At 25.7% G+C, this 144,179-nt stretch overlaps 5 protein-coding genes across 7 annotated transcripts; 2 read left to right on the top strand and 3 right to left on the bottom strand.

Moving 5' to 3' along the window:
• The first annotated feature begins 11,205 nt into the window (after positions 1-11,205).
• LOC145842400 (anaphase-promoting complex subunit 2-like) lies at positions 11,206-27,386 on the top strand. 2 transcript variants are annotated; one of them, XM_082949832.1, is made up of 19 exons: positions 11,206-11,339; positions 11,536-11,627; positions 12,392-12,533; positions 12,669-12,814; positions 13,319-13,469; positions 14,655-14,712; positions 14,791-14,901; positions 15,259-15,378; positions 15,727-15,844; positions 18,171-18,370; positions 19,951-20,042; positions 20,477-20,608; positions 21,344-21,406; positions 21,551-21,682; positions 23,541-23,673; positions 23,893-23,989; positions 24,858-24,996; positions 25,476-25,574; positions 27,030-27,386. In XM_082949832.1, exons 1-19 carry the CDS (start codon positions 11,211-11,213, stop codon positions 27,135-27,137), a joined length of 2,262 nt encoding a protein of 753 aa, XP_082805958.1. In that variant the 5' UTR covers positions 11,206-11,210; the 3' UTR covers positions 27,138-27,386. The 2 variants fall into 2 exon arrangements, with proteins under 2 accessions (XP_082805958.1, XP_082805957.1); XM_082949831.1 differs by having other exon boundaries at positions 14,655-14,901.
• Positions 27,387-38,729: 11,343 nt separating this feature from the next.
• On the bottom strand, positions 38,730-52,681 carry LOC145841863 (protein-tyrosine sulfotransferase 2-like). The gene is made up of 7 exons (XM_082949150.1): positions 52,515-52,681; positions 47,735-47,907; positions 47,268-47,423; positions 43,144-43,266; positions 42,820-43,029; positions 41,377-41,566; positions 38,730-40,553 (listed from the first exon to the last, which is right to left on the bottom strand). Exons 1-7 carry the CDS (start codon positions 52,650-52,652, stop codon positions 40,527-40,529), a joined length of 1,017 nt encoding a protein of 338 aa, XP_082805276.1. The 5' UTR covers positions 52,653-52,681; the 3' UTR covers positions 38,730-40,526.
• A 9,287-nt stretch (positions 52,682-61,968) lies between these two features.
• LOC145841994 (evolutionarily conserved signaling intermediate in Toll pathway, mitochondrial-like) lies at positions 61,969-82,018 on the top strand. Of its 2 annotated transcripts, XM_082949325.1 has the most exons (6): positions 61,969-62,101; positions 63,159-63,363; positions 70,596-70,760; positions 79,168-79,335; positions 80,282-80,478; positions 80,679-82,017. In XM_082949325.1, exons 2-6 carry the CDS (start codon positions 63,221-63,223, stop codon positions 81,305-81,307), a joined length of 1,302 nt encoding a protein of 433 aa, XP_082805451.1. In that variant the 5' UTR covers positions 61,969-62,101; positions 63,159-63,220; the 3' UTR covers positions 81,308-82,017. The 2 variants fall into 2 exon arrangements, with proteins under 2 accessions (XP_082805451.1, XP_082805450.1); XM_082949324.1 differs by lacking the exon at positions 61,969-62,101 and having other exon boundaries at positions 63,098-63,363; positions 80,679-82,018.
• A 4,750-nt stretch (positions 82,019-86,768) lies between these two features.
• Positions 86,769-94,777, bottom strand: LOC145842475 (alpha-1D adrenergic receptor-like). Its single transcript, XM_082949928.1, has 4 exons — positions 94,175-94,777; positions 89,126-89,338; positions 88,686-88,867; positions 86,769-87,401 (listed from the first exon to the last, which is right to left on the bottom strand). The coding sequence occupies exons 1-4, from the start codon at positions 94,733-94,735 to the stop codon at positions 87,212-87,214; spliced, it is 1,146 nt and encodes a 381-aa protein (XP_082806054.1). The 5' UTR covers positions 94,736-94,777; the 3' UTR covers positions 86,769-87,211.
• A 36,236-nt stretch (positions 94,778-131,013) lies between these two features.
• LOC145842049 (uncharacterized) lies at positions 131,014-140,246 on the bottom strand. The gene is made up of 9 exons (XM_082949408.1): positions 140,111-140,246; positions 139,536-139,679; positions 139,240-139,379; positions 136,446-136,606; positions 135,530-136,107; positions 134,607-134,768; positions 134,292-134,468; positions 133,451-133,536; positions 131,014-133,096 (listed from the first exon to the last, which is right to left on the bottom strand). The coding sequence occupies exons 1-9, from the start codon at positions 140,195-140,197 to the stop codon at positions 132,985-132,987; spliced, it is 1,647 nt and encodes a 548-aa protein (XP_082805534.1). The 5' UTR covers positions 140,198-140,246; the 3' UTR covers positions 131,014-132,984.
• Positions 140,247-144,179: the final 3,933 nt, after the last annotated feature.

Genomic DNA, 144,179 nt, shown 5'->3' with positions numbered 1-144,179 from the left:
TTTGACGACTGCCACATGCTGGTTGTTTAGATGTGTTTCATTTATAAGCATGCGAATAAACGGAAGGCTTTGCAAAATAGATGTGGCAGAATACCCAAGCTTAGTAAATCTGCGTTCGTGATAAATTGCAAGGCGATTAACTTGGTTCTCTCTGTTTAGAATGTAATCAAAGAGATCTGCTTGATTTGTACTGTGCGCTGATTTTTCATGGCTGACCAAACTTAATATGGATGAAATAGCACACTCATTTATACTTTTTTTTCCTCGCAAAAATGGTTTAACTGATGGATTTAAGCTTTGAAGCTTCTTTCGAAAGTCTAACTTAGATTCTATTTCAGCCAATACTGTCAAGTTAGAACGATCAAAGGCCTCAACTGGATGAGATTTGCACAACAAATGAGTTGGAGGTGGAATATTTGATTTAAAAACTTTAGTAACTTCCTCCCCAATTTTTAAGTTTTTGTTAACCGAATCTGTCATGATGGAAGTTGTATTTTGCCAAAGCTGAACAGGTTTAACTGGTTCTTGTGAAGAAACTTTAATAGTTGAAGCCAACCTCTTATAAGTTTCAACAATAAGCCTGACAATATTTTGGCGGTCTTCAAAAGCAAAAAACAATGGCCTTAAAGAATATATTGATGATTTGTTGCACTAGCCAGTTTTACTGCACTGATAAAATAAAACTGATAAAAAGTTGCATCATTGATTTTAAACTTCATTTCTCATAACTGCAACAAGCTCTAAATATTCTCTTGAGTTCAACAATGAATGATGCAAGCATTAGTTCATTACACTAATGTAAAAGAACAACAGCAGAATAAATTAGCTCTTTTTAATAAAATGTACCCTTACAGTCAACATTTACATATTTTGTGTGATTATGACGTCATAATGTTACAAAAACAGTTAAAATGTCTTTAAATGTTTGCCTATAACTGTAAACTTTAATTTAAGATAAAAATTATAAGTATAGGACATGTATAAGTGATTTTATTACTATTTAAGTCAAAAATCATGAAAATAAGTGATTTTTGGGGTCAAAATCAATTTTTGGGTTCGGAATTTTTTTTTTGGGATTTTTTTTTTTTTCAATATCAAATTCTTCTTAATAATGCTAAAACACATCTAAATCGAAAAGAAAAAAAAGTCTAGCAAACATCACCCAAGTACCCCCTACCCCTAGTATAGGAATTAATTTAATCATGATTATATTTGTAACTTAAAAAGTAATTGACTTAAACTTTAAGTTTTAAAAGTAATAAGTAGGTTTGAAAACTGTTCTAAGCTTTCCTAGCAACTTTTACAAAAAGTCCCTAAGTCAATGTAAGTGTTGTAGTAAACTGTATTATAATATTGTAATTAATTTAACAATAGAAACACTTAAAAGTTCTCAACTTATTTAGTCGTTTAATGGTCGATAGAAGAAAAGCGCCCAAAAATTTCAATCTAACGACCAGGTGTACAAAATAATGGTTCGGTTATCGAGTTGTTCACCACTTATTTATATTTTATAGTGATATATTTATGTAAATTTAGGAATAAAACTATGTATGTATTGCTTCTAATAACAAGTAACGTAAAATCTAATGTAAATTGTATAATATTCTCGATGACAGAGAGGATTTTTCGTGCACAAAGTTCTAGAACCAAATACTTTGAGCGCTTTTTTTAATGTCGTTTAATAAACAACTATGTTAATACTCGTTTTTTAATATAAAAAGCTTTTGTTGGTGTTAATAACAATTTTATTAGGTATTGATATTATTCTTAACAAAATTCTAACAATCTTTAAGTTTTGGTTAAATAGTTTGAAAATATTTTAATTAATTCATAAAAAGTAATGTATGTTTTTACAAAAGTTTTGTTATAATAAATTTATTTAAAAAAATAGAAATATATAAATATAAAGAAATTTAATTCTATGGGTGCAAATTCAGAAAGTTCAAATTCTTATAAATTACTTTAAAGGGTTACAACTATAACTCAAAAAGTAATAAAATAAAATAAATAAATTACATATGTAGATCTTATCAAAATCAACAAGCAATTTTTATTTTACAACTATTTAAGATACTGCTGAAGTTTGATTTAAAATTAAGTTTAAGTTTGAAAAAAAACAGCTTGTAGATACTACAAACAATTTTTTGTTGTTTCAAATACAGTAACCATTCTTGAATCTTAGCTTTCAATTGGATACGGACTCTCATTTATGTATGCATTTCACAATTTCTAAAAATTACAAAAAGTAATAATTAAAAAATAATTTTAGGCTTTTACAGGTTTCGGGTTTTTTTTTGTAATATTAATGAGAGCAACATTTAAATAAATTATTTATTAAATAAGTAACAAAAAATGCAGATATTTTGAATAGAGATAGGTTGCATTTGTAGTTTGTTCTTTTCATAAGAAACCTATCTTAATCTATGGCTTTTGCTTTTTATATTTTAGGTGCCTCACTTCCCCTTAATACTTTTTAATAAAACAAGGTACAATGTTCATTTTCTCACAATATTTATGGCATAGAGTTTCATTTTAACTAGATAAAAATCATTTTCTTAAGCTAATTTTTTATTTGCCCAGCCCATCTATGACTAAACATGTCTCACATGGTATTAGAGAAAGATCTTTCTCTAACACAATGCAAGACAAGTGTAGAATTATTAAGCTATAGCTCATTTTAGTTTATATGTTTATACTTGTTTTGTTTCAGATACTTTACATTGTTATTATATTCACTTAATTCAACAGGGAGTCATTCTTTATGTAAAACATCTTATTATGGTTGTAATAAAGTGCCCAATTCAAGAATGCAGCTACCAAACGCCAGATAAATCATGTTAGTTAGTTTGCAAGCTTCTGTACCTACATAAAGTTAACCATGAGAAGAACTCTGGTTTATCAAAAAGTGTATCAATGCCAAATAAACCTCAACTGATTCGGCCAAGAGTGGACCGTGGGATCAGCCAAGAAACATGGCTTGCGTTCATTCGTTGATGGGAGGCATTCAAAATTGTTTCAAGCATAAGCAGCAAGAATGCAAGCATAGAACTGTTTCAATGTGCGCATGTCAAACTTGGTGATGTCATGTTGGCAAATGATCCTAGGTTGATGGCTAAATCAGAAGATTATGTATCTAAATTGATGGAGTCAGTAGCAGTTATAAACGTTGCAGTTGGTGTCAAAAGAGCAGAACTGGTGAGCTTGCATCAAGCCTACGATGAACTTTTCAGAACATTTGCAACCCGTGTTCGAAGTAAGGCAGAAACTTATAATTTCATTACAGTTAAAGAGTGTGAATGTGTGAGAAAATTTACAAGTTAAACAGAAGAAGCAAATAAAGACGTGATATTTGCAGGTGTAGGTGACGAAGATATTAGAAGAGAAGTTTCAAGCACTGAAGATATCTTGTCCAGGTCATCGTTTGGGATAATTTTCTTTATTAAAAGTGAAAAATGGTAGAAATACAACAGAGAACTCTTGGAATGTATCAGCGGTATTTTTGTTTCAACGACAGAAAAATCAATCTTTTAATGTAAGGGATAAGTCCCAATATGTACCTTGCCAGCGCATCAAAAAAGTTGATTTATCCATTCAAAGGGAAAGGAGCTCAGAATATAAAAAAAATTTTAGATATTGTTTTTCTTGTTGGCGCAGCTAGTCAAAGAAGGTTAATACTGTTCAAACCCATGGTGATAGTTCCTGTTTTATGCAACAGAATACACAAGTAATGTAATTACACGCTAACAAACAAAATATGTTGAACAACATTATTTTTGACAAGAAAAACTTGCGTAGAGCTAAGACATTCGACAATCCATGTGCATCAATTAAAATCACTAAATACGGCACAAATAAGTTTGTTACGGTAAGTGCGTTAGCTAATACTGGTGCACAGCCAAATCTTTGGGGATGGAAAAACTTTCAAGATGCTGGTTTTGGTAAGAATGACTAACTTCTTGTATCAGTCACAATTCGGCTGCTAACATAATTCCAGTAAATATTTTAGGTGCTTTCAGCTACTGTTAGTGGAATGTTTCTGAAAAATGAGGTAACTAGCTGCAATAGTATTATTTATGTCAGTGGTTGGGTTTTTTCTTTCGTATGAAGCAATGGTTGAACTTCTAATTATAAATAGAGATTTTCCCACTATTGGTTCTCAGCTGCCTCACCAGCATTCTAAAGTTGTTGCAAATTTGAATGAAAAAGATCAAAGGAAACTCAACTCACACGAGATAACCTGCAGTTGCCGAACCAGAAGCAAAGTTCCAGATAATCAATACAAGCTTCCATTCAAGGCTACAAGTGAAAATGTGAGTAAAATACGTGAGTGGCTTCTGCAAAGATATGCAGCTTCTACGTTTAATTTATGTCCGCATAAATCACTTAATCAAATGAGTGGGTCCCCACTCGAAACTCATTTTGAAGATAAAGCTAAACCTCGTGTTTTTCATACTCCGGCACACGTACCAATTCATTGGCAAAAGCAGGTTGAAGCGGATCTCATAAGGGATGAGAAATTAGATTCTTTTGAACGTGTCCCATTTTGTGAACCTATAATCTGGTGTCATCGTATGGTTGTCACAAGGAAACAAGATGGGTCACCTAGAAGAGCTGCAGATATCTCACCTCCTAACAAGCATTGCAAGAGAGCGACATGTGCTTCAGAAACTCCATTTAAGTTGGCACGCAAATTTCGACTGTAACAGATGCTTGGAACGGGTATTATGGAGTTCTTTTGAGAAAAAGTGTTAGGCATATCACAACACTTATCACTCCGTTTTGTAGATTTTGTTATACTAGAGCACCTCAAGGCTTTGTTTCGTCTGGTGATGGTTACAATCGTCGTTTTCAGCTTTCTTATTTGATTTTGATAAATAGGAAAGGTGTGTAGATGATTCTGTGTTTTATGATTTATAATTAGAGTTTTACTGGTAGAGAACAGTAGATTTTTGTTAAAAATTGGAAAAGGAGGCATAATCCTTAATCCAAAGAAGTTCTAATTCTGTCAGTTGATTTTGCAGGTTTCAGAACTTAAAATGAACGCATAGAACCTTTACTAAAGTATTTGGACTCAATTTGGAAGTTCCCAAAACCAAAGTCTGCCAGAGATAAACGGAGCTGGTTTGGTTTAATAAATCAAGTATCCAACTATGCCAAACTTCGTAAAGTTATGGCACCTGTTAGAGACTTTCTCAGCCCAAAATACGGATTCATTTGGACAGAAAATATTTGAACCAAGCGTTTAATGAGTCAAAACAAATAACTATTGGTGCAATAAATGGCGGTGTACAAATGTTTAATCTTTAAAAGTTGACATGTCTAAGGCTTGTCTGGTCGAAGCAAGGCTTAGGCTACTTTCTCATGCAGAAGCACTGCGATTGCAATTGCCGATTACCAGACTGCTGCACCATTGGTTGGAAGGTGATATTTGCAGATTCAAGTTTTTAAATGGTGCAATTGAAGGAAAGTCGCTTGCCATTGCTTGGTCATTAGAGCAGACAAAGTATTTTACAAAGGGCTGCAAAGATCTTGTGGTTGTTACGGATCACAAGCTACTAGTAAAGATTTTTGGTGATCGTGCTTTAAACGAAATTCAGAACATACGAAGATTTAGTCTGAACCAGCGCATACTACCATAGCTTTTTGAAGTACAGTACATGCCTGGTAAAACCAATTTAGCTGCAGACGCTGCACCACGTTATCCTACCTTGTCAAGTAAAATTAATTTTATGATGTTGACTTGATTGATAAATCACTTCTTATTGCTTCATTAAGTAATTAAGTACGCTGTTCAATCGCAATCACTTGGTAAGAAATTGTAGAAAAAAACGTTAAATTACAAACTATCTTCAAAAGCTTTTAGGTGTATCGACAAAGGTTGAAGTTTAAAAACTAAATGAGTCTTTGTCAGCGTATTTTATACACGATGGTGCTTTGTTCGTGAGTGATGGAGTTATACTTTACAAGGACAGAGTAGTGGTGCCGCTAAGTTTACGACCTCGTGTTCTCAATAAGTTACATTCAGCGCACCAAGGTGTAACATCAATGCATTCTCGTGCCCAACAGATTGTCTTCTGGCCTGGGATTACACAGGACATTGAACTAATTCAAAAAAAGTGTCAAAGTGCTGAAACCAAAACTTTCCTTCCCAACCATCGTTACCACAAGAGTTATCTGATCCTCCTACAAGTCCTCTTGAGAAGATATTTGCAGATGTTTTGCAGTTATGTGGAAACAATTTTATAGTAGTAGGCGACAGATTGTCAGGTTGGACAGAAGTGTTTTCAACACCCAGCGGAACATCTCAAGCAGGTTTGCGTGGTTTGATTAAGTGCTTACGAGATTTGTTTTTCTAGATTTGAAGTAACTGAGGAGATCCCAAGTGAAGTTGGACCAGAATTTTCGTTTAGTTCAACAAAGGAATTTTTTTAAACCTAAGATGTTACACATCGAGCAAGTTCAGCATACTATCCAAGGTCAAATGGAAGAGCAGAAATCGCTGTAAAGCAATCAAAAATACTTCTAAGGTCCAATTGTACTAAATCAGGTAGTCTAAAATATTAAGTGCGATGCTTTAGTTGAAGAACACCCCTGACAGCGACTGAAAGTATCCCCAGCTGAATTATATGTAGACGACAGCTGCGAGATAGTTTTGCTTTTTTAAACAGAATGGACAACTTTTCTAATCCTGCGGCGCGACCTGTATGGAGAGAAGCATGGGAATTAAAAGAAGAAGCACTGCGTACATGATTCGTCAAAAATGCAGAAGTTATTAACCACAAAGCTAGGAAGTTGCGACCTTTCTACGTTAGAAGTAGGTGTCTACTGTTCAACCGGAGCGGCAACCATCCTCACAAATCGAACATGAGTGGAGTTGTAATAGAGGTGCTTCCACATGATCAATTTGTAGTGAGAATTGATGGCTCACGGAGATTGACGCGAAGGAATAGAATGTTTTTGAGGTTGTACAACCCAATCTCAACGAGTTTTGATGCAAAGGCATTTTATGGTTGACGTCGAAGATCAACCTAGTTCACAAGAAGACAATGTAAGTCATTAACCTCCTGATTCGTCTTATATGTTTTCAGATGATTCGAATGATGCCAGAACTGATGAGACAAATGAAGCTGATGGGGATCATAATAATATTGAGGAAGAGCACACTACTGCTCCTATGGTTCCCATAAAAAAGAAAGTACCACTTTCTCTGCGTAGGTTAAAAGACTTTAATGCCCAAGGTCTACACTGTTGATATTAACAAAGCAAGAATGTATTCACGTTAAATTGGATATTTTTAATTGTATAGGGTTTAATTGCAACTTTTTTTTTGTATTACAGTTATATTATTTATTTGTCAAAAAAAGAACTTTTTTAAAGCGTTTTCTTTGCTTAAAGCGAATTAATTTTTATTGGTATATACAATTTATTTTAATTTTAATAAATGCTTTTTGTAACTTATTTAGATTCCCTCAATTGAGCTTTGTTTTACCTTAAGTTTATTTTTCCTTAAATGAGCTGAAGGGGATGTAGAATTATTAAGCCTTAGCTTATTTTAGTTTATATGTTTATACTTATTTAGTTTCAAATATTTTACATTGTTATTAAATAGTTATAGGGTTATTTAATTCAACCAAGAAGTTTTTCTTTAGCTAGTTCTATAAAAGTTGGGCAAGGAACAAAGGAGAAAGAAAGCATTTTTTATACACATAAACAACTTTTATATAAAAAAATAATTTTAATGTACAACTTGAACAAAAACTATTTTTGTAAACAAACAATGTGAAAGAGATACAGGGGTTGATTATGGGTAGTAGGAAATAGAAAGGGTATAGAAGATCAATACAAAAAAAAGAAATAAAATTAGTCTGTTATCTACATAAACTAAAAAGCATGAAAATACATGACCACTAGTCACTACATCACACTAAAATGAAGCTACAACTTAACACAAAGGAAAAATAAGAATATTAATAAGTATTTTAGAGCTTAAGTCAAAGAAGCATTTAAATCTTAAATCTAATGGTTTATAGAACAACATATCAACACTCATCAACACTAGTTACTGCAATATATAAAAAATTAAAATAAATATAATTTTTCTTTTATAAGCATTTCAAAAAATGTTACTCTTTGTAATAAAAGCATTTTATATAATTTTCTATCATATGTTTACGTTACTTTAAAGTGACAAATCAATGTTATTTACTTTTACAAAAAAATCTATTTTTATTCACATTCTTTAATGAAACATGATAATTTCATTGTAACGTTCTGTCGCTGTCAACCTTCAATTTTGCTGTCAACCCAATGTGCGTAGTTTGGCGAGAGATGATTGTATATTACTTTCTGATATAAAGTTTAAAAATATTTTTGAAAGAATTTTACTTGTCTAAATTTGATTTGTCCGAATTTGAACTGTTATGTAATACATTTTTATTTGATCGAAAAAAAGATTTTTGTATTCTATTTAAACATAAGTTTTTTTAAAGTGAGCGATTTCATCAATTTTAGGGAAATTATAGCATATGAAATGTGTTTGTATTTAAAATTAGTATTCTTAGTATTTTTTTAAACTTTATCGGTAAAATAATTTTTGTCATTTTATTTTATTATTTAGTATTTTTTCTTAATGTATATTGGAGTCAACTTTTAAACTAGATTTGTTAGGTAGTTCTTAAATAAAAAAAACATGTTCATATTAGATGAAAACTATTTTTATACCATTTTAAAAATTTAGCTTTTTTATTAAAATCTCTTATTTACTTACTTTACTTACTTGTTATTAGCTACAGCTGAACATTAGAGAAAATCAAACAAACTCTTGAAAAAAACAAAACAAAATTTCTTTGTAGGTAAACTCCCCAGCTTAGAACATAAATATTTTAAATTATATATGAAAAACTACAAAAAATTAAATAATAAACTATTTTTTGATAGTAAATATTTATTCTTTAATTAGCAAGTAAATACTTAATAAATAGTTTAGTATGTTTAAAAATTAAATAATAAATAACAGTACTGGTAGTTATCTATTTAATGTAAGGAAGGTGTAATAGTTTGACATGTTTCTTGATGGTATAGAGGTCCTAATGATGGCCATGAAAACTCTATAATCTTAATTTTGAGAAGCCTGAATTTGTAAACAGCATACAAGTTGGAATAGCCGATTGTTTGCTCTGTTTAACTGATGTCCTTGCTTAGGACAACTTCTACTGTACTGATCAGCCTGGGCATTGGTCCCTTCTAGCTGTTAAAATATGTATAGCACACAAATAACACAAACTAAGTTTTGATTAATTGAAAAAACTCTTTTATATTTACTTAACTATGTGTGAAAATTAATTTAAAGTTCCTTGTAAAAGTCCAAAAAATTATCTTATTTACTTTTTGTATAATCAAAAAACTTTTTAAACTAATAGTTTAAATTTACTAAAAACATGTTATTGTATCTAAAACTTTTATGTCCTTATTATTATAGCCAGTATTTATTTCGGCCATCATCAACGAAGTTGAGATGTTTTATGCAATTGATAATAAACAATGAACTTTACCGCAAGATCAACAACAACAGCATCCGAGACAATCCTACGACCGGTTTCGTCCTTATTAGGACTCATCAGGCAGGAATAGTCGCGAGAAACCGCTATTGTGATCTTAAACAAGCGGGCTTAAGTACGAAGTACTGAAGCGATCGTTTGTGGGCAAAGTTGAAAAAAAGTTGTTTAAGATCACATTAGCGGTTTCTCGCAACTATTCCTGCCTGATGAGTCCTAATAAGGACGAAACCGGTCGTAGGATTGTCTCGGATGCTGTTGTTGTTGATCTTGCGGTAAAGTTCATTGTTTATATATATACTTATTATTATAGTTAAGTTAATAAAAAATGTGTTGATTTTTAATTAATAATTACTTATTATTAAACGAGTAAAAGTGGTTCAAAATATTTGGTCCTAGGACCAGGTGCACAAAAACCTTTTCAGTTAATTGAGTTGTTCACCACGGATACCTTTTAACATCTTGCCCAGGACAAAACTTACTGTTATGACATTTGAACTTTTTCTTAAAACTTTTGTTTATGTTGTGTTTTCTATAAAATTACTGTAGTATACCAGGAATAATTTTGTTAAAGTCTTTTAAATGAAAGCTTTGAGCTATAAGTTAGTTGTTTTAGAATATAAAACTTTCAACTAACTAAAGTTTTTTTTTTTCTCTGTGTTAACCTATACCACAGTTCCATGGAACTTTATTATGGTCTGTTTTATTCTTTTTCAGATATTTTTATTTTTATTAATAGCTAGTTCTGATAAATTTAATTGAGATAGTTTGTAAAAGATTAAATCATTTATAAAAGCTGCTCAAAAATTGTAGAAAGAAATATATTTCTAATCAATTCTAGATTATTGATTGTAATATTAAAAAAGTTATTTTAAATTTAAAGTAGGGTAAAAAGTAGCTCTTAACTTAATTATCAAAACAAAAAATTTTACTCTAAAAGAATATGCTTTCTTATTGTAGCTGCAAAAAACTGTGGCCCAGGGGTGGCATTCAAAATTTTGTTTCAACTAATTTAATAAAATTGTAAAAAAAAAAAAAAAAAATTAGTGTTTTTTGTAAATGATAATCTATTGTCTAGTATTTTTTTGCGTTCAAAAAAATTAATAAAACATATGTTTTTTTAAACACATAAAATTGTTTCTTTTTCAACCTGCTTACCCAGGGGTCGGTAGGTCAAAAAGGAACATTTTTTATGTGCTTTAAAAAACATATTTAACGACAATTTTTTTGAGCAAAAAAATTTAGGTGATAGAATATTCTTTAAATATAACACTAAAATTTAATTTTTTACTACTTACATGTTTAATACTTAAAACACTCAAAAATATTACTCAAGGTATAAGCTATAAAATTAAGTAAATTAGATAGATTCCTTTTTGAAGGTGAAAACTAAAAGATACAAAAAAAAATATTAAAAATTAATCTTTGATTTTATTTGAAAGCAAATAATTTATTTTTTTTACAGTAATAACACAACTAATTTTAAAGTCTTTTTATTTCAGTAAACTGTTAGACAATTTTTATAAACACTTTTTTACTAAAACTATTTAACTATAATTTTACTTTACAAAAATTATGTTTGTCTGCATTTCTGTGTTTCTTTTTGTCAGTGTATTAAAGTGTTATAATATGATGTTATTTTATAGATTGAATAAAATGACAACTGCTTTAGCTCAAATAGTTTTACCTGATGATGTGAATCAACTTATTAAAGGGTTACAAACTTTAAACAAGCTTTCATTGTATTCAGAAATATTACTTGTACATTATGATGCTGATTTGCAGGTTTTATTGTTGCTAGCTTAAATTCTTACAAAAAAAAATTATAACCTAGTGTATACTTAATTTTTTAATACTCTTACTTCAATAGATTATGTTGTTTACAAATTCTCAAAATAATAAATTTAAAAATAGCTTTATATCTGAAAAAATAAACCTAATGTTTTGGTACTTGTTGGTTTTAAACAAACTTATTAAATAGACAAATCTACTACCTGCTCTCAAAAGAACTTTGAAAGACGACCACTTTAATTGTGTCAATTCCTTTGGCCTAATAAATTCTTTTCAAAACAAGTAAGACTTGTTAGCTGCAAAGCTTGTTACTTATTACAAAATAAGTTACAAAAACTTGTTAAAAAGCTTATTACTTGTTACAAAACAAGCAAGAATCATTCTACTGAATAAACAGTTAAAGTTAAATCAAATTGATAAAACAAAACTGATTTTTAGTTATAAGTTGATCATACTTAAAATAATTTAACTGTTTTATAAAGAACAAAGATATAGTTTTAAAACAGTTCACAAGTGAATAAAATCATCAAAATTTACTTGTTAACTTTTTTTGTACTTAGTTCTTTTCATACTAAAAATTTTTATTTTTTATTAATACTTATTTGAGTTTCCTGTATATTTGCTTGTTTTAAGTTTAAAGTTAAGAAAACATTAAATAAGTTATATTAAGATTATAAGTTAGAAATTATGTAATCAAAAATATGTTTTTAAGAATAATTTTAAGAAAAAGATGTTACTTACCTATTTAAATTTACAAGATATGTTTTAGACAATTAGGGTTATTTTTTACTTGATTATAAGTTAGTGCTTAGTTTTTGTTTTAATTTTTTTTATTAAAAAAAAATTATTTAAATTAATTAAAAAAATTCATACCCTATCTAATTAGATCACTTATTAAACATAATTTAACTGTAAATTTTTAAAGATTTTTATGTACGAATAAATACATTTTACAAAACCATCTAGCAGTAAGTACTTAAACAAAAAAATAATCCATTTTTAATCAAGACTTTTTTTATTAATTAACAAAGAAAGAAATTTTCAAGGTGGAAAAAATATATTGATGGTAGTCCTGGAAGTGAAAAACTATTTAGTAAATTTGTTCTGAAATTGTCATCTACATTAAAATTGGAGTTGTTTGACTCTTTGAAAGCTCAACTAAAAGACTTATTTTTGTATATACTTAATGTAAGTTTAAGTGTTAGGTTAAATTGATTTCTAAGTAAGTATATACTTTTTGCTTATAGATTATTTCCAATGCAAAAAATAGTGTGATTTAATGTTAAGCAAAAGAATTCATACTTTAAATGTTAAACTTTATAGTACTATTTGGAAGAAACTAATTTGAACTTAGATCAAAGTCCACAATTGATTGAAGAAAGTTCAGGACTTAAAAGACCTGAAAATGATTTGATTTCAAAACGTCATTTTGTAACTTGTATTGCAAAAGACACTATTACAAAACATATGTAAGTCAAATAATTAAGAGTAATTTAAAATACGCTAAGCGTACAATTCATTTGATTTTATAATTTTATTGTAATTTGTTTTTTTAATAGGACGTTTTTACATCGGTACTAAGCTCCTTTACCAATTATTTTTTTTAGCATTTTCTTCTATTAATTAGCATTGTTGTTTCATTTTACTTGTAAAGTATCAATGTCTTATTGATATCTCTTTTGTTGACCATTCTTTCAAGCTTAATTTTAATTTGCTTGTTGAAAAAATGTTCTTCTTGTATATTTAGTTCAATGTAGTGAAATTTATTTTATTCTTAATAAAGTATTACATGCATAAGAAATTTGAAAACAGTTGTATTAATAGTATATGAAGTTGTACAAAATTCTTAGAAGTTTTATTTTAAAGCTAAAGTTATACAAGCTTAAAATTTTTAGGCTGTAAATCCAGTGTTACTTTTAATTCTGAAAAACATCTTAAATAATTCAGACATTCATACTTCTTTTTTCAAATAGATTTCAGTGCAAGTTTTTAGCAGATGAAGTTTTTAATTTTCACTTTATAATGCCAATTATAGTTGGTCCCATTGAAGAATTTATAAAAGCAAGCTGCTGTAAAGAACATGATGAACGACTAGTGGGATTTGAAAACTGTTTTATTAATAAAGTAACTTATTTTGTTTAGTTTTTACTTAAGAAATGGGTATTGTTGTTTATTTATTTTCTTTAAACTGCACATACTAGTATGCTTTTTTCTTCAGTTTAAATTTAAAAAAGGTCAAAGCTAACAAAAATATATTATTAAAAAATACAAATTGTTTTTAGAAATTTAGGGAATAGGAAGGTTGTAAAGAGTTTGTTAAAAAAAATATTTGTTTTATATGAAATCTTAAAGCATAATTCATAAGTCTTTTGTTAAATATTATTAAAATGTTAATCAACTTTTGATATATAGTTATTTCTGTTTAAAATATGAACAAAAAGGTGCAGATTACAATTTTTTTTGTCAGTTTTCTCTATATAAAAAAATTCACTATAAGTCTTATCTTTTTTTTTTGAACCAGAAAGCTCAAATTTTTATTAATAGATAATAATGAAAAATTGAAATTTTTGAAATATTACTAAATGTAGATTTTAGATTAAAAAAAAGACTGTCTTAATTGTTTAAAGTATTAATTAAATTGTTATTATTATAATTATTATTACTATTATCATTATTATTGTTATTTTTTTTTGAAAAAAATGTATTTATGTAATTGAATAATTTTATAAAATTAAAAACTGTTAAGTTAAAAAAATAAGTAAGGAGATAACCGAAACTTTTTTGCTGTTTTGGTTTATGGCTTCTACAGACAACCTATTGAAGTCACTGACTTTCATCCCTTATATTTAAAAGCTACTAAAACTTATTCGATAGCTAAGATGAAACTCTACAAAAAAGCACCTGGTGGATTTATACCCTTTATCTCTTTTTTGAAATTTAAGAAAAAGTTGTTTAGCATTTTTATTTTATTTTATTACTGTTATTAATAGCACAGCTTAATGAATTAAAACGTTCTTATCAAACTACGTAATTTAATCGTAGTTGAATTTGCTTAATAAGAGATTTCTTTTATAGCTTTTAAATTTTTAAATTAGTAAACAATAAAATAAGACAATTTTAGTGTTATTTACTTATTTTTATCCTAATTAAGAACCTACTTAAAGAATATAATTATTTCACTTTATAGATGAATAATTGAAAATAAGATTTTTTTTACTACATAACTTATTGAGTATTATATTTTATATTATCTGACATGTTTAAAATTGTTTATATGTTTGTTTAAATAAAATTTGAAATACTTCATAGGTCAGAGACGAAAAACTCATTCCGTTCTTACAGTATATTACAGCTCATTACAAACCAAGTTCATCATACTTGCCTTCTAAATCTAATATCGAGTTTAATTACAACCAAAATTTGTATAAGCAAAGTAACTGTTTAGATGAAGAGATGTCCCTGCTTAGCTATGAAATACTGAAAAAACAACTCAACTTTATCTTGTATAACTGCTTTACACGTATAAGGATAAAAGAATTTCTGACTATCATTTTAGGTGAGTTCGTAATGTTTACTCTTAGTTAAATTAATTTTTACTTTATATGCAAAATTGGATTGAATAGTTTACAAAGACAATTTAAAAATATAGAAAAATTATCAGTTTATACTTTAAAACAATTTATATTTTATTAGGTCTTCAAATTTAAAGTCATAAAGAAAGTTTTTATGAGTTATTAAAAAATATTTTAATGTATAAGTTAAAAGGCGTACTTTTATTTAGAAATTGTAGACATGTTCTAAAATTATAAACTGAGGCGTTCAAAAAATGCAACTGTCTGCCCAAAGCAAAGTTAAATACTTTTCTAAACTTATCACTAAGTTGTTCAGTTCTATTTTACACATCAGTTTGCAGGCTACCCAGAAACTGAAAACGCCGTTGAAGATGTAAAACTTTGTCTAGAATACACCGGATTGCGACCGTTGCTAATTAAAACTCTCACAGAAGACATAAACAAACGAGTTTTACATCCAGGTTCGTTAATTTTTTTTCCGTCGATAAGTAGATAGTCATAATTACAAATCATACTTAAGTTTAAAATTGACCCCTGGAATACCCACAATAAAATATTAGCTACATCTTATCATAGAAGTTTTTAATAGGTTTTGTTAAAAATATTTTTTTGAGTTAATTATTATTTAAAACCAACAAAAGCTGTAAATGATAAACAAACATTTTTTTCTATTGTGTTGAGTTTTACAAAAAAATTTAAATAAATACTTTGTAAGTTAGAATAAAGTAGTTTTTTTTTGCATGCCTTTCATAACCGGTGTTACGAGAACTATTTGTTTAAAAAGCGCTTAAATTTATGACTTCGTACAGGTACAAAAACGCAGTTCATTATTCAAGTATACATTTCTACTGTTAAGGCGTTAAGAAATCTTGATCCATCAGGAGTTGTGCTTGAAATTGTGCTGGAACCTATGCAAAAATATCTCAAGTTAGTTAGTTTGTTTTAAACTAATTATGATGTTGTTTAATAAAATAGCTTTAGTTTTTAAAACATTTAAAAGTATAGTTGTTATATGATAAAATTTTTGAAAAGTTATGAATGATTATGGATGAAATCAAGACAAAGTTTTATTTGTTTTAATATGATTAAAACTTAGAAATACTTCGTTAAGTCTTTTAGAAAAGTAAAAGTATAACAGCACGAAGTTCCTGTGCACTTCAAACAAAAAGAAAACTTTAAAGTTCAAATAAGCTTTTTCTAATTTCAGGAGTAGTGAGCCTGTTACAAAAAACGGGCCAACTTTTCTAAGAAACTATTACTAACTTCAAAATATAGTCTTATATAAGTCTTCAATACAGTTATATCTTTTTAACTTTCTATTGCTTAGGTAATAAATATTATTATCAATTGTTCTGTTTAAAGTAGAATTATTAATAATTTATTCTGAATTAAATTGCTTATTGATTTATTCAAATTAAATCTTTTTACACCTTAGTTTTAAATTTAAATGCTTTTTTTTTACAATTTACACTTATAATGCTAAATTATATAAAATTTATTGTTTTTTTTTTCATTATCTTGTAACAGATCTTAAAATAACTTTATTAAAAGTTTCATACCTCTTAGTACTTGGTAAATTTCTATACTTTTTTTAGCTATATAATCTGTAATGAAACTAACATTTCATTTTAGTATTTTAAAGCTTGTGAATAAATATGGAATTTTTTGTAACAATAAAAGCTTTTCCAAAACATTTTTCATTATTTTCAAAACAAGCTTTTCCAAAACAATTTTTATAACTCTTAAAACAATTTTCTAAAACAATAAACAATATTGTTTACTTTAAAGGAGTTACATTTATTTCAGTGCTTATAAAACGGAATTTTACTTGCATTTACTTGCAGTAGCAGTAGCAGTATCAGGTGTTTGGTAAAGCTCAAAATGTTGTATTAATAAATGTTTAAGTTTAAGTCTGAAATACTTCGTTTTCTTTAGTTTAAGATACTTCTTGTTACTTGTGTTCAATTGTAGTTTTAGTTAGTGTGTCGTGTGACTATTTTATATTTGTAAATAAACTTTTGTTGACTTTTAAGTATCTTAGATGTATTTATTTTATCTAAAAATATCTATCCCCATTTAATTACCCCTAGCAATTTAGATTGGTTACAATAGACACCACGTCGGGTACTCTTATCGAGACAAATCTATAGCTTACCGATCTATCACTATGTAATGTATCCATTGCTTCTCTTTGCTCTAAATAAGTAGCTGTCTAATTTGCAAGAGCGTACAAAATTGCACGGAGATACTTTTTCTTGAAGACTATTTTGCCCGAGGGCACAAAATTGCACGAATATAAAATTGCACGAAGACACTTTTGCACGAGCAGACAATTTTGCACGGAGGAATTTTTCCACAAACTATTATTATTTTTTTTAATTTCTGAAGAATTATTATTATTTTTTTTTTATTTAGTTTTTTTTTAACTATCACTGTTACCCCTAACCCTTACCCTCCGTCGGTAAGTAATTTTTTTAGTTGTTTTTTTATAATTTTATTTTAATTTTTTTTTCAAATTTTTTTATTTTAACTTTTTTTTTTACTATCACTGTTACTCTTAGTCCTTACCCTTGATCGATAGTTTTTTTTTTTTTTATAATTTTTTTTGTAATAATAATTATTATTAGTAATTTTATATTTTTACTATTACTGTAAACTCTAACTCTCACCCTCAGTCAGTAACTTTTTTTTTTTTGTTTTTTTACTCTCGTGCAAAATCGTCTTCGTGCAAATTTGGCTTCATGCAATTTTGTGCACTAGTGCAATTTTGTTACCGTGCAATTTAGTCCCCTCGTGCAATTTAGACCCGTTCCTACCAAAACAATAGGGTAATCGAGTAGGTTATGCCGACTTTGGAAATATTTTTTTATAAAAAAAAGTATGTATCATTGTTTTTAGCCCAAATGCAGAATATTGACCCCATATGGAAAACCCTGTTATAAACTATCATGAAAAATGATAAAAGCTGTACACTTTAAGTTAAAAAGATACCTAAATATCATTATTACCATTAATTGTGAGATTATTTGCAAATGTATAAGTTTTATTGCTAGGTGAAGCTTTTATTAACACATTGTGATTAATTTTAGGTAATATTAACATATGTTAGCTTTTCTATGTTTAAAATTTTTTTGTTGGACATTATAGAATGATAACAAATATTCTACAACTAAGTTATTTTTATTGTTCTATATATGTTTGAAATATGTTTTATTTACTTTTTAAGTAGACAAACATTGTTTTTTAATTTCAGAAACAGACCTGATTCGGTGAAGCAGATTATGAACGACCTTTTGAACCAATCGGAAGGCGAAAAAGGAGATTTGGCCATCGAGCTGACCAATCAAGTTCAAGAGAACAAAACAGGTCCCAAGCAAAGCTGGTGGCACCAAAAAGTCTCGGTATCCCCTTTTGACTGGAACCCTGATCCAAGAGAGTCGGATCCGTTGAAAGGTCTGGTTTTATCAGTGTATTATTCAGTGTATTATTCAGTGTATTATCAGTGTATATTTATCAGTGTAAATCAGTGTATTGCTTAGCAGATTAAAATCAAAGGCTTTTTTTTTTTATAAAAAATACTATCGCAACTTTTGTTTCATTGCTTAATAGTATAAATAGATGTTTTATTGCCTATTATCTTTTGATAATAAATTTTTATTTAAAGTAATTTTAATACTTAAAAAATCACTTTAGTAATTTAGAATACTTTTTTGTTTTATGTATATATAGGACACAATAATACTATGTTTTATTACAACCTGTAAACAAAGTCTAAAATATATTTTTGCTATGACTTTTAGGTAGTGTCATCTTTATGATAAGAAAAGAAGGCTCATTCCTGTAATTAAAAATGTTTGATAGTTTTTTTTTATTTTAATATTTTATTATCATATTATCTACTTAGATATTTAATAAATAGATCTTTCAAAGTAATTTTTAAGTTTTAATAGTTTTATATTTCTAGGCTAAAATTGTTTTTTTTTTCTGTTAAGTGATGGTTTAGTTATTATTTGATTGAAATTAGTATGTTAAAAACTAATCAGTTTTTTACTACGTTATTGATTTTATTTCGTTTTATAACCGTGTTTAAAATTTAGTCAGAAAACAGTTCTAATTTAAACTAGCTTTTAGGATCATATTAATTTTTTTATAAAATAATTGGGTCGTTTTTAAAATTCTTTGTTAAAAATATTTTAAAAATAATTAAGTTTTTAATTTTTATTCAGAAGTATAAAAAAAAAACAACTTAAAACAGTTTAGTATTAATACCTTTGAGTTTTTCTTCTTATAAAACTTGTTAACCTTGTTTTGCTTTAGAAATAAAAATTAGCATTACTTATCAATGATTTGAAAACACTAAAAGTTGAACAAAATAAAATTATATATACTATAGTGTAATAGTAAATAAATTCATTAACGGTTATGCTAAAAGACCTGGAGTCCTTGAATAATCTAGAATTTAACAATTTAGGCGAAAAAATCTGGAATTTGAGAAATTTTGAAACAAATCTGAACTTTCGACCAAAAATCACTAAAAAACAAAGAGTTTTAAACTGGTTTTACATATTAAGTAACAAAACTTGGATTAGGTACAAAAATTTTATCATATGGACAAAAAAAAATTATCATTTATTTTTTTTTCATTAAAAAACACATTTAAAGAAGCTTTACAGTATTTTTTTAATGTTCTTATATTATTAGAAACAGGTTTTACCTTTAATTTAACTTTATACTTGAAATAGACCTAAAACTTGTTTTTAAAAACGTGGAAGATTTTCAGAAAATCTGGAAGAAATTTACAAAAAATTTTTGGCAACCCTGCATAAAATGGTAGAAAAGTCATAGCTAACGATTTTTATAAGTTTTTAAGAACAGTTTTAGTTTTAAGAAATTTTAAGGTTTAGTTTTTAAAATTGCATTTTTGTACTAGTTAATCATCTTTAAGAATGTATGAACAATAATTTTGCTCAGTAACAATTTATTTAATGACAGTTTTTTAAACTCAATATTATATTTTTGAAATATTATTACAGTGTCATCTGTGTACAATACAAGGGAACAAGATATAGTTTCGCTGTTTATCAGTATGTACGGAAGCAAGGAAAAGTTTATCAAAGAGTATCAAGTATGAAATTTTTAGTTTGTGAAAACTAATTATGCAATTTATCAAATACATTGATTGTTTTTTGAAATTTATACATTTTAAAATTTACATAAATTACACTTTAAATATTTTAAATGTTTTGTATTGCTCTTAAGTTAGGTTACATTCTAACTGTCCTCATGAAAAAATTGTTGTCTAGTTTATTCTAATTACAAATTTAGCTCATTAAGTTCCAATACTTTAAAAGTAAAAAGTTTGTAGTTTTATTGCGCTAATTCAAAAAGAATTTCAGCCTTATATTAAATTAAAATGAAATAAATAAATTAAAATACTTAAAACAATAATTTTTTATCCTTTTGAGTTACGCATGATCTAAAAATTGCTTTGCAATATATATTTTCCGAAAAAATCAAATTCGCACTTTTAAAAATAACTTTTTTTTTACTCACACACAGAAATTGGTCAGTAAAAGACTGCAACAGGCTTGGTTTAACGGGGAAGACGAAGCCGCTGAAATTAGAAATTTAGAACTGTTTAAGATCAGATTTGGCGAAGAAGAAGTCAGCAAATGCTCCGTCATGTTCAAGGTTCGTGATGTTTGTTATGATTTTTTACTCTGCTTCATTAGACTTCAGCGTTATCTATCAAAGCGCTTTTCGGTATGCTAGTTTTAATAAGCGTTTCAAAAGCGAATTCTACATTGTAGCTACCCTTTTGTTATCACCTATCTTGACACCTGTTTAGTATCTATCTAAGTTAAACTAGAAAGATTTGGGACTGAACATTTGTTATCACTTCTAAAAATTAACAAATATTTTAATAATCTCAGCTTTTCTGAGTATTTAGTATTCATTATACAATATATTTTTGTAGTTTGAAACTACTTTAGTGCTTTTTTTCATTTTTTTATGAATTTTTTAAAATTTTAAGTGATCTGAAAGTCGTGAAAAAATTTAAGTTTTCTAAAATCCAGTTAAAATCCGTTCTTTATTAAACATTATAATACAAATATCAAAAGTAGATAGCAAAAAAAAAACATCATCACTAAACTAAAACGTACAAATATCAATACTTGGTTTTATCCTTATTAGGCAGACATAGTCACAAAGAACATGTATAAGTCAAACAAAACGTGCTTAAATACCTTTTTGAGGGTCATTCGGGATAATTGACGCAATTAAATAATAACAATTTAAGATTTAACTATAAAAATTACGCTATCTCACAAAACATAACTTTCGCATAGTTTATACAAAATAGTTTAGCCTTACTACAAAAATATTTTTTATTGAATTCCGACTAACTTTTCCTTTGTTTTTCAGGACTTTGCAGACAGCAAACGAATTTTCAGTAACTATGAAAAAAGTGATAAAGCTCAAAATGAAGTAAGCAATTTTTGAATTATATTAAACATAATTTGGTAAACAACTTTTAAACACTGCTTTAATTTTATTAAATATTAAAATTCATGATTTTGATTTCTTTCATAGCTTAGCTTTTTTGTTTTAACAAACACAATTTTTTTAAAGGATAGTGTAGTGTCAAGACCGTTTGTAATTTCTGAAGAGTTTTGGCCCCAAATGCAAGACAGTGAACTTGAATTACCTGAAAAAATACAAAAATCATTTGATATATTTAAGGAAGAATTCACTAAACAAAAGGTTAATTTTTAAGTTCAATGCACTTTTACACAGTTTATAAAAGATTTTCCAACTATATTCAATAATTTAAGTATTTTGTTGTAATTGATTTTATATTAGAAGTAACAAAAGACTAAAAAAATAATTAAGAAGGCAATTAACTTACATGCATTTTCTATTTGATAAGTATTTACCTCAACCTACCTTGAATAGTTTTTTATTTATGTTTGATATTGAAAACTGCACTTTTAGACAAATTTTAAACATTGCTCCTTATTTGTTATAGATAAACTTTTGATACATGAATAGTATTTTTTTGTTTAAAAAACGGCTCAGTAATTTATTGAACTTTTTTTTAAACATACTAAACAACGCAAGTAAGTTTAAATGTTCTTTTTATTAAATATTGTTTTTGAAATAGCACTTTCAGGAAGTTGCAACTATAACTATTTGTATAGATTTTAAAACCCAAAATAACTTTTGAGATATAGCTGGTCAAAGTCGGAGAATACAATAGATTCCTTATGGGAGACTTAAACTAAAACAGTAAATAACTAGAAATTACTAAAAATCTACCTCCTCCTATGTTTTTTGAAGTAATTACCTCAAAATTTCAGGAAATGTTTCTTGCAATATTTAAAAAAAATGTTAGAATCAAATTTTAAAAGATTAAAAATTAAAAATTTTATGACAAAAATAGCAAAAAAAACAGTTTTTTTTGTTTATTTTTTTTGTAGTTTTTTATAGTTTTTTTTTGTTCTGAAAGAATTTTCTAAATATTGCAAGGAAAACTTCTTAAAAGTTTTAGATAATTATCTCAAAAAACGTAGGAGGAGATAAATTTTTAGTGTCTTTTTTTACCTTTTTAGTTTGCACCTCCCATCAAAAACCTATTGTAGTCTCCGACTTTGAGATTATATATTTTTTAAATATTATTCTGAGATTTTAAAATGTGTAAAAAACAACATGTAGCTTAGTTAAAACTAAAAAAAGAGATCAAATTGTGAAAAAAGTGATTCACCCCCTAAGCCCTCAAGTATATAACATTAAGTTTAATTATTTTTATAATATTTTAAATTTTTTTATATAAAACACTATTTTCAGGCACTAATAAAGCTAAATATTAGAAATAAAAATAAATAGTTAATACTAACTTAGGGTTGCCACTTTACCTGGAAACCTGGAAAAACCTGGAATTCGACAATTTAGGCAAAAATAACCTGTAAAAACCTGGAAATTGAGAAATTTTGAAAAAAACCCTGGAAAAACCTGGAATTTTGATCAAAATACCTGGAAAAACCTGGAATTTTTAATAATTTTAACATTTTTAATAGTAAAATTTCGATTTGACACAAAAAATCTATCATATAAATAAGATTTTTTTGTCATCTTCAAAAATTTTTTTTATTAAAAACGTATTTAAAATAACTTTACATATGTTTTCAATGTTTTTTTACTATTTAAGACAGTTTTGTACCTTAGACACTTTTAACTAAAAATAGACCCAAATTGTGTACTTTTAAAAACTTAAAAAAAATTTGGAAAACCTGGAAAAATTTTTGAAAAAACGAGTGGCAACCCTGCTAACTACATAAAAATGTTTTACTAATTATCAGTAATTTCTTTACACATTTTTACACTCTAAGGTTTACTGGCCTAGAATATACTCTTATTATTATTATTATTATTATTATTATTATTATTATTATTATTATTATTATTATTATTATTATTATTATGATTATTATTATTATTATTATTATTATTACTATTATTATTATTATTATTATTATTATTATTATTATTATTATTATTAAATACATAGAACTTTAAAGTTTACTTTAATATGCAAGGTATTTAATAAGTATATTTCTCACAGCCTTCTCGTTTATTAAAAATAAAGAAAAATATTGGACTAGTTGAGCTAGAGCTAGAATTTGCTGATAATGTAACAAAGTCTTACAAAGTCACCCCAATGCTCGCTTCAATTATTTCGTGCTTCGATGATAATGGTTCGTTTTAAATTTAAATGTTGAAAAGAGTATAACACTGTCCAAAAGCAGCTGTTAGATAATTACATCTTTATCGTTTAAAATGTGTTAAATTTCATATATTATTTTTTTTAATATATTTTTATTAAAAAGCTTTATTTTGTTTTATTATAAACTTTTTATAAACTAGGTATACTTGTGAATTAATGAAGGTTATAGTAGTTTTACAATACATTTTAGATAAACGGAAGTTGAGTGAACTGAGTGAAATTTTAAAACTAACTCCGACTTTAATCCGCAAGAAAATTGTTTATTGGGTACAGCAAGGAGTGATTAGGTGTGAAATAGTTTTCAAATTGTAACTTATCCAATTTATTAAAGTTAAAAAAATTATTTGCCTCTTTTTTTTATTTAAAAATTATTATTATTTTTAATTATTATTAAAATTTGTTTTTACAAACACTAAAGATTTTTTAGATATTGAAATTTTTATTAGTAAATGCAAATAATTGATATAAAAACAATAAATTTAAAAAGTCATATAACATTTTAAATTGATTTATTACAACACAACTATTCAGATTAGTACTTTCTTTTATAGGCTTGTTTTTATTATTATGAAATACCTAAATATTTTCATGATTAAAAATAAATTCTAATAAATATATTTTATTCTATTAGTTTTAAAAAAAAAATTTCAGACGTTTTTACTACATTATTTGAAAGCAAGTTCCAAGAAAATTAATTTTATAACATCTTTAGAACGTTTATTTAAGTTTATTGATATCTATGCTTAAATTTTGTCGGAAAAAATTACCTTTGATATAAAAAAAAAACAACGAGTGCTTAAGTTGTTTACAACTGTTATAAAGCTTTTTATTCTTAAGATATGTGTTAAGCTTTGAAACAATTCTAAAAATTTTAAAGACTACTTGTTTTTTTAATTATAAATATTAATCTCTGCGTTTGCATTGAGAACTTTTACATTTGTCAATTAAAAAAATTATTCCAAACTATCTGTGAAATTAAAACAAATTTTATGTTAAAATTATTTTAAATTATTTTTTTGATTAAAAGGTATATCCCAACAAATGACAAACTCTTCGTATGCTTATGTAAAACTAGTTTGTTCTAAACAGTTAGTTCTCTATCATCAAAACCTTAGTAAACTTTGTAGAAACTTTGTTAATCAAATGAATTTATAGGTCAGTGAAGGGTGAAGCAGACACTTACGCGGTAAATGACGTCATAAGCAACGCGTCATCTGCAAACGACGAGGTTCCAATGGATAAAGAGGATGAGGACGAAGAAAAGAATGAAGAGAAAATAAAAGAAGACGAAGAAGTTGTTAACTTTTTTAAATTTTGTTTAGTGCCGATCTCATAATTATATTTAGTCTGAAGTTAATTTAGTTTTTAGTAATAAATGCTGTGCTTAAAACTTTTAGTTTATCACGGAAACCAAAAAGTTCTTCTTAATTCCATATTCTTGTTTGATTGTAAATGTTCAAAAAATCTTCTTTTTTTTTTTTTTCAAACTCAAAATTTCTACAAACTTTTGTCGATATTTAAATAAAATAAGAAATCTCTCATGTAACTTCTTAAATTAATTTTTGACAAAATTGAGTAGATCTACTTTCCCAGTTCATTTCGTTTAATCATATCAGTTTTCCCTTAGTTAAGTTTGATCAAATCACTGGTCTCTACTTTTACGAAGGGTATAATCTGTATACAATTTCTTAAATTAAAATTAATTGTTGATGATTTAAAAACAAAGTTAAAATATCCTACTTTTTTTTATGTTTATTTTTCTACACTAAACAGATGATGTGGAACTACATGTGCGGAATGTTCCAGAACTTCGGTAACACCGTGTTTACTATCGAAAGATTGCGAAGTATGATGAGCATGTTGCTACCTGATGTTTGTTTTGTTTGTTTATAGCATTAATGTTTTAAATATCATTTATTTTGTTTATTTAATTTTTTAAGTACATTTATATTTGTTATTTAAATGTTGTTTACTACAAAAATTTTAACAGCTATAACTTAGTTTAAGATTTATTCTTTTTGTATAAAGGTAACTTACTATTTAAAATATGTATGATAAATAAACATAACGATCTAAATTTTCAATGCTCTTTTTTTTTGCAAATTTGCTTGATTTGTTTATTAAGAAAGTTTTATATTAGTTAATCAATTTTTTTATATTAGAATAATTAAAAGTTTCTTTGTAAATAAAACCGTATGGGAATCTTTGTGTATATTATACCAAAGTTCTTTTAACATTTGTTTTTAACGATTTTGAATAAACTTAAAATTAATCGAATAAAAACATTTGGAAGGTAATCTTAAAATAAAAGTTGCATTGGGTATGTTTTAGATTAAAACTTTAATAAAACTTATCTTTTAAATAAAACCTGGTCAGTGTTCATAATTGTTTGAAATTTACTTAAAATTCTATCCAAAATGCAGCTATTATATTATGAAAAAAAGGTATTTATAATTAAAAATATAAAGTTGATAGATATTTATGTTTTAATAAAAATTATTTTACGCTTAGAAATTTAAAAACATGTATTTTGTAGTTTGTAACCAACAACTACATCTAAAATTTTAACCAAATATAATATATAGTTTTATATACCACAGATGTTTTTGTGTCAAAACTTTATTCCGACTAACGGCTACTGTCTACTTATGTACTTATTTATTTCACAACATGTACATATACAATCACAAACACTTACAAGTTTAATACTTCATGTTTTTAAGCTGCATAAATTATTGATTATTTTGTTAAATTTATTATGACGTAACATTTCTGCACAACTTAATTTAGTTTTCATTTTTAAAAACTTGCTTATTCTTGGGACTTTTTTGAGGTTAGTACCTACTTTTATTAAATTTTTAATTTTTGTAGACAATTTTATACTTTTATGTTTTTATTCCAAACTTTGTTTTTAAACCATAAAGTTCGTTTATAGTTACTACCCACATAAACATTATACATAATTATACATGCTTTTTTTTTCTAATGTGTGTTAATATTTTATAGACTCCGTAGATCTGTTCTTAAATTTATTTGAGAGCAGTGAAACGCCGTTAGTCGGAATAAAGTTTTGACACAAAAACATCTGTGGTGTATATTCCGATAAGTTTAACTTATCAGGATCTCCATGATTTAACGCCTTTTAACGTTACATCTTATAATTTTATATATGTATTTTTAACTGCAATAATTTAATTTTTTCTAACTAAAATAAATCAACTAAAATAATCACAAGTTTTTTTATTTAATTCATCAACTTAAAAAGAGATTATTGTTTTAAAAGAAACTTATTTAAAGGTTATTTCATATCTTCATAATTTCTTACAGAGTGATCAGAATTTGTTGCCAGGACTGCTAAACAGAAAAGTGATGGAAAATAAATTAACTTTCACAATGCAAGGAAGAGAAAAAAGTTACAGACTTGTTACAGACTAGCTTTATATGCTTTAATTTATTTTAAACTTATTCTTCAACAGTTATTATTTCAAAAAATGATCTTATTAAGAGTTCACAGTTATTAAAGTTGTAAAGGTTTATAAAAAATTATTTGGGCTGAACGCATTAAACAAAGTTTACTTACAACTGATAATACTGCTACTTTGCTGTTGCACTAAAAGTTTTTTAATAAAATTGTTTAATAATATTTAATAATATTTACATAACTCTTTTTTATAAAAACAAATAAACTAGTAAATAAACTGTCGTAATAAAAAAATTATATCATTGGTAAAGTTGATGTGATAAAAATTTTAAATCAAATAAATTATATACTAATTTATGTGTACATCGTGTTTAATTTTTTCTGATAAAAAAACCGAGTTTAAAAAATTTTAAATGCAAAAATATAAGTAACTAACGAATTATTCTATAATAAAACGTATTTTAAATAAATTAAAACTTTTATAGCTAACAGACTAATATGTGCATTAGGTAAAACTTCATCAAAGAAAAAGCTAGTTGATTGGCCTACTTTCTATTAGTTATCTCTTTTGACATCGTTGTAACTTTTATATAAAGGTATTACAGACCGACTGCTGTCATCCACCAGTAGCGTAGAAAAACGCTTTAACAGTTTACTTTCTGAAGCTTTAAGGTTTTTCTTCCCGAGATGTCTTGGTTGCACTGTTTAGTAAAGCATTTTAATCCTGAGTTCAATGGCTAACTGTGCTAGAATGTATAATTTTTGACGTAATTTACCTTTATTACTTGTGTTGATTTATGAACATTTAGTTATTTACTTATTGAAAAAAAAAATTATACAGTAATCTTCCTTTGTTGTACCAACATATGTTTCTGTGTGTTAACGAATTAACACACTTCAACTAGGTTTTTAATGGAAATAATAACTAATTCAAATCTATATTTTGAATAGTTATTTACTTATAGTGAGATTTTAATTATTATTCAAACTTAATTAAACCTGTGCTAGCCTGAAATCTCTATTATTTGTTTTAAGCCGTCAATGTATCACTCAAATAGCCAAGATTCCAATAAAAAGCTTTTGGTCAAACCATACATGATTTTTAAGAAAACACAGAACAGTTGTCTCTCTCATCCTAACAGCTGCTATAATAAAATATGTGAAAATGCATTTAAAACTTACGAAACATTATTTTTTTTTCATGATAAATTCTTTCAAATTTTTGTTTAAATTAATTATTGCCTGTTTTAGTTATTAATGCTATTTAACTGATGATAAAAAATGACTATTTTGTAAATATATTTTTAGCTTAAAGTTATACACTTGATAATTATAATTTATTATTTAAAAGCTTTAATTAGTAAACTAAGTTTCGGTCAAAGAAAACCGAAACTGTTTACTAATTGTTATCTCGAACGAATAAATTATACCAATTGTCCTGTAGAAGTAAAGATCTTTGAATATTGTTTTCAACAAATCTGAACATATAATACCTGAAAATTAAGTTAGCAAAAATATTTGATCATACTAAATCGATCATCAGACTTTCCCCGATACTTTCTTTGATGATACAGGCCTTATAACACCAAAGTTTAGCAACATATGATTATTTGATTTCAAACCAAGCTGTTTATAAATATTTAATTTTAAGATAAAATAAATAAAAATGGTAAAAAATATACTTAAATATAATAAAAAACTGTTTAAAAAGTTAATTTTTTAAGTTAGTTCTTTAAATATTTGTAGTTTTATATATAATTTATATCTACGGCTAAAGCATAAAGATACTAGCATAAGTTGCAATGTGATTGTTGGAAGAAAAAAAAGTGTGTTTATAAAGCCATAGTAAGATTAAAAAGTAAATTTTGTTGTAAATGTTAGCTATATAAATGAATATTAATATATGAGATTGGTAAAAAGTTGATTTGGTTTGAAAAAATAACTTATAATAGCATGAACTAAATAAACTAAAACTGTAGCAAAAAATAATAATCAATATACTGTTGAATATTTAACTATATAAAAAGTAAATAATCAAACTACAATAGTACTTTTAAACTGCAGGTTGAAAATAATTTATGAAAGTCGCAATTTTTTAAAGCTGTAAAATATAATGTTTAATAAACATAAAATGTAAATAATGATATTGTTTTTAATTAGTTAAGTTTACAATAACCGAAAGGTTTTTTCGTGCACCGGCTCATTGGACCAAATATTTTGAGCACTTTTTTTGTCGTTCAATAAACAGTTATATATATGCTTTTTGTAGATTATTTGTTAATTAAAAAGATAGGTTTAAAAGAAACAAAAGAAAGGTACAATGCAAAAAAAAATATAACTTATGCATATGTATATATATATAACAAAATTGCAGAAAAATAAACTTTTCTTGATACAACTTTTTCTGTGTTCAACACGCGTCCTCAACCAAGTATTCTATTTAATTAAAAGCAAACTTTTAAGTACAGTAACAAAATTATATAAACTATATATTACGTAATATTAGAATAATTAATTAGTGAGTTTTGAACAACATTGAAAACACATTTTATATAAATTGTTTTCGGTAATATAAACATCAGTTTGCAATTCATTTCTTTTGTTTAAAGATTCTGATTTTTTAATGTTTAAAATTTTTCCGCGTTGCATAATTTACATCCATTTTTTAAACTGTATCTGTTTTTTGTTCTTGTTAATATTTCCCAGTAAATTTCAAAGTTATTTCTGTTATTTTTGAGTTTGCAAATATACTGTGATAAAGTTGTCGCATTTCCATGTTTTTCATGTTAAAAGCTGTACCTTTGTTTTGTGTAACGATCTATGAACGTAAGTCCAGCGGAGCAAACATAAAACTTGGTTTTCAGTTTTCACGGAGCTTTATAAATCAGATTTTGCGTTTTACATTTATCATTAACCGGACACTCTTGCTTTCTACAATCACACATTCGCTTCTCTTTCTCTTGCGTGTCTAACATCTTTCGATTGAGTGTCTTTACTAGTTGTCTCATACTTGCATACAGGAATAGGAAACTTTTAGTGTCTTCCTGTTAAAAACTTTGCTATATGGATGATCTTCAGTAAAGTTTTTATCCACAATCTCTAGGAATCGTTTTCCTACCCTTGTTGCTACACTCTTGCAGTATGGAGCATTAAAATGTAGTATATTTCTACTTATTTTTTTCTTGTTCTTACTCTTCTCGTATTTTTGGCTATAGGCTAATTCGTGATCATATCCACTTGCTTTTATAGACTCCTGGTTGTATATATATATATATATATATATATATATATATATATATATATGTATATTTATCTAGTTATATAAAAACTATAATTTATACAGCTGTTTCACACATAAAATGTAAAATTTCATGTGATCGTCAGTAAGTTACAGTTTATTATAATAGTAAACAGAAATTTAGAATTAGAAAATTTTTATAATAATTGTGACGTAGTAATGGTACAGTTTATTGTACGATTAGCTGAATTTGAAATAATACGCTGTGAATGTTAATTTATGTTTTTTAGGAAAGTTTAGAAAGGTTATTTTGGAAAAATGTTTTAAGCTATTAGAAAATTTTTTTAGACTGTTGGGAAAAATATTCTAAAATACTCGTGTTTGCCGCTTCGATTTTATTTTGTTTTGATATTTAGTTGGTTTTGATTTTGTTAAAAAAGTATTTTTGATGATGGATGCATATGTTTTGTCTTTCGCTTTTCTTGTTTAGTGTTACGTTCTTATCTGATTTATCGATTTCTATTTTTTCAAAGTTACAAAGTTTGCAGCCGAATTTAGTATTGAATTTTGATTTTGTCCTGTTTAATATTTCCCATTTAATTTTGTAGTCCAATTATTACCCCCTACAAATACTAAAACAACTACCCGAAGCAATAAACAGAAGACTAATAAAACTACCTAACAATGAAGAATCCTTTAATAATGTAAAAAATGAATACCAAAAGGCATTAAATTCAGCCAATTATAAAGACACCTTAAAATACGATAAGACCACCTTACCAAAAAGAAATTAATAATAAAAGAAAAAGAGACATAATATTTTTCAGCCCACCATTTAGTCTAAATGTTAGTTCTAAAAAAGGCAAACAATTCTTAAATCTGATTACCACATCATTTGACAAAAACCAACTATACAATAAAATATTCATCCGCAACACAACTAAAATATCCTACAGTTGTACCAGTAATTTCAGAAGTAATATGTTAGCACACAATAACAAAATATTAAACAAAAACAATATAGACGATAAAAGCACCATAAAAGATAAACTTTGTAATTGCCGTAAAGAACCTTGCCCTTTAAACAACCAATGCCTAGTGTCAAATATAATACATATAAAGCAACAATAACATAAAATAAAACAACAAAACAGTACTTTGGATCCACAGGAGAAACTTTCAAACAAATATACAGAAACCACAAGTCATAATTCAACAATATAAACAAAAAACATACAACGGAACTAGCGAACTATATATGGAACTTAAAAGACAGCGATACAGACTACAAAATTAAATGGGAAATATTAACCGGGACAAAATCAAAATTCAATACTAAATTCGGCTGCAAAATTTTTAACTTAGAAAAAATAGAAATCGATAAATCAGATAAGAACATAACACTAAACAAAAAAAGCGAAAGACAAAAAATATGCATTCATTACCAAAAATACTTTTTTAGCAAAATTAAAAACTAACTAAATATTAAAACATAGTAAAATCCATGCCGCAAACACGAGTATTTTATAAAACATTTTTTTCCAACAGTTTATAACACCTTACTAAAAGTTTAAAACATATTTCTAATATAACCTTTTTTAAACTAACTAAAAATGCATAAATTAACAAGCACAGCGTATTTTTCAAGTTCAGCTCTAAACGTAAAATAAGCTGTGCTACGACTATGTCATGATTATTATTAAACAATTTCAAAATCTTCATTTCTGTTTACAACTGTAATAAATTTTAGCTTACTGAGGAGTACATGAAGTTTTATATTTTATGTACGAAACAGCTGTCTAATCTATTGTTTTTATATAATTAGATAAATACTTTGCTCCAATTTAATTTGTCGAGCACTATCGACCAGAAATTTTTATAAATCCTTAATATATGTATATATATACATTTATGTAATTATATAAAAACTATAATTTATACAGCTGTTTCACACATGAAATGTAAAATTTCATGTGCTCCTCAGTAAGCTACAGTTTATTATAATAGTAAACAGAAATTTAGATTTAGAAAATTTTTATAATAATTGTGACGTAGTAATGATACAGTTTATTGTACAGTTAGATGAATTTAAAATAACACGCTGTAGTTGTTAATTTATGCATTTTAGGAAAGTTTAAAAAGGTTATTTTGGAAAAATGTTTTAAGCTGTTAGAAGAAATTTTTTTGGACTGTTGGAAAATTTTTATAAAATACTCATATTTGCTGCTTAAATTCTATTTTGCTTTAATATTTAGTTGGTTTTAATTTTGTTAAAAAAGTATTTTTGATAATGGATGCATATGTTTTGTCTTTCACTTTTCTTGATTAGTTTTATATTTTTATCTAATTTTTCGATTTCTATTTTTTTCTAAATTACAAAGTTTGCAGCCGAATTTAGTATTGAATTTTGATTTTGTCCTGTTTAATATTTCCCATTTAATTTTGTAGTCTGTATTGTTATCTTTTAAGTTCCATATGTAGTTCGCTAGTTCTGTTGTGTGTCTTTTGTTAATTTTGTTGAATGATGATTTGTGGTTTCTGTAGTTTTATATATATGTAGATATATATATAATTAATTCAAATGGCGATTTTAAAAATTCTGGAACATATGTTTCACAAAGCTTTATATTTTCATAAAGCTTTGATCATCAGCCAGTTAAATTCAAAATAAAAAGCACTGTACTAAACAAAGATACAAAAGTTATGCAAAAAAACAAAAAACAGTATGACGTAATATTGTACATTACAAATATTCAGTACAAAAATCGATCTACCTTCTAACTAATCAAACAACTAAAATTAACGAAAACAACAGTTAATTGACTATAAAATGCTTCAAAATTTGTTGTGTTTTAAGAGAAGCTTTTTTATATGTCGACAAGACGATATAAATTCGCTTCTCTTATTTAAACAACCTTCCTTTTTTAACGCATACATAACGGCTGTTGATTCTTTTAAGCACAGCCTACAAACAGGGTTGTTACCATGTGCTATTGGCTGTGCTCTTTTTATCACCTCCCAAGTTAATTTAAAATCAATGTTTTTGCGCTTAAGGCCGCAAACATACTTCGAAAGCTCAGTTTCATTTTTGTATACACCACCTTTAAAGGATTTTTTATGGTTGGCATACCGAAATCTGAATTGAGTGGAGCATAAGCCGATGTAGAACTTCTTTTCAAGGTCAGAGTTAACTGTTGCCTTGTAAATAATGTTCTCTGACCGGCAATTGCCCCCCTTCAAATTGTATTTACAGCCACCGGCGCAATTACACTGATTTTTGATTGAATTACTTTTGTTTAAAATCCTTTGATTATGTGACTTGATTAATCTCTCCAAATTCGCCATACATGAATAACTGATTCGCATATTATGTTTGTTAAATATCTTTGATAATGGGTTATTTTTGTTGAAATGTTTTTTTACTAGATTTATAAATTCTCTGTCGATGTTTGTTTTAACTGAAGTACAGAATGGGGGATTATACCAAATTATATTTCGCTTTCTTTTACTTTTATTGGTCGTTTTGTTTTTTTGCTCCGTTGTTTCAAAATTAAGTTTATCATTGTAACCGCATTTTTTCATTATTAGTTCGTAATCTTGTTTTGTCTTTAAAAAGTTTTCTTCGTTGCTTGATCTTTTATTTAAACGTTTATTAATTATTTTTGGTATTTGGTTTATAATGTTTTTTGGGTGGCTAGAATATTTATTTATATACATAATTTTTGCGTTTTGCTTTTTATAAGGCATATAGGAGAGATCATGCAAGTTGAGCTTCACATCCAGGTAGTCAGCCGTCAACATTGGTGATTCAATAGTGACTCTTAACCCCATAGACTTGAAGAAGGCGTGCGTTTGTTTTTTTAGCCTTTCAACTATAAAGCCAGAAGAATTGGGCAGTACAGCTAGACCATCGTCCCTGTACAACCCAACTCTTTCTAAACCAAAGATATTCTTCAACCCATCTAACAAAAAAAGACCTACTAATTCACATAACTCTGCACCCATGAACGATCCCTGCGCTACATCAAAAAGAGAGCTGGTGTTATTTGCTATATTTCATTATTATCATGCAAAACCGCTTGTGCAAAAACTAATTTACCAATCGACAATAAACTAGCAAAAATTCATATAACTTCAGTGAGTAACTATATATTAGGACACATAATTGAAAGAGATAAAGATAAACTTAAGATGCAAATTGAAATTTAGGTTATTTTAAGATGAAATTAAAACTTGTTTAACTTTAAAAGCGACTTTTTTATATGTCTACAAGACGGTACAAACTCGCTTCTTTTGTTTAGGCATCTCTTGTCTTTCAGTGCATATACAACGGCTGATGCTTCTTTGAGACACAGCCTACATATTGGGCTATTGCCGTCGGCTTTTTTGCTAGTTTATTGTCGATTGGTAAATTAATTTTTGCACAAGCCGTTTTGCATGATTTTTGATAGTTTCAAAATTAAGTCATAATCTATTTATGCAAAAAATTTTTAACTTTCATTAGTGATTTTGTTTTGTGCTTTATTTTAAACTTGTTTTGAAGCTGATGAGTGAATAGTCACAAAACTCGAGTCCTTTGAGTTTTGTATCTTTAAATAAACCTTTTTATATATATATATATTTATATTTATCTAACTATATAAAAACTATAATTTATACAGCTGTTTCACACATGAAATGTAAAATTTCATGTGATCGTCAGTAAGTTACAGTTTATTATAATAGTAAACAGAAAATTAGATTTAGAAAATTTTTATAATAATTGTGACGTAGTTATGGTACAGTTTATTGTACGATTAGCTGAATTTGAAATAATACGCTGTGAATGTTAATTTATGTTTTTTAGAAAAGTTTAGAAAGATTATTTTGGAAAAATGTTATAAGCTATTAGAATTTTTTTTTTTGACCGTTGGGAAAAATATTCTAAAATACTCGTGTTTGCCGCTTCGATTTTATTTTGTTTTAATAATTAGTTGGTTTTGATTTTGTTAAAAAAGTATTTTTGATAATGGATGCATATGTTTTGTCTTTCGCTTTTCTTGTTTAGTGTTACGTTCTTGTCTGATTTTTCGATTTATATTTTTCTAAGTTCCAACTGTTTTCCCAACAGTCTAAAAAAAATTTCTAATAGCTTAAAACATTTTTCCAAAATAACCTTTCTAAACTTTCCTAAAAAGCATAAATTAACATTCACAGCGTATTATTTCAAATTCAGCTAATCGTACTATAAACTGTACCATTACTACGTCACAATTATTATAGAAATTTTCTAAATCTAAATTTCTGTTTACTATTATAATAAAGTGTAGGTTACTGAGGAGCACATTAAATTTTACATTTCATATGTGAAACAGCTGTATAAATTATAGTTTTTATATAGTTAAAATATTTAGCTCCAATTTAGTTTGTCGAGCACTATCGATCAGAACTTTTTATATAACCTTTAATATATATATATGTATATACTTAAAAAATTACTTTTTTTATTAATATATGTATATATTAAGATATGTTATTTTTTTAGTTCTGGTCGATAGTGCTCGAAAAATTCAAATAGAATTGTAGCTAAATATTTAACATAACTTACTGTACAAAAATCTTCATTATTACTACGTTATGATAATTAAAAAATTTTAAGTTCTAAATTTCTGTTAAACATTGTTAATATACTTAAGCTTAACTGATGATTATATGAGGTTATATATATCATATACGAAACGGTCGTATAAACCTATTGTTTTTTTTTCTATAAAAAAAAGTATATATTATTGCACATGTTTATTCAAAACATAAAATTGAAAAAGGGTTTGCTAAAGAAAGAAAAAACAAGAACCCTGTATTCACAACCAAAATATTATATCTTAAAAGACAACAAACAACACAAAAAATAAGTTAAGTTGTACAGAAGCTGTTTTTAATATTGGCTAACTAAAATTATTTGAAACCTCATAAAGTTTATATTTGTGATTCTTTTTAAAAATTTTGCTGATAGCTTTGTTATTGTTCTGATGAAACGCTTAATGCGTAGAAACTATAGTAAAGAAGTCGAACATTAGTTGTTTTTTGTATTATTAATATTTTTTTGCTGTTGATGATCAACTTCAGAAAATCTAGTTTCAGTTTTAAATTATGACCTCATGGCTCTTCTGTGCCACTTGGCCCGCTTTGGAAAACCCTGATTTAAACTAATACTTAATTGTATTATGGGCCGTTTGCTATGCAGCTGACATATAACAATAAAGTAAATTGATTATACGTTCAGACTTAATTTAAATTGATAGTTTTTTATTATGGTAATTGAAAATATTTTGCTGCGACTTTGTCATATTTACATCCTTACAAACAGAGGCTATGATGCCTAAACAAAAGGATCAGAGTTGGGCAGATCAAGAAATGCATTATGTAAGGAGAAAGTATAAACGAAAAATTAAAAACACTTTTTACTTGATTTACTTTATTTAGAGTCTACTGCAAACTCAAAACAGTAATATACAGGTTCTATCATTCAAATATTTGAAGATAACTTAAGGATAATTTTAAAATTTTTTTAGTTAAGTTGTACACTTTTGTTAAAGTGTTAAAGTTAGAATATTTATTTACTTTATTTTATTAATGACAATAATATCTTTTAAAACATGCAAACTTTATTATATTTTATATAAAAAAAGCTAAAATAGTAAAATTTTAAGCAACTTTTTAGTTTATGAGAAAATTACAGTAAAATTATTTGTCCTTCACAGTTTGAATCGGAGACTTTTAACTAAATTGACTGTATCTCGAATGTTAAATTGATTTTGATTGTTTTTAACAAGTAGCTATTGTTTATACTTTAGGACTTGGGTAATATAAAGTATTTATAAAATTTTTTATCCTTTTTGTAGTCTTAATTAGTAAGCATCCAGGTTTTTCTAAACAAAACCTCATCAGCAGCTCTTCGACAACATTAAAAATTTGCTAACAAGTTAGTTTACTTTAAACTTTATAGTGTTAAGATTGACTTCTCAAATACAATTTATGTTCTTTTTCTATGACTGGAAATAGTTGATTTTAGAAACATCAAAATAAATAATATTCTAGTAAAGCTGCTATAGAAATTTTCAAAAAAAAAAAAATTATAATTTATAAAAATTTAGAATGCGTATTTCTGTTAACACTAGTTTTTATTGTTATATAGTACTTAGTTATATAAATAACAATTGAGTAACTAAATAAAAACTAAACTTCAAAATATAATTAAGTTTTTTTTAAAGTATAACTTTATAGAAAGTTTGATGTAAAAGGAATTTAAAATGTATTTAATATGAATATAAGTTCAAGCTGATGATATAATAAAATAACTAATCGAACAATACAAACAAAATATGTAATTTAATTAGTTTTAATGTTGAGTAAACAATATTAAATTGTTTAGTTGTATTTAAACTAAAGTTTGAAACACATCTTTAGTATGTTTTTTTTTATAAAAATAAATAATAGTATATACAAACGATACTATGAAAAAAAAACTATTCCTCAAAATTTATTACTTATTTTATTAATTATTACTTGTTTAATAGTTATTTAAAAACAAATGTTTTATGATATAGAACTATAAAGATTATTTACAAGTATTTTTTAATGAAAATTCTTTATTGTTTGTGATTTGTTTACAAAAATACACTAACATAAACAGGAATTATGATGATAATTGAAACAATACACAGTATCTTTTTTTATTTACTTAGATAAATTAAAAATTTTTTAAAGTGCTTTTAGTAAACTATAAATTGTGTAATAACTAATTAATTTACAAAACAAAACATGAAAAATATTTTTCAAAAACACAAGAGAAGTAAATATTAGAAAAACGATGTTTTTACTGAATAAGTTCTAATATTTTATTTAAAACATATACATAGCAAGGTAGAAGTGTATCTTTCCGCTAGACAAAATTATTGCAACAAATATGTGGATTATAACTTGAATAAAATTAACAAAAAAAAGAACAAACAAAATTGATAACAAAATATAGACAATTGCTAAACTTTATAAGACGAATGCTAAACTTTATAAGAATGCTAAAATACTTGTTTGAATGTTGTTGTTAAATGAATATATATTAAACTATATAAAATTGTGTAAAATGTGTATAGAAATAAAGTACAAATAAAACACTTTGTAAAAGGCACATCTACTAAAATATATTTCTGAAAGTTGTGAAAATCACATTTAATCTCAAAACTTAAAAAAAAACATGAAAAATAGTTAATTTTTGATTTAATTGATTATAAATTAATTAGATTGAGAAAACAGTACAAATAATTATACTTTTCTTTTTAATAAATTTTTAAAAACTTTCATGGAATTTTTTTTAATGAAAAATCATCGGATTTTATTAAAAAGCTTACACTGTTAGCTAAAAATGATTAAAAACTATGATTTTAATTATTTATAGTACTAAATGTCAAAAATATGATTAAACTATTAAAGCTTATCTAAAACCTAATTAACCATATAAAACCAATACTAATTTACTTTAAATTATGTTTAAACATTTTAGTTCGAACTTTACCAAACAATTGAGCATCACTTCTTTTAAACTAAGACATGTCATCTTTCTTTCTTTTTTTTTTCTTTTTTTAATAATTTGATCATTGAAAAAAAAATGTGCACTTAGTATTGTTGACTAAATATCTTAACATCAAGTACAAAAAATAAATTGTAGTAGTTTAGAAAACAATAACAAACAATATACAAAAATTGTAAAAAGCTCACAAAATAATAACGCTAAGTTCAGTATAATTTAAATGTATCAAATGTTAAAATAATTTCATAACTTACTAAAATAAATGAGCTGTAATAGTATTATACATATAAAATAAAGTATAGTGTTTTCATTAAAAAAAGGTCACTATTGAATATTTTCAAGCATAATAAATAAACAAAGTAGAGTTTGAATATTAAACATAAAGCAAAACTATTTTAAAAGTATTTCTAGTAATTATTAAACTTTCTTTGGAGAGGACAGTAAAAGTGTATATTGTGCATTATTGATTGTTTGTACCTACTTTACTTTTTTTAGAAACACTGTTAAAGATAATAGTAGACCTATTATATTGAAATAAGCTTAATTTTTTTTTAAATTTTACATAATTTATAATAAAAAAACTAAGCACAAACAGTTAGTGAAAACAAACGTTTCAAGTTCTATAATAAGGTTTTAAAATCGTAATAAATAACTACAAGCAAATGAAACAACAACTACAGTTTCTATGAAAAGTTAAAATCAAGAGCTTACATCGCACAACTAGTTTTTAGTAGTAACATTTAAGTATTAGAAATAAAGTTACGTTTGTCTGTCATTAAGCATGGAAAAATTTCACTAACACTTATAGATTGAATGTTTTTGAATGGCAAAAAGTGTCTTGATAGTCAAAAAATAATTTCCATGACTTCAACAAAAATCCATTAATGTTTTAACATAAAATAATTAAAAGTAAATTTATTAATATCTAAATAAATCGTTTTTTTTTAAGAAACAAATAAGTCATTTAAGAAATATTTTAACAACTACAATTTCAATTTATACACGGCTTTTTAAATAAGTATAAAAATAGTAAAAGGCTGAAAATCAAAAGGAAACAAAAAGTAATTAGATATTTTTTGCAAGGAAGTCCTTTATTAGCAGTAATCAAAATTTATAATGAACAAATAAGTAATTGATAATTGCAATATTGGCTATTGCTGATGCAACCACGTCATCAAATTCAGAAATAGTTAGCTACTATTTGCCCACTTTACAACTTTTTTTTTGAAGTTAACAACTAATGGGTGTTGCTATTTAAATTATTTTGTTTTATTAAAATATTAATAAATAAAAATCTTATTACTTATAATTTCAAACTGATTATGAATTTAATTTTGAAATGAACCTAGTAAACTATATAAATCACAGTGAAAAAATTGCAGTCGTAGAAATATTTGCTAAATAAAATTACTAACTCGCGGTGTTTTAAACTAGAGAACTGTATCATGTTAGTAAATATAGTAAATAAACAAAGATAAAAACTAATTATCAAAATTATACTACGATAAACTAAAACTAGTCCGGAAGACTTCATTGATGAGTTTGTAGAATAATTAGAAAGATGTTTGAGTTATACTGAACCATCGTATTGCCATTTATTTATCTTTGTTCATTTTTGTTTTTTGTCTGAAAAGTTATTTAATAAAATGTTTATAAAATATAACTAATCATTCAAAATTCCTATTTATTGTAAACTTTTATATATATATATATATATACTTCTCTTTTAAGTCTAAATTATTATTTACAAAGATCAACAGAAAATATTGTTTTAAGTAAAACACTAAATCGATACTTTGGTTTAAAAGACAAAAACTTCTAGGATGCTAATGAAGTTTCTTTAAAAAAGTATTACTTTTGAAAATAAACAAAAGCTATATTAACGCTCATGTCAGATTTTTTGTCAACAATTCAGCTATTGAAACTTTGCCGCTTTCAAGGCAAAGCTTTAAATAATTGTTTACTTTCTTTGCAATAGATATTTATGAAAAATCTATAAATATTTAATTTAAAATAGTTATAATGGATAAAAAAAAAACTTTAATACTTCAATCTAAAAAGATATAAATCTATTATATATAAAATAAAACATAAAAACAAAAAATTATTCGGAAAAAACATATAAAAAAAAAACTAAAATACAAATCCTAAAGATTATAACTCTTTCCTAAAAATAAATACCAATACTAATTACATTTTAACTATAAAAAGGTACAAGTAATGACTAAAGCTATATTCAAAAAAAAAACATTTTGAATTCTAAATAAGAAACAACATAAAAATAAAATTGTAAAACAAGCTTTATTTAAGCATAAAATTAGCTAAGCAAACTTTTTCTGTACTACTTAGTGACGATTTTTTCTCGCCAGCTTGAAGCGTAAATTAAAAAGTATTTATAAACTTCGTTAAGAGCACTCAGCAAAACACACAAAACATAATTTCAACAAACTTTGTTCAGCACGAACTGATCGGGCACCCCGTACGTCTGATGCATGTCGGACGGATCGTAACCAAGTACTTGCAGCATCGGCGCGATTTTTGGCATATCACTTGCCACGTCATTGGGAAACTTGTCGTACCATGACGTCAGAGCTTCCAAGTACAAAGGCTTTATCACCTGGTCCGTTGATCGCTCCACGCTGAAACGATGCACTTTTAGAAAAAAAAAGCACTGTACTTCAAAATTTCAATCTTGTAATTTATCAAATTTATGCATATAATTATTATGCTGCATCAAATGTAAAAGTATACATATATAACAATAATATTTAAAATATTATAAATTATGAACAATATTGTATATATATAATATATAAACAAAGTATACAGGATACAAAAATCAAACATAAAAGTTAAAACTTGCATTAGTAAACTAAAACAGATTATTATTACAGTAAAAGTCCGCTTAACAACGTGGCCTCAAAATCACACCTATTGTATATCTAGGCCTTTTATATATTGAGTTCAACACGTTGTTTACATGTAGATTATATTTTGACTAAAGTTACTGAACACTCGTTTTTAATATCTTATTATATAAAAATTTCTTATCTGCAAATATTAAAGTTTTAATTTACTAGTTTTGTACTAAATATATCAAAGTAGAAGTAATAATTGTAAGTTAAGCTGTAAAATATGTTTAGCTTTGCTTTATAATTTTATAGAAAAGAAGTTTCAATTTTTACATAATATCCCAAACATATTTAGCCGTTTCTGTTTTGTCGTTTCTCAATCTGTTATTTTCTCAATATTTTTCTCTTTTTAACATTGCATTACAATTCGAATTTTTATAAAAATTTTAAGGACAAAAACTCAAAATATAATGATAATATTTGAAAAAAAATGTAAAGGAAAGTCTAATTAATAACGATGATGATTATAAAAACATACTTTGAACAAAAATCATTTAAGGAAAAAATTCATAAATGTTTTATACCTTTCATGAGTTTGAAAAAAAAAAGCATTCAGATTAATATGTTTAAAAAAAATGTTTATAATGTAAACAGTGAACTATGCCAGATTTATTTAACAATGATGAGTTGCAGATGGAATATATCGATCTTTGAAAAAACTACTTTTGATTTTATAAATTTTTATTAAGTTACAGTTTTTAATTGTATAATGTGTATTCTCATCGTTAAACTTAAAAGATAATACTTAAAGATCATACGAATCTACAGGTAAAAAACATTACAACTAGTCATTGATTTTTTTGGATAAAAAATACCAATACTTATTTTTCTTTGATTAAGTTTAGTAATTTGATTGTTTGATTAATTACTAAAATCATAAGTAGTATTAGATTTATCAATTAAATTAATACTAAAAACAATATACAATAAAACTACCATAGTAAAACGTTCAAGTAGTAGGGCGAAAACTAAAAAAATACTTTGAAAGTGAAATGTTGGCGATGTGCTGCTCGTGATTGAGCATGCTCTCACTCCACGGGATGTTGAGAAACTCCATGATCCTCTTCGTTTGCGCCATCGGGTGGAGTACCAGCTTCTCGTAATGGACCATCAGGCAAATTTCCGGTCCGACCTGCTGGCACTGCTGGTACATTGCGTCCATGGCTTTGTTCCACTTTGTTATCACGTCTCTGTTTTTAACACACATACATATTTTAACATATATAACATTTTAAATAATAAAAATAAACTATAAGATTAGGTAAAAATTAGACTTTTTTATCTGAAACCTACAATAAACAAACCTGTAACTGTTCAAGTTGAATCCGGATATAGTGACGTGCCTGCTGATGATTGAGTGGGTTGTCGCCCTCCCGTCCCTCACCATGAATATGTACTTGCTGTTGGGAAACATCTTGTACAAATACCTTAAAGTAAAAAAAAATATTTAGAGCATTGTTTGTTTGATTTAGATTGTTTTTTCAAGAAGTTGTTTTAACACTTAAATTTAGTTTTTAAAAATATAAACCACACTAGTCAATAAAATGTCATTTTATCTAGAAATAAATTTCAGACTAAAAACTAATGTGCGGAGCATAACTTTAGAAGTGGTCTTTAAAAAAAAAATTTACCGATTTTTGAGCATAAATTACATTAAAAAAAAATTACATCAATAAGATATTCTTTAGATTATAATTAATCATGATAACAAGTAGAAAAGTTCTTCTCCAAATTTAGTTTTATTAAAAACTTTATTTACAAAAAAAAATAAAATAATTGAGATGTTTAACATACGGTAATTTTTCATATTTTACATCAACAAATTAGACAGAGAGTAAAGCTGTAAATGTTTTTAATCTAAAATACTTAAGTTATTACATAACACTTGTTGGAAAATAAAAACAGCTGTTTTAATACTCAAGGGATTTTCATAACAGTACGAAGTTAAAAATAATCTGTTTATGTATACTTTTTTTAGTGTGTTATTAAGTAACTCACTACTGCTCTCAAGGTTGAGCGAACTCGAAAGCATGCAGCATAAAAACCGACAGAATCAAAACACGCGCTTATAAAATAATTCAGCTCGTATATGCTTGGCAGAAAAAAGTTAATGAAAAGGAAACATTGCCGTCATGAAATATTCATGTAATGAGCATCTAATAAAAGTTTCTAAACACAACATTCGCATCGATTCGCATCGTTGTGCCAACAACACAAAGCACTTGGCAGTGGTTGAATGGCAATAAAAGTACTAATAGAAGCAAGGCTTATGAAGAGAACTAGCAGGTGAACTTTTGTTTGATCTGGCCCAAAATTCGCAGTTTTTCAAAACGAAATTTCAGTTTAGTAAACAAGTTGGTAAAAAAAAAGCTTAGGGTTATTCGAAAGTTTCCATGTAAAACATAAATGGGCTTTAACCATTTATTACCTAAGACAAGGTCAAAAGCTTTTAATGTTGTATGATAAAAAGCTAGTGGAGATACATTAACTTTCGAATACAATTAAACATATAGAAATTAAATTATGCAGTTTAATTAATTATTTATGCGTTAAAATTTGAGTTATTATCAACTATTAAAGTAATAAACTCTAATAAGTGAGTAAAATTAGTATCAAATACTAAAAATACACAAAATAGGAGTAACTACTAGATTATAAATATTATACTAATTAAGTAAAACTTAAAATCAATATATAAAACACATATACAAATAATGCAAGTATTAAGCACATTAAAATTTTAATATATTTATACAAAGTTAAACTAAACATTTAGTCCAAAATCTTAAGTTAATTGATTAAAATTTAAGCGTATGTAACTTTAGTTTCTGATAATTATTTAACTCACTTACAGTTAACACTACTAATATGATAATTACCAAAGTAAGTCTAAACGTGTAAGAAAAATTAATAAACTAAACAAGTTGGCTTTTATCTCTTGAAATGGAAGAAGCGGTAGAAATTTTCACTTTTTAACTTACTTATACTATTGTGAAACTAAATTATAACATATATTTTACTGTAAGGTAAGTTCTTTACATTTTTTATAAAAAATACAAACTGACTTTAAACGCTATTTAATTTTATTAAATAATTTAGCTGTTATTAATGTCTACAATATTTTCCAAATTTAATAAGTTTATTTAAAAGGATTCGCTTTAAACATAAAGATTTCAAATTTAAAAGATATACTTTGAATAAACTACTAATCAAAAATTTATTATGCTATTTTAAACTTAAGTCAAAAACTTTAATCTAGCATAAAAGTAAAAAAAAACTACAAATAGTCTCTAAAAAACTAACTGAGATTATATTGTTAATATAAATTTATGTTTTTGTTAAATCTATATATCAAAAAGGGGTGCATGGCTATTTAAATTCGGACAATTCAAATTCTTAAAAAAAATTGAAAGGGCCACAACTCAAAAAGTTGTGTATATTTGTCATATATAAAAAATATATATGTTGGTCCTATTAATATCTACAAGCCGTTTTTTTCTTTTTGCAAAACATTAAATACTTTAAAGATATAGCTTAAATATAGTAAAAAACATAGTTATTTTTAGTAATTTTTTAATATCTTTGAAAATATTTAAGATTTTGCGAAAAATAAAAAGTGGTATGTACATATTAATAAGATCTATTTATTTATTTAATTATATAAAAACTATAATTCAAACAGCTGTTTCACACATTGAAATGTAAAATTTCATGTGATCTTCAGTGAGTTGTAGTTTATTATAATAGTAAACAGAAATTTCGATTTTAGAATTTTTTATGGTAATTATGACGTAGTAATGGTACAGTTTATTGTACGATTAGTTGAATTTGAAATACGCTGTAAATGTTATTCTATGCTTTTTAGGAAAGTTTAAAAAGGTTATTTTGGAAAAAATGTTTTAAGCTATTAGAAAAATTTTTTAGGCTGTTGGGAAAAATGTTATAAAATGCTATAAAATACTCGTGTTTGCCGCTTCGATTTTATTTTGTTTTAATATTTAGTTGGTTTTAATTTTGTTAAAAAAGTATTTTTGATAATGGATGCATATGTTTTGTCTTTCGCTTTTCTTGTTTAGTGTTACGTTCTTATCTGATTTTTCGATTTCTATTTTTTCTAAGTTACAAAGTTTGCAGCCGAATTTAGTATTGAATTTTAATTTTGTCCTGTTTAATATTTCCCATTTAATTTTGTAGCTTAAAACATTTTTTCCAAAATAACCTTTTTAAACTTTCCTAAAAAGCATAGAATAACATTTACAGCGTATTTCAAATTCAACTAATCGTACAATAAACTGTACCATTACTACGTCATAATTACCATAAAAAATTCTAAAATCGAAATTTCTGTTTACTATTATAATAAACTACAACTCACTGAAGATCACATGAAATTTTACATTTCAATGTGTGAAACAGCTGTTTGAATTATAGTTTTTATATAATTAAATAAATAAATATTAAGCTCCAATTTGATTTGTCGAGCACTATCGATCAGAACTTTGTATAAAACCTTTAATATTAATAAGATCTATATATGTAATAGGGTTGATCACGCCAATTCGATCATCAGACCACAAGTTTCGGTAGACTGAGACCGGTTTCGTCCTTATTAGGACTCATCAGTCAGTCACAACCGAAAAACTTGTAGTCGTCATCGGCAAACGAAAGTCCAGGCTTCTGCTCTGCTGACTTGCGCCAATGTTTTTTGTTGATCTATATATGTACTTTTTTTTTTTTTCAAACTTATTTTACTTTTTGGGATATAGTCTTTTAACTATTTTTAAGATTTCAAGTTGTCGGAAATTGAATTGTCATGTAACCATTTATAAGTAGTTTTTATACATAATAACATGTCCTTCGTTTATGTATAATACAATTAGCTTAATTTATCTTGTGTAACAAGTACAATATACTTAAAATTTTTGTAATAAACATTAGCAAAAATTATTTTAAAAATACAGTTTGTATAAAAAATAAGAATTGTTGATAGACATATTTCACAGCTTCAAGTAGAACAGTTGTTAAGTCAATTTGTTTAAAGTGGAATTCCAGTATAAGTATAATTTTTATACCTTCGATAAAATCAAAACTTAATTTAATTATTATCATATTATAAAACGTTGTGAATTAAATAGTAAATAATTTGAGGTAAATTGGCTAAAGTAGAAGAGTACATTAGCTTAAGAAAAAATAAAGAAAGTTTAAAAAACCTATCTAGTACATAGTTAATGAATTACGTGTAAAATAAAAAATCAACTTAAATAATATATCTATTTTAGCAGGACATTAAAATTTAGAATGGGCTATTTTTGAGAGTTTATTCTAAATCGACAGTCATAGTCGAAACATAGAAGCATCTTTCTTAAAAAAATAGTTATAGGATTTTTTAATTTATAAAAAAAGTATCAAAACAAGCTAAATCACTAACACAGTAGACTTGAGTGTGAAAGGATCTTTGTTGCAAAGAAACTTGGCAGGCTTGCCATGGCGAACAATTATTTCAAGTATAAAGGAGGTGATGGCTTCATTAAGAATTTGAGGAGTAACTCCCGCTTCCATCAACCTTAAACTTTCTTTCTGTGACCTAACATTGCAAAACCAAATTATATATTTTTTAAACTACAAGCTATTCTTTTTCAAACCTATAGTTGTACAAGGAAAAAGTACAACTATAAAAAGATAGTTCAAAAATTAAAATTTGTGTTACCAATTGTGTAACAATGTGTTGACATTTCTTTTAGTTATAACATTAAACTAATAATAGCATTTATTTTTCATAAACTAAAACAACTTCTTTAAATGTGTTCTGACCTTACAAGACTTAAATTGTTCAAGACTTGTAATCAAATTTCTTCGGAGATTAAAAGGAAGTTTATAACATCACAAGTAACAAACTTGGTCCACATGTTGCGCATGCCAAGCAACCGAGGAATGACCCTTGTTTCCTGGCCACACCTGACCTCGGGATGAGCGTCCAGCATGGTTCGCATTAACGTGGTTCCACTTCTTGGCATCCCACCAACAAAAATGATTGGTGTAAACCTATCGTACTTAACTCCTCCAATTTCCTGTGAAAAAAAACTATAATCTAACTTAGTGTTAGTTAAAATTAAAATAAATATTACTTATAGTTGACATTTAAAAAAAATATGATTAAATTACTAAAATTGTAAATGCATTAAGTAATATAAGTATATATTGTGTTACAAATATGTTTTTGATTACGTTAGAATACTTTTCAAGGGAACTAAGTGTTTCAGGTTGTTTTTCTGATTTTTAAATGTCCTAATAACAACTATAGTTCTATAGTTTTAAACAGAAAATTCATTCATGGTCATAAATGAAAAGGTGTTATTTTGTACATTTTTAACATAACTGAAATTAAGATAAAAGTGTTATAAAAGCCTAAATAGATCGTAAAATATTGAGATTAGATTTTAAGTTTTTTGAAGAGTGTACAAGCACTTTTATAAATGTAATAAAATAGAATAATGTATACCATATTTTATTTTTATTTTCAAATACTTTTCTTTTTTAACAAACAAAATATATTTTTTCAAATCTATAGAAATCTTGTTTTACATTTAAAGAGTTTATTAAAACTGAGTTGAATTAGATTTTTAAGTATGCTTTAAGTCAGGGGTCGGCAAACTGCGGCCCGCGGACCAAATGCGGCCCTCGAAGGGTAAATCTGCGGCCCGTGAGCACGTTTATTTTTTTAATGGAATGCGGCCCGCGGAAGAAAAATTTGTGGCCCGCGAGCATGTAAATGTGGCCCGCTGAACAAAAAAAAATTTTTAAGTTAGACTTAACTTGGTTTTTTGTTTAATTTTATTAGTTATGTTTTAAGTCCCTGTTTAACATTTTAAAACAATTAAAAAAATTTACAGTATCAGATTACAAATGTAATAAAAAGCAGAATAGCATTCCACCAGGTTTTTTCTCAGTTTTATCATAATTTTCTTCTTACAACAGCAAATTTAGGTGTTTTTTACATGTTTTTTAAAACTTAGTTTCTTTTATAGATGTTTTATTACTAAAAGTTATACTTAAGAGTGCACAAAAACATTAAAATTACATATTAGTAAGAAAAAAGGTTTATCTTATTTGATTTTTACACATTTAGATTTTTTTCTAAATTTTTTTAGCATTCTAAATTAATTCCTATGCACACAAATGTACAAAGATACTCATATTTTAATCAGCATATTGACAATTCCCACTAGAATCATTTCCCACTCGAAAATATTTTTAACTTTTTTTATTTATTACTTTTCTTTCTAATATTTTTGTTTTATTTATATTTATTATTAGTTTATGTTTTATTATTACTGTTACCCCTAATCCTTTGTTGGTAAGCGGTTATCGGATTTGATCGGGTGGCTAATGATTGCGGGTTGGAAATGAGCGGTTCCCATTTTTAAACAAGTTTTATTTAATACTTAAACTAGATTTAGTTTAGTTAATTCAAAATTTTCTAAAATTATTGTTTACACATACATGTAGTATCTAGGTGTGTAAAGACACATTTAAAACAATACATGATATAAGTTAAAAGATTTTTTAATAGGTATACATTATAATATACAAAACAATGTTTTTTCAACAAACTAGGTTAATTTTTATGAACTAATATATACAGTTACTGTTTATTTAATACAAATTAAATTTAGGGATGGTAAATTTATAAGGTTTGTATATTGTTAATCAAAGTAGTTAAAATTCAAGCGCAAATAAACAACTAAACATTGCCACACACTTAAACTATGACTATCTGTAGATTTCAAATCTCAAGTCAATTTAGTCATTTTTTAGTTTTAATAAATATTTGTATACTAAAATATTAGGCTAGTTTGTGGTCGTTTAGGCTGGCGTTTTTGCTTTAAGAGTGGCAAATTAAATTTATGATGTATGTTTTATTCAATTTACAGTGTTGGTTTGAATTATAAAACATAATAAACTTTAAGTCTTGCAGCTGATAAAATTTTAAATTTTATTTGTATAATTTTATACATATAGGTGTGAACAATTAATTTTGCCAAAAAACTTAAGTCCCGGAAAAGCTTGGAATTTGAAAATTTATGCTTAATATTTCTGGAAAAACTTTGAATTTGAGAACTTATAAAAAAATATGGAATTTTAAACAATTTTTTACGTGTAAAGTAATGAAATTTCGATTTGACACAAAAAATTTACTTAATAGATACTTTTTTTTTAACACACTAAAAGTAGCTTAACAGTATCTATTTAGTATTGCTATATTATTAAAGACAGTTTTTTATTACATGTAATTTAATTTTATACCAAAAAAAGAAGCAGAAAATTATATTTTTTAAAACTTTATGTAAGTGCATTGCATCTTTGCTTTTAAAACGCCTTAACCTATTATTGTACATTTGAACTTAACCTAGAATCTTTTCTAAATAATCAAAGTCAGTAAAAACACCTCTAATAAAAACTCTCAGATGAGCAATATTTGTTGTACCTATTCTCTTATCTGAACAGATTGATTTATGCTGCTTTATAATCTTCAGAGATTTAATAAACACGACTAATTGTTGTCATTGAAGAAAAGAACAAAAATATTTTACTACCGCCAACATAAATTCTTAAAAAAGTTCTAAACGGTATCTTTTTTTTGGTAATTACTTTTGCTACTTTATAACTTTCCTTAACAGTTTTTTCTGATCAGTCTGTAATTACTCTGCTCTGTTGCTTTGTTGAAACTGACTATAGCTATTTGTTTTTTTTTGTTTCTCGCAATAACTCCTAAGTAATGTTTTTTAATTTTTATAGCTCGTCTTATATTTTACATTTACTCTTTAAATACAACATCTTTATTGCAGATAAAGAATTGCTATAATGTGCAATAAAAATTAAGTTTTTCTACTTTATTTTTGGCTTAATAAATTTTTAAATTCTGTTAAAAATGTTTAAAAAACGTAATTGTCCATTCAAGCTGACTTATGACATTATATTTGTTATATATTTAATTTATTGTCAGTATACTTCGTTATTTCTTTATTTTGTGACTTTATTTTAAAAAAGGTTGCTAAACATACAGTCTAGTTTAAAAATTTGAAAAATTCAAACTAGGTTAAACCTGTTTGAGACATTTAAAAGAAACTCAGGTAAACTTTTATTTCAAACATTTTTAATAAATCTTCGAATTCTCAGAACATTTTTTATGACTTTAGTGTAGTTTACTAATTGTAATTTTTTCTGGTCTACTTATATGTTGTGTAATTTTAATACTGATGATGTTTTAGCAAGGTATCTGAGCTTGGTTAGTTGCAAGTTTTTGAACTTTTTTTAAAGTGGAAACCATGTTAAAAGCTAATTAATTACTAATAAGGTACTTTATTAGAGTATTCGAGCCTTAATTATGTTAAAAAAAGTACAGAGTTAATTAAGACTTAAGTACATTTGTCAATGTAACTGTTACTCCAATAATTATTTATAATTAAAATAGGCATTCTATGTGTAGCTAACTATCATTAAAATTAATAAAGTGAACAACAGTAAAACTTTCTTAAATGTGACTAAAAATAAAACCAAAATATTATTCAAATGTCACTAAAACTAAAACTGCGGCCCGCGAAGATTTTGGAAACTTGAAATTTGGCCCGCGAGCACCAACTGCCTGCCGACCCCTGCTTTAAGTTAATAAGTTTTAAGTGTTTATAAACAGATTAAATGATTTATCGAAATTTGGAGAAAACTTTTTAGGAAAAACTTACGCGTAAATTAATCTTTGACCTTATGTTCAAAAAAAAATTGACAACTTCTATGGAAGAAGCGAACTGAAAAAGAGTTTAACACTATTGGTTTACCTTCTTCCAAAATCTTTGAGCAGTAGTTTTGAAATTTTTTAATTTATTATTTTATAAAAAAAGAAAATTTTACCCTAGTTTTTTTTTATAGTCATAGATATTTTTCCGAATAAAATAAATTTAGACTCATTTTTGTTTTAACTATTTAACCATTTGATATAGAATCTTAAAAATTCTAAAAATTTCAATTTCTAGCATAAATGTTTCCTATATAGTTGATACTCCTAGCTTAAAAAAATCTAACAATACATGAGTTGTTACAATATTTAGCAAAACTAAGTTTAAAAGGTATAAGTAATTTTTTCATTACTAAATACTCGTCTCACTTAAATACTAAAAATTTCAAAGATTTTACTAGTTAAGGATAAAGAATAAGTAAATTTTATTTATTTTAATTTTTCTCATTGATGATAAAGCTATCTATGCTTCTTAATATTCTTGTTTTAAATCTAAAATTACTTTTAAGATATTATAAATCAAAGTTGAAGAGCTTAATAAACTTCTCTTAAAAACCAGGATTTAAAAAGACTATTTCACTAGTAATCTGTCTATGTTAAAGATTTTTAAGTAACTTCTAAATTTTTCAAATTAAAACTTATAGATTTAACAATAATGATTCTTATTTACCTTTTGGTAATATATTTAGTTTGTTTAGATAATTTTGTTATTTCTTATTGTTGCAAAAAACATTTCCTGAAAGTTTGAGGTTTTTAATTGAAAATTTTTAGTAGTATTTTTATAATTTCAAGAAAATTTGCCATAAGTTATTTTTTATGTATTTAGTGTATAAAAATGATAAAAATCAAGTAAAATGAAAACTTTAAAAACTATCAAAAACTTACAAGTGGACTACTTGCTAGTAGCTGTGATCTTTTTTCGACCAAAGAAGTATTTAATCCATAAAAGTATGTGATGTATAGTGAAAGACTCCATAGACTTAAAAGAAGAAGCTTTTTAAAAGTAGATGTTCTAGCAGACATTTAAATAGTTTTTTATTTTTTTCTAGCACATAATCTGAAAAAATAACGTTAGCTTAATAAAATTATAAAAGTAGATAATTTTTTCAAAGAAACATAAGTACTTACAATTATAAATATTACTACATACGAATTACTAGTATAATTAAGGTTAATCTAAAAAGTGAAAAAATAAATATATTTGGAAAGAATCAATTTATTTAAGATAAATAAAAAAAGCATTTTTCTAAAGATAGTATAAATAAAGTGGTTATAAGAATGATAACTTATTGAAATTAGCTAAAACATAATAAATAAAACAATTTAAAACTATATTCTATATGCTAACCCCAAAACTTTAGAGGTGCTTTTTTAAAGTCTTATTACAAAGGTGAACTAGTGAAAACATATCTAGCAAAAAAGATATTTATTACTAATTAAGTTCAAAATTGTAGACTAAAAATCAAAATGATTTTACAAATAAAATCAATGTGTGCACTTTAATGGTATATTATCTCTTTTTAATCAGTAGGTGATCACAAGTTCCATGTCCATGTTTTTTATATTTCTTCTAAAAATGAAAAACTGTTATTCAAATTGACAACGTATTTCAAAAAGTTCCAACAAGCTTGTTTTGATTCAACATTTTATTAACAAGCACTATCAAGAGGAAAAAAATATTGAACATACTTTTAAAACGCTAAAGGAGTGGGGTCACAGTTTTGTTTTAATTTTTTTTTTCTTTTTTTTTCAGTTTCCAATAACTTTTAGAAGTTGTTAATACATTTCTAAAAAATATATTAAAGAGCAATTTAGAGTTCTGCCCCTAATTTAACAACAACATCAAATATTTATTATAAACAAAAAATGATAAAATTGTTTTCACACTAGTTTGGTTCTAAAATCATGCTTTTTTTTTGAGGTTTTTCACTTCCTTATTATCCTTGTTAATAATTTGTAGATAAATATTAGACATCTCTTCACTTCTTGAAGTACTTAAAAAATTACTGCACAGTTTAGGGCTTCGTTTGGCAACATTGACGATAACACTTATGTCATAAACTATTGCTTTAAAGTCTAAGTAATCTTTTTATCTAATTTTTGTCATGGAGGTAAGGTAAGAAGAAAATGACAGCAGTCTAGGGTTAAAAAAAAAGCATTGAATTACTTTCAAAAAAATTTGCTAGATCTCTTTATTATAATTAGCTTTAACAGGCAGGTTGAATAAGTCATTCTTTTTTTTTGTATGTGGCCTGGTCCTTTTTTAGGATTTAAAGCATAAGAAACCTTAGTTTTTACTGATAAAGTGGTAAATAATTATATAATAATATTTGATAATTATTTAACAAACTCAGAGAAATTATTTTTACAACAAGATACAAGAGATGGTGATTCATGGCATTTAAAAATTGCACACAACTTATCATAACTTTTGATATTTTGAAAAAAAATAAGGTAAATAACAATTTATGCAATAGAGATTGAAGCAATTTCTGCAAAAAGCAACAAAAAATTTAAGTTTCAAAAATGCTGTTTATTGTCTAATAATAGAGCTCCTAGAACTTTATGCTTAAAAATTTTTTGCAGCCTAGATTTTAAGTATCTTTTGAAATTGAATACGTTTGAAGTAGGTATAAAAAATTAACTTTGATTTTTTTATAGATACATCCTTTTGTAATTTGTGGTTTGTTAAGCATAGCTTTGTAGCAAAACATAGTTTGAATCACTTAAACTGTAATTTATTTTAAGGACATATAGTTGTTAGACTTAAAACGTGCACGTCAAAAGATTATCTGTATAAAAGCTTAAGTGTCCAATAGACAAAGTATCAAAAATTATTTTAGAACAAATTTCAGGTCAAAACTTAAGTTAAAAATAAACATGTAGAACTTTGTAGAATCTAATAAAATTTTTATATTGAGTAAATAATATTTTTTTTTGAATTGTAAGTTTTGCTAAGCAGTAGTTCTGGTAAATTTAACACTTAATATATTGAGTTATTATATGGTTAAGTTTAAAACATTGAGTTAAGTAAAAAAATAAAAGAACTGTTTAACATAAAACAAAAACATTCAAAAAAATCTTTAAAACCTTAGTGATTCTAATAAACTACTAGTCAATTTTGTTTCTTTTTTTATTATGCAAAAGGCAAATTTGCTTCATAGTAAGTTTTTTTTTTTCATTTAAATGTGAACAGTAATAAGCTTATAAATTACTTTACTGCAAGCAGACCTTTTTTAAGAGTAGTTAAACATTCACATTATAATCATGTATTTTACAAAAAAAATATCAAAATATAAGTTTAATTATTCTAAATAACATTTTAAGAAAATAGAAAGCATTTTAACGATAATAAAACTAGTTTCACTTAAAAGAATAAATAAAATGAATAATAAAGTGTGTAAAGACTTTTTTCAGTCATTTACTGGGCAGCTTTTGAAAGTTTTAAAATCATTGATAATCTTACATCTTTTTTTAATAAAACTTACAAAAATAATTAAAAATAAGTTAAATTTACCTAGTTTGCTAACTTATACTGTGTAAATGTTAATAATTTATATTAAACACTACTGTTGTCAGGATTTTTTAAGTATAGTAAAACATTAGCTAAGCTTTGTTAACTTTGCAATTACTAAAAAGAACTAAAAAGAACTTTTAAAAAATTAATGTATTAATATTAATTAAGTTTGTTTAGATGAAACAAGGTTTCTTGTTTTAATAGCAAAAACTATACACTTTTTAATTTCTAAAAAGAATTGTTTTACAAATTAGCACTTTCTTAAATATTTTTATTTTGTAGTTTCTCTATTAAAACTAACTAAAATTGAAATGTTATATGTAAAATTTTGTCTTAGATATAATCTTCACGAAAAAATAGTTTGTTTTTTATAGGTGAATCTTACAAAGATGTTCAGTTTAAAGATTTGAGCTTTAAGAAACTCTTGTATTTTTTTATTGTTTTGACCAATTGTTTTTCAATATGTTTGTCTAAAGAAATTTAAATGTTTTATTTGCCAAACTTAAAGTTCTATTCTGTAACACAAGGTTGTCCATCTTTAAGGCAAAATAATCAGTCTTAGTAAGTAAAAACTAGACTGAGTTATTCATAAATCTGAAAAAAAAAGTATCAAAAGCCAACATTGAAAAATTACTGTTAATGAAGCTTGAATGCTCAAACAGTTCATAACAATAATAAAACTACTTAAAACCAAGTAAAATATATTTACTTTAACAAAAAAAGATTATTTTGATATTTTTAATAATTTAAACATCAGACTATTTTTATTAATTTTAATGAATAAATGAACACTCAAATTTTTTTTCTATCCAATATATTTCGTCAAATTCTCTTCAGGGAAATTAGAATTGAAACAATACAATAAAACAAAACAAGTATATATACAAAAATTTTACAAATTAATTAACTAATCGATTAAGTAAACGTAAATGTAATCAACAAAAATGTAATCAACAAAAACTTTAAAAATCAACACAAAATGGTCTTTACTAAACATTATATTTTTATATTATAAAAATTAAGCTGAGTTTTAAAAAGAATACTCAAAACAAAATTAGCTTGAAAAATAACCAAGCTAGTCTGAACTAGCATGCGTGTGTGGCAGTCCTTAAGGACTTTACAAAGGTATATTTTAGTAACTTTTATCAAAAGATTAATTATTTTGTACCTTACTGTTGCTTAAAGTTATTAATGTTTGGTACAAGAGAATGGTAACTATTTTTATTTTAGTTTTTGCAAAGTTTTCTAATTTCTTTCTAGGTTTTTTAAAAGTACATAAACTTTAATCCCTATTAAATAGAAAACTAAATTTAAGGTAAAGAAATGTTTCCAATCTTATAACATTACTGAAAAGATAATGTTGGTTACTGCTTTGTTAGAAAATTTTCCAGGTTTTTTAAAACACAAGTTTTTTTATCCATTTTTAGTATTAGGTTTAAGAATATTTTTACTAGTATAAAACTACTGGTGTTTCTTTAGGTTTTAGTTTTGTTACAAACTACACATACTATCAAAATGGTAATGTTCAAATAATACTTATGTTAAAACTCAATAAAATATTTTTTTTATTATTGTACATGAACAGTATATCTGCAAAGTTGTAATTGTTCATATAAAGAATTGTTTTAACTAGCAATTAAATAGTAGTAGCTTAAATTTTTTAAAAGCAACAATACTTTATATTTTAGAGTAAAGATTAAACAATTGCAAATTCTAAAATACAAAAGTTAAAATCAAATAGATAGCTTTTTATGACTTGACATTGAACAAGTTGTTTGCAAAGTTTTTAGTTACATAAAGAGTTTTTATATTAGATTTTTAATGATGATAGCTAATATTTAGCTTATATTTTAGAGCCTAAGAAAATGGTGCCCAAAGAGACAACATTTACAAAACTATTGTAAAGATACTGTAATACTACTTATAAGTGTTAAATGATAGTAAAATTCTGAATAATAATAAAAAAATTGCTGTATATAATAGTTAGTGATTGTTTTCTATTTTTTTAATGTATTCATATATTTCTATAGATTATCAAATTTTAGGTTTTTCCAGATAATTTTTTCACCTAGCTCTTTAAGTGTAAGTTTACAAGTTAAATGTACCTAATCACAAAAAAAATAAAATAACTGCTTTTAAAACTTAAATATATATTTCAAATACGTATAACATAACATTAATTTAAATTGTAAAAATAATATGACTAGAAAAATGTTTAAAATATCTTAAACAAAACAAAAAACTTTTAAACCAAGTGCACAAAAACTAACAAACCTTAGTTTAAAACAAAACATTTATTTTGTACTTAAGTTAAAATGCCAAACTTCACAAAACATATTTAAATTTATTAAATACTATTTTTTTCTCAATATAAAATAAATTTAGGACGGAGAGCTATGTACAAATTATATGAAAGAAAAATTAATGAATATCTAGCTGCTTAGCAGTGCACTTACTTTTTTCATTCATACCTGAGTAAATACTATCTAAAAATTATGCCTTAGGGTAATTTATTTGCTTATCAAATACATGTGGACGCTTCAAACTGTAAAAACTAAAACTAAGCTTTTTACAGAGAATAAAAGTCTATTTTTCCAGTCCAGGTTCAAAAAGAACTTTTTTAACATTAAACATCAGCAAAAAAAAAAAAAAAAAAAAAAATACATGATACTTTTTTTTCAGATGTCTTTTAATTTAGCAGATTACCAATCCGGTAACTTTAAAAATTAGGGTTTTGAACCTATTGTGAATGTTAGTATTTAAAACTTTAGTGATTCCCTCCCGATTCGGTTTATTAATTTTATGATCAATTACGGTATATATTAAAATTCATACTTTAAAAAACCTAAAAATTTTTTATGATTTTTACTCATTATTATGCTTAAAGTACTTTTAGGTTTTTTGTCGGCAAACAACTAGAATAAAAGCTAAAAGAACATAAATTTTTGTTTAGTAAAATTATAAAACATATTATGACGTAACTATAAAAACTATAATTTCCCACTAATGGTTCAAATACTGACTATAACTTTAACGTATATCGGTTTTTCTTTACAATGTATAACTTATAATTTTCAAAACTATTACAAATATTATACCTTATTGTAGTCTATAATTCAAAACTATAACTTGAAAACACAACTAAAATGAAAAGAACAGGACTAAACGAAACTTAAAAACTTAAATTTTGCCTTTATTGCATTAGGATATTTTTAAATATATAACTAAAACCTCTTTAACCAAAAGAAATATTGAACTAACAACAAATTTAAACAGTACTCTTTTATATAAAGTTAACATATGTTTCTGTGTGTTTTAAGTAAACACACTTCAACGGAGCTCTGTAAAAAAATACTGTAAGGAATGAATAAAAGCTAAAGTACGTGTATATGTGTGTTTATTAAAATAATAATAATTACTTTAGATTATTGTAGACATATAGTAAATAATAAATAAATTACAAAATACTAAATACGACTGTTATAAAATTACTAATATTAGTAATATGTTATAGAGCTCCGTTTAAATGTGTTAACTTGTTAATACACAGAAACGTGTGTTTGCTTAATAAAGAAAGATTAATGTTTAAATTTGTTATTGTTATATAATTTAGTGATCTTGTTTTGCTTTAATCTTTATTAGCAGTATTAACTTTAAATTTTGAATAAAATTTTTATATTGACTTTAAAGGTTTTGCGACATTCTGCAACCTAATTGTGACCTCATTAGAACTTAATGAATAACAAAGTAATACGATTAACTGATAAATAGTATAAACTAATCTAATTAAAGTTTTGCGCTAGTTAGTTTCAGTCAGTCGTCTCGTCACAATCGACGATACAAAATAATCACAACACAACTAAACTTATTCTTTAGAATAGTTGTTTTCAAAATAAGAATTCATTTAATACTTAACAACAACAGCAGTTATTCTCTACTGCATTTGAATAAAAATGGGAATGAGGATTTTACAAAATCGATGCTAATAAGTCATTTCAAACATTAAAACTGAAAACTAAAACAAATTCGATTTGTTAAGTATGATAAGTATGATATATTATCAGGTCTCAAGCTTTAGTTCTTAAATATTTTTTTTTTTGAAAAATTAAGATTTTACTTATATGAATTTTTAGTCAAGTAATTTTTTAAGGTTAATAACTTAAAATTTATATATTTTGTACATTGAAAGAAGTTAAAGAAAGTTCTCATCTATAAAATTGGCTAAGATTTACACACATGTTTTTAACCAGGGAGTTTTTTCAAACAACTCTAGTAGGCTGCATTGAATAAATTTACCTATAAAATTAACTTTATGCTCATTTAAAAAAAGGGTAGCTTAAAAAGTTCGTAAATAAATTCAGGGTTGCCACTCTTAGAGCCAAAAAATCTTCCCTGAGTGACCAAAAATTTCCCTGAGTAACCTTAAATTTCCCTGAGTTTCCCTGAGTATTTTTCAAATCTTAAAAAAAAAATTTTTTCTTCTAACACAAATTATTAATACCTCATTGCATTCTCATTTTTCTTCTTTAATAATAAAAGGAAGGTTGTATGTGTATGCTTCTGCATTAAATTTATGAAAAAAACTGTTTTCAAAAACTCAATCTTAAAAGGTTTAAACCAATTAAAAATTAAAAACTAAATTTTTGCACAACTTTGTGTAAACTTGTTAGTTAACTTTCTAAATAAAAGAATAAAGTTTAATTTTTTTGACATTTTAATTGACAAAATTTAATTATACTATAATAATTTCACATGAAGAACTCACTTAAATGCATACATAATAACTTCATTATGACTTGTATGTCTTTCCTAGCAACTGTTCTGAATGCAGTAAATAAAACTTAAAAGCTTAACATTATTGTAAAAATGTATTGATTAATGCTTAAACAAATAACAAATAACTTTATTATTTAAAAAATAAGAACTAATAGTACAACATAGTGTTTTTTAAACTACATAAGTAACTAAAAATAAAAAGTTTATTAGAACTTTTCAATGAATAGTTAACAACAACTTTCATTTCTCTAAACTGTTTGATTTTACTTAAGTAAATATAAATTAAAAACTTAAAATAACTACAATGTTAATACTAAGAATATTGAAGAACTAGCCGCAAGGCTAAAAAAATTCTAAATAACCACTTAAATAATAAAAATTACTACTTTTGAACAAAATATTGAAACTGGATTAACTAAACCTCATTCTAGATCTAGAAAAAAAATTCCCTGAGATTTTTAAAAACTTCCCTGAGATTTAGAGAAAAAATCAAAACTTCCCTGAGTTTCCCTGAGTTAAAAGAAAAATGCCAAAATTCCCTGAGATTCCCTGAGATTCCCTGAGATTTTCTACAGTTTGAAAATTCCCTGAGATTCCCTGAGTTCCCTGAGTGTGTGGCAACCCTGTAAATTGCATAAAGTTGCAAGTTAACTTGCATGCCAGCTGAGTCAGAAATAATAAATATTTTTTAAATTTTATTTATCATATTAACTTTCAATAAGAACTTTCTGTTTTTAATTATTTTTGATATGGTTGGATAAGGGTAAAATAAATACAAAGCTGTAAAAAAAATTTGCCACATAGAAAATATGCAAGTAACTTACAAGTATATTCAAAATATATTCATATTTTATTATCATATAGTTTCATAATATTCAGATTTAATATTAAATATTTTACCTCAAATTAACCATTAAGCTCTAAAAATCTGTAAAAATTATTTAAATTTTAATGAACACATGTATACACCTACCTAAGCTTCTTTTATTATTTTTTTTAAAGTATTAATTTTTTTACAGAATCCAGTTGAATTGTGTTAATCCATTGACACACAGAAACATATGTCGCTTTATATAATAGAAAAATATAAATTTTTAACTTTAAAGAATTAAAACTTTCAATTAAAACACAGCAATTAAAAAAAAGCTGTTTGCATTACACAAAATGATTTATATAAAAGTTGTGTTTATAATGTTGTTGAATGTTAGTAAAAAGTTACTACTCATGTTGTTATTAGATAATAATTAATTTTGTTTTCGTATGTATATGTTTGGTTTTCATTAAATTAAATACCATGCTAAATGAAGCTCTAGTGCGCTAAAACTGCTGTCCAAGGCAAACTTATAAATACTGTTATAAATACTATTATTCTGTTATAAGTGTTTCAGATACTTTTGTGTAGTTGTTGCAAGCTTTAATGATAACTAGAATTAGGAAATATTTTAGGTAGTTTTTGAATAAAAATTTAATATTAATTAGCTTCACTTAAACTTTTTAGCTTCTTAAATGCTTTTAAAAAAATGAAACAAAACCAGTAAAAAAAAGATATCCTGTTTTGTTAAACAATGTATAGCTTTGAGGTTAATTATCTAGTTACAAGAGAGTCAACTACTGTGTGCAGGTCCACTGTGACATGGACACAATTTTTTTTTCTAGATTTAAAAGTTAGATCATTTACATTCTTATATTTTTGTTTCCTTTATACCATAGCAACAACTACAAAACTCAATAATAGCTTATTAAGATAAAAATGATGTTTAATGCTCAGCTCCTAGAAATGAACTTAAAAATAAATGTTATATTTTAAAATAGTTTAAAAGTAAGAAATTTTTTAAGTTAAAATACTGTTTTTTAGTTATTTTATCTTATAGTGTTCTTTTAATCCTATAAATGTAATTATAAAAAAAAGATATTACTTGTAATTAATAAGCCTTTAATGAAGGTAAAATTTTGCAATGTAATATTGTTTCTAGACCTATCTTTTTTTAAATAACTTTACACCTTTTTGTCAAAAATTCAAATAATACTAATAAAATTAATCAAAGCAGAACACTACCAATATTATCTTAACCTAAATTGACATAACCAACAGTATTCAGCCTTAAAGATTGAAGCAACTATGACCACTTTATATACTAGAAATGGGCAGTAGACCAAATTTAAGCAAAACATCTTCCAGGTGATGAACTTATGAAAATAATATCTTGGTGTACAGTGTAAATTTTAAATTAGTACAATAAAAATAAAAAAGTTTTTTAAAAACAAATTTCGAATAAACTGATAATAAAATAAGAACTACTGCAGGGGTCCATAAACTGAGGCCTTTGAGAATGTTTTTATTATAAAAAGGTGTGGCCTACATGAGATAAAACCGAGGCCCACTAGTATGAAAATTTTGTCTGAAAAATATTTTGATTAATTAACACTAGATATTCTGTAGTTTTGAATGAAGGTTAAGAAAAGGTCTCAGGTAGAATATACTATACAGGAAAATTTAAACTTATGCTATGAGTTCTGGGTTTGGAATCAAAAGTAAAACTAAGTTCTTGGAAGATTTAAAACTTACACTGTATATTTGGGTTTTATTACAGTCTTTAAAAACTTTAACTTAGGCCTGCTGACCCCTGCACTCATATACACTTTTAAGCAGACTAAAATAATCTTTCCAAATATTTGTTATCAAGGGCATTGGTGTGTAAATATTTTTATTTTCAAGTTTGATCTTTATTTATAGACTTTAAAAAAATCTATAAGTTTCTTTTCACAGCTTTTAAATATTAAAACTAATTTTTGAGTTATAGCCACTTAAATTCAGAAAAATAATAGGTTCCTTTTGGAATGGGAAAACTAAAACCATGATTAAATAATAGTTACTAAAGATATATCTCCTAAGCTTTTGAAGCTACTTCCTTTCAATTTTCAAGAAAAGTTTTATTTCAGAAAAATATTACCAACAACTAGTAAGAAGTAGATTAAAAAAAATTCAAATAAAAGATTAAAATATTAAAATATATTAGTATTCTATTGTTGATTTGAAATTTTTTAAAGATTGAAGTTGATAAATCTGTTTTCTATAAAAGGTTTGTGATTTATAGTAGATTGTATTAGTTTAGTATAAAATCATAGTTAAAAAGCTGTTGGAGGTAATAAATTTTTAGCAATTTTTTATAGTATATTTATAAATATTAACATTGATATAAAAATGGTTTGGAAACTAAGTTCCCTTATATTAAAAGGTAGATCAGTTTTGAACCAAAGCTTTAGAAGCATACCTACAGTTCAGAAAGCTGAGTTTTCTATGTCATCTTATTCTAATGAAGTATCTTCTGAGCAGTTAAAAACTTCTGAAACCCAATTAACAACAAAAAAGTACATTAAAGAGGAAGATGAAGATTTAGAAGATGAATATGAGTTCTCAATGATAGATTATTTTATTAATAAGTTAGTTTTATACTTGTAGTTAAATTTAAAGATAAAATGTTAACAATTATTGTTGTAATAAATAATTTAGTATTGTACTAAGTTTGGTTTAATTTTAAAAATTCCAAGTTTCTAAAATTTTTTTTGAAGCCAACATACTGATCATTATTTTATTTCTTATTATTTATGTTTTATATATATATATTTTTTTTGTATTCTTTTTTTGTTTTTCTTCTTCTTCTCCTTTTTCTGTAGTGTTCTCTAACAGTTTCATTTAATCTGTACTTTTTTTATTTTGTGTTAAAAAACCAGAAGTAAAAAGAAAATAGGAATTCATAAAAATTTTCTCATTTAACTAGCAAGATAACTAATTTCAAGTATAAGTAAGAATTACAGAATTAATTCAGACTGCAATACTATTGTTAACAACTCAACATTAGTTAATTTTTACATGCAACTTAGTCTAAAAAATATTAAAGTTACAATTCTACTTAATTTGATTTTTTCTTTTTATTTAAGGCCATAGGGGAGTACGTCACTTTTTTATATGTAAATCCTGTTTTAAAGATCTTTAACTTAGCTAGTAGTTGCTTTTTACTGTTTTGTATAATTCAAATTACTTTTTGAGATATGAGGTTACAAAGTCCAAGAGCTTAAGGGCATAGGGGATAGGGGAGAGGAATTCACCATTTCATTCACAATCTAGTTTTATTTTGTTGAGTTTTAAGTAATCTACAAGTTGCTTTTTACAGATTTTTTAAACTCGAAATATTTTTTGTGATATAGCCGGTTAATTCAGAGACTACAGTAGGATCCTTAAGGGATGCACAAACTAAAACAGTAAATAACTAGAAATCACTAAAAATCTAACTCCTACGTTTTTTGAGATAAACACCTCAAACTTTGAGGAAATGTTCCTTGTAATATTTAGAAGATTCTGTCGGAACAAAAAAAAAAAAAATAAAAATTTTGTAACATTAAAAACATAAGTCTGCTATACTTTTTACCTATATAAAATAAAAATCAATGTTTTACCACAAAAGTTTTAATATATTTTCACTGCAACTCTTCAGAAACTTACTACAGAAATTTGAAATAGAACAATAGCTTTTTAAGTAAAAACAATAACTTTAGAAAACTACTTAAGTAACTAGATTGCTGTAAAAAAACCAATCAACAAAATCAATTAATGTAGAATTGTAATTAACGCAAAACAACAAATATTTTAAATTACAAAAAAAAATATTTAAACAAACAACAACACTTTTAAGTAAATTAAACAACCAAGGAACTTTCAAACAAATTAACCAAAAAAACTTTTAAACAAATAAGGAAACCTTATAGTCAAACTCTTTCTGCTTACACAGTTCTGGTTTATTTAAAAATATTGAGATTGCTTCTAGTCTGACCAAATCAGTGGAATTTGTACAGTTGTGAATAACCTTAAATCTTGATAAATCATAGTTCTTTGCACAATTAGCGTTGTTAATCAGGTGTTCTGCTATCAAAGATCTTTTTGTTGCATTTATAACAGCTTTCATCTTGTTATTAGTCTTTTCTTTTATAAAGTTTAATACACATTTCGTTATAGGTTCATTTACTCTTGTTTATAGGGGGATAGTTGATATACTAAAAGACTTGGTATCCAAGAAAGAAATAAGCTAAGAAACGTTTAATGCAATTAAACCTATAGGCTCAATAGACCAAGGTTTTATGGTTTACCTAAACTGCATAAAACAGAAGTTCCTTTGAGATCAACTTTGTCAATGACAAAGTCTCCCCAACATTAGCTTGCAAGGTTTCTTAACTTATTACTTGAACCAGTACTAAATCATTATTCACGCTGTGTTGTCAAAGATTCCTTTGAAGTAATTGAGCGGATTAGGAATATCAATCCGGAAAACACATTCTTATCTTCCTTTGATGTGAAAAAACTCTCTACAAGTGTCTTGTTGGATTAGGTTATACAAATTTGTGGGGATGTGTTATATAGCTTAATAAAACTAAGTATCAAGAAAACAAGCTTTATACAGTTAATGAAAATAGCTACAAGCAACGTTCAATTTAGCTTTGATAATGAGATTTATTTATGGTCAAAACAACAAAGTGGCTATGGGGTCTCCTCTTGGGCCTACTCTCGCTAATATCTTTATGGGGTGCTTAGAATCTACATTGTTTGATGAATTATCATCCCAAGTTCTTTACTTAAGGTACATGGACAATTGCTTAGTTATTTTACAAACAGAGAAAATTAATGAGGCTTTGTTTTGTAAGTTAAACATGTTACATGGAAAAATTTCATTTACTAAGAATGTAGAAATCAATGACCAAAATCCAATTTATGGATATATTAGTTAAAAGGAGTGAAGAGAAATTTCTTACCAGTGTGTATAGAAAGCCATCTTTTACAGGACAGTATTTGCATTTTCAATCTTTTTGCACCAAGAAAACAAAAATAAACTTGATAAGAACCCTATACTTTCGGGCTTGTATGATTTGTTCCTCTGAAATGCTTCAGAGAGAATAATTAATGAGATTCTAGTCGGAAATGGTTATCCATCAGAGCTAATAAGAAGAGTAGTAAAGTCACACGATGACAACCGTAAGAATCCTAAAATGTTTGGACCAGAGAAACTTTCTGAGAAACTTTTCTTGTTTCTTTAACTTAAACTACCATATTTAGGTAACGTTTCATATTTATTTGAGAAGAAAGTGCAAGAACTAACAATGTCGTCTTATAACCAAGTTAAGCCTAGAGTGATATTTGTTTCTAAACCAGTTCTCAGATTGAAACTGAAAGACCCAATATCCCATTTTGATAAAAGTTATATTATTTACAAGTTTAACTATTTTTGCGAAAAAAGCTATATTGGTCAACATCTAGGCATTTAAAAACAAGAGTAAATGAACCTATAACGAAATGTGTATTATACTTTATAAAAGAAAAGACTAATAACAAGACGAAAGCTGTTATAAATGCAACAAAAAGATCTTTGATAGCAGAACACCTGATTAACAACGCTAATTGTGCAAAGAACTATGATTTATCAAGATTTAGGTTATTTACAACTGTACAAATTCCACTGATTTGGTCAGACTAGAAGCAAACTCAATATTTTTAAATAAACCAGAACTGTGTAAGCAGAAAGAGTTTGACTATAAGGTTTCCTTATTTGTTTAAAAGTGTTTTTGGTTAATTTGTTTGAAAGTTCCTTGGTCGTTTAATTTACTTAAAAGTGTTGTTGTTTGTTTAAACATTTTTTTTTGTAATTTAAAATATTTGTTGTTTTGCGTTAATTACAATTTTACATTAATTGATTTTGTTGATTGGTTTTTTTACAGCAATCTAATTACTTAAGTAGTTTTCTAAAGTTATTGTTTTTACTTGAAAAGCTATTGTTCTATTTCAAATTTCTGCAGTAAGTTTCTGAAGAGTTGCAGTGAAAATATATTAAAACTTTTGTGGTAAAACATTGATTGTAATTTTATATAAGTAAAAATTTTGTGACAAAAATCTAAAAAAAAAAACTGTTTTTTTGTTTATTTTTTATATAAAATTTTTGTTTTTTAATTTTTTTAAAATTCTTTACAACTGAATTTTCTGAATATTCCAAGGAACATTTCCTAAAAGTTTGAGGTATTTATCTCAAAAAACGTAGAAGAAGATAGATTTTTAGTGAAATAGTCTTTTTTTGCAATTTTAGTTTGCACCTTCCCTAAGAAACCTATAGTTGCCTCCGGCTTTGATTAGCTATATCTCAAAAAATATTTTGAATATTTAAAATCTGTAAAAAGCATCTTGTAGCTAGGTTAAAATAAAACCATATAAAATAAGATCAAAATGTAAAAAAAGTGATTTACCCCTTATATATACCCCTAGGTTCCTTAAAAAAAAACCAACGTATAAAGGCAAGGATAAGGCTATTTTATTAAAAATTTATTTTCTACTACAGTTTTTAAGCAATCTTTCTGAAACATTCTTAGTTTAATCTTAATTAAAGAATAAAAATTTCTATTGTAAGTTTTTTTAATAGAAAAAAAAACATTGTTTTTATTTTATTTTGGTCACAAAATTTTTAAATTTCCATAAAATAAAAATCTTACAATAGATTTTTTTGTATTTAATGCAAGCAAGGAACATTTCCTGATAATTTGAGGTTAATTGATCAGAAAATAATGGAGAATATAGATTTTTAGTGAGTTATTCCAAGTTCTGAGAAAATTGACAAAGTAAAAAAAAAATTATACTTCCCTAGGGCCTTAATTTTACATCTTTAATTTTTGAAAACTTAAAATTTTTGAATAGAAATAAACTTTTTAATAATATATTCTTGTTTATATGTAATTTTTGTATTAAGGTCATAAGGGGGTACAACATTTTTTTTCACAAAAATTAACATTAGACCTTTTATAAAAGCTATATATATATATAAACTATAAGAATATTTTTACAAAAAAAATATTGAGATACTGTTAGTTGTGTGAACAGTTTCCAATACAAACGCATAAAAGAAAAACTTTACATTGCCAATTTTCTCTGAACTTTGAATATTTTACTAAAAATCTATATTCTCCTTCATTTTTTGGTTAATTAACCTCTATTTTTAAGGAAATGTTCCTAGCATTAACTGAAAAAAATCCTATTTTAGAAATTTAAAAGATTGAGATTTTAAAATTTATAAATAAAAATAATATGTAACGTTAAAAGGCGTTAAATCCTGGAGATCCTGATAAGCTAAGCTTATCGGAATAGATACCACAGATGATGTTCTTGTGCTAAAACTTTATTTCAACTAACGGTGTTTCACTGCTCTCAAATAAATTTAAGTTCAGATCTACGGAGTCTATTCTTAGAGCTTTTTGAGACTCCGTAGATCTGTTCTTAAATTTATTTGAGAGCAGTGAAACTCCGTTAGTTAAAATAAAGTTTTAGCACAAGAACATCTGTGGTAAATAAGAATAATTAATTTGTTTTTAATTTTTATGATAAAAAATTATTTTAGCCAAAATAGAAAAAAATCCTACATAGAAATAGTTATAACTTATTTAGCGTTAAATTGGGGATGTTTTAGAAAGACTGCTTAAATACTTTTAGAGAAAATAAATTTTTAATGAAATAGTCATTTAATGAAATAGTCATTTTGGCTTTTTACTTTGGTCATTCTATAATAAAACTATTGAGCTTTCAGACTTTGTACTCTCATATCTAAAAAAACTTCATATAATTTGACAAAACTGGAAAAAGCAACTGCTAGCTAAATCCTTAAAATAAGATCAACATGTAGAAAAAAATGTTGTCCCCACTATGCTATTAATCTAAAGGCTGGTTTTATTCTCTAGTTTCTAAAATTGTCAATAAAAGTTCTTTACTTATATTAACAAAAGGAGAAAAATTATCAAGACATCATTGACATGTTCTAATTATAAAACAATGTTTCGCCTTGTAGAGGTCTTCAGTTATAAGTTAAATCAGGAAAATGAAAGTTAAACAAACAAGTGGAAGGTAATACAAAAAATAAAAATACAAGCAAACTAAGAAGCTAAAGTTCCTGATTTTACGAGTAAAAAACAAATCAAAACTTAGTTAAGATGGATTTTATTTGATACTTAAGAATTTATAAATTGTTTTAATCTAATATGAATTGAAACTATACTAAAGTATAGTTAGAATTTCAGTTTATGTCATTTTAAATGCTTGAAAACTTCTAAATTAAAAAAAAAGAGAATAATTTTTATTTTACTTGAGTAAATCTTATTAAGTTGTGAATTTATTTCTAAATATAAGTTTTGTTATTAAAGACAAAATCAGTTAGTATTTGTAAAAATAAATACTGAATTCCTTTTTTGAATCTCTAAAATATTTTAAGAATTATTATTATTTTGTTTTGAGTAGATTATATACGTCATAATTATGAAAATTCATAAAAAAAACAGTTTAAACATTACAGTTAAATTCAACAACTTGCTGTTTATTTGAATTTATTTACATCAGCTATCATTGTTTGATTAGTTTGTTAATTTACTAATCAAGACTCCCCAATACCCAAAATAACTTCTAAAGGGGATTTTCCTTACTCTGAAAAAATATCAAGCTAAGTTGGTCTTAATCAGGCTAAATAAAAAAAAAACTTGGGCACAAACTTTCTACATTCTACAACTTTAGTTTTACAAGCTATATCTAGTTTAGTAATTAAGGTTTTGAGGTATTAAAATTATTGAAAAAATACTTACTTATAAAATAATTTGAAATTGCACATAAGCATGAAGTTATACTCAATTAGTTTTATAGGGAATAATTAAAAAAATGTAAACTAGCTTTTAACATTATGATATATATGTTCTGTGGTCCAATTTAGTGTTAAAAGAAAAACCTTTGCTTACTATAGATATCTTCTTCTAAGTTCAAATATATTTTGTATATTGGCTTATTGTAGAAGGTTTTATTCTCAAAAATTAAAAATGAAAGCATATCTATACTGAAAAATTATGTTTTTAGGAGTAAAATTATCACTCTACAGTTATTACACTAAAAATCAAATTAACTTATAGTCATTAAATTTTGAAGATTTTTTTTCTAATGTGGAAAATTTATGAATAATTCGTATTTCTTGTTCACGTTGTACCTCCTGTCACTTCTGGCTATCTCCAAATTCTTAAAACTTTAAGTACTGTAGATATTATGCAGATTTTTAATCTGCCAAATAACCACAACAGTTGCTGTGATAGAATACAGTAGCTAAAGATTTTTTCTTATAAAAATATTTTTGGCTATACATAGTCACTAAAGTTAGAGACTTATGTTGAGATTATTTGTACATTTCTGATCTCTACTATCATATTTTCTGTTAGTGCCTCCTTTTGTGAAGAGTGAGGAAGCTCTTTTGGTCCATTCTTTCTAATATTTAAACATATTTTCAGTTTAGAAATCCTTGAAAAAATTAAAACAATTTACTTTAATATTTTAAGTTTTTAGCAACTATTCAATGATAAAGTTTGTAACAATTTTTATTCAGTTTTTTTCACAATTTTATGTTCTGCATTATGTGTTAATTACGTGATTGAAAAACATATCTTAGCTTAGTTGCTGACTAAGTATTGCTAGTTCTAAATGTAACTAAAATACTTTTCTATTATGCTGTGCTTGTCATAACTAAAAGATTAAAAACAACTTTTAATTTGTTTTCTACAAACTTATTGCAAAGACAAATATATGCCTTGCTAAACAAGTATAATATAGAATGTTAATTATTCAGAGCAAAGGATCAGATGGACGAATTGGATGACATTGAATATTATGACATTACAAATTATGACAAACGTGTGTTTATGAAAGTAGTTGATGTGTGGCTTGATAATGTAGGTCCTGCAAAGAAAGGACACAGAGAATTCGTTCGAGCTGCAATTAATTCACTCGAAAAGTAATTAAATGTTAAGTATTATTAATGTAAACTGTTTTATAAGATGTTGTTGTCAAATTGTAGGTAATTTTAATGTGATTTTTTAAATATTCAATTTTTACTAAAACTATTGTTTTGGTATTTAAGAACCTTATCTATATATATTTATCATTTTTCAAATTATAATCTAAAACATTGTAAACTTAGATACATATACAGGTTTATCAAACACTGAAATAAGTTTAAAATTTAATAAGCTTAGGCTGACTTAGACTAATTTGATTTTTTTGAGTGTAAAAAACAAAATCAAACTGACTAAGACTTGTAAGAGTTTTGTTTGCAAAACTAAGGGTAGTTTAAATAATTCGCTTAAATGTTAGACTAGTTTTTCTGACTATGAAATCTTTTATTATTATTATTATTATGTTTTTCATTTATTTATATTAGATGTATCTACGAATTTGCAACATATACTTAAACATAAGTTGTACATATAAGCAACAAACACTTTTCAATGATGATCAACTTTGATTTTGTTATCTTTTAGCTGTAAAAACTAATTGTACTTACATGATATTTAAATAAAATGATATTATTTTAAAGTTACTATTATCAACCCATAGCTTTTAAAATATATTAAAATTGAATAAGATCAAAACTTATAAATTTTAGAATTACCTTGGAATAATGTAATAATGTACAGGGTTGATACAAACTCAATGTATGTGCTCTCAGTATAGCTCAAATTATTTAGAAATTGTAGAAAATCTCAGGTTATTTTGACTATTTTTAAAACTCAGTAAGATTTAGGAAAGTTTGATTTTTTATAAAATTATTCTCAGGATTTTTCAAGGATTTGAAAAAAAATCAGGACATATTTTTTCTAAGATTTAAAATGAAATTTAGTTGATCCTGTTTCAATATTTTGTTTTTTATATAACTAATTTTGTTCAAGAACATGATTTTTATTGATTTTGAAATGATTGTTTAATTTTTTTTCGCTTTGAGACTAGTTCTTTACTGTCTTAGAAATAACATTGTAGTTTTTTTTTTATATGAAATTTATATTTATCATGATTTGAGTTTATATTAAACTGTTTAATTAAAATTGAAGTTAATTAATATTCATTCTAGTTAGTACTTTATGTGGTAAGATTAAAGTTATTCAATAAAAATTTAACAAAAAAAAAATTTCTCTTATACATAATATATATAAACGGTAAAAACGGTAAAATAAATTTGAATCAGTTATTCTTTCCATTAAAGTAAGTGGTTTGTTTTTATTATGTTTTGTTGTGTATTTTAGTTTACTTTACTTAATTTAGATTTAATAATTACAAATAATATATAGTTTTATAACAGTCGGATTTAACTTTAAGTAGTTTACCTATTATTAACCTGTAAAAATCTGTAGAGATTATTTTATTTTAATTTTAATGAAAACATGTATACACCTACTTTATTCTATGCTTCTGATGTTACATTACAGTAATTATTTTTTACAGAACTTAGTTGAAGTGTGTTGATTCGTTAACACACAGAAACATATGTTGGTACGATAAAATAAGATTACTGTATAATTTGTTTTTATTTATATTCAAGTGAACTTGTTTCACTAGGATCTTTTGTTAGCAAACGATTAAATCTATATTTTGAACAGTTATATATATATATGTATATATAAAATAAGGTTAATGTTCAAACTTAAACACCTTCTACTGAGCCCACTTGAAAGGCTTTTAAATAATTTATTGAAATAGCGATTTTAAAAATTCTGGTACATATGTTTCATAAAGCTTTAATTTTTCATAAAGCTTTAATCATCAGCCAGTTAAATTCAAAATAAAAAGCACTGTACTAAACAAAGATACAAAAGTTATGCAAAAAAACAAAAAATAGTATGACGTAATATTGTACATTACAAATATTCAGTACAAAAATCGATCTACCATCTAACTAATCAAACAACTAAAATTAACGAATACAACAGTTAATTGACTATAAAATACTTCAAAATTTGTTATATTTTAAGAGAAGCTTTTTCATATGTCGACAAGACGATATAAATTCGCTCCTCTTATTTAAACAAGAGTACTTATTTAAACTAGCTGTACTGCCCAATTCTTCTGGCTTTATAGTTGAAAGGCTAAAAAAACAAACGCACGCCTTCTTCAAGTCTATGGGGTTAAGAGTCACTATTGAATCACCAATGTTAACGACTGACTACCTGGATGTGAAGCTCAACTTGTATGATCTCTCCAATATGCCTTATAAAAAGCAAAATGCAAAAATTATGTTTATAAATAAATGCTCTAGCCACCCAAAAAATATTATAAACCAAATACCAAAAACAATTAATCAACGTTTAAATAAAAGATCAAGCAACGAAGAAAACTTTTTAAAGACAAAGCAAGATTACGAACTAATAATGAAAAAATGCGATTACAATGATAAACTTAATTTTGAAACAACGGAGCAAAAAAACAAAGCGACCAATAAAAGTAAAAGAAAGCGAAATATAATTTGGTATAATCCCCCATTCTGTACTTTAGTTAAAACAAACATCGGCAGAGAATTTATAAATCTAGTAAAAAAACATTTCAACAAAAATAACCCATTATCAAAGATATTTAACAAACATAATATGCGAATCAGTTATTCATGTATGGCGAATTTGGAGAGATTAATTAAGTCACATAGTCAAAGGATTTTAAACAAAAGTAATTTAATCAAAAATCAGTGTAATTGTGCCAGTGGCTGTAAATATAATTTGAAGGGGGGCAATTGCCGGTCAGAGAACATTATTTACAAGGCAACAGTTAACTCTGACCTTGAAAAGAAGTTCTACATCGGCTTATGCTCCACTCAATTCAGATTTCGGTATGCCAACCATAAATCCTTTAAAGGTGGTGTATACGAAAATGAAACTGAGCTTTCGAAGTATGTTTGCGGCCTTAAGCGCAAAAACATTGATTTTAAATTGACTTGGGAGGTGATAAAAAGAGCACAGCCAATAGCAGATGGTAACAACCCTGTTTGTAGGCTGTGCTTAAAAGAATGCTTAAAAGAATATTATAGAATTAAGTTATTTAACTTAATAAATTAAAATTTTTCACACTGAGCCCACCTTGAGGGCTTTATTAATAAAAAGGTTTATTTAAAGATGTAAAACTCAAAGGACTCGAGCGTACCTGCCAAGGACTTAAGCCTGATAAGAAATGCCTGAAAATCGGTACTCTGCGAACAAGGAGCTCTGTGGCGTAAAAAGGGAATAAATACTACCAACTCACTTTTTGACGTAGCACAGGGATCTTACATGGGCGCAGAACTATGCGAACTTGTTTGACTTTTCTTGTTAGACGGGTTAAAAAATATCTTTGGTTTAAATAGAGTTGGGTTATACAGAGACGCTGGTCTAGCTGTATTGCCCAACTCTTCTGGCTTTAAAGTTGAGAAGCTAAAAAAACAAACTCATGCCTTCTTCAGATCTATGGGGTTGAGAGTCACTGTAGAATCTCCACTAGTGATAACTGACTTCCTAGATGTGAAGCTCAACTTGAATGATATCTCTTTTATGCCTTACAAAAAACAAAACGCTAAAATTATGTATGTCAACAAACAATCAAGCCACCCTAAAAATATTATAAAACAAATTCCTAACATAATAAATCAACGCCTAAACAAACGATCAAGCAAAGAAGAAAATTTTCTAAAGACTAAAGATGAATATGAAAAAATAATGAAAAAATGCGGATACGATAACAAACTTAAATTTGAAAAACCTGAGCAACAACCAAAAAATAATCAAAAACACAAAAGAAAAAGAAATGTAATCTGGTACAACCCTCCTTTTAGCAATTCTGTAAAAACTAATATTGGAAGAAAATTTATAAACCTAATCAAAAAACACTTCATTAAACAAAATCCGCTAACAAAAATTTTCAACAAACATAATATGCGAATAAGTTATTCGTATACGACAAATTTAGAGAATATCATTAAGGCACACAACCAAAAAATATCAAAACTCAGGAATTCGAAGTCAATGTGGCTGCGCTGGTAGCTGTAAATATAATTTGAAAGGGGGCAATTGCCGTTCAGAGAACATCGTCTACAAGGCCACAGTTAACTCTGGCGTTGAGACGAGGTTCTATGTCGGCTTGTGCTCGACTCAGTTTAGATTCATGTATGCCAATCATAAAAAATCTTTTAATGGCGGCATATATGAAAATGACACTGAACTTTCGCAGTATGTTTGTGGCTTAAAGCGCAGCGGCATTGACTTTGAAATATCCTGGGAAGTTATAAAAAGAGCACAGCCTATAGCTGATGGCAATAGCCCAATATGTAGGCTGTGTCTCAAAGAAGCAACAGCCATTGTATATGCACTGAAAGACAAGAGATACCTAAATAAAAGAAGCGAGTTTGTATCGTCTTGTAGACATATAAAAAAGTCGCTTTAAAAGTTTAACAAGTTTTAATTTCATCCTAAAATAACCTAAATTTCAACTTGTATCTTAATTTTATCTTTATCTTTTTCAATTATCTGTCCTAATATATAATTACTTGTAACCGCTTGGTAGCGGTTTAGAGTTGTTTCTAATTAGGGGTTTTTTTTTCTGACTTGTTTACTTCTTGAAGCTGTACCGCGTGAGCGGTAATTGTCTCTTTTTTACTTTCTTTTTTTCAAGCGAGTATAAATTAAGAATATCGCGTAATAGGGCAGTTCAGTACGGTTCAGTTTTTCTAGTTGCTACTTCATTGAATGGTCTGAACTCAGTGCAGCTTTTTGCTGCACTTAAGTTTTAATGGTTTCAATCTTGTTGAAGTGATTTCGATTTTAGAATGTTTTTTTAGTTTGGTTTAAACATGTAGTGTTTAGTTTCTGTTATTCTAGTGTAATGTTGTGCAGTTTTTAATCATCTTTTCGTTTCGCAAGTTCATTGTAAATATATTCATGATCACAAATTCGAACTCAGTTTAAATTAAGTAACTGATTTATTAAACATTTAGTAAATGGTAAGTAATTCATATTAGTATATTTAAGCAATTATAATTTAAGCGTTATCTTGGGGGACTTCTACTTTATAAGTTAGAGCGCACGTTGCGTAATAAACCAGGCCAAAAATAGTTATATAAGTAGAACTTTTACGAGATAGCGACATGGTAACCCGGACGTCCAGTTATTTATAGCTGGAATCGAACACAGATACCTTCATTAAAATTTTTACGTTTTGTAGATGGTGACTTGAAAACAGAGTAAAATAAACCTTATTTAATAATATTATAAATTCGATAAATTTAAGGGCATTTATTTAACCCAGTCATCTGGTCTGTAAAGTTTTAAAAATGAGTTTAAAAATTCTAGTTGGAAAAACAACTAAGTAGTTCGAGTTTGTGAGAGATTTGTGTTGTTTTTTTGCAAAAAGTAATTAGCTTTATTTTGTTGAATTTTATGTTAAAGTGGTTTGGGAAAATCTAATGGACATGTGTTAGAACTAAAATGTATTTGTTGTGTAGATATTATTGCAATTCATTGTTGAAGCGTTTTTCAAAATTAGTTTTAAACTTGTACGAGCAAGTTTAAACAAAAGTTGTCTTGTTTTCAAGTTGTTCCGCGTTTTGTCAAATTAATTAAATATCGTTCAATCGTTTTAAACATTTTATTAAAAATTAAAATGAAACTAAAGGCTTCTAATAATAAAACTTTCTTATAACAAAAAGAGTTTTAAACGTCTATAAAAGTTAGCAACTGTAAAGTTTAATTGTTTTGCTTTCAAACAATCGTTTAATTTGAACTATAATGGATAATAAACTTTTTAAACTGCATGTAAAAACATTGTTGTTTTTTCGTTCGTCCTTGTAAAAGTATTTGTATGAGGTTATTAAAACTTGTTTTCGAGTGCATAATCGGTTAATGAAGTGAAATTTCTTAAGTTTATTAAACTTTATTTAGTTTTATATTTAGCAACAATGTTATGTTCAAACTTTAAACTATAATATTTAAAGTTTTTTTTTTACAATGACCTTGTTAATTGCTTGTAACAAACTTTATTGGCTTGTTTTTTGTTGTTATACACTTCAGCTTACTTATAAAAACACAATTTTAATAAGGTCATTTGAGCTATTAATATCTTATTCAACATTTAAACGCTAACAACAACTTTGTTTTTAACTTTCTTAGAATGTTAAAGTTTTATAAATTAGTATAAAGTTCAAGAGCTATATATTTTTACGAAACAAATTTAAGCTTTTGAAATGAATATAATTGTTTGTTTTGTCAACTAACTCATGTTGAATGTGAAATGTTTTTAATATACTAAAAGTTTTTATAATGAATAATTAGTTTAAACTGAAGCTATTAATGTTTTTTAAGTTTCTTATAAACATATTTAAAAGTACTTGAAAATACTTGAAATAGTATTTTCTTTATATTTTTGCGTGAACTTTAATTGCACCTTCGCACGAACGGCTCGAGAAACGAATCGGCGAGGAGCGGTAGAGGAGACTTATGAACGAGGTGAGGAACGAGGGGATGAAAGAGGAGATGTATGAAGAGACGGATCAGAGGATTCCGTAGCGCCAAGAGACCGCTGGGTGAGGCAAGGAGACGGTTCCGTAGGGCCAAGAGACCGCTGGTTGAGGCAAGGAGACGGGTTCCGTAGGGCCAAGAGACCGCTGGTTGAGGCAAGGAGACGGTTCCGTAGGGCCAAGAGACCGCTGGGTGAGGCAAGGAGACGGTTCCGTAGGGCCAAGAGACCGCTGGTTGAGGCAAGGAGACGGGTTCCGTAGGGCCAAGAGACCGCTGGTTGAGGCAAGGAGACGGTTCCGTAGGGCCAAGAGACCGCTGGTTGAGGCAAGGAGACGGATTCCGTGGCGCCAAGAGACCGTTGGGTGAGGCGAGGAGACGGATCGGCGTGGACCGGTCAGACGACGAGGAGATGTGCAGGGGCGGAGCGAGTTCCGGCGGCGAGGAGATTTTTTGAACTGTCTACATTTTTCTGTTATTTAAGTCTTAATGTGTTCTAACCAACTCTTAAGTTTTATAAACGATGTTGATTTGATTGGTAAATGTTTTTAGCATATAAATATCTTCTAGCATTTAAGTTCTATTTTGATGTATATATATTTTTATTTTTTTTTGTCAACCGATGGTTAAAAGCTTTAACAGTTACATTTAAACATTTTGACACTTAAACATAATTTTAACTGATTTCTAAGCATCTTCTTAACGTAACACTTGAAGTAAAGTTAAAAAAATTAAGAAAATACCCCACACCGAAGTTTTTTACACCGGTTTTAATTAAGAGTGTCTTTTGTCTGTGTAATCGTTCTCTTGTCAGAATCTAAAAGTTTTCATCTAAAGTTTTTTAAAGTTTTACGACTTGTTAGCAAAGTAAAGTTAATGTTTTTTCTAAACCGTAGCTGAAACTCCAATTTGACCGTTTTAGGAGTGAAAATGTAACCGCTTGGTAGCGGTTTAGAGTTGTTTCTAATTAGGGGTTTTTTTTCTGACTTGTTTACTTCTTGAAGCTGTACCGCGTGAGCGGTAATTGTCTCTTTTTTACTTTCTTTTTTTCAAGCGAGTATAAATTAAGAATATCGCGTAATAGGGCAGTTCAGTACGGTTCAGTTTTTCTAGTTGCTACTTCATTGAATGGTCTGAACTCAGTGCAGCTTTTTGCTGCACTTAAGTTTTAATGGTTTCAATCTTGTTGAAGTGATTTCGATTTTAGAATGTTTTTTTAGTTTGGTTTAAACATGTAGTGTTTAGTTTCTGTTATTCTAGTGTAATGTTGTGCAGTTTTTAATCATCTTTTCGTTTCGCAAGTTCATTGTAAATATATTCATGATCACAAATTCGAACTCAGTTTAAATTAAGTAACTGATTTATTAAACATTTAGTAAATGGTAAGTAATTCATATTAGTATATTTAAGAAATTATAATTTAAGCGTTATCTTGGGGGACTTCTACTTTATAAGTTAGAGCGCACGTTGCGTAATAAACCAGGCCAAAAATAGTTATATAAGTAGAACTTTTACCAGGTAGCGACATACTCACTGAAGTTATATGAATTTTTGCTAGTTATATAAATTTAAAAGCTTAAGTTTAATTAACAACCTTATTAATTAGTTTAACTACTTTAATAACATGTAACATTAATAAGCAAAAAAAAAATCATTTAACGTACATTCAAAATTATAGTTATCGATTAGTGTTAATAGCTTTTTCTATCTTGAATGCATAAAAACACTTTAAATGGCATATCAAGTTAAACTAACTTTAGTTTTCTTTTCAAGAAAGAGTATGCCTATCAAAAGTTAAAAGGTTTTTATATATTTTTGAAATATGTGTTAGCTACATCAAATTTATGAGATAAAATCTATGTTGATAGAATGAATTATTCTTTTCTATTTTTGGTATAGATTTAAGATTGAAAAGGACTTAGATTCTTATCTAAAATTATTGGAATGCTATCCACAAAGTGAGCACACAGAAATAAAAAGAAACCACCACTTCAGAGCCGCATTTCAAGATAAGCATTCTGATCATCTTCTTGGTGAAGATATAATTAGAAAAATATCGTTTCACAAGTAAGTATCACTTTTATAGTATAAATAGTTATATACCACATGATTTTCACTCTATTGATTTTGGTAGAAATGCTACCAAATAGGATTAGCAATACACTTAACCGCTTTACCTTCAACAACAGTTCATGAGACATTCTGCGACCTGACAGACATAGTCATGATGTGAGGGCAGGCAAAACCAGGTCGCAGGTTGTTACATGAATTGTTGCCGAAGGTCGTGCGGTTCAGTTTATTGCCAATTTAGATGGCGGAATAAAAGTGTCGGCTTTTGCCGAGATGGTCAAAAACCTAACTACTAAATTAATAGCTAAAAGGACAGTTTAGGATTCTATATTTTTTTTTACTTTAGTCAGATACTTGCCTTTAAAAATCGTAAGTATAAGTTAATTTTACTTTATTCGAAATGTAAACAGAGTATAATCTAGTCTTCTTAGTTATAAATTACGTTTTTTTTTTGAATAAAACCTTTAAAATAATACTATTTTTGATTTTGTATATGAAGTGTAGAGTGTGTATGTATATTGTGTTTATTTTGTTTTATCTAATTTCAAAATTTTAAAATTGTGGTAATAGTAAAAAACTAAATTAAAAAAGTACGTTTATTACTATCAACATTATTCAAAGGAAAAAACATCACACAAATTTTGTTAAATTGGTGTTTTTATCCTTTTGCATACAAATTTTAGTTAAAAAAAAATTATCATTAAAATAAAAATATCATAAAATTGATTTAGTTGAAAAAAAAAGTAAAATAATTCTAGGAATTAAAAAATTTATAACTGTTATTAATTTTTTAAATAAAAAAATAAAAAAACTTTTCTTTATTTTATTTATTTATATAAAAAAATACTACTTAGTACTAAAAGAAATTTTGTAAACACAAATCGCTTTAATAATTTTGAGCTCTGAATAATAGTTATTGGGAGTTATTTAATTAACCTTTTAGAGTTGAGGTGGACGGGAGACTTTATGACGCGGTAACGGATTTGTTTGGAACCTACAGCCCGGTAGCTCGCATGGCAAGAAATTTGTTGTATTGGAACCCAAGAATGTTGCAGCACTGTCAATTTCCCACCTCTGAACTCCAAGTTGAACAAATGCATCCGTTGGAAATCGCTTTTCGGGGGCTTCGACAGATGACAGGTGAGAAAATTCATAATTAATTATTTTCAGATTAAACAGTCGGCCATGACTATATTGTAATTTAAAATGTTTAAATTGTTATTTTGATTATTGATTTCTATATAAGAGTTGCAAGACAAGTGTTTAAAGCAGAATAAGTTTTAAAGTTGTGATAAAACTAACATTTTAAGGTTTCAAAATTCTTATTTAATTATTTTTAGGCGGAGACGTTGGTTCCACATTCAGGAGAATCGAAATCGCAAACATTAAAGGCTCATCGCAAGATGACGTCATAATCAGCTGTCAAACGCCAAAGCATCAGAAAATGTTATCAGTACACGATCCTCAGCTTCCCGTGTACATAGAAGGACCCAACGTTTGCTACATGCAGAACAAACAAGTCCAGTACTTCGTGATGAGGTCCGCTACCAGAACCGAAGTGGAGGCCCAAAAGGAAGGAGAGGGGGAAATTGAAAAGGTTACCAGCGAGGAATGGTGGTCCAAGTTCTACGGCCAGGACTTCAGGTACGGGCAAGAGCTGCGGGGCGACGGAAAGAGCTATTTCGACGAAGAAGCGTTTCTTCCGCAAGTGAATTTCGAGGAGGTGGTGGAAAGGCCGGAGCGAATGTCGGAGCTGGAGCGAATAGAGAAAGACGTGGACGAAGGAGGTGTGTACGCGCTGGCGGCAACCGAAAACAAAAGCGTGGACGCTCTGAGGAGTTGGGTGGGCGGCTTGCTTCAGGACAATAAAAACCTGAAAAGTTTAAATATTCTATTCAAACCCGAGCAAAGCTGCTTTCTGCAACAAGCTCCGAAGCATGACCCGAATGAGGAAGACGAATATTTTTGATTGAGTTTTCTGTTTTGGTGCTTAATTAAGTGTATTTTACAATTTTGAAAGGGATATATAAAGTATCAGCTTGTATGTGAATATTTTTCTCAAGAGAAGTTTTTGTTTTAAACAATTTAAGTTGAAATGTTTATAACTTGATCATTGCTTAAACTTAAAATTTGTAGACAAAATATATTTAAAATTAAGTCCAGTTTTACACACTGGTATCTTTGATCTGAATTTCAAACTTTTCGTTATTCTACTTAATATAATCAATCATTGTTATATGGTTGCCACATACTCAAGCTAGTTTGAAGTTTTTCAATTCATTTAAAAAAATCAGGACTAGTTTTTGTTACAACTTTAATGAGTTTGAATTGATATGTTTCAAAATGTTTTGTTATTTTTAAGCAAATATATGTACGTTTAGCTTTATTAATTTATAATGATTTAACTTATTTGTTTTTAGTGTTGAAATAATTTTTTAAGTAAATTTTTTTGTTTTGCGGTTAGCTATTCTTTAAGGTTATATTAGCTTTTCTTTTAGGTTTTTTTAGATTTAAAGTTAAAAATTATCATTTTTAGTTTAAACAGTTAACAGTTTATATAACAAAAATTTTGGTAATGAAACACAGTTATTGTAGCTTATTATATCGTAAGTTAGGTAATATTTTACAAGTATAGTTATATTACAATATATAATTTTTGTTTGTGTGTGTGGCAAACTAGTTATTTAAAAATAATGTATATTATTGTAGAAAGTTATGAATATTTTACTATTGAGGTTTTAATTTACATGAAAAAAAATAGATGTTTATCTTAATTTTATGACTTAAAAGTTAATTATTTTGTAACATATAAGGTTTCTTATACAGCTCATAACAAAAATGTGTTTAACATGAAGTTTTACGTAATTGAGGTTTCTGAGATCATAGCATTGCGTGTAACAATTTGTAAGAAATAAACTGTATTACAAAATTTGTTTTTTTATATAAGACTACTTAAATGTTTATAAAATGGGGACGGGTCAAATATGCACGTAGGGACACTTCCGCACATGAAAAAAAAAAAAACTGACCAAGGGTGAGGGCTTGGGGTAAAAGTGATTTAATTAAAAAAAAAACGATTAAGGGTTAGGGGTAACATTGATAATAAAAAAAATGACAAGAAAATAAAAGGTACCTACCAAGGGTTAGGGGTAACAGTGATAGTTTAAAAAAATGAATAATAAAAAAGAAAATATTTAAAAGAAAGAAAAAAAGTTACCAACTAAGTGTTAGTTAGAAGAAAGAAATTAAAAATAAACAATAAATAATTTATTGAAAAATATTAATAAAAATAATTTAACTCGTAGAAAAGTGTATTCGTGCAAAAGTGACCTTTCAAAGAAAAATGTCCCTTCCGTCAATTTTTGACATCTAGATACAAATAGTAGTATATGATTTTTCAAAAGTATATTTTTTTCATAGTAAATTACGAAATTCATTTTAAAAACTTGATGACTTTTTTTGGAATGTTTTAAATTTCCGTTGAACTGTGATAACTTGTTTAACATAGAGAAAGATATGTTATTTTAATAAAAATAAGTACTGTGCAAAAATAAAACAGTTAAGAATCTTGATTTTTTTAAATAGTATCATTGTGTTGTCCTATTTATCGGAACTTAAAAACAGACTCTTAAATTAAATATACCAAATAAATCAAAGTTTTCGTGGTTTTGATACAATATCATCAACGAAAAACGGCTGTGTAAAAATTAAAGAAATACATGATACAATAAAAAAAACTTATATCATACTAATTTAAATAATAAATTGGATTATTAAAAACACTTATAGCTATTTTGGACATACTTTATAAACTTAACTAAATACAAAATACTATTTATTATGCAATATAGATAAATAACAAGAAAGTATAAAGCTATCAAAAAAAATCAAGTATATACAATACAAGAAAGTATCAAAAAAATGTACTTGACTACTTTACACTTTTTGTTTAAAACGACTGTATAGTTATTAGCTGTTTTTACATTTTATTTAACTTTACTTATATAAAGTTGCTCTTTTTAGTCCAGATTATGAAGCTTAGCTGTTCTTAGAATCCATTTATACACACAACATTGATAATTTAGTTCTCCAGAACATCTATGTATTCTGTATATAAAACATGTTCATCTAAAAGACTTTTAGTGTTGAGCTTTATTTTTAATATATTTAAATTATTTTGAAGGACTGACTGTCTGATTATTAAAACTGCTTTATAATAGACATATATATTTGTATATATATACTATCAAAGTTTGTAGACAACGCTGAGTAGTTCAAAAACTTTTATAATTCAGGTTTAGTTATTTTTTTACATTCAATAGCTAAACACTCTTTGTCTAAGGCACCATATTTATAATGACCATGATTTCCGCATACTGCAACACTTGTTACATTTTTACTGGAGATAGTCTTATTGGAATTGTTTTGTTCATGTTTAGCACTTTGACTGAAAGTGTTGAGAAGCTGTCTAAACTTTGGTCATTATAAAATGAAACTTAGTGGGAAAAGCTGTGCTTCTTCTTTTGTAATTTTTAGAGTTTCTTGAATTGTGAGGGTCAATAAAAGTTTTTAATTATTTTTTGTTTAATAGATTAGTTCGTTAATTTTTTTAAATGTATTATAGCATTTTATATTTAAACTATTTTACTTTACTAAACTATGATTCTTATTTTTTATCATATGATTTTCTTGTTTGCCTATTTTCATTTTATAATCTTTAAATTTTTTGAAATATATGGTGTGTTATTTTAAATATTTAGTTTTTATATATAAGTTATGATTTAGTAGTGTAAATTATAGATTAAAAAAAAATGCATGATATTAAACAGCTACTCACTCGTCTATAATTTTTAGTGCTTGTACTTTTTAAATTATCTTGCATTTATGTTCGAACAATAAAACAACCTAAATAGTTAAAAAGGTATTTAAGAAAAGCGTACAAACCAGAAGTCGGAAAACTGAAGCCCGGCGAGTAAAATTTTTGGCTCATAACGTGGTTATAAGCTTAGTATAAGCTTTTTTAAAGTAAGAAGTTAAAAATGACACTCTTATATTGCTTTTGAGTAAACTATGCTGCCTGTTTTGTTTATATTTTATTAAAAATTTTCTTCTTTATAGTACATATAGTTTTTTTTTAATACTTTAGGTCGCAAAAGATATTCTTATTTTTATGTGGTGGCAAAGAATCTTTTCCAGCGAATATTACCCGTTTCTTTTGAAGTTCATCAAACCCTGGTCTAAACATAAAGCAATTTTTTTTTGCGATTTATTTAGTTCTTTGAATGGTAGAAAAAAAATAAGCTTCTGAAAAATTTAAAAGTTAGAGAGGATAAAAAAAGAATAGTTTTGAAATTAAAAAATAACTAATTATAATTGATATATTTAGTTTATTTAAACTTACAACTTTTATACTAAAAAACTTCGACAGAAAATAAAGTGTCGTTTAGTTTTTTTCAAAGTTTAACTTAAGAAAATACGTTTTTGTAAAATACAATTAAAAATAAACTGCTAATACAACTTAATTTTAAAACTAGATAATATTTTTCATAAAATATGCTTTAGAAAAAGTATGTATTTGCTACAAAAATATATATTTAGAAAAAAACAAAATAAAATAAAAACACTTTAAAAAATGATTTAAAGCTATCAGTAGTCATTTATTTTAACATACTTTTTTAATTTTAAAAATAAGATTAAATAAGCCTTGTAGCAAAAATTTGCTAACAGAAAAACACAATATTTAATAATTGTTGAATTTAACTAGCATGTTGTTTTATCTGATATCGATTTTTTTTCGAAATTTAAAAAAATTCCACAGTAAAATGCAATAAAAAAATTTTTAATATCAATTTCCTTTCAGTCAATAAATTAAAGCTCTTAAAACTTGAATGTTAAATGATTATGTTTATGAAAAAAAAAAAAAAATATTAAGTACAGCATTAAATAAGTTTATCTTATTCAAACTTATAATATATAACAAATATTTAACTAACTTAGTCTTTTTTGACACCATTTCAAAATTTTAAAGGTAATTTAAATTTCATTAATTTAGCTAAAGAGTTTGTAAAACAATATAATCAGATCAAGAACTGTAGAATTTCTATACCATTGATAATATCAACGTATAGATTTTTTTTCTTCTAAACATTCTAGAAAAAAAGGTACTTTAAAATAATAGCATTGTTTAAAACTGTTTAAATAAGTTTAAAAGTGTATTGATTAAGTAAATATAAACCAATTTTTATAAATTCTAGAGACTTTTTCTTAATTTGTAAAAGTATCTCAAACAAAACGTTAGCTACAAGTAAAAGCAAAATTATTTTGATTTAATTTGTAGAATAGATCTTCGAAATTTTAGTTTACTAAAAAAAGAATATCTTCTCAAATATTGTTATAGTTATTGCATGCTTTTATTGCAACTGTTAATACTTTTTTTTTTTAAACAAATAAATTTCAAAAGTAAGACAACACAATTCAGACTATAAATAGTAACAACTTATACAAGATTTAAAAACTAATAATTGAAAAATACATTACTAATGTATAATTGAACTACCAGTATTTTTTTTTGTTAGAGCCTATTAAAGATTTTTGTTTTAAATAAACATTTAAAATCCTGAAAAAAATTAAGTTGATAAACCAAAAGTAAAGCATTTTGTGGCGTGGTTAAAGTCAAATTAATTAAAGTGAACTGTGATTAATTAAAGCTTTTGATGACAAAACGTAATCTAGTATCGTTAAGAAGAAAATTAAATGTTACAAATGTTTCAAAACAACTAGTTTCAAATTACACATTACTGCGATTAATAAGGGATGAGCTAATAACTTTCAAATAGCTCTTAATTTACCACTATAACATGTTGTAACTGTAGTTGTAATTAGTTACAACTTCTTTAATTACCTTTTTAAGTTTTACTATAGAAAAATGATTAGCAGCAGATAAAAAGGATAAACAATAATAAAACTAATGTAAAAATTATTCTTATAACTTATGTTTTTTTGAGCATATTTGGTTTGAACAGTTTTTAAATTTTATTTTCTTCAACGAATAGTATCTAATAACTAGTTTTACTTTATCTTTGATTATAGTGTAACTAATATAATTCTTTAACTAGTAGTAAAGAAAAAAAGTCTTAATTTTTTCAATTTGACATAAAAATTATATGCCTACATTTTTAAGTTTAAATATTTTTAAACTTTATACAAACTACTCATATTTATAATAAAAAAATATGTTTACTTACTAAATAGTTTAGATTTACTAAAAATATATTTCTTAAAAATTATATTTAGTCATTTTAGTTTTAGTTTACAGATGTTATTTTTCTTTGCTAATTTTTTTAAATTTTTATTTTCATGACATAAATCTTTGTATTATTAATATCTTTGTTTCTAAACTGTTTGTTATTATAGTTATTCAGTTCGTGTTTTTTATAATATAGAGTGATTTTAAGGCTAATAACAAATTGTATTAAACTTAAAAAAAAAGATAAAGAGACATTATAAGTCCAATAAACTTTAAAACGGTATTTTAGTTGAAATAAAGTGATTGAAGCAAATTATATTGAATATCAATTATTAACAACGTGATTAATTTTGTAACACAATCTCTTCGCTTGAAGTTTAAAAAATATATTTAACATCAAACTAATCTCTATATTTTAATGTAAAGTTTCTGTACCTTATAATTACGCTGTGATCTTTGAAAATTAACCAAAGCTCTATTTACTTTAATTTGGTCTAAATCGTTAATATCACTTATAATTTTCAGTAATCGCAAATTATATATTTTCAAAGTAGTCAATAAGTTTACGGCGTGATATGATCTTCCTCTAATATGACTGATTCTTTCTTCAACTTTAAACAATCGTTATCATGTAGGTTTTGAAGCGGGCCTGACAGAAGAGATTACTTCTGATGCCTTGCGTCTTCTGCTCACCATCAGGCTTATTTTCCTTCCAATGCTCTTTCGGTACCTTTTCGCGGCGAAACAGTACATCCACGGGCCAATAAACGAGTTGAAAGACACAAAAAGACGATCTAAAACGTAAATGATGCAGTACCTGTGATGTATTAAAAATTTTGTAGCTAAATTTTAAGTAAAACTACAAAATTATTTTTACTCAAAAATTGAATATACTTTCTGATAATTATTAACTTTTTAACCTTACTTGTTTTTCATTAATGACTTAATAAAACTAATTCTATTATTATTTTTATTTTTTATAGTTTTCTTTAATATGTATAGTTTTTCTCGAAGGAATTTCAATACTTTAAGAAACGCTCCGTATTTTTTAAAACAAATTAAGTTTATGATAAATGAAAATTTTTATACATATACTACTAAGAAATGCTTTTCAAATTATTTGTTTGTTATTATAAGCTGAGCATAAATAATGCTTGAAACGAATCAAAAAAACAATTCAATGCATATTGCTTTAAAAAAAGGTCCTTTCATGACTTTCATTGCTATGGTATACAAACTTGGTGATTTTTAAGAATGCTAAGTTTTATAAGTCAGATGATTTTATTAAATCAAGTGTTATACATAAAGCAATAAAGCTGTATATAGTTGTTTGATATAAAGTACCATGATAAGTTAAAAAAAAGTGTATACTATAATATAACCTACGCAAAAAGTAATGCTAGTATTTTGAAACTTGTATTTAAAATAGGATAGTAGACATACATTTTGTATATGAAAGTTTATTATTTATAACTTTCTATAACACTTTTAATATCTTAGACTGAGTACAATAAGACTAAAAAAGCATATTTGTTTAATTGTGAAGTCAAACTCAAAAGTACTGCTGAATTAGATGCTTAAATAAAAAGTGAATAAACTCACGTTTAAGATAAAAATATTATTAGTTAAACAAACAAGTAAATAAAAATAAGTTTGATAAAAAGTATTAATAAACTTGTTCTGAAATAAGATAGAATAAACTTAGATCGTATTTATAATTTTAGATAATTTAACGGTTAATAAAGCAACAACTAAATGTTATTTGAGTCTTTGTTATATTTAACTTAAAAGTTTTTATTAATTCTACATAGTAAAAAAAAAAAGAGAAAAAGAAATTGTGTACAATTGATACCTAAAAACTACTCTACAAAATTTTATCTAATCTATGACCTAAAATACTTTACTTTTTTTTAGAAAATTTTAATAAATAACTAAACAGTGTTTGGCTTGTAAAAAAATATTATAAATATTAAAAACGAGTTACATACAATTTAATCTAGAACTGAGTGAGCTTCACATTGCATTTTTTACAAGCTTCAATATTTCTAAATTACAAAAAACATAAATGGCTTTTTAAACTTTACTTAAAAATTCGTTTAACCTCGGAGAGTTTGCTTGATCTTTTCTGACCAAGATTTCAGCGACAGTGATAAAAGTTATGATGAGGGCACAAACTATCGATGATATGATAAAATGCAAGAATTTCGCTACGAACCTTCCAACCAACCTTCTTCTGCGTAACTGCGTTCTACCATGGCTCATCCGCCTACCTCCAACACTCGCCTGTCAGTCAAGTACTTGAAATAACTAATAATTTGTTAGTTTTTATTTTCAGGTTGTACTTAAATATTTTTTTGAACTTACAAGGATCAAAACTATGACTTACATATGAAACACATATATACTTTTTTGTTTTGGTCATACATCAATTAAAAATGAAGAGGTTAAAACTAAACTTGTAAAAATGGATGCATGCTTTAGTTTTCCATTCCAATACAATTTTTTTATGACTTGTTTTTCTTTGAATTGTTAATTGTTAACCTGAGACCGAAGCGTGGAATTTTTGACGGCACCTTGTTCATCTGCATCTCCTTGAACAGCGGCCGACATGGTTGACACGGACGGCACGTGATGCGGAGTGAGAAGTTGGGAGGCAGAATAGTGGCGGTAGATGATAAAAATAAAGAGAGTGAGTAGAAAAGACGCGGGTAAAAACATTAACAACATCGGGAATAAAATGCTGAAGGCGCTTACCTGTTGATTTTTTTTGTCTTAATTTTAGAAGAACAATAAACTTATTTTTAAAACAATTCACGCCTACACATAATTTATCTTTATCAGACGAGTCAAATAAGTAAAGCTTGTTTATAGTTTGAGAAAACGCTAGTTTGCTTTTTCATTTATTAAAACATAAAATATGCTGATTTGATTTTATTAAACTTGTTGTAAATGCTAACATTTTCAAGTATTTAAATATAGCTTGATATGACTACGCTATTTAGCATCGTCGATAAGTATGTTGTTATGTATAGAACATTAAATCTAAACTATAAATGTTGGCTACATACCAAGTTATTAAATACTTACCATCTTGGCTTCAGACTAAAGCGTTCTGTTTTACTAGTAAAATAGGCTACTTAATTTCTCAATTATATTAAGCTAAATTTACAAATTAAAACATAGTGAAAAAATAAAATCTTGTACACTTAATTTTTGATGAAAAAGAAAAAATAGTTTTGTTTTATTTTTAAATAAAAGTTACTTTCTATAACATGTAACTAAAGTTTAAAATTTTATATGAAGCCATTATTTGATTTAGCTTAACTAAATTATCTTGTGTATCAAAAGTTACAAACTAATTTATATAAACAAGATTATTTACGTTTAAAACTTAAGTGAAAAGTTTTTTAAGACAAAGTTTGAAACCCAGTCATTTTATTCAACCAATAAATTTAGTAAGAAAACAGTTTTCTTATACATAAACAAAACGGTAACAAAACTAACACTTGATATATTTTTGCAGTGTTATTTTATGAATAATCAAGATTCTAGATAAGTACTTTTTCATAAAGAACGTGTAATCCGAATTCAGTCTTTTTACGGATTTACAGTTAAATTAGTTTTACCTTATGCAAATTCAAAACAGCTTTTATGTAACTTTTTTTCGCCCAGATAATTCATCAAACTTACGATATATACAGAAATAATCTATAATATTTATAAGATACTTCATATTTAATTTTAAGCGTAAAAATACTTTTTTGTAACTAAAACAGTTATTACCACAGAAAATTAAATTACAGCCTTTAATAAGTAAAACAAAAAACCTGAATTTTTTTAACAAAACTTGCTTCCAAGTTTACTTATGATTTTTTTTTTTCGAGAACACTTTTATAAGTTTAAGTAATGTTTCTAAAATAATAAAAATGTACACACTTTTTAGTGAAAATAGTTTCTTGTTCAATAAAATTTTGATGAAATTAAAATGTCTAAAATTATCTAAATATTTTGTAAAAGATTTTGCAAATTTTAATACTATATTCAGTAGTAGAAATTTATTGTAAACTGAATCATTTCATATCATTTCCCTGTAAACAGCTTTTAAATACTTTGAGATCCACAACTTTTATGCACTTATGATAAATAATAATACTTTTTTAAATAACATTTTAAAAACGATTATGTTAAGTAACGAAACTTTACTTTGTTTACAGTTGAGTCATTTAATAAATAAAATCCACCAAACTTAAGTTTTTAGTCAGCTAATATGCATATGTAAAATCTCCTCGTATATTTTATTTTAATTTTTCTAGGCTTCATGTGATTCTGAAATACGTAATTATAAACATTTATCTGTCACTTAAATTTCAGTCGCTTGATGAACGAAATAAAGAAACAAAAATCAAAGACGAACAATCAGAATATTGAATGAAGACTACGTTTTTGTGTTACTATAACTTTATTAGTGTTAAAATAAAGTTATTCGTTTTTAAAATAGCAAGTATTTAATAAATTCTTGCGCAATCAATTATATTAAATCTGGATTTCGTCTTTGGCAACATGTACTGACAGCTTTCTCGTTATCTTTAAAATATTTTAGTCTTTTATACAATTAAAGTTTTCAGAGTGTCTAATTCTTTTAAACAACTACTTTTATTTCAAAAATATTTATTAAAATGATAAAAATTTGTACTTGTTTTGATCGAAAAACTTTCGAGCTTATTTTTAATTTTTTTGCAATGATTTATTAACTCAGTTTTAACAATGATTAAGTTTAACTTTAAGTAGTTTAGATTATTTATAAACAAATGCTAGTTAAATTTAGCTGTGTTAGTAATTCACATTATTTCGGATCTAGTTCATTCTCTTATAAAGTATAGCAACTTTTCATGAAATTAAACTAATACTTAAATAAAAAATCTTTTATACATACATACTTTAAATTATTCAAAGTTTTCAATCTAAGTTATTTCCTTAATAAACTAACTTAACACAAGAAATATTGAAACATATTAACTATTGACCAGATTTTTTTTTATTTTTCAAGTTCTAGGTTATTTTTTTCTAACACTTTAAGCTTAACATACATGATTCTAAGTCGATATTAACTCCAAATTAATAAATAAAAGGTTTTTGAAAACTTCACATAAACATTTTGTAGTTCCCAGTATTTGTTGTATTATTAGAAAAATTCTTATAAATTACTTATAAATTACGAAATTAAGCAAGTAAGTAGCACAAAAAATGTAAAACGGTGTTAGTTAAACAGTATAAAACAATATTTGTATACACATTACAAAATAAAGGTTGACTTTGTAATTTATTGATTTTTATAAGCTGTGCTTGGTATTTAAAATACATAAAACAAATTCTGCTTACAAACAAATTAGTTTTTTTTGTCGCAATTTTAAAAGATAAACTATATTTTATAATTTTAAGAAGCAAATAGTGGAAAATAAACAAAACTTAATTACTTTTTATTAAAATTCTTTAATGTTATTGATTATGATTAATACATTATAAAAACTAAAAATAAACCAAAAAGCTCAACGAAAAAAAAAACTTTAAATTTGTTTGAAACGTAGTAATAAATTAATAATTATAAATTTTTGTTATATAGGTGATAAAGTAGTATAGTAATTTAAAACTAAACTTATTACAAGAAGCATTTAGTTACAAAAAATATTAATTCTAATTTACAATTTTTAAACAAAAAGCACTTTTGCCTAATTTAAGTTATAACAAATATCTAAACAAGTTTGATCTAAATAAGGTTTATAAACTTAAAATATTTCAAAACTATGCAAAATAAATCTTACTTCAAAGTTTACAAATAAAAAAATTAATCAAAAAAACCAATAGTTTATTCAAAGTTAAACTATAATAAGTTTTTTAAAACAAAGGTATCTTAATTTTTTATTTGTAACAAACTAAAAATGTTTTACAAACATAATAAAAAAATCATAAATTCTTTAGATTAAAACAAAAGAGAGTATCAAAAAACTTTCGAATATTAATATAAAAAATGTTAATTTTAGTAGTATTTATTATTTGATATACGTTTTCTTTAAAGAATATCATTTAAGAAATACATTATAAAGAAAAAAAGGTAGGCACATTTTAACACATATTTTTTTTAAAACTTTAAATGTAAGGAATTATAAATAAACAAATCAAGTTACTTGTCAGTAGCATGTTTAAAAATTTATTTATCAAATTAGTTCAAGTCTCTGAGTAAACAAACTTTTCGTTCTCTTTTTAGCATATTTACTTTGAAATTTATTTTTAACTTTTTTAGGTTCGCTGTTGACTGTTTATTAAGCCTAAGGTATTAAGCCTATCAACAAGCTTCATATTGTTATTTTTTTTACTTTTTGCAGTTAAACAGTAAGCCATTTTATTATAAATATCTTTACTCAATAAAAAGTACCATCCCAAAATAATATTATTTTAATATAATAGAACTTGCCAATGCTTTATGAAAATTTTATTTATGAAATAACGACATTGGTAAATTAGTATTAATTTTAGTTATAAAAAGAAATTACAAGTAAAAGCTTCTTAGTTGTATAAATACATATTACTATTATTGTGAGACTATAACCAATGTATTTTATTGTATATCTAGTATATAGCAACAAGTTGCAACATAATTTAAACTAAGTAAAGTTTAAGATAGATTTTTATATTTTTGAGATAGTTTTTGCTATTTATACATTAAAAAAAATTAATCTGTATTTTCAATGATACTTACTTAAACTATTTAGCAAAAAAAAACAGTATTCACTTCTTTGAGGTATGTAAAAAAAGTCATAAAGTAGTGCTGCTTTATATTTTTTTAATGACTTTTTAAAAATAGCTATTGTAATGTTGTAACTCGTGTTATCTTGAAGCTTAAAACAAATTAATTTCGGTTTATAACTTATTTATGGTTATAAAAATATTTCTAAAAAATATAGAAATCAAAGAATACTAATAAAATTAGAAACCAAATCTTTTTATTTAGAAAAACAATTTAAATATTTAAATTATTTAAATTATTCTAACTATTCAAATTAATTGATATTGTAACGTTAGGTAAATGTAAACTTTTTATTTTGTTTTTTTGAAGGCAAAATATTTGCATAACATTTCATCGTGTAACTATTTTTTTTATCGTTCAATCCGTAATATTTCTTTCTAAATTAAAAACTATAACTTGTCTATCTTTAATTGTTTACTAAAATATTTATTCAGATTTCGAACTTATTTTAAGATATTTATGACCAAAAAAAACTTTATCACAACTTTTATTAGATATATTTTAGACTATTGTTTTGTAAACTAACAACAGTTTTCCATCATTTTCGAAAAACTTAATCACGTTGATTGCAAAGGAATTACTCTTAGCTTCACTTTACAATATTTAAATAGTTTTCAAATAGTTTATTTTTACAGGTTTCAGTTCAATAAACGAATCTTTATGGAAAAGTCCTTTATACGTTGCACTGCCAGACAAGTTTAAAAACATAAACTAGTTTTAATTTTGCTTGTAAGCCAACTTAGAATTAGAAAGCTTCCATGTAATTAAAATAAAAAAAACAAACAAACGTTGTTTCCGTGGGAGCAGAAAAGCGCGGGCTCTTTCCACATTATGGAGCCAACGACCGCGAAAGTGTACGCCCAGGACCCGATCAGCATGCCCATCAGCCTCTTCGTGGTCATCCTCCGGTGGTAGTCCATCGCGTGCTGGCAGTAGAACGCGATGTCCAGGCCCAGCACTGCCACCGCCACGTACGGCACCATGACGCAGGTTTTGTAGATGGGGCACCACACCCTGCACGCCGTCTCCGTGAACTCCACGTTGAGCGTGTGGTCGAACAGGCTGCTCGACAGGAGCGCGAGGCCGCACAGTATGTTGCATACTGCCAGGTTGACCACGAAATGTCGGTTTTCCGGGTGGTGGGCCGACTGGTGCGCGTAAGAGACGCTGATGCACAGGACGTTGGAGACTACGATCAAGACGGCGAACAGAACGAAGATTATCAGTTCGGACAGGTGACGGCTGCAAGGCTCACAAAATGACTGCTGTTGGTCAGAAAAATTTGAAGTTGGTGGAATTGTTGTAAAGTTGTTGTAGTTTTGTACCATACGTTCGACTGTACTATCCATTCTAATTCATAAGTTATTTGCTATTTGATATACAATTGTTATTTTAGACCTAAACATATTAAAGTTATTTTTTTAAAATATTATATCAAAGGTTTTATTTATTAAATTAAAATGTTTTATAGTTTAAGAAATAAAACAAGTTAAGAATCTACTATCTATCAATATGTTGTAATCAATTATATTTATTTTAACTTTGTTTTTATGAAAAGTTGGCGTATATTTGTTTAAAAAAAACAAGTTTAACTTCTTCATTGTGCGATGCTAGATGCTAAATTTTAAACCTTTAATTGCTATAAGAACGTGAAATAATAATGAGTTTAAAAAGTAATAGTTAGAGTTTTTTTTATCAATTTGCAGAATTAAAAGCATACTTGTTTTGCTTTTTTTCAATGGTTAGTGTTTTTTAAAAAATTACCGAAAATAGCCTACCAGATTTAGCTTCAAAATTAGCCCTAATTCTATATATTTATACTTATTGATATATTTTATTTGTTTATTTAAAAATATTAAAAGAGAGTTAAAATTTAAAACTTTTTTGTTTCATAAAGACATTTTTAATACAATTGCTTTTCTATGATAAGGTTTATATGACGTTTTCGAAACTTAACTTTTACGTTAATAGTTTAGACTAAGAATCACTTAACTTTTGTTTATTTATTTGTTATACAGTAGATATTAACCCTATAAATTCATAAAAGTCAACTTCAAGTTGTAAATTTCTTAAGTAAGGCTTTTAAAAGCACAGGTGTAAAGTGTTTTTATATTCCGACTATAAAACCATTAGTTTTATATACGACACTTAACAATTATTTACGTGCTTTGAAGTTTTTACAATGATTTTAAAAGTTAAGATTATGGTTTAAAGTATGCAAAATAAAAAATTGCTGTTGAATGCTATTTATTCCATTTTACACGTCGAATGTTGTGTTTTTATTTTTGGTTTTAGGAAACAAAAAAAAACATTATGTTCAAATCAAATAAAGCAAAGTTTTGCTATAAGTAACAAAATCTTCAAAAGCTGTAAGCTTTATACTAAATTTGTTTAAAATAACTGACCCAAACTCAATTATTTACTAATCAAACGATACTTTATTGTGCTGAAAAATAAGCTTTTATAAAATTTTAGTTTTTTCAATTAAGTTTAGTTAAAAATATCTTAAGTCTGAAACATAAATTCATTTGATGTCCGTTCAACTATTACTTTTTTTTTTAACAACCATGATAAGTACGAACTAGCATAGGTAATTTTTTAAATGCATATTGTTAGAGTACTTTTTAATTTTGTAGTCAAATTATTAAACTGTAATACTTTAAACTTATATAAACGAAGCGTTTTTCAGCCATTTCCATCACAGTATGCAATTAAATGCTTGCTTTTGCTTGTTGCATTTAAAGTTAATAACTAGCTTTACAAGATCTAAAATAAATAAAACACTGTGTTTATTTAAATAGTAATAGATTAAAATATCTACGTATCTTTACAACTTTAGCTATTATGTTATTTTAAATAAGATTGTATATACACAGTGAGCCCGCAACTAGAAATAGCAAAAAAATAAATTGTAACTTTTCTTATAAAATTTGTAGGTAGAAAGCCAGGATTTTAGCGTCTTTAGTGCATCAAACTAAACTAAAGAATTCCATCTAAATCAAAAGTTCGCAAATGGCGATTTGAAGGGCTTTTACATAGTTAGAATTTTTATGTTTTTAGAAATCTGAAATAAATGATTAAAAAACTATTAAAAACTACTTAAACATAAAAGTACTTTATTGCTTTTAAAAGGTATTTTAAAGTTTCATTAAATAACTTCATTAAATATTATTATCAATATATATTTTTTCGCAATAAACTTAAACAAATATGTATTTTTTACCTTTTATAATTGACATTCTAGTAAACTTTCTCAATTTAGGGAGCTTTAGCGCGCCTCGAAAAGTATGAGTACATATTCTCAGGTTTAGTAGATTAAACAAAACTAACAAAAATTTTTCCAGGTACGCGGGTTTTATTAAGAAGGAAGCATTCTAGAAATAATTAACCAACGTACTTTTTCAAAACACCTTATAGTCCAAATTTTTAAAGTTTTTATTAAAAAATTTTAGTAAAAACGAGTTCTCTTTCGTTATTAAAACTTTATACTTATTATGTACTAAACATCTACAACCTGTTAAAAAACATGTCTATTTAAAACATGACTTTAGTTTGCTTTGTTTTTACTTTTAAATCAAAGATGTTTTAATATAAAAAATACATAGAGCAAAAACATTTTATGAGAGCTACTACCTAAAGTCCGATAACTTTTGTCCTATAAGAATGTTTTCGTTTAGTTTTTAAAATTAAATAGATAAAACCTTAGACTAAAGTGAAATTAAATATATGTAAAGATTAAACAATAGTGACTTTATAAGAAAACTTATTCCTTATTTCTAGTTAAACGCGATTTGGGCCCGTTGTGATAGACTTATATTTTAAGCGAACATTTAACAATGGTAAAATGTATATAAAATAGGTTTTTAGAATTTACAATGAAACATAAAAGTTTAAGTAACTCTTTTTAATATATAAATAAGTATTGTTAGCTTGTCATTAAAACTATTTTCACATAAGAAAATAATGTAAACCGTAGAGATAATATAAGCAATAATTTTTTTAATAAGATGGAAAAATAATCTATTAAACTACTTTAAATTACACAAAAAATGTTAAGGAGAGCCTACAAAAACTTACCTAAGAGCAAAGTAAAACTTTAAAAGGCAAGGACTTAAAGTAAACAAAAAAACAAGAACAACGTTAAAATTAAGTTGCATAACCTTGGAAATGAAAGTTTTTTACTTTTTTTTATAGCTCATGCTGACAGTTAGATTTTAAATAACAATTTTCTCAAACAAGGTTTCAGATTAACTGTTTTTCTCTACAGTTTTTCTTCACTAACTACAATGTTATAACGATAGGTTTTCTTTTTCTTTTAATATAGGTACATAGCATGTTTTTCAAAAGGTAAACTTCTTAACAATAACGTTTTTGGTTCAAGTAAGTATCTGAAAAGCATTGTGGCAAATATGTACTAATAACATAATTTCTTATCTTTAATAATTATAAAGTATAGTAAATTTAAAAGTACAATTTTACGCTATAAAGTCAGTTTTAAGTGAGATTGAAAGATAACACTAACACAGACTTCTAAATTTGAATAGTTATGTAACTTACAAAAAAAACTGTTACAAAATCAAATGCAGTTTTTTTGGAGAATTCATGCCTTAATGTATTTTAGAAAACAAACTTCAACTGTAGTGATTAACAAAAGGCCTCTTAAACTTTTGTAAAACAAAGCATTATTATGTTTTTTAAGACAAATTAAAATCTGAGTATAATTAATAAATCATTATTTTATTTTAAATGCCACTATAATAACTTAAATTAGAGAGCTTTTAGGTTACCTTTCATATTTTAATTAACTTCTTTCTAATAACTACTAAGTATACGGTTATTTTAATTTAAAAAATGTTTTCAAGGTTTAAGTGAGTGTTAAATCAATAAAAAAGTTATTAGTATTGTAATAAAAGCTTATGTTTTAATTATTAGCTCTACGATCAGCAAAAACTCCAATATATACTTTTTAAATATTTTGTTTCAAGCAAGTAGTAAAAAGAATAAACATTCATTACCAACTGTCTATTATGCCATATGTTTTTCTTACTTTAAAGCAAATATTAAATATATGATATTCTTTTATTCTAGATACAATTTGTTCACCATATTCAAGAAGAATTTTCGTATGTGACTTTTTAACATGATTTGCACGCTCTTTGAAATTATGTAAATTCTTCAAAGAAAACTCTATATTACAATTGAACAATTTCTTATTTATACTGAACACATATTAAACTAAACTTATCGCGTTAAAATAACATAACAACTAAAGTTAATTGTAGACTAATAGTAAGCTTTGTGCGACAAGCTTATATTTGACTAAAATATACCGTTTTTCAAAAGAATTAATAAAGTTTTATAGATTATGTTAAAAAAGTACTGTATACTCCTGTATTTAATAACTGCACAACTAAAATAAAACAATATATTTCAAACAAATACAAATAGTACTACAATTTAATTTAAGTGTTGCTTTATGCGTTTTTTATTTCTTAGTTACTAACAAAAAAGAAAAGACTCATTTACAGCTAACAACTACAGACGAGAGCAAACGAAAAAAGACGAAAACTGTGTGGGATATACAAATTATATAGATAGAAAAAAGTTTATAGTTACAAGTTTTCCTGTTTCTTTTTCTTGAAAAATGTTAATTTTTAAGTTATGTGTCCTATATAAAATATTTAATTTAGAAACCTTATTTAGATATTTTTTGATATTTATGGCAAATAACTTAATTCAAATTTTACTTTTTACGAATATTACAGCATTATTCATTTATTCGTAAAATTTTTATCATATCCAGTTTTAAAGCTTAATTGTGCAACAAGTATTTATAGTACGGTTTTAATAATTTGAAAAAAAAGTCCTGTGGTTTGAAACTGGTTGGTTCTAACAAAATCTAAAAACAAACAAAATATCTCACAAAATATTAAAAGTAAGCTGTTAGATAAATCCATTTATTTTTACCTTTTTTAAAATTATTGTAACCACTTGGTCATTTTACAACTTTAAATAATTTGAAGCACAACAAACAAAAAATAACCGTATATATTATACGGGTTTTTCTTAAACTAACACTTTTTATTTTGTTTTATATTAGTGAAGTGTATAAATTTTAAATACACTTACTAGCAACACTTAAATGTAAACAAACTTTAAATTCATTAGCAAATTGTAATTTAAAACAAAAGTAAAACAGCTGACGAACGAAATTTTTTTAAGTTTTTGTATAATTTTTTGATATTACTTTGCTAACAAACACAAAAAAAATTATCTTACATTAATAATATTACGTGTGTATTTAAATTAAACAATTAGCCTAGCTTACATAAAAGTTATTTACTTAGTATATAACATACTTTTATATTCCTTATTGCAAAGTTTAGGTTCTGTTTTTTGCCTAATCTTATAGTAATAAAAAATTTAAAAACCAGACTAGGAACTAGTGTCTTGACTTTTTAAATTAAACTAAGTTTTATGACTATAGTGTACTATAAATTAAATTAGTAAAACTTTTTTCAAAGTATCTGAGTAAACGTTGTATTTATTGAAAAAATTAAGTTTTTAAGCTTATAACTTTACAAAAGCAAAACGAAAAAAGTTATGTTTAAGTACAAGTTTGAAGCGATAAATAGTTTTAGCTATTTATTCTTACAAGGTGTCAAAAATAACTTATAAAAAGTTAAATTGAAATTTCAAAATAATTGTTAGAAACATATAAAATTTATAAAACTTTGATTTCTTTTCGTCAATTACTGTTTAAATACAAAATAACACTTTCATTAAATTTAATTAAAGTTTTGCAAAAGTTCTGCACTAAAACATTACTATAAATTATAATTGACTTAAAAACTTGTTTAGGTTTCATTTTAAGCTTTGTGTGATGTTTAAGTTCTATTATCAACAACACTTAAACAATCTAACTAAATAAATACACGTATTTAAACAAGGTAGTCAATTGTTTAAGTTAGATGAAGTTTTACCCTATACAATTAATTGTCTGATTTTATTAATCTAAATAACTTTTAAGTATAATAGAGTGTGTATGTGATATACTACCACACCTAACTTAATTTAAACTTAGTATCATAGATCTTACTGTTTTACTCTATGAACAGTTTAAACGTCATTAAGTCAATTAAGATAAATTAGCTGTTAATAGTAACATTATAGATATATTAAATTATACTTTTAACAATACGGGCACAAATCAATGTATGTTTACCTTATAAAATAACTACAGTAATAGAGTTATATAGTAAAATTGTCAAGATTACTTTTTGAGCAGTTTTTTATAAACTAACAACTAAATAAATTTTGCTTATTATAAAGTGGAGAATTGTGTTGAACAGGTGTTTTTAGTTACTAATTAAAAATTGTTCACTAAGAGCCAATTAAGATTAAAACTTGTTGTGGTATATTTTTGTTAATTAATAAATCAAAATTACTTATTTTTAACTATAGCAAACCAAAAAATCTGAAGTTAGTTAATATAAATGTGAACTAAAATACTTTTTGCTGTTTTATAAAAAAATAATTTTAAGATTTTGAATTAAGTTTATATGAAACAAGGTATTACTCATGTAAAAAAATACTAGAATTGTATAACATCAGTTTACGATAAAACTTAAGCCTTTTAATTTGTCTTATTGTTTATAATAATTAACACTTGTAGTTTCTAACATAAACATTTTTAGCTAAAAAAGTCATAAAAGTTGAAATAGTATAGTTTATTGAACGATAAAAAAAGACGCTCAAAGTATTTGGTCCTAGAATCTGGTGCACAAAGAACCTTTCGGTTATCGAGTCGCACACCAAGGATACCTTAAAATTTCTCGTCCAGGACTATGCGAGAAAATTAAGAACAATTTTAGTTAGTTTGAATGTTAAAGTTTAAATGTAGTTATAGTTTGAACCAAATTGTAGTTTACAAGTTCTTCTAAGAAAGTACGTTATAATTAATTAAGCTATAGATTAAAGTTTTCAGAAAATAAACATAAAAAAATTAAAACTAAAATGTAATACCATTAACAAATCTATTACATGAAATATACAGTTTATTAAACGACAAAAAAGGGCTAAAAGTATACATAACTCACCATCTAATATTAGCATTACTAGTTACTAATCATAATAAAAAAATGTTGTATAAAAGTCTGTTCCAAAATTTTTTTTGGAAATATTCACATGAGATAGTAGAACTTAAAAATTAAAGCTATTCTAATCGATTTAATATTTGATTAAATCTACGTATATTTAAAAAGTAAGCTTTTGAATGATATATTTAACTAAACTAAACTATTTTTTTACACTTATTTATTGTTTAACTATTATTGCGTTACGCCGTTTCCCTGCAGAGCACTTCATCAGACACAAAGAATAGCTGAAAAACAAAAATACAGAGCGATGAATTAAAATAAAAATAGACATAAAAAGAAATAAGATTTAAATTATGATTTGTTAACAAAAAACTCAGTTATTCTTTATTAAGGTTAAGTTACATTTTCCTAAATAAAAATAGACTGTATAACATACGTAATTACCAGTATTAAATAACTAAATTAATCGTTATACATAGAACAGCTAAATTAAATATTATAGCTGTTTTTGAATTAGTTAGAATGCAAATAGACTGATAAAGAGGCTTGATTACACAGCATAATCAGCCTTATTGAAAAAACTTCTGTAAAAAGTTTTTGAGCTTATTTACTGACCGTGACCATTATGTCTGTATATACTTTTTATTATTTTGTTCCAGAACTTTTTTAAATTAACAACATGCTATATAAAATGCTAATATAACTAAGACTTTAATCTACCAATAATTTCTACTTTATAGTTAAAATATATGTCTGGTACTAGTTTTAATTTATGCTTTTGCTAAATATACTTTAGACTATGAAAGTTTTATTATTTATATTTAGAAATATACTTTTATTTTAGAATTTTAAACCAATCAATAAAATTTAAAAATATTTCACCATTTGTTATAGAACAATAATTATCTTGATAATTCTCAAACTACTTATTGTACGTTTAAGTAAATGTCAGACTTTTTATAAGTATCTAAAAGGCAGATATAAAGGCAGATTAAAGTTCTATGAATTATTAACATTTTGTGTAAAGACAGGTGAACAGCGTTTTATTGCTCATTTTTATTGAGTTTTCCTCTCGTCATTTTAACGGTTGAAGGTTAATCTTTTAAGATTTAAAAACTTGGTTGTATTTTTAGACTTTTAAATTTATAAGCTTGTTTTGAAGCAATAAAGAAAGCTTCTATTAAGTGATCTTTTAAGGGATTATAAAATTAAAAGTCTATTAGTTAAACTATGGTAAATGTTTTTTTTTTAATTTGCTTATCTTTTTTTATTAGAGAAATCAAAAAATTAAACTAATAATTGTCTTAATGTAAACAAAAATATTTAATCTTTAAATAGCATACTACATAACCAAACTATAACTTTGTTCTACGATTTAACATATTGTTTTTTAATATGTTTTCTTAGAGGTTACATTTGAGTTGAATTTTTATCGGTGAAATTGTATTTTAAACTCGATTGTTTGTGCCAATTAACTATTTAACCTTAGTAGATAGCATGCCTTAAATCATAAGTCGGCAAACATCGTCTCTCAGGTTAGTATAGCTTGTAAAGTTAAAATATCCAGCCTATTAGGTATTTTTAGATTAAAAACAAATATAGCAAAAGGTCCGAAACAAACCTTATATAAAAAGTTATATATGTGTATAATTTTATTGTGTACAAAGTGATGTACCGGACCCGGATCCGGACTTTTTTTTCAAATTAGAATCCGGCCGGAACCGGATCCGGACTTTTTTTTTCAAATTAGAATCCGGCCGGATCCGGATATCAGACAAAAATAGCAATATCCGGCCGGACCCGGATAGTGAGTCCGGTACTTCACTAGTATAAACTAGCCTGAGTCAGAATGAGGTTTTTAAAAACTAAAAAAAAGAACTTTAATCTAATAATAAGTAGAACAGCTAGCCACAAGGTTACAAATTTAGGTGTTATTAACAATAAAAAATCTGAAATCAAGTTCTTGAACAAAATACACTAGAAAATTACAAAATATTGAAAACTGGATCAGCTCAAACTCATTCAAAATCTAAAAGAAAACTAGCCTGAGTTTTTATAAAAAAACTAAACTAGCCTGAGGCAGTCCAAGATTTTCTAAAATTCCCAAAAATTTTCAAACTAGCAGGGTTGCCACTGTTTAAGTCAATAAAACTAGCTAGAGTGAGTATAAACAAGTCTGAGTCAGAATGAGGTTTTTAAAAACTGAAAAAATTACTTTAATCTAATAATAAGTAGAACAGCTAGCAAAGATTGACAATTTGGTAGTAAAGTTGTGGACTGATTGTGGTACACTTAACTTATTAGCACTAACCATCATAATTAAATCCTACCTTATTTTATTAATATCTAACAAATACTAAATTCTAACTGAGACTACTTTCTATAATCAGACACGACAGTTTTGAGTTATTAATCTTTTATATAAAACACAACAAGAAATACTAGCATATACACAATTATTAATTACTTTGGTAACACTTTAAAAACTGGAAGCTACTTAAATCTATATCAAAAGACTTAAAACAATAAACTAAAAATTAAATAAAACTTTTAGTAAACAAGAAACTGTAAAATTTTTAATAAATTATTAAACTATAAACCTGGCTAAATATTTAAACAATTAAACACCAGTTGAAATATTCACTTTTGAAACAAAGCACAAAATAAGCATTCACAAAAAAGTTCAAGATATTTTGTTGCTTCAAGCTGCACACCAAACTAACTAACTGCTTACATATAAACTGCCTGTCATGTTCTGATGTTTTGTTGCATCAGTATTTAGTTTGAAACATTTCGTCATATTATTCTCATTGGCTCGCACATTCAACCGTATTAACTCTAAATATTCTCTGAGCTCAACTTTAAACAGTAAATAATGCAAGTATTCATTGCAAAGTTTTTAATTTTACAACATATGTAAAGAGTTGTATTTCTGAAATGTTTATTTCATAGTTTAGATGTAAAAAAATGTAAATTAGTCACGTGTACAAAATGAGCAAATCACGTTAGGTGTTTAATTTTAACTGACGAAAATCACTCTTATTAATTTACACAGGGTTTGTTTTTGAAAAAATACTTTTCAGTATGCTTTTTTTTATAACTAGATCCGGGTCCGGCCGGATCTCTGTTGGGATCCGTCGGACCCGGATCCGGACTTTTTTTCAAATTAGAGTCCGGCCGGAACCGGATCCGGACTTTTTTTTCAAATTAGAATCCGGCCGGAACCGGATCCGGACTTTTTTTTCAAATTAGAATCAGGCCGGATCCGGATATTAGACAAAAATGGCAATATCCGGCCGGACCCGGACCCGGATAGTGAGTCCGGTACATCACTAGTACAAACAGTAGTGCTTAATAATTATTCTTTCGTTGATTTTTTATTTAAATTGATTTTTTTTGCATAGTTTTACAAAATACGGAAGCCTGCAAAAGACTTTTTATAGTAATTATAATAAGAATAAGCTTGTTAATTATAGAACACTGCCTAATTTATAAAATTCACTTGCATTTAAAGTGGGTAGGTGTCAGAAGAGCACAGCGTCACTTTAGCACATAGTGACACTTTAGCACGGAGTGACATTTTCGCACGTAATAATTTTAAATCTTCTAAAATGTACATTTAAATAATGTTTAATTATCTAAAATAGTTAACCTAACAAACAAATAATTGTGAAAAATTGTTTCTAATACTTTTAAAAATATCGTCTTAAAAGAAATTATAAATAAAGTTTTTACTATGGGCTTAAAATGAAATAAGAAAGATTTTAAACTTTATATATCTTACTTTTTATTTAAAACTTACGCTTAAATTTAAGCTATACTAAAATAAGTTAAGGCATTTAAAATAAGTTTTAATAATCCTAGAGCTTGTTGTTATTGCTAGCTTTATTAAAACAGTTTTATGTCGAAAACTTTAAAGTAAAAGTATCAAAATGTTTTCATCTAAAACTAAATACTAAAAAAAGTTAATAAAGTTTTTAAATTTCTTTTTGTTTTAGTTTTAACTAAAGCTTAATCTTGTAACTCATTTAAAGCTTGTTAACTTTTAGTTAACATGTTGCATAGTTCGTTTTTAGATTTTTAAACAATACTGTACCTAATGTGATTTAAGCAATCAAAAAAAAAAAAACTAAAGTGTCACTCCGTGCTAAAGTGTAACTCTGTGCTAAAGTGTCACCCGTGTTTTTCTGACCCGCTCCCATTTAACAATCAAAGTATTTAACCTTCTTTGGTGTAATTCTAGAAAGAAGTTTACTAATTTTGATAACACAGTATTTTAATGAGGCCTGCTTTAAATCTATCTTTGTAAATAGTTTTTGTAGTTTTGTTGATTTAGTTTACTCACATAGACCATAGTTCTGACTTTATAATGAAAATGTTTTTTTAAATTAATTTAATTTATTAGTGAGGTAGTCTGGAAGTAAGTCATTATAAACGAGTTATTGTAACTGATTAAGAGTAAAATGTCACCAACATTAGCTTTTCAAAAACTTCTTTTCAGTTTAGTCATATAACGTCTTTCAAAAAAAGAAAAAAGGAAATTTATTTATAAAGTCAATTTTAAAACTTATTTTTTTCTTAAGTTAGGCTTGTTGACCAGGCTCCTTGAGTTATACTAACAGTGTACCACTACTAGATGTATTAACATATTTATTTTGTTTGATAAAATTACTACATATGTTGTTTAGTATCATTGCCTAAATCCTTTTGTCATTTAATGTTATAAAAAGAAAACTAACTTAAGCTGATTTTTTTTTCTAATAGTTAAACCTTAAGTTCATACTATAATATAAATGCGATTCGATTATAGTAGTTGCCAAATCTACAAGTTTGTTTTTCTAATTAAGTTATTTTGTCTATCCAACGGATTCATTGCTAACACTGAAATCTATTTTATACTATTTTTAAAACATTTTAAACTTTATTTATATAATGCATAAATTATAAGAATTTTAAAATTGTATTATAAATTAAAAATAAAGACATCCTACCATTTTTGATACTTTTATTGGTTAAGTGATATCAATTAAATATATTGTTAAGAATAGCAAGATACTTATCAAATTTCAAGTAATGACACATGTATTGTTTTTCACCGAGTATAAAGTATTCTCTACTTAAGAAAAAAAAGTTATTAAAAATTATAAAAGTAAAAGAAAATCTTCAATAGAAAAAAGTTTTTAAAAAATAAAAAAATCTTCCTACTTAAAATTTATACTTAAGTACTGAGTGTTTAAACATAACATTCACAGTTTAATGTTATTAAATAATAGTATCTTTTTTAAATTAAAGTGGCATATAGTTTAACTATTTGTCTTATTATTTTCAGGATAGTTGTTTTATTGATTATTATGGTAAACATTACCATAAATACTTTTATTAGACTTTTATTGTGTTAACAAAAAAAATTGTTTAGCTTAATTGTGCTGGCGAAAAAATATAAAAGACAGAAGTACTCGAAGGTTGCCGAGTTCACAGTTTTGCATGCTAATAAAATACTTAAGGAGTTTAGTATATTTTGTAGATTTTTCCAGGAGTAGAAAAGCATGCATTTCTAAATCAAATAAAATGATAAAAATAGAAAACGGTAAGGAGAAGTCCAAAAGAGATCGAAATGGTAAATGTTTAAGAAAAAGTACGAATGTGATCCCGACGAGAAAGACAATTCAAAATGATGTTGAACTGCTTTCCTACAAGATAAATAGAGGCAACACCTTACACATTTTCAATCGAAAAAAAAAATTAACGCAGCAAAGATTCTTATTAGAAATTTAAAGTCTTTGTCTTTTATGATAAAAAAAATTCATGATTGTAGCTTCTGATACCATTCAGAATGTTAGCGTACGCGAAATCTTCAGTAGTCTTTGATGTTCCGTTAGAGCAGTCTACCACTAAAAAATCTGTTTCAACTCGTGATGTGGGCTACAGTCAGCAAATATTAGATGTCATCTCTGGTTTTAGTTGTACACGTGGTTAAGATTAACACAGACTACTACATGAGTATTATTTTTCTGTTTGAGTTGTTAATGAAATTAAATATTTAAAGATAAAAGTTTTTAACAAAATTGAGCATCATCACACACGTAAATAAAATCTTAAGACTGATTTAAACGTCATTTCCTAACGTTTGATAGCAAATTTTCTGCTTTATTGCCGGATATGCACCCAGTCCAACTTTTGTGTGATTTATGTTGAAATTAAAAGTCTATTCTGTTGTTCTTCCAAGTGCTATTACTTTAAAGATTTCTCCTTTTTGAAAATAGGCCAAAATACTTCGAACAACACTGCTTGCCTTGTTTAATAGTTTTAGAGAAAGAATTATACACCTAAATGAAGAAAATAGGAAATCAAATAGAAAATGAATGTTTTAAATTTATTTTTAATTTCCAAAGATATAGTTCTCAATAGTATTAAGTTTCTGTTTTGTACCTTTTGTGAATAAACTATCTTTGAACTAGTCCAATAACATATGACCAACTCTGCCTTTCGCTAGAGTTTGCACAATTTTCGCAAATAGTCCAAATTTAAGCGACGGGTAAAAATTTAGATTAATTAATTAGGACAGTTTTTTAGTACATAAGACAGGAATTTTCTATATATATATATTGTTTCATATTGTTCTTTAATTAGATTTGTACTTCATCAATAGTCATACTTTTTGTTTTTCATGTATGACCGTAGTGTTATTACTTAACTTACTTTTTAAAATTATATAACTATTTTGATAACTTTAAAGCACTTTGTTAAATTAATATAAGCAGAAGTTCTATATGTGTACGTAGTATTTTATACGCAAGATCAGTTGAAATATGCAGAAACTTTTTGTACGAAGGGTTAAATATGCACGAAGAGACTTTTGCACGAGGGGTTACTTTTGCACTAAGGGTCATTTTTGCACGAGAATAAAAAAAGTAAATAAATAAATTGAAAAAATATAAGTAAGTAAATAAGAAAAAGATAAATTAATAAAAAGAAAAACCGAACGAGGGTAAGGGTTAAGGGTTAAGGGTAACAGTGATAGTAAAAATAAACAAAAAAAATAACAAAAAAGAGTATTAAAAAAAAAAAGAAAAAAAAAGCAAAAAAAAAAACACTTACCCACCGAGGGTAAGGGTTAGGGGTATCAGTAATAGAGAAAAACATAAAAAAACATAATAAAAAGAATTAGTCAACAAAAAAAATTATAACGAAAGAAAAAAAAGAAGAAAAAAATTACCGAGCGAGGGTAAGGGTTAGGGATAATAGTTATAGTAAAAAAATATTAATGAACAAAAAAAAAATCAACACGTGCAAAATTGTCTTTGTGCAAAAGTGTCCCTTCGTGCATTTTAGACTCCTACACGATATATGCAGCTATGTGCATGCTTACTAGGCAAATGACATTGTTACTGAGGAGACTATAAAAGTAAATTGATAGTATCAGAATTTAAAATAAGTTTAGATAGTGCTTTTATAGCAATCAATAACAATAATAAATTTTGAAAAAAATATCTTTTGTTATAGCAAAAATAGTAAAAAAATTATAGTCCTTGATGATCAAAGCAGAAATGTTTTCCAAGAATATAGATATTTTCTTCAAGATTCTTTTTTAAATTGATTCATTTTAAAAATCATTATTCTACCAACCGAAATCTAAACTCTGAACCATAGTAGTTGTAATTAAGTACTTTATATATACTACTCAGTTTGTTATTATTACCATTAACTAGTTGCATCCAACAAAAAAAAACTGTCTAGGTGTTTTTAATACTAAACCTTTTTCAAAAATTGAATTAGTTAAAACAGATACGGAAGCAATCACATTTAAATAAACTTATCAATGATATAGGTTTAACATCTTCATTAAACATACACAGGTTTATTTAAAAAGTTAAAAAATCACCGCTCAAAAATTTTTGTCAAGGGACTTGGTGTACAGAAGGATTTTTGGTCATTGAGCTTCACACTGATTATTTACTTTATTTATTTTGTGTTAGAAAACAAATATGTATTATTTAACATTAGAATTTTGTAACTTAAAAAAAAACTGAATATATAAGAAGAATAAAAACAATCAAAAATAAAACAATTAACAATATGATATTGTTCTCAAAACCATTTATCTTGAAAACAAAACAAATAAATTATGTTCAAGTGCAAAAATATTTTTTTCTTTAAATTAAAAAACTTAGACTCATTGACTTGTTTTATTTCATAACTAACTGTATGCATGTATTTATACTTATATATTTAACTACAACAGGATAAACCAAGTAAGCAAGTTGCAAAAGAGATACACTTAAATTTAATTTTAAAATTATTTATTTTTAAGAGTAAACAAACCAAAGATATTTTCAACGTCTATCTTTAAAGTACTTTAGTTAGTAATTTAACTATCCACCTCTTTTACTTATTTAACTTATTGAATAAATAAGTTTTTGAAAAGTATTCTAACTATCTATAATTTCTTAAATATTCAAGTTATTACCAATTCATAACTAATTGTTTCATTAAAAAACTGAATCTGTAAAAATAAATAACTATTACTAAATATTTTTTAAATAAACTAGATATAACAGAAATTTTATTCGTTTAGTGTTTTAGTCTACTATGTTTTGGTGTGTATTTTTAATAAAACTAGTCGTACAAAGTTTAGACTTTAAATGTGCTTTGAAGAAAACAATATCTACATAGTTATTTAAACTTGTATGCTTTATACGTGCAAAAAATATAAATATATACAAGCAGGATTTAAGTTAAAAGAAAGTAAATTTTATGTTTACTTGCAAAACCACATTAAGTAAATAATAAACGCTTATAAGCTTATACGCTTATAAATATAAATAAATTCTACTTAAATATAAGTTATAATTTAGAATGATTAAAAATATCTTTAAACGTATAAATAAAAGTTTTGTTATTTATCATTAACATATTTAAAGAAAAAAATAGTTTTAATACTTTTAAAACATATGAAAAAATACGACTAACGGCAAATTTGAGTCTATTGAATTTGACTCAAATTAAAAAAAAAGTATTTACAAGTAAATTTTAATCTCATTATTTAGTTTATTTAAGTTTTATTTGTCAATGTATAGAACAACGTATGTGTTAAAGCTAGCTACAAACAGTATTTCAAAAATATACTGACTTAAATATACGAACAAGACTAAAAATATCGCTGTCGCATATGCAAATTTTATAAAATTGTTTGAGATGTTATCTAGCTTGTTTTAAGTAATCGAATTTTATCCTCATCTGCAGTTGATAACCATTACAGACTAGAAATTCGACAAAATTTTGTTTAGCTAACAAGAATAGATGTATTGAATTTTAATTTATATCTTGTTTCCTACCATATCTACTTAAAAACCTACTTGCCATATTACCGAAAGTAGTCTGTAAAAGTTATGGGTGCACGACTACACAAATTTGGACAACTAAAATTCTTGAATAAAATTTAAAGGGCTACAACTTAAAGACAATAATTACTTGGAAAAAAAAGCTTATGTAGACCTAACTAATACCTACTAACACTATTTTTCAAAGTTTCAAATACTTTTTAGATAGAGATAAAATAAGCGAGACATGTAGTAAATTTTAGTAATTGAAAAGATTCTTTTTTATTAAATTGAAATATTTCTTTTACTACCACAATCTTGATAATCAAATCTACAACCGTTTTTGTATAACTTATATATACATTACTGTTTTAGATATGGCTTCTTAAATTTTTTTTTCAAGAACTTGAAATGTCATGTAACCGAAAGTTATTTATTATTCTATTAATATCATCTATTAATATTAGTATCCTTTAGTTGAGTAAAGTTTTTATTGGTATAAGGGTCATTTCGTATAACTAAATAAGAACTTATTAAGACTGGAGACAACTTCACATAGCTTAACTTAATTTAGTTTATCTAATCAAGATGATTTAAGTTAAAAATAGGTGAAAGAACACTAAACTCGGTATAGTTTTTAAAATAAGGTGTATAAAACAAACAAATAATTCCAAAATAGATACTTAAAATAGCTTTTTAAGTATTGAATAAAAATAATATAAAAACATGATAAGTGAAACCGGATAAAAGAGTAACACAAAGGTGGTTTGACACATCTATTCATTGTCTTAATAAAGTAATATTATCATATGTTTTTAAATAGTTAACTAAACATTTCAGTATAAACCTAGTGTTTCGGCAATCAAATAAAAACTCGCAAATAAAATTCAAAAAAATAACTATGTGCACAGCAGATTATTCAAAAGTTACTTTTTGTCAAAAAACTAAAGTACCGTAGTTTAATTGTCTCTAACGATATTAAGTACCTTCCGGCTTATCAAAAATAATTATAAAAAACATTTGTAAAAAAAGTTAAAGGCCTCTTTATATAATATTCAATTAAAATATTTTTCTAGTGCATAGTAAGTTATTTTCTTTTTAACTTTGTATCGCGTTAGTCAAAAGGAAAAAAAAAAAATAATTTAAAAATTTAATTACTTAAAAGTTCTAAGAAGCTATTAATAATCTTTATTTATTTGTTTAAATTATTAATATTTTTGTTATTCAAAACAAAGCTTAAGCGTCAAGTATTAATAAAACAGTAGTTTTGTAAGAATTGAAAAGTTTATGCGTTAAACTTTGAAAACTGAACTTTACAAAAAACATACTTAAATTAGTTCTAATAAAGTTTATATTAACAAGTCTCTGTTTTATTTAAATGTGTAATGTGTATAAAACTAACAGAACTGTTTATTATAGGCATGTTAGTAACTTAATTTTGGCAAATAGTTTAGTTTCGCGTTCATTCAAAAAAAAAGAACTTTGTTCATTTACTTGTTTATATTTACTATTTTTTATCATAAATTCATAAAATGCTGTTATGTTATTTGAAGTATGTTTTTTAGCAAGTTTTAATTTTGACAATTTTTATTTTAAGTTCACTTTAAAGATACAACATTTATTATATTTGATTCCCAGCTGGAGTTTATTACGATGTAAATGGTATCTTTAAAATATTTTTTAAGTTGAACCTAGATCTCAAAGTTCTAGCATAAAAGAATAAAAAAAATTACATATAAATTCATGTTTCGCTTTGTTTGTACCTTTTTGTTTTAAATAAAAAAGACGTAGTAAGTTTTAAAACTATAAGTTTTTTATTGATAAAAAAAACTTTGAAAGTCTAAACACGTTGAAAATATAAATTTGAACTAGTTCGGATATAAAAAATAAATCATAGCAGTTATATTTAAAAGGTAATGAGTAAGTTTCCACAGTGTTTAAATTGTTAGGTTTCCTCTTAAAGTATAAATAACAGTGACGGAAACCTGTAATTTAGGCAAAAAGAAAAGCACTTTTTTCGAATGAAAGTATTTCAATTACAAAATTAAGTAAAATATTAAATCACATCTAATGAATACTTACAGAAGTCATTTACCATGAGTTCGTTAGACCGTATAGTCTAATAAAGTCCTGCTATATAAAGATGAAATTCACTCAAATAAAATATATACCTAAAAATTTAGTCGTTAAGTAGAGCTTATTTCAGTATGCAAGTTCTTGATTTATTTAAAAATTTATTTGCTTTTTTAAATATCATAAAAAGTGAGTTTTTGAAATATTTCACTTTTACTATAAAATAAAGATTATTCATTTTAATTAGTTTGGTATCATATATTTTATAAAATTATTGAGTTGTTATTTCCTAAAAACTGAACCATTTAATCAAAACTTTTAGTTTTATCAACAGAAAATGATATTTAAGAACTTTTAATTACTGTGTAAATGTTTAAAGTTGTGAATTTTTTCGAGCACTTGTTTCCATACAAAATTTAAATAGAAAAAGAACTTTTATACTTTATAACCGAAACAACTTTATTTTAGCTAAAATAATACTTTTTAACATACTTATGAAATATAACTTATTTAAAAGCAAATCGCAATTAAGCATTTACCACAGCAATTTCTGCTTTGAAAATTAAAAACAGTAAAAAAAAAGGGTTTGAAAATAATTTTTGAAAGGTTTATTTTGTTCTAATTTTAGTTTCGGTCGCAATATCATGCTATAAATGTGATGATGCCACACAACTGTTATCATGTTTAAGTTTTTCCCGTTGCTTATCAACAGATGACGGTTGCTTCACTCAAACCTGGGTTAATAACAACAATATAAGACACTGTGAGTTTTTAATTTAAGATAAGAGATGCTAAAATCGTAATACAAGTTATATTTTTTTAAACTACTACAGGTTTATTATTTAAAAAAATATTTATTACGATTACTATTCGTTGCTTGAAATAGTAAACTTTTTCAATCTTTGGTACGTTACAATGGTTTAACTTAGTTATACCTGTGTTTGTTTAAGTTTAGAAATTGATTATATATTTTATCATTTATATTCTTTATTAAAGTGTGTAGTACATCTTACATTATAAATTTACAAATATTTAGTCTTATGTCAAAACTCTTGTTTTTAAACTTTAAACTTTTTTGTTTTCATTATCTAAAATAAACTGTTATTCGTCTTATTAAAGATACATACTTTACTAAGCAACGTAAAAAAATATACCAAACACTCGATTAACATAATTTTAGTTTAAGAAAAAATAAAACAAAATATTTTTTTATTTGTTTGAGCTTTAAGTACCACTGTTTTTAAAACAAAAATGTGTTTAAAATGTTATACTTTAGTGAAAATTTTTTCTCAAGAACTAGCATACAATAAATTTTTAAAATCATTTTAAAATTATTAGGCTAGTTTTTTTTTTTTAGTGGTTTTTAAAACATAAAAAGTACATGTTAACCTAATAAAAATAATGTTATTCAAAAACCATGTTGGAAATTTATATTAATACTGTTATAAGTTGAGTAAAAACCTTACACTATTATATGAAACATTTGGAAAAAAGTATATCTACAAGCTCAAGTTTACATATCGTAGTGGTTAGCCTTACTCACCTAAGTTTAAAAGCAAACACAATAACTTTATCGTTTAAAAATTTAACAGATGCCCGCGGTTGTTACAACTCGCAAAGAAAAAACTGTACTCACTTCAGTGACAACTGCTCGCCAGTGCGGCCCGTACTCAAGTGCTGCAAAACAGGAGATTTATGTAATAATGATGATCCGCTTGCAGAGTGGAGTGAGTAGTTGTTGCAACAATAAACACTTAGTTTAAGATCTACTTAGTATTTTAAATTAAGTGACGTTTTTTATTGTTACAAGGTTAGCGCTACTAAAAAATATCCGTAGTTTGTTTTTGTTTAAAAACCACTTGTGCGTGAAAAACTTTCGTTTTCGTAAAATTATCTTAGGATGTATCACATGAATTTTGTAAAAGATTAATATTTACAGGAATAATCAGTTTACCCACCGATTTTTTTAAACCTAACTGTTACATTTACTGTTTATTGAACGAGAAAAAAAGCGCTCAAAATATTTGGTGTTAGAACCTGGTGCACGAAACCTTTTGGTTATCGGGTCGAACACCTCTTAGATACCTTTTAAGGTCTATTCCAGCAACAAAATATAAATAACTAAAATAAATATACATAAATACTAGTAATTACTAAATACTAAATTAATAGTAAACTTAAAGAAGTAAACTTTGACATCTGGTTTTGGAATTAAGACCAATTCAAAATAGTTTATTTTATTAGAACTGACAATTTTTAATTAGGTTTTTTGTTAGCACAATGTACAAAAAGGCTTTTTGCTCTAAAACAAGCATTTTAAAACTACCTTATTAGAGTAAAAGTAATCTAGCAAAAGGTAAGTGTTACTCTATTTTTATAAGATGTAAACTGTTGCGTTGCTGTTGTCCTTAAATAATGAAAATGAAAAATGTGATCGTTATTACAAGACTCATGATGTAAGTAAACATTTTGTTTTGTTATTAAACAAAATTTCAATTCTTATACTCCATCATTGGTAAATTATATGAATCTAATTTATTTAACTGATTTGTTTTCTTTAAAATAATTAGCTTATCTAATTGATACAACTAATCTTTTATCATACGTAGTTTGTTTAACTTTTGTCTTTTAATATTAAAAATACTTTTTAATACTTTTAGCTGCTGTTCAGTAGCTGTTTAACAACAAAGATTACTAAAAATTTTCTATCAACCCAATGATTGACGATAGGTTTCTTGTATTCAAAACTAACTTTGTTTAAAATTATTTAAAGATATCTAAAGATATAAATAGTTTTTAAATACAATTTTCTTACATATGATGTATTTAAAAAATCTAATTTTGCATTTGAAAAACTGTCTTTATTGAATTAGAAGTCAACATTTTTTTCATTAGAACCTTTAAAACCGGAAAAAGTAACTGTTAAGCAAGTAGCTGAAAATTTAGAAGTAAGGTGGAAGTACGATTGCGACGGTAGGTACCAATACGTCATTTCTTATAGAAAGGGAGATGAGACCGTGCCTCCAACATTTTTATCAAACTCTACAGATAAAAATAACGTAAGTTTGAAATTTAAAATAGAGTAAAGTGCATTTTAGATTTTAAATATTTTAGATAAAATTTAGAAAGTTTTGTTACTAATAAATTTTACAAAAATTAATAACAATATTAAAAAAAAAAAAATATCTAAATCAAATAACTGGCTTAACAACTTTATATAATCACAACAGAATTAAAATTTATATATGTATATTTTACAAACAAATAACGATATTTTAAAACATGAAAAAATAAAACTTAACTGGTTTGCCAACTTTAACATAATCACTTTACTTTGTATCAAAAGAGCTAGAAATTACAAAAAATAATCATAAACCAAACTAAAACATAAATACAATCATTTTATTAGGACTGCTTAAAAACATACTCTAATAATATACTTAAATAAAATGATAAATAAGTACGTTAAAACTTATAAAGTTATTTTTTAATGTACATTCATAGAGTTCTTTTTTGTATTTAGTTAAACTTGTGCTGAATTTAGTTTAAATAAAAAGTATTTTTTAATAAAATCCTTTATTAAATAAATAAGATGTCTAAAATAAAGTTGTAGTAATATAACATTTGTTTTATCTCTAACGGATTTTTTTCTAACAAAGAAATTTATATGTATTTGTTGTAAACAACCTAAAAAGTTTGTTTTAACTTTATTACTTATGAAAATTATAATGCTAAAAAGGTATTGAATGAAATAAAAACTTCAATATAAATGTTTGTTCTTCAAAAAAATATACCTAAATACTTTATTACTATTATTAAGCTTTTAAGTTTGCTTTAAATGTGCACAGTAAAAAAAAAGTTAATGATCAAAATATTACCTTACTACTTGTAGTTTTGTTTTACTTCATTTAAAAAAGAAACAATATTGAGGGTAAAATGTACTGTAAATCATTTATAAAATGATGAAAAATGATTTAGAACAGTTTACAGATGAACTTAAGTGCTAAACAAGTTTAATACTGCTAGTAATGGTAGGCTTTAAATAAAAAAATTCGTAAAATTTGAAAAAATTTTGATACTTAAAGTTACTTTAACCTTCACGAACAATTTGCAGTAAAAAATAGTATTACTGTTTGGTTTATTTCAAATAAAATTACAAGTTATATACCAGTTATAAAAACTAGTTCCGTTAAGTGCAGGCATTGGTAATATAGAATGAAAAAGTATTTGGACAGAATGTTATAAAAAAACAGCAGTTTGTATAAACAAAATAATTTATGTCAGGGTTTTCCGAAGTAATTTTTATAATCGCCTCCTAGAATTAAAATTAAGAGAAAAATCACCTCCCCTTTCTTACTCAAGTAATAGCTGTCATTTAACAATTGCGTGAAAAGTTTAGAAAACAAAAATGTTAGTGGGTCGTAGTTGTAGTTCTAATTATAGATTGACCTTTACTTTTACTTTAAACTAAAAAGTCTAGAATTTCTCCTAGAACTTTATTACAAACCCGAGAATATCTAAAGTAAGTTAATTAATTACCCTTTTAACGTTTTGTCGTCTCACTAGATAAGGTCATATACTTAATAAAACTAGAACTAATCAATTAGCAAGTTTAAAGAAAAAAAAAACTATAGCTACCCCCAAATTTAAAACAACTCCCCCTCTTTTGCCTTATTATGATTATTGACCCCGTATTAATAAAAAAATATTTGTTATTTAAACAATAAATATAACACGTGAAAATCTTATACAACAAAATAACTTTTGTAGCTTAATTTACTTTGAAAGTTTATAACATTAATATGATCTAAAGTTTAAACCAAGAGCTGTAATATATTTCTGTTTTCAAGCTATCTTATTAGTAACAGCTCTATTTTCTAAAAAAATTTGTAAAATCATAAACTATTTTCAAAAACAAAAAGATTAAACTCGGACCATTGGAAGTCGGTAACTATACAATTGCAATTAGAGCATACCATTTGGAAAAATGGAGCGAGGTTGCAATTGTTAGTGGTCAAGTTGTTTCGTCAGACAACTCCAGTAAGTTGTTTTTAATAATAACTCTAAATTATTAATAAATGTTTAAACAAATTTTGTATCCGTTCAACAAGCTTATTAAAAATTGTTTTTTTATATTTGTGCCAGTTAGCGGGTTTCGGTCTTATAATATACAACTTTTGTATTTTTCAATACAGTCATTAAGACCCCTATTCAACTGATTTTACGCCGCAATGTTTTGTTTAAAACCAGGTGTTTTAAATTAAATAAAAAAGAATACTTATACTAATACTAGTCCAATAAGTTTTGATAGACAGGTTTGAAACAACGTTGAATAAAAAGTCTATTATACTCTATTGCAACAAAAACTAGTTAGATTTTGTAAAATAAATTAACTTTAAACTGTTTAACTTTAGACAAAGTTTTATGTTTTAATTATTTTAAATTTTCACGATACTTTCTGTTATGAAAACCAATTAAAAATAGCAAATATACCAAATAACCTTGCGTTATGTTACAAAGTTTGGTATATATGTTATTTTTAATTGGTTTTCATAACAGAAAGTATCGTGAAAATTTAAAATAATTAAAACATAAAACTTTGTCTAAAGTTAAACAGTTTAAAGTTAATTTATTTTACAAAATCGTATATTATATTTTTAGTAGAACTTGTAGCTAAAGCATAACAGTTTGTAAAGTTTTACGACTCCTTAAATGCCAACAATATATTTATATTGAATTCAAAACTCATAAGAAATTTTAGTTTTATTTTATACTTTAATACCACTAGAAATTATATTATAGTTGGAACTGTTTTGAATTTTAGCCAAAAGATAACAAACTTAAGTACTTCACTTTAACTCTATTAATAAAATAAAAAGAAAACAAATAAAGCAAATACTAAGCAATCAAAGTTTAAAGTTATTAATTTTTGAGATTTAGACCTCTAATTTTACGAAATGAATTACAAGTTTGTTAAAAGTAAATAAACAAAGTCCGTTGTTTTTTTTAAAGAAACCATGTTTACTTATACAAAATATAAAACTTTTTAAAAACAAGTTTTTAATGGTAAGAGATTTTTTGCATGCAATTGTATAAAATCTTCAAAAGTTTATTTAATAAGTAATAAATTAAACTTATTAAATGAAAACCTTTTCAAACTGAGTCCAAAATTGCACAATAAACAATATAATAGTAAAGTTCTTGTTGTAACTTTGGAAATTTATCACAAAAAACTTTTGCCTATAGGTTTAGTAAGAATTAGAAAATAGCCTTAAACTTTTAAGAAAATGTTTATAACTTGATATATTACTTTTTATGTCTTTATGAACTTGACCTCCATAACATCAAAAAAGGCGAACTTGTAATAAAAAAGTTTAGAGTTTAGCGGTTAAACTTACTAATTGTCTGAATTTTGCTATAAACATTTTTAACTCATAAATATTCTTTTGGATGTGATTCTTTGTTAAATCTGTTTCAAGCACTTACATTTAAATGCTAAATATTTTTAAATACTATTACTGTTATTATTTTACAGTATTAAAAAAGCTTTTTGAATAATTTTTCGTAAAAAATTAGTAAATGAAATTTCAAGAAAGTATAGCAGTTAAAAAACTGAACTAACAACCTCTATAAAAAGGAATAAGTTTATAAAACAACAATTTATTTAGAATGACATCTGTTGAAAATATATTAGATATAAAAAAAAATATCATATAAGCTAAAAAAAAAATTATTTACTAAGTCATACATAAGTCAGTTAAGTTTTCGGAAATAAATAAACTAAAAAATATTTTTATAACCATTTGATTAACATAATAAAGTTAAATTTTGTCTATGAAGTATATAAACTACGTGAACAATAATGCGTTTTTTAAGTTTGTAACTTTTTAATTTAAGAAAAACTAAAACATAGTAGAAAAATAGTTTTAAGGTTATTAAATAAAGGTTTTTAGTTTTATTTGATACATTAAAAAAAAACCATAGAAAAAAGTAAAGCACTGTAAACATTAAAACATAAGTTTTTGTAAAAAAAAAAAAATACTTAGTACTTGAATATTTCTACTAAAAGCTCTAGGTGGAACAGTAGGCCTTTCAAACATAAGTATAATAGCGATAGTAGTAATAGTTGCCTTGCTGATTCTACTTGTGATTCTCATTGTTGTTTGGTGCATTTTAAAGACAAGAAAGCAGACAGCTGAGTATGATGTCAGCCATATTTACACTGTTCGTTTTTATTTAATAGTTGTTATTAGTTATCTTTACTTAAAAAAATCATTGTTTTATTTCAACCAAGTTTATTAAATTAGTTAAGCTTGTTAGCAAAAACATCTAGTATGGTAATGTAGTTGTATAAATAATCTGAAAAAAAAACATATTATAAATTATAAAATGGTATCACTATATAAAAACATGATTTACCGCGCTAATATTATTATTATATTTATGAGTTCGAATAAGTAGATGCAGTTGTTCTGAGTTAGAAAGTTAGTTTCAAAGAAATTTTTTATACTTTCAGGTACCAAATAGTCTTGAAGCAACACAGAATTCTAGCTAGAATGGTTTCTTTTTTTTAATTTGTAATTAATTTTAGAATATACTGTTTAAAGCAAAGTAAATTTAGTTTATTTTTACTTTAACTACTTATGATAACTTTTAAAAACAAACCAACTCTCATTTTTACCATTTGCCGTAGTGTTAAATAAAAATCAAAATAGTACTTTGTAATTTAATTATTTACTACAAAAATTATTTACTAAAAATAAAAAATTATTTACTTTAAATACATCGATTTACTTTATTTTTTATTTCGTTTATTTTCTGACAAAATGTTGTGTTTTTGCTTAAACAGTATTTTAAATATAATAATTTAAGAAGGTAAAAATTTTATAAATTTAAAAACCTTATAAGTTTTAGACAGGAGTTCAACTTTTTTGTAATTATTTTATATATTTCTACTTTAGTTTTCTAAGATTTATCAAAGTTTGTAAGACTTTAAAAGGCAAAAAAAAAACTTAGAGAGATAACTGTACACTTTGGCAAATATTTACTGTCAACTAAAATTTGAATAAGTGTTTTTTTTCTAGCTATGATAGCTTAACTAGTCCATCATTTATTAGTGAAAATATGCAAGCTATCAAAGTTAAAGTTCTAATAATCTTGACAACAGCTACTCAAACAATAATTAATAAAACCCAATAGCTAACATACAACAATTTAAAGTAACAATTAAAAATTAGGAATATTTATTTAGCGACAGCTTACAAAAAAAAGCTGAGGACGATTGAAACAAAAAATATAAATATAAAGTTGGTAAATATACTTCAATTTTGCAGTAATAAATGCAATAATTTTTAATAAAAAAAACTTAAACTGTTGTGAAAAAAAATACCATAGAAAAATCTAAGTTTTTATTATTATGGCTAGACTAGACGTTATATGTTTTCTACAATTTAAGACTATTTTCTCTAGAAAAGCTAGAACTGCCAAAATAAACTTCAATGGTGAGAAAAAAAAAACTATTTTACGATTAAACAGAAAAAAAGATAATAATAAACAATGTTTTCAGTAATTTATGCAATCGTATTTTAAACTATCTCTATTTAAATATTTCTAACTTATACAGTTTTAGTTTTAGTTGAAGTAGTTTGATTTTTTGTAACTTAAGTTTGAAAAAGTGTGTATAACTGTGTCTGTAACCATTAAAGACATTAAAACCTGGGCCACTTGAATATATTTTTTAGTTATATTTATGTTTAATCAACTTACTACTTTTAATTCACATTTTTTAAGGAGTACAGTTTTCTATATATTAATAGTAAATCGTAAGTTAACAACTGTTTACATTTACAGACTTTTAACGTTAATTACAAATCACTTTTGAGATTCTAGACGGTTTAAATTGGTAAACTTAATAAACAGATTCTTTTTGCAAATTGGTTCATAAAAATGTTCAATTATAGAATAATACAACATTCTTAAGGGCTCATAATAAACTTGATAAAACAGCTATACTTTTCTTTCCTTTTTTTTTACGACTGCATAAATAGGGGATTTATGTTGCTGCGAACCATTTTCTAAGGTAACTGAATCACTTTTTATTGCTTTATTCTTATCTTCTTCTTTTTGAAAACCCATGCTCTTTGTTTCATTGGCAGCTTCGTCGATTGTAAAGTATATTCCACTTTTAACGTATTCTTCTCGATTAGCTAATGCTTTATTTTTACCAGAAGAAGCTTGAGTGTTAAAACTGTTGTAAATTTCATTTATTTTGATATCGCTACTTTGATCAGTTTTAAAGTCACTAATAGAATTACGAATATAGATTTCGTTATAAGTCATGTCTTTAACTTTTTCTTCCCTTTTGTTTTTCTTTAACTTAAAGTAAATAATTAAAAACACAAATAAACAAAGTACAAAAACAGAAGTAACAATAGCTATAACATTTAAGTGTTCAACTCCCACGTCATCGGAACTTGTAAGTGATAAGTCAGTTGTATTCTCAAAACTTGAATTGTTTCTCATAGTAGCTTTCGTTATTTATTAAAAACTAAATAGTATAAAACATTTCCATTTGATTAATTTTTTTTTTGACCAAAATTAATTTCTAGTTAAACAACAACTACTTAAAATTGTTTAAATTAAAGAAACTTACAAAATTAATAATGAAAATTTTACTTGAACAAATTTAATTTCTTAAGCTTTTTAATTGTGAAGTGTTATATATATTTTAAAATTAATATTATTTTTGTATTTAAACCAAAGTTAGATAATGATTTTCGTACTAAAAATATTTACCAGGTACAAGTTTATTTACATAAATTCAAAAATTAATCTTATGAATATGCTAACTATACTTTTCATTCATATTTTAAAAACTGTAAAACCATATAAATTTTATAAAAAATAAATGTTTGTAATATTGACTTTAAAAAGACTAATCCTTCTTATTTAAAGTGTTATAAAATACTAACTGTAGTATTAGATTTCGTACTTTAGACTTAATAATATTAGTTGAGGGTTGTCACATGAAGCTCTTTCTTCGTCAAAAGTTATAATAAAGTTCTAAAAGAGGGGTTGGCATATTAAAACCCGAGGGCCATGGTCAGCCCACTCAAGAGAAATATTCGGTCTGAGATTTCCACCTTAGGTTTTAAAAAACTTAGGAAAAAAATCAAACTAAAACTTTTCTATTAAATGTATTTACAAATGTGATCTTTAATTAACGTGATTAAACTTTTGTGCTAGTTAATCAATTAATTTTTATTGAAATTTGGCTTTTGTAGAAAGATTTCAATAAATTAGTTTTTTTTGAGTTTGGTGGCTAATAAAATATTTTTTTTCTAAACAGATCAAGTCTACAAAATATATTAAATAAATTTTAGCCCTTCAATTATATTAGTCCAACAATACCTAGTCTAGATCTTACAATTTTTTATACTTAAAATTTCTAGACAACTTTATGTAGAAATTTAAAAAAATAATAGTTATTAATACCATTAGATTTTAGTAAAACTAAACAAAACTTTTTTTAAACAAGAAGTCAGCAGCTTTTTATAAGCCGCGGGCCAATTTTCCTAAAAAAGTTATCGCTGACCGCACTGTATAAAAAAAGTCTTCTACGGGCCGCAGTTATTTAAAAATCTTCGTAGTGATCATTATGAAAATACTACTTCAAACGAAAAGTTTAAAAAAATAAGCTATAGTAGAGCACTATAACTGAGTAATTATCAAATTAATAGCCTTGTTTTAAACTTTAACTACAAAAAATCTTATAAATGTTTTTAAAAAATATGTTTTGAGCTGAAAAGCATCTTGCGGGCCGCATATTTTGGCTTTGAAAGCTGCAGTATATGATGTAGAAGACTTAACATACCATCTGTAAATTATCTTTATCCTGATAAATACCCTGTATTCACAAGTTTAAATGTAGAATTTTTTCTTGATAGTTTTTGCAAAAGTTTGATATAACTTTTACACAATCAACAAAACTACTTATTCTTAATTGAGCGAGAAACGTCGTCAGTTGATTAAAGTTTAGCATATAAAAACAGAATCTGAAAATAGAAACCAAATTATGGAACAAAATAAATCTGTCTTTAAAACTCATCATTGTTCTAAGTCTAAAACATTTAGATCTAAAAATATTATTCTAAACACAAAAAATCGATATTTGTTTTATATACTTAATAATTAATTCGTTTAAATGAGCTTTAAATAACCAAAAATAGTAAATTTTTAAAGAAAAGCACAACCTAAAAAAATCAAAATTTTTTGATATCATGAATAGTATTTAAACTATAGAAATTATTTACAATGGAAAACTTCAAAAAAACTGTAGTTAACTACAATAACATGATTAACTTCTTGAGCTTTTTAGTATACGATGAGCTTTTATTAATAATGATTACTCACATTACGTTCTAATGCTTTAACAATTATGAATGTTTGTAAACTTAACTTATAATGAAAACAAAAAGCACAAAATTACCTTAAAAAAGTATAAAATTCCAAAAAATAAAAATGAAGTTTTAAGGCCTATCAAAAAACTATAAAAAAAAAAGTATTTAGTATAATTTTACTTTAAGTGTAATAAAAAAAAAATTAAAATCTACAAAATAAAAAGTTTGAAATATGTAAAATAAATCTTTGATACTGTTTTCAGTATTTATTACGAAACTAATTTTTAAGATTGTATAAACTTCAACCACTTTAAAGTATTTTTTTGTTTAGTCCTACTTCGCTTAAAACTTTCTAAAAACTTAACTATATAAATTGAAATATATTTCTTAAAAATTGTTAAGGTAATACCTTAAGGAAGACAGATGTGAAACAAGTAATTGTTGTAAGTTTTAGTGTTAAATTAGAATAACAAATATTTATTACAAACCGTTTTAAAACTTATTTGAAAAGTAGAAACTAATAGACTAAAATACTTTAAGATTATAAAAAACACTTTATTACTAATTTAAACAACAATAGGTGTACAAAAATTAAAGAAATAAACAGCACAATATTTTAATAGCATTATAAAATCCTCGTTATTTGTAGATTTTAAGCAATGATTTCTAATGGTAAGCAATTCTAGAAAAGAAAGAAGGTATACATTTCTAAATCTACATAAAATTTAGATCTCTAAACAACTGTGATTGTTATTGTTCAGGATGTGTTCGTTTATTAACAGACGTCAAGATCATTGTCTCTACGGAGCTTTAGTAAAAAACAAAAGTTGTCAAAAACAAAAAAACCTTTGCATATGTAACATATGTTAAAAACAAATACTTTATCAAACTATGAATAAAAAATATATCTTAATTTCTTTTAAATCGATTAAGTTGTAGTAGTATTAATCGTAGCGTTACTAAATGTCATTAAACTTTAAAAAACTTACACACAAACAATTAACTTTAATAAATTGAAGACTAATGAGTTAAAACTTTCTCTATTTTCATTAGGCTTATTTACAGGCTCGTTTTCAAAGTTGATGCTTTTGTAAAGTAAAAGAAAAAACTTAAACAGCAAAAAAATCTAAATACTTATTTAGCAGGGGCGTCGCGTGGGGTGGAGCATTGGAGAAAGTGTTAAAAATAAAAAAATAACAAACATATTATAGTATTTTTAAACCGTTAAATTTACTATTTTTAAACAAACTAATGTTCACAAACGGTTCGTTGAGATTTTAATGTTTTTTAATCAGTTTTTAAAAATAAAAAATTAAGAGGTTTTTTTTTGAATACTCTTAGATTTTCAGCATGCCTTAACATTTTAAGCATCACCACTGTTATTTAATATTTTTTACTATATTATTTAAAGACAATATTTTTGTTTTCAGATGAGGACTTTGAAATTTAATGGTTTTAATTTCTTTTTTATATTTATACTACGAGCAATGGAAAGTTGAGCAATAAAAAGTTTTACATTCAGTTAATTAACTACATTCTTATTTAATTTTGATTGGTTATAACTAAAGAAAAAGATAAGGATTATTGATATTCAATAATTTTTTTAAGTATTATTTACCATTAATAATTGTTTTTATTACATTTACAGTAAAACACTGGCAATAATTGCTAGCTGCAACAACGATGTTAGCTTTTATTTTAATACAAACTAGTAACAACTTTAATGCTTTTTATCATTGAAGAAAAACCTCTAAAATATTTAGACCGACAATCTGTATCAAAGTTTAGAACATAAAATTAAATAGTTTACCTGCAACAAAGCTTTTATTAACTGAAAAAAATAAACTATATTTAAGTTACCTGAGAGCTCAAATAATTGTGATTCAATCTGTTATAAAATATTTAAAGAACCATAAAACAAAAAATTTTAAAATGTAGAAGAAGATCCAACTGAAAAAGAGTATGAAAGTTAGAAAATGACATGTATTCATTAAAAGAGATGATTTATAATTGCTAAAAACATTTTTCAGTAAATTTATAATTTTATTATTAAACAACAGAATCTTCATTTAGTTTATCTTAGGTTATCTTAATGCAATCAAAAAATAAAACAGTATTTGACAACGAGTTCGAAAAAAGCAACTGGGAAATTTATCGTCATGACGGTCTGCTTATAGTTAAAAAAATAAGATTGAATTATCGAGGAGAGCCATTTAAAAATTTTTCAAGGTTACTATTTGAAAGTCAAAATTGAACTAAGCTTCGGTAGTGTGGATTTTCTGGACATCACTTTGGATTTTTTAAAGATGCTCTTTCACATACAGAAAAATAAATCAGAAATATTTATAAAAACTTTAACTACAGTCATCCACGTCTAATAAAGAAAAAAATCTCATCAATGACTATAAGTATGTTATCACCATTATCCAAAACAAAAGAGTTATTTGATAATAAAAATCCGTTATAAAGACGCTTTAAAAAAGTAATTGTTTCAAAATCCCATTGTCTTACGTCCATTAAAAATAATAAAGTGTTTCACTTCAACCCTCCCTTTAGTGACCAATATAGGATAAGATTTTCTAAAATTGGTAAATAATCTTTTCCCAAAACCTATATAAAGCTATATATAAAAATAAATAAACAAAAGTTTTGTATTTATGTAATATCAGTCTTGAAAAAGAAATCACAAAACACAATCATATAAATCTTTAAAACTCCAACAAAACATCAAATAATGATTACGAGTCTTGCAATTGTAGCTCAAAAGTTAAATGTCCCGTGAACGGGAAGTGTTTCACGAAAGTGGTGAAATGGAAAGTAAAAGTCGAATATAGAAACAAAGAGATGATGTATAATGGGTCAAAAGGGAGACAATTTAAGAAGAGGCACTAAGAACACATGGAATCCATTAGGATCAAAGAAAAAAGTACGAGACTAAGAACAATAAAACAAAGATGACAACGTAGATAAACTTAGCAAAATATGTATTCTATTTAATTATGAGAGATCTGAAATTGCGTGTTAGATAACAATAAACTATTAAACTTGAGATCTGAACTAATTTTAAAATGCAAACACTTTGCAAAACTGTCTAGCTCTACTTATTAGTTTACGTGACTGTGTTTTTATAAGGAATAATGTAACTCGTTTTATAGTTTTAATATTTTGTAATTTACTTTGTTGATGTTTTATACAGTGACGTTAATAACTTGTTTTATTTAAACTTAAATTTAACTTTTTTTTTAATTTCAAACTTCTTAGTTTACAAATTACTAAATTTATACTATATGTAGTTAATATCTATAGTCACTTGTTAGTTTGTTTAGATCATCATGCAAACATAAAGCAATTTTAAAGTTATAAACTCAGTAAAAACCTTAAAACAATAAATTTATTTTAGCCGTAAGTTTAAAAACATTAAATGAAAAAAAAAAAGTTCTTGAATGTACAACTACTAGTTAATATGACTTAAAATATTAAAATTTTAAAATATATTAATAAGATATATAATTCACAATAACTCAGAACTTGAAATGTCAGAATTAGAATTTTTAGCATTTAAATTGTCGGGCAACCATATATTTTATGATTTAGAGAAAATATAAATAGTTTAACGTATATTCTAGTGGTAATTATACCGAGTAAAATTTGAAAAACTAATTAGATTTTAACAGGTTTCATTTATTATCCAATGAATATTGTATAACAAACAAGAATATTTAAGTATAGTTAATCTAAATTGCTTAACTGTGTTTATTTAAACATTTTAAATCACTTGATATATAAACTTTTCTTTCGTTATTGATTTTTGAAAACTTTTTCATTCCATATTCTTTTTTATATCTTCTTAATTTACTTGTTAGATTTATTTATATGTAAATCTGGAATGTTTATGTGACAATTCAAATTAGAACAACTCAAATTTCGACAGTTCAAATTCTTAAAAAACTATTTAAGAGACTATATCTTTGAAACTAATGTGTTTAGAAAAACTTTTAAATATGTTTGTAGATCTCATCTACACCCAATTTCTTTTATTGCAAAACTTTAAATATTTTTCAAGATATTCTAAAATTACTATAAATAAGTAAGATTTTTAAGTTTATTTTAGCCATATCTCAAAAAATATTTAAAATTTTGTAATGATAAAAAAATTTGTTGTAGATATTAAGAGGACCAACAGACATACATTTTATTATTTTTAATATACATTACTTTTTGAGTTAAGGTCCTTTGAATTTTTTTAAAGAATTTAAATTGTCGGAATTCGAATTTTTGTGCACCCATCTGGAACAGTTAGTTAATAAACAGTTTAGTACTAATTTAAATTAAAAATTGTTTTATAGCGTTTTATTCTTAGTCTGTTTGATAGTTAAGGAAAGCCAAAACAGATGTTTCAACACACTATTTCAATAACAGCATGAATTCACAGCTACGAAAAAGCAGTTTAGAACTATTTTATAAAATCAAACTCAAAATATAAACTTATTTAACTCATTTAATATATAAGTAGTTATAATAATTCTAAAAATAGTCTAAAGATACTTAAATTGATTTAAACATGAACTAATTAAAAAATTAGATAAAAGTTTGAAAAAAAAACAAAAAATAAAAAAGCTCTAACCAAAAAAGATGTGTGAGCTGTTTTTAATTTGTAAAAAACAAAGAAAAACAGTCAAAGGATAACTATAAATAACTGAAAAAAAAACGAAAAAATATACGTGACTTAAATAAAAACTTTTCTTTAACCTTATGTCTCAGCGAATATGAAATTTAACACAAAATGATCAAAACTTATCGTTTAAAGCTTTTATAAACTTTTTTTATTTTGTACTTTAATATGGTTTTTCTACACTTAGCTCATTCTTTACGACTTTGGCTTCAATTTTTCGCAGCTTAATAATCAAATTTTATTTAGGGGAGTTGTTGTTTGATTAAATTGCTTTGTGAACTACAAAAAATTACCTCCTATTTAAAGATAACAATTTTTTAACCATTATTCATATAAATACTTACTGCTTTTTATACCTGTCATAATCCTTGAAAAATTTATCATATAAATTATGACTTAAGATTTTGTAAGTTTCATTTTCATAAAATAGTGTATCAGTTTTATTCATTTCCAAAAACATACTAGCACACACTTAAAACAAATTAAATTCAATTTATTTGTTTATACAAAAAGTACGTTCAAATGTAAGTTTTGACAAAATAACAAACTTGATAAATAAATTTAATAGATTGTTTAATAACTTTATTTAGATTCATTTATACACTCACTAAAATATATACTTTTATAGTTTTGGATATTATCGATTGTATACTATGGCTATTGTAATGAAGAAAAATAAAAAGTTGGACTTCTTTTCTTATATTGATTCATTATTTTCAAAAAAAACTCAAAAAATAACTAAAATACCCCTTTTTCGTGCCGATTCATAGATACTTTTTGCCTTTTCTATGTTTTTTATAATTTGAAATTTTACATATAGCTTATTTTAAATCTTTTAAATATTTTTACGAGAATTTTTAGGTGGGCTGGATCTGTTCTGATTTAAAAAGTTTTTAGTTCAGAGTTTAATATAATTTATAATTGTTCTAGATAATAATAACTAAAGTTTTTAAGGTTTTCTTTCATTAACTTAAGTTTTTAATTATAACAAATACAGTTTTTTAAATATTTTTTCTTCATTTATTGATTCATACTTATACACAGTTGAGTAAAAATAATTTTTCGTTAAAAATTTATATTTCACTCAATCGTTTTTTTTAATCCAATTTAGATATAGTCTTAATTCAAGTATACTTTTGTTATAAGTTAAAACTCCTCAAATTTCTATCAGTTTTATTATTCGAAAACCAAATAAAAATCTAATGATTTCAATGATAGAAAAAAAGCTAAATATTTGTTTTATAATCGAATATGTCTATAAATGAATCTGTCAATAAACATTAAATGATTTATTTATTTCTGGTTCATAAAAAACTAAACTTTTTTAAATGGTAAGCAAGTTGTTCAATGGCATTTAAAACTATCGAGTGTTTCTTTCTAGATTCAGTAAAATACACTATTGTTCAAAAAAGTTAATAAGAAACCAACACAGTTGCAGAACCAACAAGTTTGTTTTTTGTTAAGATTTTTTCAGCACTTTCAGTTTGTATTTTTATTTATGTGGTAAATTTAGTTGTATAAATTTATTATGTATGTATTTAAAAAAAGCAATTAAATAAATATATATATATATATTATTATTAAAACAAAAAAAAATCATTGTTGTTAGTTTTTAATGTTATAAAAAAACATTTTTTATAAAATGTTGCTCATGTAGTTTTGATTACAATCCATTCAGATATTAAGTTAATAAATTAAGACTTTACTCTGAATGTAAAACTCCTTTTTTTAATTTAAATACAGATTTTTTTTTCTTTAATCTGTAAAGTAGTCATTTGACCTAGTACTGTATTGAATAGTGTTTTTAGGTTTAAAGTGTGTTAGTCTAAAAGATAAACAAAAAATTAGTATTTAGAAGGTATTTCTAAGTAATGCTGTATAGATAAAAACTTTTAGTTTAAATCAGTACACTTTAATTTGCCAGTTATGTTTGTATAGTAGACTGAAATGTTGTTTTATTTTAGTATAAAGTAATTACGACAAGAAACTATATAAAAAAACTCGCACAATACCAAGTATTTTTATTTACAAACGAAAAGAGTAACTAAAAAGGCGTAAAAAGTAAGCAAAGAAATAATAGTCGTAGAAAATTACAAAATACTGTTCAAGTAACTTTTTTAAAACAAATTTTTTGGTTCAAGTTCTATATTTATAAAAAAAAAATCTTTGTGGTTACAAAAACTTATTCTTCTTTTTTATGTTGTAAACAATCAAAAGTTATTATGAAAGTCGAAAAAAAAAACTTTTTTTCATGTAAACACATTATAACATAAAAGTGAAAAGTTTTTTTTTTTGTGCTAATGACTTTTTTAGTTTGCTAAGGATTGAAAATAAGTTTAACGTTCAAATAATTAAAATGAACGGAATTATAATTCTAAAATAATGATCAAGACTAGTTTAAATACGTTTTCATATTTTGTAGTTCAAAAAGTATGTAACTAAATCTATATAATTTAAATCGTGTAGAAGTTACGTGTAGCTTGTACTTCAATCTTATCAATAAGGTATTTTTTACAGCCTTGTGTTTGTAAGCTAGTTAAAATACACTATTGGTTAAAACCATTTTCTATTTTTTGATGTCTAGCTTGCTCAAAAACCACAATAATTCTAACCGTTTAGCTAAAAACACAAATTTTTAACACTGACATTTTAGTTGTATTATTTTTTTTTCTATGCGTGTCTGAAAGCTCGTGAGCCTGCAAATTTTAACAAATACTTTTAACAAACTTCCACAACTAAATCTTAACTCTTTTAGGAACTTGTTTATAAACAGGGTTTAATAGTTTCCAAATGTTTAGGAATTTCTGCTTAAAACTTTGAGAACTTTTTCTGTTCAAGTTCACAATTCTGTTAACTTTTCATAGTTTTTAGTCAAACCTTTGAGGTTTCTAGTAGAAGACACGACGACAAAATGCAATTTTCTAGTCAAATCGACTTAATTAAAACTTTCCTAGAAAATCGCACTAACAATTGAAACTAAGCACCTTAAAGGTGAAACGACAAAAACAAACGCATGACTCGTGGTACAAAACTTAAAAATATAATAAAACGTGGCTTTCGAAATTCAAAGGAACGTGTTGTCGAAAAGGAGTAAAAATGGGAATAAAAGCTAGCTTAACTACCATCAAAACCATACAAAATAAAGACACAATAAAAAAAAGTTAACGTTGTGGCAGCGAGAAAGGAAAGAGAAAAACAAAAGGGGAAAACCCCAGAATAAAACACAATTTTAAAGATGCGCGGTTGAACATGGGCGAAAGGAAAACATCAAAAAGCTTGGAATAGGAAAAAAAAAAGTTGAAAGAAAAAACGAAACGGACGGCTGTGTTGCGAAATAACAACGACGCAAAAGGAGATAGCAGCTGGGAAAGCAGCATACACAAAGTGTTAGACGAGATCAAAGTTCACGAGGCTCACGAACGCGAACGTTTGAGTTAAATAAGCCGTCTCTTTTGATCGCTAACAGTGAAATTGACAGTTCTCTTGTAGCACCTCGATTTTGTTAGTTTTCTGATAGTATTCAGCTAATGATTAGTGTTAATGTTTGTTTTCTTGTAAACTGTCGCTCAGTAGATGTTGTTATAGCATTTTAACAAACTTTATATTAAATGTTAATTTAATTATGTTCTTATTCACGTTTAAAAAAAAATTATGCAGTATCTTTGTTACAGTTCTACAATGTAAATATTCAGGTCTTTAGAACAATGACAAAAGTAAAGAAGGTAACTTAAGTTATGAAAACTGTGTACTTTTAAAGTCACTAAGCTTCTACATGTACTTTTTCTGTGCTCGAGTACCACTTACAACATGTTATACCTACAAATATAAATATATACAATTTTACACAAACAGAGCGGTAAAAATTAATATTTTTGTTTATACTAAGTAGCTGAAAGTTTTTAGCGAGTGCTTGTTGTATTGAGCTTTCAAGTAAAGCTAACTTAAAAAGAAACTTTAATTTTTAACTCATCTTTTTCTCAAAATCGTAAACATAACTTTACAATTTGTTTTTAAATAAGTGCTTTAGCACCTTCATCAGTCTGTGAACCTTTGACATGCCTTTTTCCACTTACATGAGGTGCACCACTGATCTCTGTGTTCCATTCCATACACTTTTCTGCATTTCTTTCCATCTCCTTTAATTTTTCTGAAAAGAGTTTCATGAATTAAGTTTTAATTTATAATAACTTATAAATATCGTACTTAAATTGCTTTGTTTATATGTCTTTAGAGTCTAGATAGTATAAGCTTTTTTAAATAGAAAAAAAATGGGATAAAAACAACAACCGCTTTATACTATTTAAATAGATTATGATAAGAAAAAGTCTTGTTAAATATAAATTAAAATTTTCAACATATGTATTTTTTAAGCATAAAATAAATGCAAAATTCAATACAATAGTTTTGTTTTTATAACTAAAAGTTCTTTACGAGGTAAAGTTTTTGTTTAATACTATACTAATACTTTGTTTGTTTTTTGCCTAAAAGAAATGGTAAAAACCTTATTTGTCCTGAAGTTTTGTGAATGTTGAACGGCATTCGAGTATGACCGAAGCTTTGTTTCTTTCCTCCTTTCCCGTGGTAATACTGTTGAATATATTTAGTAATGGAAGGTGTTTTTTTTTAATCAACCTTGTTTAGATGAATATTTAGAATACTTGTAGGCTTGGCATTATAAGTTTAAAGAACTTTTTTAAGTAAACTTTGAAAATATCAACGTAATGAATGTATATTTTCTGATAAAACGTTTTAAGTTTACAAAACAGCATAACTTTTATCGTCTTCTCTCAAAACTGTAAAGCTTTTTTATCTTTTGTGTTGATAACTATAGTAATCTAGTTTTAGAAAAATAACTAAATAATAACAATTTTTGTTTGTAACTTTTGAAAAAAATCTATAAGACAGCTCTAGTATGACAAAACGATTGAAACTTTTATTGGACTTATTCATAAAACTAAAAAAAAATTGTGTTTTTATTCAAATTTAAATAAATGATTATTATCATAAGTGTCTATTTCAAGCTTAAGTCAAAGCATACTGTTCTCAAACTTTTATTACTTATACGGCAAAACAAAGCATTATATCAACTTTGAACAGTTTGTTTTAAGTTAAGCTTGAAATGAAAAAATTAACAAATGCAGAAAATATTTAAAAGTGTTAAATTTTATTACTCCTAACGACAAAACAAAATCATTATATAACTTAATTTTATTGAATATTTTTGTGCATTTGTTCAGATTTTTATTTGGTTTCTTATAAAAGATAGACTAAAAACTTTTCATTAATAAATGCCAAACTAAATTTTATTAGACTACAATAGAAATGAAATAGTAAAAACATACTGTAGAATCACCAGTCCATGAGTAAGCGTGCTGGTATTGGTTTTGGGCATCGTAAAAACCGGCAGTGGGAATTTTAAGGTTTTTGTTGGCCGGTCCGGCATGCCGAGGTGCTTGAGCGGCCTGAGATGGATGAGCGATGACCATTTGAGGCTGGCTCCCACTCACTATAGTGCCAGGCTGTGTAAAAAAAAATAATCTCAAAGAAAAGACAACGGCAACGACAAGTCTTATGTACAAACATCACAAATAAAAAAAAGTTTTTATTTTAATTTTAAAAGTTTTTCGAATCTAGTTTAAAAAAAAACAAAAACAAACGTGATGAATGGGAGAAAACGCGATGTTGGAAATGGGAACGGCGCCGTGTGGAGGGAACGGGTAGTATGCCGGTTGCTGATTGGCCTGTTGCGGCTGTTTGCTGGTGACGGAAGCTGGGGAACTTCCCGTACTTGAGCCAACAACCGAGTCGTCCGTTGAAATCTGGAATAAAAAAGTTTAAATTAAAATAAGAAATTATCATAGTATATGATACTAAAGCACTTGAATAATAGTTTTCAACTGCTTATTTTTAACACTTCTATTGGTTAAGATAGTGTAATTTTAACTTATTACCATAAAAATGGTTAATTCTTACTTAAAAACTAATTGTAATATAACTAAATAAAACCAATGAAAAAGGTATTTGTTAAAAAAGTTACAAACCTTTATTGTTTTAAATTTCAAAACCTTATAATACAATAAGTAGAATGTTACAAAACAGATGTATTTACTGTAGAGTTATAAACGTTAAAAGTTTTCAAAGTTTAATTGATTTTGACACTAAAATTCATTACAGTTGTATGTACGAGAGTTGTACGAAAATAAAGACTAGGAAAATTTACAAAGTAGAACTGATAGAACGTAAAACAAATCTGAGTTAGAGATGTTGAAGTTAAAAACAAAATCTTTTTTTGTTTATGCCTGTTTATCATTATAGATAATAATTTTATGTTTTCATACTTTCAAATAAAATAAAATTAAAATTAATGTTTATCAAAATGTTATTATTTTATAATAAGTTTTGCCTATTTATAACTTCATTTTCTAATAAATAAATACTTCAATTCCTAAACTGAAAACTTCTGAAATTTCAAATTCTATCGTTTCAAACTAAGCAAAGTTTATAAAGTTTTAGATTATAGTTGTATTAAGCCAAATAAAATTATAATACCAGAATAGAAAAAAATATGATGCAAACAAACTTTGCGGTACGGGACTGCTCGATGATGCATTCTATGATGTGGAATTTTACCTTCATTTGCGTGAGGAACTGAGCTCTGCGGGTGCGAAATCCGTGGACTGGTCAAGGTTATAAACCTGGGTGTTTGTGGTCCCCCGTGAGGAACAGATGCGAGTTGTATGCGAAAATCCGGAGGAAGCGAAGTTGAATACTGAGGAAAATAGTAAGGGTAGAGAACTTGTGGCAAAGAAATGGGTTGTGACGGTTGAGGCTTTGACTCTGGACGTAATTTTTGTGAACTGACCCGTAGATCTTGTGGTTCATCTTGCATTTCAACATCCTTTTGCACTGGGGATTTTTGAGACTGGTCATAAGTCAGAATCAACTGTTCGTCGTCTCCTTCCATCAGTGACTCTTTTTGAAGATCTGATGCTTTTTTAGGAGCTGCTTGCTTGTGCGAGAAGTTCTGAACACTTTTTTCTTTTGTGGAGTCTGTTCTGCATGTTGCTGTAGTTGTTGTTTTCACTCCTCTTGTGGGAGATTTGTGACGAGAGTTCCAACTCCCAACGCCACTACTATCCAAACTGTGTGGACTGGCTCCTTTATAAATTAAAACTTAAATCTTTATTTGTCGTTTAAAACAGCCGTTGTTATTTAAAATATTCAGCAGTGATTTAGTACTACACGGAGAACGAAAATAAAACATCAGCAAATATTTAGGAACAAAACTTTTATAACATCTAATAGGTAATTAAATTTTTAATATATACCTTTAATTATTTCATCTTTTACAAATCATATTATTTGCTTAAATTTTCATTTTGAGCAAAAAGTAAAGAGCAATGCTTTTATAATTTATTTAAGCTGAAATAATCATAAAAAGTTTGCAATACTAATTATAAGTTTTAAACTCCATGAATTTGCAAACAAAATTAAACCTAGATTTGTACTAGCAGACTTGTTCCTGTTGTGTGCTTCTACAAGAATTGGAGCTGCCTTCGGAGGCTTGTGTACAACTGGAGGGCCGGAAAGTTCAGATAGCACCATCGCAGCTATCAGCTCACTCATCGTCGGCTCCTCAGAAGTCTTGCGTGCCCTCCTTTAAAATTGTATTGATAAGTATAAAACTAAAGTAAGCTAAAACACAGTGCAACAATCTAGTAAAACATAAAATGTAACATAATAATGTGTTAAATCTTGGAGCTGTTCATAGTCAATAAAGTGTTTGCGTACAAAACCAGTCGTTTTTATGTTAGAATATATAGTTCAAAATTAAATAAACTTATTTTTTAAAGTGGAAAAAGAAATTTATTTAAAAGATAAAGTTTAATTAAGAAATGAGATAAGGTTACTAGCACAGTTTATTTTTAAGTATTATGGTTTTACCACTAGCACTTACATAGTTTTTGTAACATCTTTTCTTAAACAGCATTTTTTTCTCTTACCAGAGTATTCTTCTTAAAGTGTAATCGTAACTACTAGTAATTTTGTTGTAAAAGTTAAAATGATTAATTGATATACTCTTTGGGTTAAAAAGAAAAAAAAAAGAAGAACATTTATTTTGTACATACTTTTATTTTGTACTTAGATAAGTTGTTAAAGTAAGAAAACATCGAAGTACTAAAAAATATGAAAAAAGTTAGTTCAACTAAGTCTTTTTTGTTGGATCACGAAAACAATAAGTTTATTCCATATTTTAGTATATTACCAATCATCCAAACCTAACTTAATTCAGTTTCAAGATCGATTTTGTAAACTGTTAGCTTTGAACGTTACAATAGTATTTTGCATGGTACAAAAAATATTTGTGTTCAAAAATAAGTTAACTTAAAATGCACATATTTTAAGTCAACTATTTTTTTTTTAATTTTTAGTATATATTTTCGAAGTACTAAAAACATACAGTTTGAAAACAAATTTTCACAGGAACAAATATAAAAATTTTTAAATTGAAGATTATAGTTTTTAGGTATTTTACTATTGATAACATACTTTAGATAATATTAATAGACAGCTTTATTTTCATGAAAATATATTTAATAATTTTGTATTAAAAAATACTTAAAGCATAAAAGTAACAAGCAACTAAAAATTATAACGATGTATAAGCTATGCCAACATTATAGGTCTGTTTAAAAATATTCTTCTTATGTGATGTCTAGTTTTCTATGTGTAGATTAAAATGTTTTATTTTTTTCAAACTACATATACTAAAATATATACAGACTTTGAAGACTTTACAAAAATAAAAGTTAATTCGTAGTATTTTAAATACAAATATTGTTAAACCTATGATCTTAAAAAAGCAAATTTTAACAGTTTGTATTTTTCTCAAACTGTTTTATAACTTTGCTAAAATATTTCAAAAAAAATATTTTTTTATTATTATACAATGAGTACAATACAAATTACATAGATTTCAAAAAAACAGGTTTAATAAAATATGCCTACTTGCGTACATTTCTTTAAATTTTACTGATTATCTTTATATTACTGTTGTTTTTTTAGATAATATTTTTAAATGAATTTCTTTAAACAACTTTAAAGTCTACAACTGATCATCTGTTACAAGTATAGACCATATTTGAATACTTTTGAACATAAAACAGACATTCTTTCAGAATCATTATAAAATACCTTAAAAAATTGAGTACTCTTTATAACTTTTCTACACTTTTATCCGACTAATCGTTTTGATGATAAATAAATATATTTAAGCAATGTAAAAATGTTTTAACATTTAACAAAAACATCAAATATAAAAACAGTCTTAAAGTTATGCACGCAGTACTAGTGATTTTTTGTAAATTCTTTGGTAATAATGAAAACTGTAATATCTTTATTCAAGTGCACACTCTGATAATTTTGTATACTTAGGGTATTGACAAAACAAAATTACAGTTTGAGCAAAACACAACAAAAACTTGATTGAAAGACAACGAACACGTTTGACTTTACAACATCGAAGTTTGTGTCATGGCAGCTTACCCGGCGGCTTTTCTGTCTTGGCGTACAGCACGTAATGAGCGGTTGGGCGTCAATCCCAAGTTGGACATTGTTAATTCCTGATACGGATGCGAAACGGACGCGCTTTGAGTTAACAGAGGCTTAGACCTCAAACTTCCACCGCTTACTAAATCAGGCATCAACCTTTTGTGTTAAGATGTTACTTATAGATGCAGGTTGATAGTGCTTGGGTTAAAACAGATTTTAAAAGGAAACTTTGCTTTTAAAGTTTTCTAATGCTAAGTATATAAACAAAAAAATTGAGTCTAGAATATTTAACTATTCAACACATACAAATTGAAAAAAAAAGTGAAACTTAGTATTTTTTTGAGATAAAGTATTAATACACAAGTTTATGTATGCAAACTTTACTTAAATATAGTTCATAGGCCTTAGCTAAAGACATAGTTATAAAAATAATTTTTAACAAAATTTAATTGAGTAAATCATCCTAAAAGTTGTTCAGAGTTTTTGAATTTTTATTATGATACTAACTAAACACTTTTCACATAATCATGAAATCAATAGGATGCGTTTTATAAACCACAATTGTTTTCAAAAAAGTATTAAATACAGAACTATATAAATAGACAAATTTTTATTTTGTAATTAGTTTGTATCTTTATAAAGTGAGTTATCTTAAGTTTTTAAAAGTATTTAGTAGTATCATTACGTTGTACTTTTTAGTGTTGAACCGTCAAGCTAAAAGTTAACGAAATTACGCACCTGTTAGTGGACAGGTAAAGCTCGTTGACGGTTTTAGTCACCTTGACGTTGTCATTCCCTGACAGCTGGACATCTACGTGGTCTCCATTCACCTTTATCACATACCCACTCACCTCAACACCCCTGTAGTGCGTGTAAACCTGTTTAAAACAAACCATTTAAAGTATTTGAAGTTCTTGGCTTAAGTAAGTTGTACATTGTACTTTATGTAAGCTTTAGAAAAACCTATAAACAAACTGTTTAATTTTTTTTAACAAAACTTTATTAGCTTTTTCGATAAAATTTTTTTTATAAACTTTTTGACACTGCAACAATTCGACGTCTCTGATATTTCGAAATCCAGGACCGATTATTTGGTTAGCGGAGCAGCAAGTTATTTTTCCATCGTCCAAGCAAACTTCGTACATTCGATCACTGTTTACCTCACTCTGTCTAACAGCCTGTAACAAGGTGTTAGTGTATAATTAAACTAAAAACTTTTGACTTATGTTTACATTGTATTGAATTGTTTCAAATTTAACATTATTCTTAAAGAAAGTTGTGAAAAACTATTTTTCCCTCTTTGTTTTATTTTATTTTACCTCAATAAACTTAAGATGGTTTTTAAATACTTTATGATAAAGCACCAGTTTTATAATAAAGTTTTATAATAAGCTAATGATACGAAAGTGATTAAGTACAAAGTATTAAGTTCTACTTATATAAAAAATTAAAACTAAATTATTTCTTATAAAACTCTGTAAATAATTAGAAACTAAACAAGTTTTAATTTTACAAGTCATCTTAATGAGAAATTTATAAAGTTCTTTATTGAGAAAAATTATAAAAAGCTATTTTATTCTAGTTAAACTCCTAATTTTCTTTTTAAAACCTTTATGATAGCAGGAGCAAAATATCCACCCTCTATTGCTACGGCAACTCTGTCATTGATAACACTTAAATTCGGCTTGCTCATCATTTTTGTGTGTTTATGTTGTGTTACAATTTAACATTTTATTAAAACTACTGTAAAAAACTATTACTTTCAACAAACTACAGTTAATAGAGTCATGTTTGTGATCAAACTATGTTTTAAAGAAAAAACTATTCAAACTTCTGTGTATAAGCCTATGCCACTTTTGTAAAAAAAAATTGTTATTCTTTTGACGAATTTAAATTTTAAGTTAAATACTAAACAAAGATCTTTGAGTTGTTACCAACAGTAACTAAAAACTTTTATAGTAAGGAATAAAAACCTTTTTTTAAATAGAAGTTTATAGTATATACAAAATATGAACTTATGTTTATTTTAAATGTTTTATATGCTTTTCTTGTATGATTTTGAAGTATAAAAAAGAAAAAAAAAACAGACAACTTCTTACCTTTATCTGTTAACTTATGCAAAACTCTTTTAAAAGAATACTACTTAAAACTAAGGAAAGTAAAACTATTATATAATTAACTAGCTTAGAAAATAATAAAAAATACCGATCAATTTCCTTTTTTAAGCTTCAACTTCGAACCGTGTAAAAAATAAACTAATAACCAAAAAAGTATAAGATGTATTGACAAAAAAAAATTGCAAGTACTTTAATGCTGTAGATATAAAAACAGACAACACTTTATTACAAGTTCAACTTGTAGTCTCTACCTTATGTTTGTACACTAGTTTATAATAATCAAAGTAGCGGCCGGCGTCACGTGACCAATTACCGCATTGTGATTGGTATGTGTCTGAGCAAGCAGATACAACATATTCAAATTGAGTATTTTCAAAGGCCTTTGTAAACTATTATTTATAAAAGTAGTAAGGTATTGTTTTAGCTGATATCTAATAAAAATATATGAAGTAGAAAAAATTTGTTTCTTTTACTCATATTTAAAAATAAGTTTTAATTGTTGCATATTCAAATTAAGAGTAGATTGTACCTATGTTTTTGCTAGAAAGTATTTAAAGCAAAGCTAATGAAATAAATATCTTAATTTTTAATTGTATTTTTACAACAGCTTAAATAACAAACTACAATGAACTAACAAAAATGTTCTATACCACTGCTTATAGAGAATGTTTATATATCAAAATTATTATAGTTTTTATTAGGTTTTATAGTTTGCTAATATAGTTATTGATGTTTTTATTACAAAAAATCTAAATGTTACTAAAAAATAACGTTTTTCACTTTCTTAAAATCTTGTTTTTCATAATTTAATTGCGCTAAACTACTTTAATTAACAAATAAATAACTTTTGTCTAAATTTCAACTTAAAATTTATACTTTTAAACTAATTTATTCTAAAATAATTTATTTACAAATCTTAAAATTTCAAAGTACACTAGTTTTAGAGTATACTATAATTTCTTTATCGTTTTGAAATGTAGTATTAAATAACGCTTCTTTCAAAGTCAAAAGTAAGAAAGGCATTTTTACTTGCAATCGCAGCATGAAATAGGGAAAACTGCCGTGGTATGCGCCGGTTTTCCCACTAATTCCTCTTTTTTGAAATTAGACGCTCGGTTGGAAAACTAATAAGCTTTGTCGTTAGGTAGCAGAGCAGAGCACTGTTGTTTTTTTATGTTTGTTTATTGATTTCCTTCCGGCTGCTGTACTGTTCCCGTGTAGGTCTCAGACTGGTTACTTTTTAAAGAACTTGTATAGTTTGTTTTATAAAGGTAAGGAACTAAGTATCAGATTATTGGTTGATATTTTGGTGTTTAATAAAGATCATTTTAGAATGCAACTTATGATGTTATTAATTACAAAACTTTACAGTAAGATCACGTATTGCACTTGTTTTAGAAATAAAACTTTAATTTGTAGATCAAATTCTCATTTCTCTCCGTTTTGCACCAGTTTAACGCTAAAGAAAATCAGAAAAATTCAATTTGTATTTTAAAACAATATACTTTGCATAATCTTTTGGAAATAACCACAATTAAGCCACCATTTAGCACTTCGAGAACTATAATAGTTTAAAAAAATTATAAAACAGTTTTTTTTTTATAATTTAAGCAACAACAATTAACATAATTGAAAATATTATACTTCCCAAAACGCCTAAAAAGTCTAAATACATTGCTTTATCAAAGTAAATTTTACTCGTTCTGAATTTTTTTTGTTACTGTTACTATCATACTGTTTTCATTGCAATCTATAACACCAAACTCAATTTTTTTTTATTAATTTGTTTTTAACTCTTTTCGTATTTATTTTATTGTAAAGAAAATAATAAATTAATTGAAAGGAGAAAGCTGTTAAAAAATGACAAAAGTAGACTCCAGAACTATAACATACAGATAACTAGTAAAAATGGTATCATTAATTTTCACAGTTTTTAAAAGTAAACTGTAAAATGATTTAGAAAAGGAAAAAATCCAAATATGTTCTAAGAGTTGTTTTTGAATATTGTAACAATTATGATTTTGTTTACACAGTAGCTATATAAAACAACTATAAAACCTACCTTTAAACAAATATAAATTATATAATTAAGCCGCATTTACATATACAAAACTTCTTTACTAGCAATAAAATGAATTTATGACGTATTTTGACTTTCCACGAGACATTTAAGTTAATTTGAGTATCTATTAAACAATAATACTAACTTAAAGGCTCATATTTTCTACCTTACAAATAAACTTCTTTCTTTTTTTAGTACTAAATAATAAAAAAATAAATCAAAAACTGCTCAAATTAAGCTATTTTTATATGTAATGATCAGTACTGATAAAAATCTTTTATTTTTTTTATATTTTGGATAAGTTGCTTATCTTTAACAGTTAAACCATTATTGATCAAATTTTTGCTCTTTAAACGACAAAAAAGATAATTAATAAAAGTTTATTTCAAGTTATAAGCATAACAAATCTAATGACCAACATTCCTATATTTTATAAAATGTATTAGTTATAAAAAAGCTGTATCTGTCTTTATTAGAACAATATGTTTGAAAAAAAATACATCTCTCATATTTACACATACATTAGAAACTAAAACTTTTAAATTCAATTTAAATCCCGCATAGGTACAAATGTAGATTTTTTTTCGTTTGGACACGTGGGATTAGATGCGCAACATAAACTATTCCGAATATTAATTTTCAAATGCATGTTAAATATAGTTTTTTGTTTAATCATTGGCTTGTACAAGTTGTTTTTAAAAATAAGTAATTCAGATATGTTATATATCGGATCTCACGTAACCGTCGCTTCTGATTTACAAACAATGTTATAAAATTATTAAAACTTTAGATGAAAAGATTGAAAACTAAAATTTTTGAAAATTGCTATAATTAATTTTTTTGTTAGTATTGTTTCAATTTATGACAACTGGATACCAACATTAATAAATAACAGTTAAGAAAAACTTATTTTTAAAGTCATACAAATAATAAACATGATAATTTCTTTTTACTGTACTTTACTTCGCTATTTATGTCTAGACTAGATTAATAATAATTAGTACCTAAGTTTAATACAACTTTTCTTAAGGTTCACTATTCACAAATTATTTTTTTTTAGTATCTTATTTGCATAGAAGGAATTTAAAGTCTAAAAAGCAATTTCAAAATTTAAAAAAAATTAGGTAAACGAAATATCTTATCTAAAACTGTTATTAACTTAAAAAAAGACAAAATTAGTTAATTAAAAGCTATACTCGGCAAAAAAAAGTAGTAAATTACCAAAACTAATAATATCTCAGTTTGAAAACAGTAATAGTCGACGACAAATTTTAAAACAATATTTTTTAGATTAACCAAAAATATATTAATTTAGCTTAAAACGTTTATTGAATATATTTATATTTGCTTCAATCAAAAAGTTTTTGTTATATTATTGTTCTCTTAAATACTTTTTCAAAACTTTTTTTAAAGCTTTTATTATAAAACAAGTTTTAACTCGTTAACATTCAGAAAAACTCTTCGTATATAAATAAACTACGTGTTCGAGCGAGCCTAAT

Source organism: Thalia democratica, chromosome 8 (assembly GCF_965202585.1).
Source record: "Thalia democratica chromosome 8, ktThaDemo2.hap1.1, whole genome shotgun sequence".
Taxonomy (NCBI): domain Eukaryota; kingdom Metazoa; phylum Chordata; class Thaliacea; order Salpida; family Salpidae; genus Thalia; species Thalia democratica.
The sequence above is the reverse complement of the archived record's forward strand: the minus strand, read 5'-3'. Positions and strand labels throughout refer to the sequence as shown.

Excerpts from the sequence above, each read along its gene's own strand:
- LOC145842400 (XM_082949831.1), top strand. The coding sequence starts at position 11,211 with ATGACAACTGCTTTAGCTCAAATAGTTTTACCTGATGATGTGAATCAA. Across the intron at positions 12,815-13,318 it reads GACACTATTACAAAACATAT|ATTTCAGTGCAAGTTTTTAG; the intron begins GTAAGTCAAATA and ends TTTTTCAAATAG. Across the intron at positions 23,990-24,857 it reads GTACAGCAAGGAGTGATTAG|GTCAGTGAAGGGTGAAGCAG; the intron begins GTGTGAAATAGT and ends ATGAATTTATAG.
- LOC145841863 (XM_082949150.1), bottom strand. The coding sequence starts at position 52,652 with ATGTCTGCTAGAACATCTACTTTTAAAAAGCTTCTTCTTTTAAGTCTA. Across the intron at positions 43,267-47,267 it reads TTCACACTCAAGTCTACTGT|GTATTTGTACAAGATGTTTC; the intron begins GTTAGTGATTTA and ends TTTTACTTTAAG. Across the intron at positions 43,030-43,143 it reads TTCAACTTGAACAGTTACAG|AGACGTGATAACAAAGTGGA; the intron begins GTTTGTTTATTG and ends TGTTAAAAACAG.
- LOC145841994 (XM_082949324.1), top strand. The coding sequence starts at position 63,125 with ATGGTTTGGAAACTAAGTTCCCTTATATTAAAAGGTAGATCAGTTTTG. Across the intron at positions 70,761-79,167 it reads GCAATTAATTCACTCGAAAA|ATTTAAGATTGAAAAGGACT; the intron begins GTAATTAAATGT and ends TTTTTGGTATAG. Across the intron at positions 79,336-80,281 it reads AGAAAAATATCGTTTCACAA|AGTTGAGGTGGACGGGAGAC; the intron begins GTAAGTATCACT and ends TTAACCTTTTAG.
- LOC145842475 (XM_082949928.1), bottom strand. The coding sequence starts at position 94,735 with ATGGATAGTACAGTCGAACGTATGGTACAAAACTACAACAACTTTACA. Across the intron at positions 89,339-94,174 it reads TCTGCTCCCACGGAAACAAC|GTAAGCGCCTTCAGCATTTT; the intron begins GTTTGTTTGTTT and ends AAAAATCAACAG. Across the intron at positions 87,402-88,685 it reads GATCAAGCAAACTCTCCGAG|GTACTGCATCATTTACGTTT; the intron begins GTTAAACGAATT and ends AATACATCACAG.
- LOC145842049 (XM_082949408.1), bottom strand. The coding sequence starts at position 140,197 with ATGATGAGCAAGCCGAATTTAAGTGTTATCAATGACAGAGTTGCCGTA. Across the intron at positions 136,607-139,239 it reads CTTTACCTGTCCACTAACAG|GAGGGCACGCAAGACTTCTG; the intron begins GTGCGTAATTTC and ends ACAATTTTAAAG. Across the intron at positions 134,769-135,529 it reads GAGCAGTCCCGTACCGCAAA|ATTTCAACGGACGACTCGGT; the intron begins GTTTGTTTGCAT and ends TTTTTATTCCAG.